Here is a 144,179-nt window from a genome sequence, read left to right on the forward strand (position 1 = left end):
GTATGAATCAGGCCTTAGTTGCAAAGGGTACCTTCTACCGGGAGATTCTCCTGAGCAATCTCCTGAGTGGAAATTGTGCAAAAACACGACTTTGGAGAGATTCCATTAATTTCACTGGGGCTTGTGCAGGAGACCGTCCTTTCGGGTTGTACTCAGAACGACTAGTTAATTAGAACCTATGTTTCCCTTATAAAAGTGCATTTGCCTCCACTATTGTCATTATTAATATTAATGTTCTAGTTTCTGATTTAACAGCTCACTGTTCATTCCACTTTGAGAAAAGTGGGTATACACAGCATGCAGCCAAGCTGCTTTGGAAGACAGTTTAACATGATTAGATAAACTGCAATTTTACACCTCTGTCTAAACCACAGAACTGCCTGCAATCTGATACAAGTTATAATCTCAGCAAAATCCACAGCGCCTTTTTTTTGGGGGGGGGGCAGGGAATTAAGCCCACCAATTTGAAAACCTTTCCATTTTGACTTGCAAAAGCTAGCTCGTTTATGGTAAATTAGAGGCAGGGGAGGAAGAGAACAAACTGTAAAAAAAAAAAATCCACGAGGAAACCACATTATTAGGTGGGTTGCTCGAGGATTTGCTATGAAGTAGCAAGGCACACAACTGCCCTGCCCCAACCAACATTTGTTCCCCGCCATTGGCCCTATCAATAAAGGAAGACTGCAGATGATCATGTACCAATATAACCCATTCATAATATGGAATGCATGTAGCCGCTTGATAAACTTGTTGCGTATATTTGTTCAGCCAAGGGGAGAGAAGAATCGTATTGCTCTCTAACTTCTGATCCGGGGAAGAACTGTGGCTAAGACCAGACCAGTGTTCCCCAACCTTGGGCCTCCAGCTGTTTTTGAACTACAATTCCCATCATCCCTGACCACTGGTCTTGCTAGCTAGGGATGATGGGAGTTGTAGTCCAAAAACAGCTGGAGGCCCAAGGTTGGGAAACACTGCCCTAGACATTTGCCCAGGCGATACCAGGTGCTTACGTGAGCACACAGTAGCGGTCTGCATCCATCCACTGCAGCAAACCCATTTGCACGGACATCGCCATATATTAAGCATCAATTGCTCCTCAGCAGGTCTGTCCGTCCTTTAAATACAATGGAGGGCCAAACCAAAACAGTAGGCGTGTGATTTGCACTTGCATGCATGTTATTAAAATGGCGAAAAGCAGGCACAATAGGAGGGGGAGGATTTCGATCAGGACCATGGAGAGAGGTGGTTTCACCTTTTCCTCCCTTGCTGTGGTCCCAGCAATGGCGCCGTCAAAGCTCCAAGTCTGTGGGGAACTTCTATCCCATGGCTGATAGCAGTTCACAGGTGTGGGTTTGGGTGTGAGCGCACACATGGATTTTCATCAGGACTGTGGCAGGAGAGGAAAGGGTTACCCCACCTTTTAACATGCCATAATTCTGACCCCACTCCACTTTGCCCCTCTTGCTGCTTACCATTCATTTCTTTCAAATACTTGCATCTCTGATTTTTGATGCATTTACCTTTCATGGCTACTGACAAGTAAAAAAAAACACGAACAATACAAAATAAATAAACGTAAGATCCTGGGGGTGGGGAGTGACTTATGTTGGCTCCAGGTGGTTGTGGGATGATGATGATGGGATCTATCCATTCTCCCAGGCCTAAGAAATTGCTGGTCCTTAAGACTTAACATGCAGAGAACTAGAATAGCAGAAGGTTCAGCATGAAGTTTGTCCCTCAGGAGCACCAGTCAGAGGCAAACTACAAGTCTAGACAAGAGCAATAGATCTTATGCTCAGGTTTTTCCTTTTTTCCTCATGCTGGCTTTCTGCCTGTGGGTGGGGGCACTGTGGGCGTCCGTCTCTAAACAGCCCTACATTCTAACCTGCTGCAGTATGCTTTAGATTTTTAGCTTCAAATACGAAAACAAAGAAACTATTCCTTGGGGGGGAACATGTTTATTTGTGTTTGAGATGATACAGTGGATGCTCTCTTCTGAGCTACAAGGTGGTGGCGATGGGAGGGAAAGGGGGGTGAAAGGAAAAGAAAAAAAGAAAAAAAAGAGGGGAGGGGGAACCCTTTCATTACAAACCGACGAAGGTAGAAGTTTAAAACAGTTTTCACAACAGCATGTACCACATATCGGAAATAGATCTGGGCTTAATACAAATGACGTAATTTCCTAGTAATCTACAGCTACCTTTAATAACTTCATACAGATAATGAATTAGGCTAAAATGCACTATAATATTTGGTTGACTTCAGGAACGGTATCCTTAGTTACATCACAAAATACATTTTGATATCCCAAAGAAGCAAGACTTGCAAGTAGGCGTTTTAAACATAACTAATCTACAGCTACAAAGTTCTACTCTGGATAGCGTTTACCTTTTCCTTTCTGTTTCTCGTGGTTGGGGAGGGGAGGGGTTAAGGGTCGAGGGGAAGCGATAATCCCGTCTTTGAAAGGATAAAAGCAGAGAGTAGAATCAGTATAACATATACACAGAAGTCCGTATTGTAAAGGCTATAAAGATCGGTTGCACACTGCAGGGGCTGCCTCCGTGCACCTTGGCGCCGCACACCAAGCCGTCGATTCGTGGCTTATGTTGCGTATCTCTTGGTCCACTGCCTGGCTATCCTGTCATGCTCGGCTCTGTTGGTCAGGTACTGAGTAGCTATGCTTCCTACCAGAGGATCAGCTGCAAGAGTTGGGTGCGTGGGGAAAGGGGGGGGGGGACGACAGGGGAAGAAATGGGAGGAGAGGGAGGGAGACGGCGCGTCAAGATCAGAGACACTTCAGCATCACAATAGTTCATTTCGCCACACTTGTTTCCAAGCTAAGCTGCGGGGCAGAACCTCCTCAAGGAAGCATTGTTCAAAAGACAAGGTGCTTGACCTACACGTCAGCTGGAAAGAGAATGCGGACACTTCTGGACAAGAAGCAATTTTTTTTTTTGGTTTGGTTCTCCAACAATGTCTTCCTTTTCTCTGTCAAAACTCTCCCCTTCCCCTGAACATTTCACACTGTGATTTTGTGAATGGTGCCCCCAGCACTCTCTCAACATTCAAAATGTGCCCTCTGGTCCAAAATGGCTGGCAATCATCTATAGCAGTCTTTCTTATTCCACCTTTTTAAAGTAAGTTAGAGCTGGACAAACCTACAACTTTGTACATGGGAAGGTATCTCAAGGGCTTTGCAGATTTTGTGATTTAATCTTAAGCAAACTGGGAGTGCTGAGAGTGCATTCCGCCATTAAACTGAATGCAAAGTCTGAATCCGCGGCCAATTCTACTTCAAAGTCCAGGTATTCAGAGGTTTAAACACAACCTGAACAAAGAGGAACCGTTTCCAGGTCGCCCTGTGTAAAAGGAAAACAACCCACCTTTTCAACCTGAATTTATCTCATCCCACATTTATGTAATTGTTTACACAGTCATTGTACTTTGAACAATCTCTACCCCCCCTTTTTTTTTTTACAACTGAGGCTAGGAATTGTTTTGACTCTGCTTAAGACCCAATTAGTAATTCCTGTCCTTTAAAAAAAAACACAAAAAAAAAAACAAAAAACAAGCCATTGCCTTACCAGGATTGCAGTCTGTCAAGAGAGAACAAATAGACAGCAAGACCTTTGAAATAGTTAAAGCAGGGCTCCAGTTGTCTTTCAGAATATCCAGACAGATGACTCCTTGACTGTTGATGTTGCAGTGATAGATCCTAGTGCGAAACGTAACCTAGAGGTAGAAGGGGGGTGGTGTAAATTGCAGGGGGGGGGGAGAGAGAGAATCATTACACGCTCTTCATGCACAGCTTGTTGCCAGCTTTTTGAAACCAGCCTTGAATTATTCACCCTCTGTGGGAGAATTTTTTTCTATAGAGACCTTTCATTTCATTTCATTTTTTGTTGCTGCTGCTCATTCTGTTAGGCTCATCTGAAAAGTGGTTCCCCGCCACTGCCACTTTTCAAGCAGCTGTCTTGACTCATGTTTGCCATGTAGATCTCAATGTTAAAAGCTTTATTGCGGTTCACCCTCCCCTCCCCGGCAGGCATGCATACAGCATTTTGAAACCCCCCTTTGAAACCACCACCACAACAACATAGGGGAATTTATTTTGTATTGTCCTTCTGTGCCTGGGAGATAGACAAAACTGGCACTCAGATGACTAGTTCCGTTCCATTTCAGTGCATGTTAAGGCCAAAACATCAGAGAGAGATATAAAGTTATATAAATTTGCTGTTTGATCGCTGCAAAGGAGTCTGGAGTTTTGGGAGAAATGGGTTAAGGAGCCTGTGTGCAACTAAGCCAGCCCATTTAAATTGTTAGGGGAAATTTAAGTAAACAGGGTGGCTAGAAAATAGCTGAAGACAATACAGTCAAACCTTGGTTCGTGAACGCCTTGCGAGTCGAACATTTTGGCTCCGGAATGCCGCAAACCCGGAAGTGAGTGTTCCGGTTTGCAAACGTTTTCTTTGGAACCCAAACATCTGATGCAGGTTCCGGGTCTTCCAATTGGCTGCAGGAGCTTTCTGCAGCCAATTGGAAGCCATGCCTTGGTTTTCGAACGTTTTGGAAGCCGAACGGACTTCCGGAACGGATTCCGTTCAACTGCCAAGGTTACCACTGTAATAATAATAATAATAATATTTTATTATTTGTATCCCACCCATCTGGCTGGGTTTCCCCAGCCACTCTGGACAGCTTACAGCATATATAAAAAATTGTAAAATGTCAGACTTAAAAAAAATCCCGATACAGGGCTGCCTTCTGATGTCTTCTAAAAGTCAGATTTTCAGTTGTTTATTTCCTTGAAATCTGATGGGAGGGCACCACTACTGAGAAGGCTCTCTGCCTGGTTCCCTGCAACCTCACTTCTTGCAGTGAGGGAACCACCAGAAGGTCCTCAGAGCTGGACCTCAGTGTCCAGTGACAAGATCTCCAGAAGGCTAGAACCATCAGGTCTGAGGGAAAGGGCCAACTAAGCTTAGGTGTGCCTACCAGGGGGCAAGAACATTGGAAGATTCAGGGCAAAAGGTAGAATCGTGGGACTGTAGTGTTGGAAGGGTTCCCAAGAGTCATCTAGTCCAACCCCCTGAAATGCAGGAATATTTTGTCCAACATGGCGCTCAAACCCACTACCCTGAGATTAAGAGTCTCATGCTTTAGTGCAAGGGCCAGCAAACTTTTTCAGCAGGGGGCCAGTCCACTGTCCCTCAGACCTTGTGGGGGGGGGGGCGGACTGTATTTTGAAGGGAAAAAATGAACGGATTCCTATGCCCCCCAAATAACCCAGAGATGCATTTTAAATAAAAGGACACATTCTACTCATGTAAAAACACACTGATTCCCGGACCGGATTTAGAAGGCAATTGGGCCGGATCTGGCCCCCGGGCCATAGTTTGCCTACGCATGCTCTACCGACTGAGCTTCATGCAGCACATGGTTAAACTTTGGGATTCACAATCACAGTATAAAGTGATGGGCACCAACTTGGATGGAGAGCAGAGGAGTAAGGAAGGAATACACGGCCCCCAACCATAGTCTATGAAACAGGTCAACATGGGGCTTGTCGTGGGCTCTGGAGGACAACGAGATATTTTCCAAGTTTCCCTAGAGTGATATAGAAATGAAATGAACACAATACTGTTCACAATACTTTGGAACAGGAGATCTTTCTCACACACAAACGCACAGGTTTGCATGTGCATGGGGACTAATCTATTGAACTTGGATAGTCTAAAACTATCACATGATCTGTGATATCACATGAGCATTAACATTCCCATGGGAGATTTTCAGGGATGGAACAGGGAGCTGCTCGCCTTCAAAGGACTTGAAAAACACTTCTGTTTCCTCATTAGACGGCATCATTATGTGTGAGGCACACCACGCTCTAATTTGTGTCATCATTCTGCTTTAATTGACTTTAACATTCTGTACAAACCCCGCGCAGAGTTGAAATGCATTAGTTACAGAAGGAATACTTTATGGCGCAAACTCTTAATGGCACCGCATGCTAGAGGAAACAAACAAACCAAAACAGCAGTCCTTTCAATGCTTTTCCCTTTTTCTTTTTGCAGAGGGCGGTGCTTTGTAAAAAATAAGTGAAAATGCATAACTCTGAGCAACTTTGTTCTGTTCCAAATTCAAGACCAGGCTCTTTGGCTTCTGCAGAACTGTGAGGACAGATTTCATTTCCTCCCTTTGCTAGGCCACGTGGGGACAGATGGACAGAGAAAAGATCGACTGTACACGATCCGGATAAATGCACAATTAGTTCCACACACAGGCTACCCTCTGCAGGATCAGACCAAAGAGCTCTCTAATTTACCACCCTGTTTCCTCATTTTTTTGGAAGTTCACAAGCAAGAAATGATGGCAGAATCACATCAAAAGGGGCCTTTGGGATCCCTCCCCCCCCCCCCCAAGAAAGCAGTAGCACTCTATGCTGCATGGCAAACTATCTGGGAACTTTCAAAAGCAAGCTTGTGCGGGGAGGGTTTATTGTTTGGTTTTTAAATCCAACAGCCCACTGGGGATACCCAGTCTCTTGTGTATGTCAAAAATAGCTCTTTGGATCTCAGCCAGAATATACAACTTGTTAGACGAGGCATGAAATGGCAGGGGGAGCAGAGGTGAGGAGTTGGGATCTAGGCCCCTTGATTTTTGCAGCATGTCTTCAGCAGATTAACCAGCTTCACAAACCTAACATTTTGTCTTATTTGTACAACAGCAGATTTCTGAATCTTCCTCATCAAACATCTGCTACGCAGCTGCAATTTTTTAAACAAACATTTATGCTGGCATAAATATCTATACGATATGAGCGAGCACATGAAATTACACTTGGGACAATTTTGTGTGCTGTGTTTTCCATATTCCCAGCCCCCCGCCTAAAGAAACAGGGTTAGACAAACAAATCACTTGCATAAACATTGTTTTGCAAATGATAATTGATTCCAACACCGAAGACTCAAATACACACAACTTTATAGTCTTGTAGCTCTGCCCTTATGCACAGGGTTGGGGGAGGGAACAAGTATCTACTGGGGGGGGGGGCATGATACATTTTGGGTCCCCTGCCCCCCCCCCTACGTCCACCTAAGCTGGATTTCCAACTTGGAACAAGAAATAGCCATTTCTCAAAAAGTATGCTATACTTAAGTGTAGAGCTATTCAAGCATTATTATATGTAAAGGTAAAGGTAAAAGGACCCCTGACCATTAGGTCCAGTCGTGACCGACTCTGGGGTTGTGGCGCTCATCTCGCTTTATTGACCAAGGGAGCCGGCGTACAGCTTCCGGGTCATGTGGCCAGCATGACTAAGCCGCTTCTGGAGAACCAGAGCAGCGCACGGAAACGTCGTTTACATTCCCGCCAGAGCGGTACCTATTTATCTACTTGCACTTTTGTGCTTCCGAACTGCTGGGTTGGCAGGAGCAGGGACCGAGCAACGGGAGCTCACCCCATCGTGGGGATTCGAACCGCTGACCTTCTGATCAGCAAGTCCTAGGCTCTGTGGTTTAACCCACAGCACCACCCGCGTCCCATTTATTATATGTAGTTTGGCCCTAATTTTCATTTGGTAGAACAGCATTAAGACCAGTATTCCTTTTCCAAAAAAAAAAAATTTTAGATAATTAATATCAAGATGTAGTTCTTGAAATAGAAGGTCCCATTCATTAGACCTTGCTCTTCCAAGTGATTTAACCCACCTTATTGCAGAAGCGAAACAATTATGACAGATTTTGTCAACAGTTACCAGAAATATGGGTGGAAGTCAAGCAGTTCTCCATAATCAAAAGCACATTATTTGAGATTAATGAACAACTTTACAATTCAGCGTACATCTCATAATCTCTTAAATACTACTGGAATCAGTGGGACATAAGGGACTATACAATATTTCAGGAAATATCATATTGTCCTCAACCTGTCAGTTTGCTAATTGCTTCGTTTGGGTTTTCCTAATTCGTGGGTAATTTCGAGTCTATTCACACTGGTACTTTTCTGTTCAGGTCACATGAATGCCAGCTAAGTGCCAACGAATTGTGGTCAAGATTGCAGAATGTCAGAGTTACTTTCAGTTTCAAGTTAAACTGCCTAAAGGTAAGAACTGGCTTTCACCACCCTCCTTATACGTTTATGGGCACTTATCAAAATCTCTGTAATTGGGTCAAATGGTCTTACAATGTTGCTTATGCAGAAAACGAGAATGATTGACACAAGTCACTGAATACCCTCCAGCGGGTCACTGCAGAAAACCAGGATGTGCGTCACAGGCGGAAGATCGCACCCCGCATCTTTTGGGGCTGTGGCAAAACATCTGTTTTGGGGCACTGTCCTCTCAAGAGCACGGCCCCCCAAAACAGGATGTCCCGACTGAATCAGTTCAGTTGAGAGGTATGGTCACTGTACTAACTTCAGTTGCTGAAGCTGCACTTTAGCTTGCTAAACCAAGAGTTTGACTCCATTCTCACATGAGGCTGAGGCTCTTGCACATAAACCATACTTGCACATGAAGCCTGATTGCTCCTCCCCTGGAGAGAGTGGGGAAACAAACCAGAAAGCATATAACTTAATGCTACAGCCGAACCCAGCATTGCGGTTTCTTTCGCCTTAACAAACCACTATTGATTGCCTGCCCTAAGCCATGGCCTGGTGTTGACTTACTCCAAATATCTTGGAGTGGAGCAAACCATGATCTCAGACCATGATCCTAACACTAAGCTGTCCCCTTCCTGCTTTACTTACCTGCCTGTGTCAGGAAAAGAATGAAGTAGACGCAATTGGACTGTGTGCACAGCATGGTTTATTATGCTAATAAACTTACCTTGCCATTACGTATGATGGCCACAGAGACCGGACAGGAGGACAAAGTTAGCTTAGTTCAAGCTGAGTGTTACACTTCATTTCATCTCAGAATTTCCCTGCTTTGTGTAGTTAACTCACATCGCTCTAATAAAGCAACTGTTTCTTTGCAATGGTTAATTTTCTGTTTCAGTTTGAGGCAGCTGAAACACGGAGGTTTTGACCGGTGTTTCCCAAACTTGGGTCTCCGGCTGTTTCTGGACAACAGCTCCCATCATCCCTAGCTGGCAAGACCAGTGGTCAGGGATGATGGGAATTGTAGTCCAAAACAGCCAGAGACCCAAGTTTGGGAAACACCGGTTTCCCAGGGAGTCTAGCACACTAGGCAGTACACTCACCTGATCAAAGGCTGGTAGGAAAGGGGGAACTAAGAGGATATTATTAGCCATTTAGGAATGTTTTCCTGCATGTGTGAAAGGGAATGGAATCACAACCATAAACATTCCCTAAACTATCTAAGGGGGATGGAGGGAGATTAATAGCTACTGGCACGCTGACAAAATTCATTTCCCCCCACCTCAGGAAATTGCCAACCCTGAGTTGTAAGTTCTGCAACACACTGAGTGCAAGTTAAATGTGGATTCCTGGGCTGCATATTGTACAGCTTGGCACGGTCACCAGTTTATTTGAGATCCTGGGCTACGCTTGAAACCTCAGAGCTGCGGAGTCTTCTTTTCCCCCAATAGTCAAATGTGCAAGCGTCTCATGAGCACTGGTACAAATGTGAAGAATGGAGATACATTCAAGGATGGAGAAGCTGCATATAAAAATACAGAGAGCCACAAATGCTTACCTTTGGTGGTTTAAATGGATAATCGGATGAAAACGTGATATCCAGAAAGAAGACACCACCTTCGTACACAGAACCCGGGGGACCGAGGATAGTAGATCTCCACTCGTAAATGTTATCGCCTTTAGGCCCAGCACTGTTGAAATAAAAGAGAGGGAGGGATAAACAGAAAGTGATCTGGACAGTTCTTGGGCATTGACAGTCATTACTCATTTCATCCTTAAATCCTTGTCAATGACATCTGTTGTCATTGGTGTGGAGCTTTTGTATGAGTGTGCTATGAACGAAGGAACGGCGTGTCAACTGTGCTTCTGTCAATGTTTTCAAACACAAAACCCATCTTTGTCTTTTATGATATTTAGCTCTGTAGCCTTTTTGTCTAGTGCTCTTTCCGGTGCGTGGGGCATTCATGAAAGAAAGCTGGGGGGGGGGGGAGGAAGAGGGAATGCCTTAAAACACAAAGGACTACAATCCAACACAGGGAGGGGTTAGGCCTGCTTAAACCCATTCACCCACCCCTCACCATTTATATCCAACCTTTTCTTCAAGGAGCTCGCAGCAGCCTGCATGGGCTTATCCCAACTTATCTGCACAATCCTACGAAGCCTGTTAGGCTAAGAGAGAGAGAGTCACTTGCCTATGGTATATCCAGCAAAGCTTCCAAGCTGAGAAGGGATTGCAACCCAGGTCTCTCTGCTCCGGTCCAGTAAGACTACAATCCTATGCCCATCTGCCTGAGAGCAAACTCCACAAAACACAGCAGTACTTGCTTTTAAGTCAACTTGCCTAAACCTGTGCCAAAAGGTGCAAACCAGACACAACTCCCTTTGAATGGCTCTCGGCTGTAAATTAGGGCTCCAAGGCAGCGATGAGGAGCCAGCGGCCCTCCACTTGTTACTGGACTCCAACTCAACATCAACCCTGGGAGTTCTGAGTCCAACTAGATCTGACAGACCAAGGGTTCCCCATTCCTGCTCCGAGGTAACCAATGCAGACATTAAAAGAATGTTTTCTTACTTGATCCCGCACTGTTCTTGCGGTTTTGCCATACAGTCAGTTCCAAGTACTTTCCCTCGGGTCCTAAAATACTAAAAACGCTTCTTGAATTTATTCACTCGCTTCCTGAAAAGCCTGCCTTGACCTCCAGAATGAAGATCTGGAAGAGTGGTGGTCAGGAACTGCCATCCCTCAGACCATCACATTATCTGACAGTGAAAGCACCGCTGGAGGGGGGGGGAGGGATATTATACAATCTAATATAGTTCCGAAGGCCATTTTGGATCCCAAGTGCCTGTATTATATAGTCAATCAGTTTTATAGATATGGACAGCTATTAAAGGATCCGCCCAATACTTATTTTAAGGCTTAAGTGCTCAGCGCATTACAATAATGTAGCAGCAACGATACCATAAAAAGGTAAAGGTACCCCTGCCCGTACGGGCCAGTCTTGACAGACTCTAGGGTTGTGCGCTCATCTCACTCTATAGGCCGGGAGCCAGCGCTGTCCGCAGACACTTCCGGGTCACGTGGCCAGCATGACAAGCTGCATCTGGCGGGCCAGCGCAGCACACGGAACGCCGTTTACCTTCCCGCTAGTAAGCGGTCCCTATTTATCTACTTGCACCCGAGGGTGCTTTCGAACTGCTAGGTTGGCAGGCGCTGGGACCGAGCGACGATACCATAGTTAAGCTAAACTCCCCCACCCCCCTGAAAAGCCTATTTTGACAGGGGAACCACTATTTTTATAAAGAAGGCTACAAAGTTACTGAAAAAGCAACAAATGCACTTTGAGGTTAACGTTGTAAGAACATCTACATCCATACAGTAATACTATAAGAGGGCCCAATGTCCGTTCTGCTTCCTTTCTTTTTAACACTGATTCAAAAACAGTTTCCGAAAGACTTCAGCAAGTAACCAATTTTTTTATTTTATAAAAAGACCTCTAAAGCAATGTTTATCACAAATTTTATATGGAAGCATCAAAGCTCAAGTTTTTTTACACCAGTCCCTCCTTCCCAAATAAACTCTTCTGCTGGTATGAAATCTGACTGGCCCTCCAGGAGAGGTTTTGTGGCCCTGATGCATTAGTGACGGATTTCATAGAATCATAGAATTGGAAGGCACCCTGAGGATCATGTAGTCCAGCCCCTTGCAATGCAGGAATAGGCACCTGTCCCTTGTGGGAATTGAACCTGCAACCTTGGCATATTCAGGACCATGCTCTAACCAGCTGAGCTTCCCCAATGCCACCCACTCTGTTTCTGATCAGAGGGGTTATAGCACAATGAAAGCAGCACAAAAAAAAACCGGAACGAACCCAGAACATTTGTGGTAAGCAAAGTTATGGGATTTCTGCACAAAAGTTACAAGATATGCTTTGAAGGGAAATGAAGCAGTCCAACTGCCTCAAAAAAATAGTACTGAAGGCAGGATCATAAGCATAAATCACCATGAAGGTGTCATGGAAAAGATGTCTGGAGGAAGAGGCCCACATGTTTTATTTCCAGGTGTCGTTTAGAGAAACCTATCTGGGAAAAGAACTACGTTGATAGTGAGATAGGAACAAAGGGAGTTGGAACAGCATAACAATGTTTATTGGAGGTGGGGCAAAAGATGGCTGGACTCCTTTTCATGGATTTGCCATCCCAACCTCTAGATCAGTGGTACCCAACCTTTTTTGGGCCATGCCCCATCTAAGCATCTCTAAAATCCTGATTCACCCCCCCCCCCATGACATGTAATTCTTATTACAGTGGTACCTCAGGTTACAGATGCTTCAAGTTACATACACTTCAGGTTACAGACTCCGCTAACCCAGAAATATTACCTCGGGTTAAGAACTTTGCTTCAGGATGAGAACAGAAATCGTGCAGCGGCGGTGCGGCGTCAGCGGGAGGCCCCATTAGCTAAAGTGGTGCTTCAGGTTAAGAACAGTTTCAGGTCCTCCGGAACGAATTAAGTACCTAACCCGAGGTACCACTGTATTCAAAAAGTGAACTCCTATTCACATGGAGGAAGCTTAAAAGGCCATTAATTTGATCTAAACAAGCTTCCAAAGAACATGGCATCCATGAGAGAGAAAAATAAAAGAACGAAAGGACAGTTGCAAAAAATAAATAAATCACTGTTAATAACTGATTCTCAAATTGCCCCATGTGGGGCGCGTGTTGGGAACCACGGCTCGAAATCTAGACTCGAAATCTGGAAAGAGGTTGGGGTACAAAACTCCTGCAAAATGACTTCTGGGACACTGTACCCTGTTATCCCACGTCCATTCAGCAGTGGGTGATCCTTTTGTGACCTGAACGATATTAAGACCACAACATCTGGTAGTATTTCAGAGCAATCAACAGTTGTTGTTTAAAATGTGCTCTGTTGACAACAGAGGTGATTCAAATATACTCAAGGAGAATTAAGACGGAGAAGGGACAGCAGGCCACAAGGGACAGCAAGCCACAATGCCTAAGTAATTCACATGCATTTCCAAAGTCCCTTAGTTAAATTATTCTGCCTGTGTTTCTTAAGTTTGCTAACAGAACAAAACAGCAGAAGCAATAATGGGGGGGGGGGGGAAGGCTGGAGAAATGTAGAAATATTTAAAACCCATGCACAGGCCATCCGGTGCGCTAATTAACTCTTTGACATCCATTAAGCATATATCGTTTAATTAGCATTAGGCTTGGAAGTCAAATTTCAGTGGAACAATTCAATTTTGGCACAGGTTTCCTTAATGGCTATTTTATAGCTTAATGCAGAGGTTCATGCTCCTATATCATCTGTCAGCTACCTTTCCTTCAAACACCTCTAATAGCTGGATGCAATTCAATCAGTTTAACGAAACAGCTGAATTGACTTTGCAACATATTTCAGCCAAATTAATCAGTCACAATTAAGGTTACAGCCTCTAGCCGTGTGCCAGACTACCTGGTAATCACTCAAAGAGTCAGAACAAGGGCATCTATCAATTAAATAGTCAAACATCTAAGAGCAATAATTCCTAAGTTACTATTTACAGTCATCTACTGCATTACCATTAGTGCCACTTAAAATTACAAGGGTTGTTCCTAGAGGGGGAAAGTCTACTGGGGGGAAAAAATAAATCCATGGATTCTAACCTGGCAGGTGCAGAAGGCATTTTTCAGAAGCCTGACACGTCTGTCTAATACAAGACCTGTCTTCAGATGGATCAGGGTGATAGTGTTCTTTTCCACTGCACTGTGAAAAAGGATGTGGGTGGCGCTGTGGTCTAAACCACTGAGCCTCTTGGGCTTGCCGATCAGAAGGTCGGCGGTTTGAATCCCTGCAATGGGGTGAGCTCCAGTTGTTCTGTCCCAGCTCCTGCCAACCTAGCAGTTCGAAAGCATGCCAGTGCAAGTAGATAAATAGGTACCACTGCGGTGGGAAGGTAAACGGCATTTCCGTGAGCTCTGGCTTCCGTCACGGTGTTCCGTTGCACCAGAAGCAGTTTAGACCTGCTGGCCACATGACCCAGAAAACTGTCTGTGGACAAACGCCGGGTCCTTCGGCCTGAAAGCGAGATGAGCGCCACAACCCCATTTGACTGCACTTAACCATCCAGGGGTCCTTTACCTTTACCTGCACTGTGATTTGGTTGTGGTGGGAACCAGGGGGAAATTGAGGTATTTGAAATATCCAAAATGCAACAGCCCCTGATCCCCAAAAGTAGGGTTTCCCCTCGCCCTTCCCAACTGTAGTCTGAGGCACCCTTGGGTTCTCAAAGCTTATCATGGGTCCTTCAAGGGGAACAAGGGGAAACCTCCTTAGAAAGAGCAGCTGCCCACTATTCCTAACCTCCCACAGTAATACACAGTTGTAGGACGTGTGCCCTGGGGTGAACTCTCAAAATGCATGTGTCAGGGACTGGCTGGATGAGGAGGAGTGGTGGAAGCTGCCTGAACAAGAGCCCCCCCCCCCCAGGGAAAGCACAAAGGAAGAAGATTCAGACCCTGCCTCCTGGGGGTGGGAAACTGGTGAGAGGAAGGGGAAAGCTGGGAAGGGCTGGAGGCTGGCAGCTTGGAGGAGGAGGAAGAGGAGGAGGAGGAAACAGGCAGGTGCCCCTGCCCACAGGAATCAGACTTGGCAGCTCTACCACAGAGCCACCCTGACAGCTTCTCTGCTGAAAGCCTGTAAACACCCCTTCCCTTCCCAGAACAACAACAATAATAATAATAATAATAATAATAAAATTATATTTAGACCCCACCCTTCCCAGTTCAAAAAACCAGGCTCAGGGCGGCTAACAACAAATTTAAAACACTTAATTGATGCAACAAAAAAACAGCATAAAATACAGTATAAAACGTGAATAACAATAAATTCAGAATTTAGGGGGGAAATCAATTCAGGGGGGAAATCCATCCAATAAACATTAGATGATCACCAGGGCTAGCTGGCTAAATTAGTCCTATTTGGGCCAGCGAGGAGACCAGGGGAGAATTAGCTGTGGGATCCCAGAGCGGGTAATCTTCATAAAAGGGGAGGGGGAGGGAAGGAAGGGGAATAAGAGATCAGGCTATGTTCAAATTGAAAGCCAGGTGGAATAGCTTAAATCCTGCAGGGCCCTGGACTCATGGGACAGAGCATTCCACCAGGTTGGAGCCATGACTGAGAAGGCTGGCCCTGGTGGAGGATAATCTGACTTCCTTAGGGTCCGGGACCTCTAAACTATGATTATTCATGGACCTTAAGGTCCTCTAAATACGAGGGCCCTAAGCCACATGTCACAGAGCAGAGAGCCAGGCGGAAACAGAGAGGGTCCCTTGGGGCTCGCCGTAGACGGAGGGAGGGACCTGAGACATAGGGTTGGAGAGTGAAAAAGGGGGGGGGGGGGCGGACATCTAAGCAACTGCTTCATCTAGACAGGAGCAACCCTTAGGAGTCTCCATGTGTTCTCTGCTTCCTTAACTGTAAATTGTCTGGTGTGTCGCTGTCTTTCTCTGTTCTGTGAACGACCTGTTCTCCCTGTTGGATCCCTGACAGCATGCAGGCCGCGTCAGCGCCTTGTGTGAACTGGGTGTGTACCCCCAGGACCCTCTGCAAAGCACAGACAAGCAAATGTGGACATGGCTCCCTTGAGACAAAACGTCTGAAAACCACAACCCTTTAGAGAACAATGAAACGGCACCAGATTCCATCACACAGTGAGCTGGTCAGGCTGGGCTCTTTGCCCATCTAAGCCCTGCGTTGCCTACTGTGCTGGTCTTGGGGGCTAACCAAGAGGCGAGGTCTGAGTCCAGTCCGAGGTCGATGGTGCAGTATAGAGGCTGTCCGTCAAAGCTGTAGCTGGGTCTAAGGCATGACGTCGGGTGGGGTCAGGAAATCTGGCAGAAGAGCAGGACAGGGTGCAGGCAGGAACAAGGCTAGCAACAACGTTGCTCCTGCAACCTGGGACTGGGGCTGGTTGGCTTTTATCTGCCCCGAGGCATAGGGTGGCCCCGGTCCACAGGTTACTCCTGGCCTGGAGGCGAGCGCTCCTCCTGCAGGAACTTAGTTCCCTCCGCCTCTCTGCCCTGAGCCTCTGCAGCTCAGGAGAGGCTGAAGGGTTACCGGACCCAGAGGCAACCTCAGCTTCCTCTGACGGGGCTGAGAGTGGAGCACCTGCAGGCAATGGGTCCTCCATCACCTCAGGAGCCAGAGCAGACTCAGGTGGTGCCTGCACCTGAGGATCCAGCACAGGTGAGGACTCTTCAGGCTCAGGCCTCAGCCCCGGCTCAGCTGGTTCTGGAGGCAAGGACTCCAGTGCAGGCTGGGATTCCTCAGGTTCAGCTTCTGAGTCCGAATCCCAGGCCATCACACCTACCTTGACTACAGTGGCTTTTCAGGGTCACATGCAAAGGTCTTTTCCATCACCTGCTGCCACATCCAGACCAACCACAGGAGATGCCAGGGACTGAACCCGGGAGCTTCTGCGAGCAAAGCCCATGTGGTCCCTCGTCCTGCTCCGTGTGGATCCTATTTGATTTTTATTGGTGTAACTTATACCCTGCTTTTGCTCTCCGTTTCGGGAGGCCTTTACAGGTTCACAGAAATGCTTCCTAATTCAAGGCAGCTCAATGATGCCTTTTTGCAACCGGGCTTATCTCTCGCAGAACCATTCTCTTGCAAATGCTTGCTGGGATGGGAAACCGGAGACATTGTGTGCCAATCCAATGCAAAGAATAAGATGAATCGTACCGAGAGTGCCGCAGAAAATCACTGCCATTCTAAGAAAACCAAATACACTCCTAGGCTTAAATCTTTACTTTGCAGATTTTAAAAAATAATTTTTGGCTTCTTTTATGATCTCTTTCTCTCTACTGAGAAAGAGTGCACCTAAGCCTAAATTCCATGCCTAAAAATACGGACAATCTTTGCTTTTAGGGAGACAACCGTAAAATCGTAACAATCAATGCAGCCTCCGTACCTCTCCTGTCCCTTGCTGTCAGTGGTGTGGTATGGGCAGGGCCACAGGGTCGGTTGCCCCGGGCATAAAATCCCTAGGGGTGCGGAATTTCAAAAGAAAAAGTATCAATAACAAATAAAAAAATAGCTCTGGGAATGGAATGGAGTGTCCTGGAAAGAGGCATGGAACTGGCTGGCTACGAGTCTAAACAGAAGCATTAAGCGCTGCAACATTTAGTCGCAGGCCCTTCTTGTAAATTTGCAAGGGGTGGGGGGCAAAGCTAAGCCCTATTCTATGGCCAGGATATTCAAAAAGTAAATGCGTGAATCCTACGGCATGGTGGAAGTGTCAGGCTTTCCCCAGTCGATCACAAGAATCTTCCTACACTCTCTTATTCCCGAGTCAAACTTCACAGCGTGGATTTGGGAACTGCTGTCTCAGAAATACTCTGAAGTGCAGAAGCTCTCTCTGGAAAAGAGTGTGAGGGTTTGTTCCCAGTTGCTGGGCTGTATTGAGCTGGTGTGATTCAGGTGCTCTGAAATATTACTAAGACAGCTGCAGCTTGAGTGGCTTATTGGACCTTGGCACACGCTGGAAAGAACAGTTTCTTGTTACAAGAGAGCTTTTTCCAAAGGAAACTTGTAGGTTTTATATATAAATATATATATCCCAAGCGTTTAGAAAGACTGTAATGTGTGCTTGTAAAATTCTCAAGATTTTTCCACTTTTTAAAACGTTCTTATTCAAACACCACTCCTGATCCCAGAATTCCTTAAGCGCTTAAGTGTTACCTTACTAGGTTTAGCTTAACGATCAATCTGGTTCCATTTCGGACAGCCGTTGGCTAGATTCACTTGGGAAGATTGCCAGCAGGGCATGATTTGCTGTGTTTCTATTTATTTTTACAAAATCCTAGAATTGCAGAGTTCGAAGAGACCCCAAGGGTCATCTAGTCCAACCCCTGCAATGCAGGTCTCTTTTGTCCGAAGTGGACAAAAACCTACAACACTGAGATCAAGAGCCTTGTGCTTTACCGACTGAGCTATTCCAGGTCGGCGGGATTATAACTCACTTTATTAAGAAATTGTACAGAAGGCAGGGTAAAAATTGAAACATTAGAAACGAACGCAAAGCAGACAGTACATTGAAAGTACAATTAAAAACATTCACAAAGTAACAAAGAAATGAGATTCACAGACCAAGGCTGAATCTAGACAAAATTTAAAATGCTGTGAAAATGCTTTAAAAAAAATAAAAAAATATCTTAAAATATATCTTGAATTTGCCATTAGCTCACCATTGCCATCTAGTGTCACATTTGTATAATGCACTTAAAACGCACTTAAAACTATATTTGCAGCTGTAAAGCTGAGTCCCCGACCTAAAATGCTGAGAGAAAGAGCAAAGTATTTGGAAGGCAAGCAGCAATCGGGACAGACAAACTCCTTTTGCCACATTCTTGCACTCTTTTTGTAGGCATACTGTGATCTGGGTGCCAACACAGAAAAGCCTCTGCCCACCGTGCATATCCACCGCAGCGCAGATGTCATGCGGGAGGGAGACGTGCAACAGGCTTCAGAAAATCATCATAGAAGACAGGCAAATCCATATTATTTGTTACATTTATCTCCCCATCCCAAGGTAAAGGGACCCCTGACCATTAGGTCCAGTCGTGGACGACTCTGGGGTTGCGGCGCTCATCTCGCTTTATTGGCCGAGGGAGCCGGCGTACAGCTTCCGGGTCATGTGGCCAGCATGACTAAGCCGCTTCTGGTGAATCAGAGCAGTGCACGGAAATGCCGTTTACCTTCCCGCCAGAGCGATACCTATTTATCTACTTGCACTTTGACGTGCTTTCGAACTGCTAGGTTGGCAGGAGCAGGGACCGAGCAACGGGAGCTCACCCTGTTGCAGGGATTCAAACCGCCAACCTTCTGATCGGCAAGTCCTAGGCTCTGTAGTTTAACCCACAGCGCCACCCGCGTCCCTATTCCCCGTTCTTAGTTCATCCCAAAACACAGCTGAGAGACGGAGTCTGGCCCAAGGTCACCCAGTGTGGATTGGAACCTCTCCCAACTCTTAACCCGACACTCTCACCACCACAGTACACCAACTCAAGGGATCCAATTAATATGACTGCAAGAGAACACATGTGTTTTTGTCCGCAGCATCTGGCTATCAGATCTGGTTACACTTCCTCTGAACGCAGAGAGTCTATATAACGATCAAGGCTAGCAGTCAGGCAGATCTAGCTGTAAACCTGCTTAATCCTTTTTAAAATGCCACCTATTATGGTGGCTGTCAGAACCACCTGTTGCAATCTGATTGAACTGCAAACGGTGTCTCCCCCACCCCCAATCATCCTTTGAAGCATCTATCCCAGTTCTTTTTATTTTGCATTGTTTTGCTGAATATAAAAAGGTAAAGGACCCCTGGCAGTTAAGTCCAGTCAAGGCCACAATGGGGTGCGGCGCTCATCTCGCTTTTCAGGCCGAGGGAGCCGGCGTTTGTCCACAGACAGCTTTCTGGGTCACGTGGCCAGCATGACTAAACCGCTTCTGGTGCAACGGGACACCGTGACGGAAGCCAGAGCGCACGGAAACGCCGTTTACCTTCCTGTTGCAGCAGTACCTATTTATCTACTCGTGCTGGCATGCTTTTGAACTGCTAGGTTGGCAGGAGCTGAGACAGAGCGATGAGAGCTCACTCCCATCGAGCGGATTCGAACCAGCCGACCTTCTGATTGGCAAGCCCAAGAGGCTCGGTGGTTTAGACCACAGCTCCACCTGCACTGAATATGCCAAGGAAGAGTTCTGTGGCATTTAAAAGCTTGCTGAAACAAACTACAATGGACGCTCGGGTTGCAAACGTGATCCGTGCGGGATGCACGTTCACAACCCACAGCAGCTCGTCTGCGCATGCACAGGTTGCAATTCGGCGCTTCTGCACATAGCGCGATTTAGCGCTTCTGTGCTTGTGTGACCGCCGAAACCCAGAAAGTAACCCATTCCGGTACTTCCGGGTTTCGGTGGTCCATAACCTGAAAAAAACGCAACCTGAAGTGTCTATAACCCGAGGTATGACTGTACTATCATAAAACAAGGTAGCATATTGCAGCCACCTCAAGGAACCAGCCAGAACCAGTCCTGCATGGGCCCAGTGGAGAGTTGTGCAGGCAAGGCAGTGTTGAAAAAGACATGAAGCACTGGGTAAAGAGGCTGGTGGCCGCAGCATGGGTCGCAAACGGAGTTTCCCATGTTCACTTTGGTAGCAATCTCACTGTCTCACTTACTTACTTCCTCTCCCCTGCGTCGGCATGAGCGCTCGGTTGCCTGCGTGATGACAGACCAGCGCAAATTCAGTATTATGCACACACACATGCATATACATGACAGGGGCACCCAATGCCAGGTGCTTATTTTGGGGGTTGACTAGTAGACTGGGGCAGAGATCAGCAATATAAAGCATGCCACGCCAGACAGGTTACCTTGCAATAGCTCCATTAAATGCTTGTCAGCTGCGTTTCATCTTTAATAATTAGACTTAAAACCCAAGAACATTTCATTATCACATAATAACTGGATTAGGGTAACAAAAGGGAGAAGAAAGAAAGAATAATTCAGCCTGTGACCTGACAAGAGGTTGGAGGCTTTGACGGCAATTACCATCCTAAGAACCTGCCTGGGCCCACAGAAGGGGGATAATCCGGGCAGATGTCAACTGTGCAGCTACAAAGAGGCTGCTGACCAGCTCCTGCCTCAGACGCAGAGACTGAAAGTGCCCCAAAGTCATCCACAGATCGTCGCTGGCTGCGTGCAAGCCTCATTCACTGAAGGCCGGTGGAAAGGTCAGGATTTGATCTCCTTCTTAGCTGTAGTTAAGAAATTGAGAGAAGGCCAATGGAACATATATATCTGAGTTTCTAACACTGGTACGGGGATAGCCTGCATCCCTTCCTGCAAATAAGTTGTTGCCCTCCAACTCCCATCAGTTTCAGCCAGGAAGGCAAGCGGCCAGAGATGATGGGAGCTGCAGTGCAGGAATATCTGCACGTTAGCAACCCCTGTGGGGATTCCAAGCTTCTCTGGCAGTACTGGGCAGTGCCATGTGGCAGTGCCACTCACCTGACCTCTGGTTTGTGTGGTTGCTGAGGCCACCGCCACCCTACAAAGCCATCTGCCGCTGCGGCTTCAAGAGCAGGGACCCGTCCTCTCATTCTTTGCAAAGTGCTGGGCACACAGATGGCACCCTATAAATAAAGCTTGTGCCGGGAAGCTGATGCCAATCTTGCCTTCCCAGAGCATGTGCTGGCAATGAGAAAGACACACATGCTATCATCAAAAACTACAAGCAGCTCTCCTTTATGCATTACACTTGCCATGCAGTCTGACTTGTTCCACACAGGGGACAAAAGATGTTTGCAGCAGCCGACATAGATGGTCTTTGCAGTGTCTCACTTCCTAAAATCAATCAGCCTTCCTTAAGTGGACTGGCAAACATGTGTTTCATGCTGGTCACTTGCTGCTGCTGCTGTTGTTATTACCACCACTCAATAAATTTATTAGTCGCTTTTCTTTTGCCACGACACCTCAAAACGACTTACAATTATTTCAAACAAATGGCTCAGTCTGGTAGAACATGAGACTCAATCTTAAGAGTTGCGGGTTCGAGTCCCACGTTGGGCTCCATTGCACCCTCCATTGCAGGGTGTCGGACTAGACACAGCGGTTCTCAACCTGTGGGTCCCCAGATGTTGTTGGACTACAAATTCCATCATCCCTGAGCTCTGGCCTTGCTAGCTAGGGGTGATGGGAGTTGTAGTCAAACAACATCTGGGGACCCACAAGTTGAGAAAGGCTGGACTAGAGGATCCTTGTGGTCCCTTTCCAACTCTACAGTTTTATGATTCCATGAAATAAACAGAAACATACTTGAAAACCTGCATTTTTAAAATAAACTCTAAAGGCTAATCCTATTTTTAAAAACGACATTAAAACATCCCCGCCCACTTACAGAGGCCATGGATAACTAAAAGCCAAAGATCTGGCGAAACAGGAACGATTTTGCCTGGTACCTAAAGATATATGACAATGGAGCCAGGGGAGCTTTCCTGGGGAGAGCATTCCAAGTTGCATTCCTGATTGTTCAGATGACCTTAATAAAGCCTCTTCCTAAGGCACCTTAGGGAAGCTACCCATAGCTACTGCATTGGAGGCTGTATGTCTCTGAATATCAGTTGTTGGGATTCACAAACAGGGAAACTGCAGTTGAGCTCTCAGGGTCCCTCTTGCGCAATTCCCACATGCATAAGGCTGGCCATCGTGAGAAGAGGATGATGGACAAGACAGGTTGTTGGCCTGGTCCATCTTCCTATGGATTCTTAACAGGTAGGAAAGGTTAAAAAGTCTAGCACAAACTTCAAGCTGCTTTAAGTCATTTCTATTTTGCTGACAGTAGAAACTTGCACCCTCCCCCAAAACATGGTCATATCTACCAAGGGACCCTGTCTGTTGAGGACAAAGGGAATATAATGGCATGCGCTGCTTGAAAACAGATCAATATGACTGCTGATCATCAAGTTTTGTTTATTTGCTTTTGCACCTCAAATACAGTATGGAATTATCAATATACAGTTGATACCTCATGTTAAGAACTTAATTCGTTCTGGAGGTCCGTTCTTAACCTGAAACTGTTCTTAACCTGAAGCACCACTTTAGCTAATGGCGCCTCCTGCTGCTGCCGCACCACCGGAGCACGATTTCTGTTCTCATCCTGAAGCAAAGTTCTTAACCTGAGGTACTATTTCTGGGTTAGCGGAGTCTGTAACCTGAAGTGACTGTAACCTGAAGCGTCTGTAACCTGAGGTACCACTGTACCGATAGCAAAAGGGAAGGATGGGAGTCAATATACATGCATATAAATGTTGTCTTTTGTTTTTTTAAGAGGGAATAAAAAAATCCACAGAGATTAAAAACCCAGTTTTGACCCAGAAATCATCTTCCCTTTAATAACTGGGACCTAGTTTTTACAAATAAACTGGGCCATGTTTTCTGTGTTGTTAGGGTTCAGATCTGCCATTGAAATGAGGCAGAAAATTCATGCAAGTTCCTCAAGTGTTGGCAAAGCACACTTGGGGGAGATAAGACTGCTAATGACCAGAAGATTGTTTCGGGGTGTGTGTGGGGGGGGGGGGAGAGATATACAATTCACACACACAGGGTGTGCCTGACCTAGGAGCTCTGACTCGAAGAATCTATAGTAGCAGCCACAAGGAATGATGAATCGTGTTTCAACAAGGGCTCCAAGTTGATGTTATCTCCGGGCCTTCGCCCAACCGCAGATTACACGGAGTGTTACGTTGTTAAGCAAGAATTCTTGGAGGAAACAGTGCTGGTGTCAGTCCTTTAAGCTAGCAAAGCTGTTGCAAAAGTGAGGGGGGGAAGACGTGGTATTTTGGGATGTGCTATCAGTGGCAGTAACCTTCTTAAAATAAAAGTTGCCTCTATAGCAGGAGGAACACAAGGCCAAACTTAGGGGGGGGGGCGGTTTACAAAGAAAAAAGAATGATTATCTCAGATGCGCCTCTGAAAATCAGAGGATAAAGCTGTCCCACAACATTTCCCCTTGACTCAGCTTAGTCTACCCACACTTTCTGTTTTGTTAGCTGTTGGCGTGGATACAGCTGAGCATGACAGGCCCAGCATCACAACCTGGCAAATTTGGGGAGCTGCCGGGACCCCAACAGGGCCCATTCACACTGACTCCAGCCCCAGATCCTCCAAGTGTCCCTATTTTCCAGGGACAGTCCTGGATTTACAGGTTTCTGATTTGATTGCGAAATGTCCCACTTTTCCTTAGGATGTCCCTATTTTCATTGGATAAATGTTGGGAGGGTATGGAGTTATGTGATGCCCCCAAGCCCAGGAGTTAAGTAACTCTAAAGCCTTTAGAAGACATCTGAAGGCAGCACTGCACAATGGTACGTGCCCCTCTTTTTACGTATCCTTCGGGATACACACGCGACAAACCTGGAAGTATATTTCCGGGTTTCGCCGCATGCGCAGTAGGGCTCTATCATGTGACACGCATGCACAGAACAGGCACCACCAGTTTCGGAAACCTCGGGATCTGACTGGAGCTCCAGAACGAATCCTGTCCGCAACCGGAGGTACCACTGTATAAGGAAGTATTTTATTTATGTTTAATGTTCTATTATGTTTTTATATATGTTGGAAGCCAAGCAGAGTGGCTGGGGCAACCCAGTCAGATGGGGTATAAATATGATGATGGAATAGAAAGTCTCTATTTCCATCGGAGAAATGTTGGAGGGTATGCAGTCCCGAGTCTTCCAAACCATGTACCGTATTTTGCGCCCCATAGGACGCTCCGGCCCATAGGACGCACCTAGTTTTTTTTGGGGGGGGGGGAAATAAAGGGAAAAAAATTATTCCCCCCCCCAGGTGCGGGGCTGGAAGAGCTGTGCTCCCGATGGCTGTGCAGAGCTGTGCTGATCCTGGGACTGCAGGCAGCTCTGCGCGGCCATCGGGAGTGGGGCGGGGCTTCGCGCCCAGCTCCCGGTGGCCGCGCAGAGCTGCGCTGATCCCGGGACTGCAGGCAGCTCTGCATGGCCATCCGGAGCGGGGCAGGCCTTCGCGCCCCGCTCCCGATGGCTGCGCAGAGCTGCGCTGATCCCGGGACTGCAGGCAGCTCTGCGCAACACTCGGAGCCGGTCTCCCGAGGGTTGCGCAGAGCTTCCTGAAGCCTGGAGAGCGAGAGGGGTCGGTGCGCACCGACCCCTCTCACTCTCCAGGCTTCAGCGAAAGCCTGCATTCACCCCATAGGACGCACACACATTTCCCCTTCATTTTTGGAGGGGAAAAAGTGCGTCCTATAGGGCAAAAAATACGGTAGGTAGGTCCTCAAACCACCGTCTAAATTTCCCAGAAGCACTATGCTGGGAGCTCTAAGGGCTTCTGAAAAACCAAACACCAGCTCTTTGCCACCCTTAGTGCAGTGCTGCCACCACTATGCCTGAGGAAGCCCACAACAGAGCAATTCCCTCAGGGCTCAAATTTGGATAAGTCTAATGCAAAGGACCCCTGGACGGTAAAGTCCAGTCAAAGGCGACTCTGGGGTTGTGGCGCTCATCTTGCTTTCAGGCCGAGGGAGCCGGCGTTTGTCTGCAGACAGTTTTTCGGAGTCTTTTGGCTAGCATAACGAAACCACTTCTGGCGCAACAGGACACTGTGACGAGTGCCAGAGCGCACAGAAACGCCGTTTACCTTCCTGCCGTAGCGCTGGTATGCTTTCAAACTGGTTGGCAGCAAAATTTGGTGCAAAATAGACCCAGCAAGGTAGGCCCACTCTCGCCAAGGAAGCAGAGAGTTGTGCAAGACCAGAACTCCTGAAACAACTGCTGTCATCTGAACGTCTCATAAATGTACATAAATTCATTCCATTTATATCCATTTGTTGTTTTAATGTGTTGTAAACTGCTTAGAGATTTTTTTTTCTTTAAAATATAAAGTGGTAATGAAAATAATAATAATTATTATTTTTTTCACTGAGGAAACATATGGTGCCTAGACAGTCTGTTGTGGTGACTGTAACCTAGGTTTAAGGTGCCATTGGCTGATTAGCTTATCTATTTGAGTTTCTAACGCTACTCAAACCTTCCAACAGCTTAATGCCACCAGCAGGTCTCTTGTTATGAGCCCAACAGTGATTTTAGTGCTAGGTAAACGACAGGATTTTGTAAGCATCCCAAGCCTGTTTGGATGCCAGATCTAATAATTACTTTTCAGAAATGTGACCACTAAAGTATATGTTTAAGCAAGCAAGATTTCAAAATACCAGTATTACAAACTCTCGGCTCGGGGCTGCTTCTTTAAATATAACATTTAGCAGTTCTTTATACAGCTGGCGCTGTCTATTTAAGTCAAAGGCGCAACACAAACAGCAGCTGAACAGGAACAATTATTTAGCATTTCTAAATCATTCATAAAAGACGCTGGCATATTGGAGTGCTGTTCAAAATACCACAGTGCTTGCACATGGCATTTAGCTAAAACGTCTAGAAATTGTTGCTGGGAGGGTGAGAGTGGGGAATCCCATTCCTTCTCCTTATTTATGTTATCCGCACAGGTGTTATTGTTTCTAACAATGTAGAATAAGTTTCAGCAAAACACATTGGAGGAACCCTGAAGACCTTCCTTGGTTCTTAAAAAGAAATGCACACACACAAAGCAATCAACCCTACAGTTTTTCTTCATTCACAAAAAGAAACAGTAATATATTTGACAGCTCAGCTCTGCACAGCTAATGCTAGCTACACAGCAACCGACAGGAATGTATTATATAAAATGCACTCACTGCTATCCATTAAACCAAATTTTTACACTAGTAATTTAACCCATTTGGTAATATTGTAGTTCTTCAGGTAGTATTTTGATTTATTTTCATTTTCTTGTTTCCCCAGTCATAAGGTCAGTTTGCATTTTTTATAAAAGCCTTCACACAAGAAATCATTTTGCTGCACTTTTATCATAATATACACATTTTTCTATTCAATTTCCCTTAAAAAAAATACACTTTAGCAAGCTACTCTTCCTGATATAATGCAGGTTTATATTATTTTCACAAATGCATCCATTTTTATGTGCATTTCCTCCAAATGGATGCATTTGTTTGTTGGAGAACCACGTTGCAAAATTTCACGGGGTGTGAATTTCTAAGCATTGCCATGTTTCCATTCCCATACTGTTTCGGGATGTGCAATAAAATGTGAACTGAATCAAATCTCTCCCTCATTGCTAGAAATAGCCCATAATTTCAAGAAGCGCCAGTACTGTCAGTGTAAGGCAAAGCATGGACAAGATGATGCGCTGTGGCATTTTCACTAGTGCAGCAAAATGTCCTGGGATACCAGGGCATTTGAAAACATTTTTCACTGAAGCTACGATTCAACCGCAGCAAGAATCAGCTATAGGTGGGAAGGTAGAAGGGTGTGGGGGCTCTCAGCAAACCCCATTCAACACCCACATCATTCTTCCCTACTACAGTAATCTCCAGCAATCATGGATAGCGGGAGCAACAAAACAGAGGTCTTTAAACTGACACACAAATGACATTGGTCAAGGCCCCAAACAGCCGCAAGCTGACACCCAGTTAACATGCCATGCACTAACCACTCAGCACATTAATGCAACTGCAGATCACCACACCCTTTAACTCACAGACATCCGTTCGCTCGTGTATCACAAAGGAAACAACAGAGGAAAGAGCCCTAAACAGAGGGGCGAAACTGAAAACCTTAGGGCCACCAAAAAGTGCAAAATGCTGACTTTGTTGTTGTTTAGTTGTTTAGTCATGTCCGACTCTTTGTGACCCCATGGACCAGAGCACACCAGGCACTCCTCTCTTCCACTCCCTCTCGCAGTTTGGTCAAGCTTCGAGAACACTGTCCAACCATCTCGTCCTCTGTCGTCCCCTTCTCCTTGTGCCCTCCATCTTTCCCAACATCAGGGTCTTTTCCAGGGAGTCTTCTCTTCTCATGAGTAATTGAACCCATTTAAAAATGCTGACTAGGAACAGGATATTACATTGCTCGTGCTGGCATCAAGTGCCACGACTCCAACAGCTGTCCTCTTGCAAGTGCACCTGCCTCGTGTTTACAGGTATGTTTCCTTCCTGCAAGGTGTGTAAAGGACAGGCGATATCATGCCAGCATCTTTAAACACCTGGGCGCATAACCCCTGCCAATCCTGGCTACACCTGGGTGCCCTGATGCATTCATAAGCAGAGTTTAAAAGTTCTGGCAAGTTGCCTACACTTCAGCACGTTTGTTGGGAGAGGCGCACCCCATCACTTGTAGGGCTACGTGGCAATTGTTGCGGATCAAGTGTGGAGCTCATGGAAGTGTTCTGCGTTTGCTACGCTGATTTCTGGACACTCATCAATAAGGATCTGTGGAATGAGACAGCCATAGGGGCAATCAAGTTTAGCTACCCCTGGTGTTTACAATTAATGGGGTTTTGCATCTGAATCTGTGATTGACTGGTTTTTTCAAGCAAACGCTCTCCTCTCCTCTTCCTGGAGTTAGTAAGAGGAACAAAACTCCCTCTTGCCAGTTGCACCAGCACCTAGAGCTAACCCCAAAATTTCAAAATCATGGCATAATGCTACAAAATGCATGGTGGTTAAGGAAAGAGGGGGAAAACGAAGCAAAATAAAACAGATGCAGATGCTCAGTTAGGAGATGTTTTTCACCCCGCATAAATCAGTGGTTATGTTGCATTTAGTAGCCCTTTGTCGACGCCTCTCAAATGTAGATGCTGGAAAGAGTGGTTTTAAAGGTCGGCTGTTGGATACTGTCAGGATTAACAGCATACATGCCGACAGAAAACAGAGGTTTCTCACAGAGACATTGGGAAACACTGATCCAGCAGATGATGCCAAACCACCTGCTATGAAAATAGTTTTGAAGCTGCACACGCACACGCACACACACACACACACACACACACCCCAATCCCCTCCAATACACAACCATGCCCAATCCTGACACAGATCCTGCGCTGAATTCTTCTAGTTTCGCTTAAATTGCTTGAGCAGTTGTAAAGTTTTCTGTAACCACACAGCCTGGAAACATGCCTCTTTTTTTTTTGCCGGGGGGGGGGGGGGTGTTAAAAGGGGGGGAAAGGAAATTAAAAGCTGACATATCCAGCACTGACAACGACACAGATGCCTTTGCTAGAAAGCCAGATGCTGTAATTCATAGTACAATCACAGCCACAGAGATTTCTAGATACCCAATGCATTTTGTTGCCTCTCTCAATATAAAGAGAATCTTGCGTCAGCATAATGTAAAGCAATCTTACATGATCTTTCAAGAGCTCCCTTAATAAAGCCGTCCTCCAACTCCATGTTCAGCTCTGCATTAAGATCAAGCATGAGTAGAATCTATCCAAATAATATGAAGGAAGTAAATAATTAGAATAATAATTGTGTTAGATGGCTCCCCCTGGGGCATAATATAAACAAAGGGCTCACTAACTAATATTAATACAAATTAAAGGGAGCACAAATAGGCACTTTAGCAAAGTGTGGCAAAGATATAGTTTAGCGTTCATTCCCCACGTGGAAAACAATTTGTCACCACATTCCCACAATGGATTCATGTTGCTACTTTTGCGAGCCTCCAGCCAATGCAGCACATGGGGCAGAATCCAACCAGATGCTCAGCACTTTTGAGACAAACTAAACAATGCTTAACTTTGCTCTTAACAACAGATAGTCGTCAACTAAGTTTTTACTCAGAGTAGACGTACTGAAATTAATAGACCGGACTTGGCTATTTTAATGAATTTCAATGGGCCTACTCTATAAGTAAAACTTGGCTGAATACCACCCACTACCTGCCGCTTAGTAATATGCTAATAATTTTTTTAATAAACCTGCATAAATTGCTAAAGACTCTCCTCCCTGCAAGCGAGGGGAGTGGTTGTGGCCGGGAGCCGGACTCCGCCTCAAGCAGGGGGCGTTTGCCCCCTGCCTCCCACTCACCTGGCTGGCGCCCACGCCCTCGGCCAGGCACCCAACCAGGTGCCTTCAAGGGGGGGGCGTGTACAGCAGCCTAAATTGCTGTGGTGCCAGCCTCCAGCCCTCACTTTTCGTTGTCCCGTCGCGAGTCACCCACCCTCCACTCCCTTAGAGCAGGGTTCCAGTTTTCTTTTGGCCTTGCTATGGACCTTAGGTTGGTCGCCCTGGTTGTTCGGGGGGCCTGGTAGGAATTTTCCATTTTCCATTTGGCATTAGGCTTTTTGGTTTTTTCGCCTACCTTGTAGCAATCGTCACAACTTTCGTGGTATTGGTGGGTAGGTTAGGCATTGGAATAATGTGTTGTGGTGTCGAAGGGCTAGGTGTGGCCATCGCCTATGCCTTCAATTTTTGGGTATTCCGTTAAAGGAATCTGGCGGTCGTGTATTCTGTCCAATGCCTGCTTGGCGGGAGGCCATGGCACGACCCTCGGTGACATCAGGGGAGAGCCTATAGTTGGATTAGCATCAACAGGCTCCACCTACTGGTGAATAAACCCACCTTGTTTCTGACTCACCCCTCTCTGAGGGGGTGGAGTCAGCTGACGTAATCCAATGCCTAAGCCAATACCTTTTCACTTGCTGTAATCAATAAAGTTGTGGCCTTTTCTTGCCCATTAACTTTATATCACGTGTCCTTGTGTTTCATTCCACTGCACGGGGTACGGGTCCTCGAACCACAACTTAATCCCTCTTTCAAGTCTATCTGCATGGCCAAGTACTTAAAGTCAGCTGACCAGCATTCGAACACAGACCTGGCCTTTTAGATTTCTCCTTCTCTTAGAAGTCCTTTTGCCTTCTTACATTTCGCTTTGCTTTGTTTGCAAGCCACATGCTTTATTCCACGAATGTGGGGACATTTATGTCCTGCGAGCTGCTGCCTCTCAAGCATGTTAGAAACTTGCGACTAACCCTCAATTCTCAAAACAACTTGGGAGAATGGCTGCCTTCATGCCTTGCTTCTAAGCTTCCCATGGATAGAAGCAGAAAGGTAAGATGCAGTTAATGGCTTGCTGTGAATGTGTTGAACACACATACGCTACTCCCTGCTAGCACAGCGCTACGTCAGAACCAAGAACGGTGGTTTGTTTTGCTTCAAACCATGTTCACAAAACTGGCCGGCGGAAGGAAGATGTTGCAGCTGTTTACAATCTGCTTCAAGGGGAGGTTTCTCCATCTGGAATTGACACTTTGCATGTCGACCATCTGAAACCCCTTAAAACTATTAAAATATGCATCTGTTCAAATAGGTGCGGGTAACACCTGATTCTACCTGGAAGTACCAGTACTGATATTCTGGCAAATTGGAGCTGTTCTTAAGTAACATTTATTACAGCATTGGGCTGCATTTCAAAACCATTAAAAACAAACAAAAGCACCTGGAGATGTGTGATTAACATATTTGCTTCATTAAGACTTTACATTATTGTCCCGCTAAAAGATGAGGCCAGAAGTACAGATGCTCAGAACTAAACAGGAGAATATTAGCATTATTTAGATAGGTTATTTACCATGATATTTTTCTTTTTAAAAAAACAAACAAACTCACTTGCATAAGTTAGGGATTCAGCTTATCACAGCTATTTTGCTTGCTGCTAAGAAAACCCAAGTAGTCTATCAACGCCGTCAGCTAAAATTCCATTCCAAACTAATGGCTTACAGCCATCACAGCAAATTGAAGGAGTTCCAGTTTCTACAGCCAATGCGTGTGGTTTTCTGCTTTCCAGAGACACCAAAGACTGTCTGTTAGCTCAGAGCCTATCTTTCTTAAGGCTGTTTCACTCACACTTTCCTACATGGAAACCGGCATCCTATGGGGCTACATACAATCCTATCATGCACATGTTCTTGTTGTTGTTTAGTCGTTTAGTCGTGTCCGAGTCTTCGTGACGCCATGGACCAGAGCATGCCAGGCACTCCTGTCTTCCACTGCCTCCCACAGTTTGGTCAAACTCATGCTGGTAGCTTTGAGAACACTATCCAACCATCTCATCCTCTGTCATCCCATTCTCCTTGTGCCCTCCATCTTTCCCAGCATCAGGGTCTTTTCCAGGGAGTCTTCTCTTCTCATGAGGTGGCCAGAGTATTGGAGTCTCAGCTTCAGGATCTGTCCTTCCAGTGAGCACTCAGGGCTGAATTCCTTCAGAATTGATAGGTTTGATCTTCTTGCAGTCCATGGGACTCTCAAGAGTCTCCTCCAGCACCGTAATTCAAAAGCAACAATTCTTTGGCGATCAGCCTTCTTTATGGTCCAGCTCTCACTTCCATACATCACTACTGGGAAAACCACAGCTTTAACTATAGGGACCTTTGTTGGCAAGGTGATGTCTCTGCTGTTTAAGATGCTGTCTAGGTTTGTCATTGCTTTTCTCCCAAGAAGCAGGCATCTTTTAATTTCGTGGCTGCTGTCACCATCTGCAGTGATCATGGAGCCCAAGAAAGTAAAATCTCTCACTGCCTCTATTTCAACCTTTCCCTTTTTTTAAGGGAAATTCCCTTATTCCGAATAGGATTCCTCGCAAGATAAGGGAAAAGTTGACAGCTACGATCATGCACTTGCTATGAACTGGCATGTCTGACAATTGCACTGGAGTACAAATGTGCAACCAGTGTGCACAGAATTATATAAAGATTGCAGAGTCTTTCGTAAACATAAGTACTTTCTACATAGGGAACACATTCCCCCTTTCCAACCTGCAACATCTGAGGTTGGAAGGGGCAGCACAGGGAAGCGCTTTGCAGTCCTTCCAAGCTTTTCTCCTTTGTAGCTTTGAATGCCTGAGGTGCAAACGAGAAGGGAGAGTTTGCAAAGCCCTTTATTGTCCTCATCTTTCTCTGCAATGCTGGAGGTGCAAAGGAGAAGGGGAGAGAACTGTAAAGGGCTTTCGATTCCTCCTTGCACAGCTGCATTCTACCTCCTAAGTCTGAGGTGGAGTCAGCAAGAGCCTTAGGAGACATAGTGACTTCAAAGTAGGAGGTTAGCTGGCCACAAATTAGGGATATTCTAACAGAGCAATTTCTCAGCGTTTACCTCGATGTTGATGGTTTCTGTAGCAAAGTCACCCCGACACTGTCTTGGCCAAGGGAAACGACGTTTGAGTAGACAACTTGACTGTCTCCTATCATCTTTTTCCTTCGAAACAGGGTTTGTTATTGTTAAAACAGTGTCATCAGATAAACGAGAATCGTAACAGACACTTGTTCATTTAAAAAAAAGAAGATTGGCAGTGCAACTTTTGGATGCTTCAAAATTTTCCCCAGCTGCCAAATGATAAGGAAAAGAGGGGATGCTTCGTGTTTGTTTTTCAAAATATATTAATCCCCCAGAGAAATCATGAGTCCAGGATCAGAGACAGCGCTATGCCAAACCACAGTAGCAGCAGCAGAAGCCAGAGGGAAGTGCTGTCTGTGCCCATTATTCTTGCTTTGGCAACCTAGAGGTTTGTTCAAAGCCACGGTTTGGCTTAATGTTAAGAGCAAACCGGGTCAAAGTCAATGGTACATGTATCCTGTGCTGCCTACTCTGAATCCTCAAAGATTTTAGACTGAAGTCTTTCCCAGCCCTGAACCCATTTTAGACTGAGACTTTAGAAATGCTAAATATTAACCTGTCAACATGCTACCCCATCCTCCACGTCCCTTTCTTGGGGGCTGACACTGTGTTTTACTAAGCTCAGCTGTATGATGTATTGCAGGCACTGCAAAACCTGCTCTATTTATTTTTGTTAAAGGACAGAAATGTCAGCCAACCATTTAAGCATAATTACCCTGCTGCAATTAACTGAACTTTCAATTTAAGAAACCACAAACCTTGTTTTTGTTTTGTTTTTTTGAGGAGGTACTGAAGAGAGGTTAGGAGGGAAGCTTTGGGTAATTAACGGTGTCACACACCTCTTGAATCCAAACAGAACTCATGCGTCAAAGGTGGCGTTCATATAACTATTTTGAAAGCTTTTTTAGAGAGAGGCAGAAAGTCAAAATTACAAGGCAACTGGATATGCTATTAAAATAATACTACATATATATGTTAAAGTTTCCAGACTTTAATTCTTGTCTGATGTTAATCTACAGCAAAACAAGATTTCTTTCAGCGCAGATGAACACAAATGTATCAGTGTGTTTCCACATGTTTGCAAACACATGTTTGCAGACTACAGCTGCAATGCTATACATGCTTACCTAGGGGTAAGCCTCACTATGAGCATTTCTTCCGAATGGACACGTATATGATTGTGTGGTACCTGCTGTTCTAGATTTCCTTACCAATAGCACACGTAACAGAATGCGTTCCTTCCCATCACTATTATGAAGAATTGCTCAGGTAACCAGGGCCCTGTCTCCAGTGATGCTATTCATGTTCCCACTTTGACTTCAATCAATCAAAATGAGTGTATGAAAAAGTGCTCCCTTTTTATGCCATGAGAACACCTCCGCACTGCTGCCAGCCTCTCTGTCCTTCACATTTTATGTGGTTGACACCAAAGCAGTCACACAGAGCTTCAGATCCCATCGCTCCTCACATGCATTAAGTAGGCCTTTAAAGGGTAAAGGGACCCCTGACCATTAGGTCCAGTCGCGGACGACTCTGGGGTTGTGGCGCTCATCTCGCTTTATTAGCCGAGGGACCCGGCGTACAGCTTCTGGGTCATGTGGCCAGCATGACTAAGCCGCTTCTGGCGAACCAGAGCAGCGCACGGAAACGCCATTTACCTTCCCGCCGGAGCGGTACCTATTTATCTACTTGCACTTCCTGCTTTCGAACTGCTAGGTTGGCAGGAGCAGGGACTGAGCAACAGGAGCTCACCCGTCACGGGGATTCGAACCGCCGACCTTCTGATCGGCAAGTCCTAGGCTCTGTGGTTTAACCCACAGCACCACCCGCGTCCCTCAAGTATGCCTTTACAGGCACACTAAATTCTCCTCCCAGACAATAATTCTCCCAGAGTTCTCAGGCTAAACTTACAAAGTCAGGCAAAATACAGGATATATATTGGGTTGGGTCCAGACCTGCCCTTCTGCGAACTTATGTCCACAGAAAGGACTCTGTTCCAGCAAAGCCTTCATCTGGAGGGAGGGAGGAGTTGAGAGAGGGCAGATTTCCACTCCTTCCCTCTTCCTCTTGCAGTCACCATACATGCCAAGCACCCTGTTTTCAGTGAGATTGTCCTGCTTTCTCTGAGGACACCCCAGGTTTTGTCTTCATCCTGGGGAACCCCGGTTTCATGCCATGGTGGGAGGAAGCGAGGGGTGGTGCTCTGGTGCAAATCAGCTGGGCCAGAGCACTAGACTGAAAAAGGAGGCTCTTCTGGTTGATTCAGACCAAAGTGCCAAACCAAAATTCACTCGTTTTTTGTTTTTGCGAACAAGCGACTTTTGGTTTCGTGCGCTCGCGCATGCGCCAAAGTTCCAGATCTATCTCTATCAAACAACACACAATTACCTACGCAGTTTCTATCGATACACAGGAAGGGAAATTAATTTGCTATGAGAACAAACAAGGTGTTGTTAATCCAAGAAGATTAAAAATAGTTCCAAAAACTAATGGTCCTGGCTGCCAATTGTAATAACATAACATTGATAAAATTATTATTATTTTTTTAAAAAACCTTTGTAAAAGCTGTGTAGTTTATAGTTAACATGTATACAGTGGTACCTCGGTTTTCAAACGTCTCCGTTGACAAACGTTTTGGTTTCCAAACACCGTAAACCCGGAAGCAAATGCTTCCATTTTTGAAAATGCCTCGGAAGTCGAACGGCTTCCGCTGAGCGTATATGTTATTTTCCTCAACTTTCTCTATTAAATTTGCAGACTGCCCTTTGCGCCTCAGTTTTCAAATGTTTTCAAAACTCTAACGGTCTTCCGGAATAGATTACATTCGAAAACCAAAGTACCACTGTATCCATCTACATAGAGACACTTATCTGTATACATTATACAGACAGCTGGTGTACTATAGTGGCTAAGAGACTGAGGACCAAATCAGATAATCCATGGTTCAAATCTCGCCTCTGCCACGAACTCACTATGTGGCCTTAGGCAAATCACTCTCTCTCAGCATCAGTTCCCCACCTGCAATATGGGAAGCAAGAATAATGACTCGTCTTACAAGGCTGTTGTTAGGATTCCAGCTACTGTAAATGACCCACACGAAGCACTACGAGTGCTATACAAATAATACAGTCATATTCTTGATATAAATGTTCCAACTTCTGGCTTATTGCAAAAACACAATGTTCAGATTTCAGCATACACTGCGGATTCAGAGCTGTGGAGACCATAACCAGCGGTTTCAGTGAGCTGGTAGTTATCAGAGCTTTGCGTCCTTTGCACAGTAATACGCATTTCTTCAAAAACTGGGGACAAAAGCAAGGTTTCATCTTGTGGAACATATACAAAATTGTGCATCGTTTGCTTGCTTTGTTTCTGCTCATTGCAGCAAGGGGCAAGGAGTTATTTGGGGCACCTCATCGCTCTACACCAGGAACACTGTTTGGGCAGTCCCTTTCCAGTCTCCTCCCGCCACTTCCTGGGGCTCCTTAAGAAAGACCCGTGTGGCCTGAGGGAAAACAGAAGAATGGACACCCAGGCTAGAACTCATGGAGTGAGGGTTCTTTGCCCCAGTTGTTCTATATTTATACCATTTGTTTGTTTTACCACACTAAAATTATATACAGTCATACCTCAGGATGAATACGCTTCAGGTTAAGCATTTTTGGGTTGCGCTCTGCGGCGACCCGGAAGTAACAGAACGCATTACTTCTAGGTTTCGCCGCTCGCGGATGCGCTCAAAATGATGTTACACGCATGCGCGGAAGCGGTGAAACGCGACCCGCGCAGTCACGTGTTACGTTCGCTTCAGGATGCGGAATGGATCCTGTTCGCATCCAGAGGTACCACTGTACCCCCCATGAGAGAAAGACGGTGTATAAGTGCAATCAATCAATCACTGGAACACTTATCCCCCTCCCATTCCTGGTTTCTGACATTTCACAAAAAAGTCACCCCCACGGTAACACATACCGGGGGTGGGGATCAGAACTGTGAGTTTAGACCTTTCTAGAATTGTTTCTAATTTGACTCCACGATAATGAAACTTGCCGAGGGGCAGGGGAAATGCAAATGCTGGGCTCCACGCAGAACAGAAGCCCGCTTGACAGCTGCCGACAAAGCTAAAACAAATAAATAAAACTTCCTACCTTCCAGAAAGATCGGAATCAGTTCCTGTATAAATCTCGGGCAAGGATGAATTATTAGTTTCCGGGCCTGGCCTTGAAATATTAGCACAGCCTTGCGTTGCAGTCAATGGACACTTGCCAGTTTCCTGCCAGCAATGGGTTGGTTTTCTTTTTCTTTTTCTTTCCCAACAATGGGGAAGTCTGTTCAGAAAGATGGAGAAGGAAATCTGGTTGGGGGGGGGGGCAGACTGAGTTACCCACCCCAGCCCTGCAACTAATGTAAAGCTGGACGGCTGGTACTTTGGCATGGAATCCAGCTTATTCTACCGCAGTGGAAAATTTAGGTGCAGGACTGTGAGCTAAATCTCCTGCCAAGCTACCTTCTGATCCTATAATCCTATGCAGGTCTTGAAGGATGTTGACAAGCTGGAATGTGTGCAGAGGAGGGCAACCACGATGATCAAGGGTCTGGAAACCAAGCCTTATGAGGAACGGTTGAAGGAACTGGGTATATTTAGCCTGGAAAAGAGGAGACTGGGAGGAGATACGATAGCCATCTTCAACTATCTCAAGGGCTGTCACATGGAAGAGGGAACAAGCTTGTTTTCTCCTGCTCTGGAGGGTAAGACTCAAGCCAATAGCTTCATGGTTTTTTCCTGAAAAAAGCAATGGCTCCAGGTCATGGTGAGTGAGGAGAAAGCTTAACCATGAGCCTGAACCTAATCTTGTGTTAGTTCAGCATGGAGCAGAAGTATCAGAAAGATCAGGGAGGAATTCAATGGTCGCAAGCTCCTCCCTGGGAAGCATTCTATGTCTTGCAAGCCTGGTCTACTGTACTGCTGTCTGAAATTAGAGTTGCCTGGAGAAACTGGTTTTACAACAGTACTCCCTAGAAACTGAATAATAAATTACCAGATACCTTGTCAACCTCTCCGACTGGCAAAACATGGGCTATATACAGAAAGAGGCTTTCTTGAATGCCCCATTAGAGGCAATTGGACTTATTTCTAAATGAGCACAGGACTGGGCTGTGGAACTGACTTACTTAAAATCCCAAGCCATATTTGGGGGGGACGGGATCTCATGATATACATATTTCTTCAAAAAATTAAAGAGTCCTTACATTCCTTTTTCTTGTTCTTCAAGAAAGCTGGAAAGACCCAAACTCCAGATGTCGACACTTGGAACAGCAATAACTTTAGCTTTCTGTTGGGTTTGAGCTAAAACTGCTGGCGAATCCAGATTTATGTATGAATTTATTAATCTTTTAATATACGCTGTGGGTATTGTTTGAAATAACAAACGGAGCTGAGCCGTAGGAAGGAATGCCAGCAATGCTTTTAAATCACTTTAAATGCCTAACGGAATATATGGGCACTAAATAACCTACTATTGAACTTGTCTGCACGGGGGCTTTTCAAAAAGAACTTGTCATTTTCCTTCAAGCAGGGAAGCCCAGGCAGAAATAGCTGTTTGCACTGTGACAACCAGAAGGCCGAATCAAATACAGTTGAGATGAACTGCCACTCTTTAATACATTCCTATGGAGGATCAATCTACACATTATATAATGAGAGAGAGGAAGAGGTGAGAGACTTCTGGACTGTACTACTTCAAACTGCAAAGGGAAGAAGCAGTTGTCGTATGTTTGGCTGTTCTTCGCTGCAAAAGGAAAAAGAACCAGGAAAAAAAAATTCAACATCATTGCATATAACAAGCTAGCACATCAGAAAGAAATGTTTGGCACCTTTCCCTGCAGGGCTAGCTTACTACATGCAGGGGGTTATATTTAAAAAACGGGAGAACATTGAAAAAATACAAGCACATCACCTGTACAGTGGTACCTCGGGTTAAGAACTTAATTCGTTCTGAAGGTCCGTTCTTAACCTCAAACTGTTCTTAACCTGAAGCACCACTTTAGCTAATGGGGCCTCCTGCTGCCGCCGCACCGCCAAAGCACATTTTCTGTTCTTATCCTGAAGCAAAGTTCTTAACCCGAGGTAATATTTCTGGGTTAGCGGAGTCTGTAACCTGAAGCGTATGTAACCTGAAGCGTATGTAACCCGAGGTACCACTGTAGTCTGGGGTGGTCCTGTCCAAATCTCTATGATCAGAGATACAGCTCATATGATACGTTGTGGGAGGGAGGCAACAGAAGTGGCAGAACCATATAAAAACACCCCTGCCCTTCTAGGAAGTGGAAACCTCCACGTTTCGATTTCCCCTGGTTTCTTACAAGAATTGGTTGTTCTCACATATACCGACCATACAAGTAGACTGAGTGTATGAGCTCTCAGGTTTTCCCACAACCGAGTTGGGTTTCAATTGTCAGAACTGTAGCGGTTACAGTGTCGTCCTCGGACCAGGGTTCAAATCCCTTCGGCCATGAAACTAACTGGGTGACCTTGGGCCAGTCACTGCCTCTCAGGCTACCCTACCTCGCAGGGTTGTTGTGAGGATTAAATGAGGAGGAATTAAACGAGCTCCACTGAGGAAAAGGTGGGGTATACATGCAATAAATAAAAGATAAAAAGAAAAGAAAGAAAGAAATTAGGCCTCAGGAGTATCCTGCAACTTTCTGCATAATGTGCAGGAATGGCTCCAGAAGATTGCTTGTAGACAATAACCACAGTCAATCCTCTATATATCTATAAGGCTTATTCCTAAGGCTACAGTGGTTTTTAGAGAAGATATAGGGAAAGCCATGAGGGACTATCTATCTGGTCATCTGGCTGTGTTTTTTTTTTGCAAACTTGCAATCCCGCAAAAGCTTTAGGCTCTGCCTTGTTAAGTCATTACATTATATGGCTTCAGGAAAATGCTGCATTGAGAAGCAAGCTGTGTAAATATTCCAATCTGTATTTACATTTTGTAATGGTGCCCTTGCCTTCTGCAGAGCAACAGACTCTTGCCAGATTTCTAACAGGCATGTGAGGACAGTTTGCTTCTTAAAGAGTGCCTTCTTGCCATATGTCAGAGCAGAGGTAAATTCAGCCTGTGGTTTTCCAGTGACATCATTCATTTATTTGTGGTAAATGTTCCAGCACCCTGCTAATTGGGTTATAATATCCTGTCCCACTAACATCATTTTGTTGTTGTTGTTGCTTACATTGGTTCCAAATGGAAACTGTGGTGCTAATGTGACAAAACCTTTAGGCAAGCAGTGCCTATGAAACCAACCAAAGGAAAAATCATTTACAACCCACAAATATTGAACAGGGTGGTGGAAGAAACGGCAAAGGAGCTGGTGAAAATGATACGGTAAATATGCTAAGGAAGCCCCCCCACAAATAATATTAACAAAAGGTCCCTAGCACTGTGATTCACTGTGATTATCTACTCGAAGTAAGCCCCTCTGATTTCCTCCCAGGTTAAGTGAGGACAGAACCGCAACCTAAAATTTCTTTGTCAGCAACTTACGTTCAAGAGAATTCTCAAGAGAATTCAAACTCCTTATCTTGCACATTCCCAAATACTGCAGGCAGATAGACTAGCAGGAAAGCATAGGATAGCAGAATAAGATTATCAAAGTAGTTTGCTTGTTTAATATAAATGTTGTCATGAGGGTTTCCAGTGGGCCAAAAGGTAGGGTTTAATAATAAACCTAAGTCATAGTCAAAGTAGGCCCATTGAAATAAATGAATTGATTTCCTTTGGTCTACTCTCAAGTAATTCTAACTTTGGATATTGCCCAAATGAAATTATATGGATAACTTTTTATTATAATAATTTTATTAAATTTTACAATTTTATAGCCATCCATTCAACAACTCCCCTCTCTCCACTTCCAGGGTTCTTTTAATTTGCCCACCATTCCTGCATATTTTTATATATCCATCTGAGTCAGTTCTCCCATCTTACATCCCTTTTTAAAATGTTATACTGTTGAATTTACCTTAATACCACCCACCAATTATTCGGAGAATTTTAGGAAATATAGTGTTCTGTTCCTGAGGGCTGACTCTGTCTTTCGTTTGCTTTGAGGATTATTTAAATGCCACTATCCCAGATGTCGTAGTGGCTGCTTTGGTTTACATTTTATGAACCACAATTTCCAAGTATATATGGTGGCCCCAGACAATTCCATCACTATAATGAAGTTAATAGGACTTGTAGCTCATGGCTTATGCACACAGTCAAAAGGAAATTCAGCTGCTGGGTATCTGCCCATCAATCTGTCCACAAACTGGGGGATTTTCTTGCAGCAGACATAGAGAAGTGAGGCTTCTGTGCAGCTCCATATGTCTCACCCCATGCCTGCACCCAAATCTGTTTAGGAGGGAGGATGGAAATGTCAAAGCTCTGAGGTTTCTTGCTACCAGTTAAAGGCCAGGAACTCAGCCAGGTGTCAAGGTGGTGCTGTGTGGCTCTAGCAAGGATGGAGTCAGGTTCTGCAGGCATGGCATACAGTTCCCTGGAAAAACAGAGATGTTGCCAGATGGCATCCAAGATCACCTTTGATCTCGACTGTGATCTTTGATCTTCTTTATTTTGAAACTAGCAGCATTTGCATCATCCCAGGACCTATTTTTTTCAACACCTTTAGACTGATCTCTGGCTGGCATCAGTAATTTCCTACACCTGCAAGTCTCAGATTTCAATTTGGCAACTGTTCACCATTTGAACAGTAAAAAATAAATAAAAGCAAGTACTGCACACTTGTGCAGTGGCAAAGTATTTATAAAGGACTCATGTGTTAAGGACTGCAAGGAGATGAGAGGCCGATTTCAATTACAAACCTAGAAGAAAATACCAAACGGTTAACTGGTAAAACGAAACATGGGTCATTACATTCTGAACAATTTGCAATCCCTTATTATTCACGTGGAGATATTAAATACATGCAAGGAAAAGCATAAAGTCCCATTCAAGTGAGTGAATGGTTCCTTCTTGGCGTTCATCCCGGAACCGTAGGGAAAACCCAAACAGTTACAAAATTGCTTTAAAACAAAATTTTAAAAAACGCAGACAGCAACTCTCAAAGGCCAAAGCAGTTTTTAAACATGGTCAGCATTCTAAAGCAGAATGGGTGGTGTTGATCATGTCTGCTCCCAAGTGAAGTGTGCATTTTGAGAAATTTCCTGTCTCACATAGGGGCTGGGCAATCCAGACTTCTCTCCTTATGGCCTCTGCTATCAAATCACAGCAAGATTCAGTCAATCAGGGTGGGCTACAACTTACACACAAGGGCATTGTTAGTGAAAATTTGCAAATATCTGACCAGCTTTGCAAGTAAAAAAAAAAAAGGTGTAACAATACAAGCAGCTTCAAAACAAAACATAACAAATATCTGAGTAGTGCATCTAAGCAGTGTGTGTTAACTGTAAATATAATTTACATTTTTCTAGCTGTAGACGGAATACATCCTCGGTATGGAAAAAGGTGTGTGATATTAATCTCCCAAGGCTTCTGATTTATTTATGCCACATGTAAGTAAGCAAACATTTACATAAGCCTTTAAAACAAACAGGTACAAGGAAGAAGCATTTCTTATTTCTTTCTCTGAGCCTCCAATTGTAACATATCAATATAAGGAAAGCCCTTTTCGTTGCCAAATACAAAGTAATGCCATACTCAGAATATCACTTAAAAGTGACAGTGTATTTGCCTTTCTAAAGCTTGCAAAAAAAGAAGAAAGGAAAAAAATGCCCCAGAAACCTGCAAACATCAGAACTGACACAGGATAATATTTTGGATAGATAAAACAACATTTTCGGGAATGCAATCCTGCGTGTAAATGTGAGGTTATATATTCATTTGCGCAGAGTAACACTCACTCAAACGACTCGTTCAGTTGTGAAAGAATCCCAGTCGCGCCAGGAAACATCTGCTCCTGTGTAATAAAACTGACCAGAGCCAAGCAGTTTGAAGTGCTTGTTGTTGCCCAGATAGCAATCGGTTCGCAGCCAAACAACATACAATGAACTTGCCTGGAATTATGACCCTGACAATTACAGGCCACATAAGGCAAATGAAAGGATTCCCCCCCCCCCCCCCGCTTTGATTAAGGCCTGCGAGTACAAGATGAACAACATCTCCCTACCAGTGCATAGATGAAAAGCTACTGAATGAGATCTGTCGCAATTCCCCTGCTGCCTTTGTCTTCAGAAGAGATAAGTCTACCCAAAGTCTTTAATGGCTATTAGGCAAAAAGATAAAAACAAAACCTTTGTGCCCAGAGGTGGCAAGACTCTGGAGGGCTAGATGCCAGGGGCAGACGACAGCATAGGTGCCAGGTTCTGCCCAAATTGGAGGTGCCCGTCACACGTGTGTGATGTCACGCACACGGCACACACTTGTGATGCCACGTGGCAGGAGGGGCCACAAGGCCCGCAGCATATGGGGCCCTGCCACAGCTACGAGAAGGCCTGACGAGGCCCAGCCCCTCCAGATTGGGGAGCACCGTCCTGATATAGTTTGCGAGGCTGAGGTGTCCTCAGTCCCGCAGAGTTGGCACCTATGGATGACAGGATTTCGGAGTTGAGGAAAGGAAAGTGGTACCTTTGTGCAGCGCTGTGAGCTTCCAAAGCCATCTGGGGAAAGGGCCAAAGCTCAACAGTAGAGCTCCGGCTTTTCATGCAGAAGACTGCATCCCCAGGCAGGGCTGGTGGTGAATTCAGGTCTGAAACCCTAGAGAGCCACTGCTAGTCAATGTCAACAATGCTGAGCTAATTGTACCTTTATAAGGAAGAGACACGGGTGGCGCTGTGGGTTAAACCACAGAGCCTAGGACTTGCTGATCAGAAGCTCGGCGGTTCGAATCCCAGTAACGGGGTGAGCTCCTGTTGCTCAGTCCCTGCTCCTGCCAACCTAGCAGTTCGAAAGCACGTCAAAGTGCAAGTAGATAAATAGGTACCACTCCAGCGGGAAGGTAAACGGCGTTTCCATGCACTGCTCTGGTTCGCCAGAAGCGGCTTAGTCATGCTGGCCACATGACCCGGAAGCTGTACGCCGGCTCCCTCGGCCTGTAAAGCGAGATGAGCGCCGCAACCCCAGAGTCGTCCGCAACTGAACCTAATGGTCAGGGGTCCCTTTACCTTTAAGGTAGAGATACCTTATGGTGCTGCAAGGAAAATCACTGGTGAGATAGGAATTGGTCTAATCCAACAAGGCAATTCTGAGCGTCTTTCTGTATATATCTTTCGATTTTTTTAAAAAAACCATACATGCATTTTCTAGGAGGGGTGTATTATTTGGATCAGTATTAGAGGGGAATATTCAGCCTCTCTATGAGCATAGCTGCTGGATATGGGACAATTTGGATGAAATAGCAAAATACAAAGAAGTATTCTCTGTTCCCAAGCAAGGGCTGGACTCGCAAGTTTTTATGCAATGCTTGGTCAGTCCAGAGGCTTCCTACTGCTTGCCCGTGTTAGAAACCTCTTGGCTCAGCTGTCTCAGGGGCAGGGTGAGTGGGCGTTGTTCCTGGTTGCGCCCCCCTCAGAATTCTGTGCCCCAGGACCACCGTCCCTCTGCCCACCATGCTACGCCACTGGCCAAGTAGCAGGCGAACCCATCAACGCTACTGCTGCTATGGTAGCAATGAAGAGAGAGAGAGAGAGAAGGGGTCAGGGGAGAGCAGGAAGTGGGGCAGATGGAAGGAGAGGTGGGTGCCGGTGGTCATGTCACAAAAATGAGAATGGGGAAGCAGCAGATGGTCTGGAGGCCACTGACCAGCCCATGGCAGTGCCCCCCTCAGACAGGCTCTCTGGTGTCCATGCACGCAGCCCAAACTGTGTATTCTTCTTGTGTACAGCTATATGCACGAAGCCTTTCCTGCTGCAGACTTTGCTCTGTGCATCCAGATGCTGGAGCAAGACTACCTCTGCTCCCAGCTCACTCTGTGGCCATAATTTCTGAGGAAGGGTAATTCTTTGCATCTCTGTTACACTACAGCTTGAAGAGGGTTCTGGGGGTCTGGCCACACGCAAGAGGCTACGGTAGCTCTGAGGTTTCGTGAGACTCTTAATCACAGGGTTGTGGGTTCGAGACCTACACTGCGCAAAATGATTCCTGCATTGCAGGGGGTTGGACTAGATGAACGCTTGTGGTCCTTTCCAATTCTGCAATTCTGATTTCAAAGCTCAGAGAAAGTGTAGTTCAACAAAGAGGTGTCTCTGCCCCAACACCTCTTACCTACTCAGAATGGTGATCCTTACATAAACAAGCCTGTGAGTCTAAGTTTCTGGGAAGAGGACAATTAGAATTTAAGAATAATGCTGGATGGAAGCAGGTGAAAAAGAAGAAGCAGAACAGCTAACTCGCCCTTAGAAGAGCAATAGAGATGTTTTATTGCCTCTGAGGAAAAGTGTGCCAACCGATTTAAATTACAAGGCAATAAAAAAGTGAGAGAAATGAATTTTGCTCTTCGTTGTGCTCCTCCCTGAAGATCTCTTATTACCCTTACTCAGCAATGTCATAAAGAAGGGAAATGAAAACAACATGCAGGAAATAAACCGTTCTAACCATCTAACCCACTTCATAAATGGGATTTAACTAACAGCCATGTTAATCATCACTTTTAAAAACAGGTTTTTTCCCTACAAACGTGATGCCAAAGCCTTTGGAAAATATAATGAAACTTTTCAACACACTTAAACTAAAAGCACTAACTGCAGCTTGCCAGATAAACAACTAAACTGCAAGGATGTGTATGAGCACATGTCTAAAAGACCACCAAACTCCACTTTAAAGAAGTGGTTATTGTTCTCCATAATACTTACATGAATGAGAGACTGAAAAGCAGACAGATAAGCAAGCAAACGACCTTTCAGATTGCAAACGCTTTCCAGTCTGGTCATCTGCAGGTGATTTTTAAACACCATAGGTGACCACATGAATGGCTCTTTACAAATCCAAATTAAAAAACAACAACCCTAAAATAATAAACAAAGGAAGCAAATTTCCAAGAATTCACAAATATTGACATTCCCTAGTATAAAGGCAGCTTCTGATTGCATTTGCAACCAACTCCTTCCTCTCCGCTGAATGCCTGGAAGAGAATTTAAGAAACAGATATAGATAAACAGATACACTTGCTGCTTCTTATCTGCTCTAAACCTTAGCACATGTGAAAGAAAACCCCAGCGTCGGAGAGGAGAGAAGGTCTCCTCTCAAATGCCCTGTGGTTTCAAAAATCCTCTTGTTGATTCTTACCATCTCTCAAACTCATTTCAAGTGAGAAGTTGGAGGGAGGGGACGTGTGGGGCTGGGCACCCTCCTTGCCAAAAGCCTAGAGTATCCTTTCCCTTGACAAGCAGATCTGTGCACACACCAGATCTGAAGTCCCTCAGAATAATAATAATAATAGTAATAATTCTACATTACCAAACGCCATGGAGCTTCCCACATGAGAAGTGTCTCTTCTGTTTGTCTTTGGAGCTCAGAGTGAACTGACTATGGAGCTCTGCCTCTGGCAAGAGATGACCATGACCAAGTCTGCCGTTCTGTCATTCACTCTGTCACATCGATTGAGGTTGCTGCGCCAACGCACAGGGTGCAAGAGCGGAGCGACAACCGTTAAGGTGACACAACAGATGCTGGGGGAGGTGAATACCTGCAAATCCCTGACTTCAGCTACAGCATTCCTTTGAGAAGAAACTCACGAGCATGTGTATTTCCTGTTTTGGACTACCTGGATACTGAAGGCAGCCACCCCAGCTTTTCTGTTTGGCCCTCTGAAGTCTCCTCAAGCGATGACTCCCACCTCCCAGGTCACACCCTCACCATCCCAGTTGTGTGTGCTCTTCTAGTCTTAAAACTGTGCTAAACTCTTCTTTGTCAAGGTGGAGGTGACTGTATGTTTGTGTACAGAAGCCTCCAGCTTTGCATGGCTGGAAGCACAGGTGCCATCTCGCGCCGAAGATTGTGGGTGCCCACAACGAAGGGCTTCAACTTTGCCCATGGACTTTGGGGGTGGCCCAGCCCCCACAAATATATTATTGTGGGTGTCAAAGCACCCACAGCCCCCTGGAGTTGGTTCCAGTGTCTGGAAGGTAGCCTACTCAAAGGCAAGAGGTATACGCTCTGTTGCCCCACCCACTTTGGCCTTTGGTCCCACCCACTGGCCTCCAGGCTGTAAAAGTGTTCCTCACCCCTGATGTGTAGAAAATACATGGTACAACCCCATATGGAGCGTACCACTTCAGAGTGTGGGGAAAAAACTGCATATATGAAGGCTCTCCCCTTCCAATTCGCACATCCCTGGAAGGATGCCCACAGGCTGGAAAATGTTTCCCTGCCCCTGATGTGGAGGAAATACATGGTACAATCCCATAAGGAGTGTACCACTTCAGTGTGTGTGGGAAAACTGCATATATGAAGGTTCCCCAACCCCCAAATTCATACATCTCTTCCTGTGATGGAACTCTAACATGTCAACAAGGAAGTATGATATTCTTCTTCCCCACAAAAATGTAAAAGCGGGGAGTTGGTTATTCCCCCCCCCCCCCAAAAAAAAAAAATTTGCCCTCCCAATAATGACCCCTTTTCACTGTACACACCAAATTTTGGTGTCAAGGGGGAGAACTTTCAGCTCAGCCTTAACCAGAAGCAATTTTCAGTGTAATCTCGCACATTTATTCAGAAGCAAGTCCCACTTCAATCAGTGGGATTTACTGCCATGGAAAAAAGAGAGTTCAGGGTTGCAGCCTTAGACAACAATTGATGTTCAGATTCAGTGTGGTTTAACAGATGTGTTTCCAGGCTCAATGACATTTTAAAATATCTCAGGCTGAGTAGATATAGCAATATCATCAGGTTAATTTACTGTTCTTTCAAGCAAAGAAGCAAGTCTCATTGTCCGTTTCAGTACCGGCTAAATAAACTCTCCAGCAGGGTGGAGTGATTTAATTCCGTCATGATTGAAGACACTAAGTTAAAAGGAGAAAAGGACTAACTCAAGTTACTGCCCTAAATCAGTTTCCCCATTTTGTCATTCACATGTTTCCTAAACAAGCAACATGCTAGTTGGTTGTAATAAATATTAAACCACATTGGTTTGCATCTAAACAAGCCTTTATGCTGCCTAGGAGCATCGTCCAAAATATCTGACCACACAGCCAACATCTTTTTGTACTACAGAATTGTATCAAGGGAGCCAATTGCAAAAATTTCTGTTTGATAATGTCTGCATGCTTACATGGATACTAAGCCAGTTCACAAATGTAACAGCAAAGGGTCACAGTCAATTGCAGAGTTAAGTACCACTAAGATACTGACATAAACGTGGCAAGCCTATAATGAAACCCACAACAGCTACAAACCCGAATATATTTTTACTTGACCTATTGGTGAGTTTTGTGCTCCCTTAGGTTTTTGATGTATGTTAAATGAACTGTTAATTGTTGAAAGGGTGGGTATAGTGTGAGGTTGCAGTGCTCTTCCTACTTTTTATTATGTACTGTTATTCTACTACTGTATGTAGACATTTTTATGAGCACCGAAGTATTTGTGTAAAATGTCTATATAAATTAACTGACTATGGCTACTATGACTGAATCCTGCAATATGTATCCTGATTTCTTTCATCCACTGAAGATTCTCACATAGTCAGTCACTGAAACGTTCCACGTTAACTTTCCTGAGCAGCAAAAGGGTACAAATTATGCCCCCGTAAAACCACTGTGCCTGCTCCTCGCTTAGCCTATAACAAATCTACCTAATAAATGTTTAAACCCATCTTCTCAGCGAACTGTATACAATCTATAGAGAATACTCCTCCCTTCCCATTCTGTAAGACATTAATTCCCTCATCTTTAAACATATGTAAACTAGTCACATTTCCACATTTCATCTAATGTTCTGTTTCGCTCCCGGTCTAGCCGCCCTCCCTTTTACCTATTTTATAGGCAGATACAGTATATGAGTTATGTTGTTAACTCAGTCTTATCTTGTCTGAGAACCAGGAGTGGACCAAAGCATTTTGTTGCCTGCATTGTTAAACTATACAGTGGTGCCCCGCAAGACGAATGCCTCACAAGACGAAAAACTCGCTAAACGAAAGGGTTTTCCGTTTTTTGAGTCGTTCCGCAAGACGAATTTCCCTATGGGCTTGCTTCGCAAGACGAAACGTCTTGCGAGTTCTTGCGAGTTTGTTTCCTTTTTCTTTAAGCCGCTAAGCCGTTAATAGCCGCTAAGCCGTTAATAGCCGCTAAGCCGCTAATAGCCGTGCTTCGCAAGACGAAAAAACCGCAAGACGAAGAGACTCACGGAACGGATTAATTTCGTCTTGCGAGGCACCACTGTACAGCTTTTAGATGAAATCCAAAGGCAGCCCATGTTCAGTGATGTTTTTAATGTTTGATTTTTCATTATGCTTTTATAATTGTTGGAAGCCTCCCAGAGGGGCTGGAGCAACGGAGTCAGTTGGCCGGGTTATAAATTGTTGTTGTTGTTATAAATTGTTGTTGTTGTTGTTGTTAACAGCTCTGGCCTCCAAGGAAGAGTACAGCCACAGGGCTCACTCAAGAGGATGCCCTCAGAATTTGGCGCCTGAGGCGATTCCCTCATTTTGCCTCATGGTTGGTCTGGCCTCTCTCTCACCAGGAGGGCCGCTTTAGGGAGATAATACTTGTCTAGAAAGAGGGCAATAAATAAGTAACTGTTTTCAAAGATCAAAACAACCAGTAAGTCCAACCTTACACCTGGAATTAAGCCCCATGGAACTCATTGGGACTTACTTCTGAGCAGACATGCACAGACTGCACTGTCAAAGTGTCACTGTTTTCTCTCTCACATGTCAATCTTTTCACTTCTTTGATGCCTAGCTCTGTTTCCCCCTCCCCTTGTCTCTCTCTCATCTCCCACTCCCACCCCAGCCCAGTGATTTTTCTTTTCTTTTCATATACCTTCACAGCTATACATAACATTAAATCAGACCACGGCTTTAAGTGCAAAGCTTTAAGCATTTCAAGCATGTAATAAATATTTAAAACAGACGCTAAAACAGGTGTGCTGTGCAACCATGCTTTGTTCCTCTCAGTCTCTCACAAATCCACAGCCTTCCCATTCCTCCCGCAAAAAAAGCAATTTCTCTCGCTGCCTCTTTCACATCTCTGCGGGGTGTGGGGGCAGCAGGAACCACAGAAAGCCCCTTTTTACTTTGCTGTTGGTTTTGAACATAACTTTCGAAAAGGAAGCACCAAAAGTACTGAGTCCATTTAAGCAGCAAGTACTATCAGAAAGCATCTTGGAAGAGCATTCCAAAAATGCTTAGATTTTGGGACAAAGGAAGCTCATTGCAAGAAGAGCAGGTGGCATTTGCCCCAAATGAATTTTGCCCTTCCACTTACTTGTTGTTCCTAGCACCCATGATTCAAAAATAGAGGTGAGGGAAAGGCACAAGAAGGCATTAAAGAAGAAGAAGAAGGAGAAGAGGAGGAGGAGGAGGAAGAAGAAGAAGTTGAAGTTGAAGTTGTAGTAGTAGTTATGTTACAGGTTTTGGCCCAATGCATTGTAACAGTCCCCAAAACTCCCAGCTACTAAAAGACCTTTCAGTCTAGTCACAGATGAACTGAGGTTGCTCATAGTTGTTCCTCAGTAGTGAGAGAAGATGCTCAGCGGCTTATTGTATTTTTCCATGTATAACACGCCCCCATGTATAAGACGACCCCTATTTTTTGGGACTCCAAATTAAGGAAATGGGGGAAGATTGCCCAGAGTTATTGAGCTTTGGGGGGGGGATAGTGATAATCGTTCACCTGCCTGACCAATGCTGCCAATCAGACGCCTCAACAAAGCTGCCAATCACCTGCCCCATTGCCGCAGCAGCAGCCAATCGCTGTATATCATGCCTCCAGATCTTTTCTTTTGTGGCACAGCAGTGGCAAGTGCAACTACTCTTCCTCTTTAAGAAAAAATGGAATCAAGGCAGCCAAGGGAGCGGGGAGAGAGAAGGAAGAGCTGTGTTTATGCCGCTTGTAATCCAAGATGGACTGGTGGCCTTCGGTTGCCTTCGGTCTCTAAGGAGAGATACCAGCTGCCTCATTTCTTTCAAACCCTGCTAATAATGGCTGGGCCAAGCAATTCCAACAGAGAGGAGGAAACAGAGCTGCCCTTCTATCAGAAGAAAAAAAGAGTTTAAAAGACCCACTTTGAAACAAGGACAATAACAGCTGTGTAATCTAGTCTTCTCTGTTTTGCTTTGGTTTTCCGCCTCCCTTTTTGGAAACGCACCTTTTCTTTTCTTCACCTTAAGCAGAGGAATGCTCATTTCACCTCAAGGAGGAAAACTCAAAACCCCGCCGAAAAACGAGCGGCAGGGGCCATATAGCTATCAGGTTCATAGGAAGCTGCCTTATATCAGGGGTCAGGCAAGTTGCCATCGCCAGCTGCCCAATCTCCTCACTGCTTGACAAGACAGCACAAGACGACAAGCCGTTGCATGCAGGAAACCTTTAAGTAGTCACTTGGCAAATGGTCACTTGTAAGAAAGGTCAAAGTCAAGTCAGCTGCAGTACAGAATCTCACCCACCCACCCCCGGACAGCCAGCAAAGAAGGAAAGTTAGGGGGGGGGGACTCTCCCAGGCACCCGGCAGCACAACTATAACTAATAATTCCTGACGTATCACCATTCTCACATACAAACCTGCCTGGGTTTTGGGTAGAGAGTCTGCATTTGCTGTTAAGGCAGTGTCTGGTGAGCAGGTGTTAACAGGTACAGGTACAGGTGTAACACTAAACCATGGCTAAAATAGAGCACTACTGCAACACGCTCCACGTGGGGCTACCTTTGAAGGTGACCTGGAAACTACAGCTAACCCAGAATGAGGCAGCTAGACTGGTGACTGGGAGTGGCCACTGAGACCATATAACATCGGTCCTGAAAGACCTACATTGGCTCCCAGTACATTTCCGAGCACAATTCAAAGTGTTGGTGCTGACCTTTAAACCCTAAATGGCCTCAGCCCTGTAAACCTGAAGGACCGTCTCCACCCCCATTGTTCAGCCCAGACACTGAGGTCCAGCACCAAGGGCCTTCTGGTGGTTCCCTCACTACGAAAAGTGAGGTTACAGGGAACCAGGCAGAGGGCCTTCTTGGTAGTGGCGCCCGCCCTGTGGAACGCCCTCCCATCAGATGTCAAGGAAATAAATGACTATCTGACTTTCAGAAGACATCTGAAGGCAGCCCTGTTTAGAGAAGTTTTTAATGATTGATGTTTTATCGTGTTTTTAAGATTCTGTTGGGAGCTGCCCAGAGTGGCTAGGGAAACCCAGTCAAATGAGTGGGGTATAAATAACAAATTATTATAAGGAAAGGGAGGTGGGACCATGCCAGATAAGGGAAGGAAGCAAAGGAAGTCTGGAATCTGCCCATTTGCAAACCATCGTTTGCAGGGAGTCAGCATTAAGCCAGCTCCACATAACAATGGAAAATATGTGCCTGTCACCATTCACAGTGTGAAGACCATCTAACAACAGAGGCACATGGACCGCAGAATTCTTTTTACATTCATACACCATGCGTGGGAGGCATTTTTTTTCTTTTTTTTACAGCCATAATGAATGAAAAGGGTCACAATCTGAGCCTTTCAACTTCCCTCGCTGCTAACGGCTGCGTTACTTACACAAGGCTAACAGCGCTGCCCACTCTTCCTTCTCCTTTCCTCAGGAGTTTCTGACATCTGAGTTACTACCCTTCTCAACTTTTAAGCCCTTCAGGCGACAAAAAAGAAAGCTGCTGTCTACACTTTAGTTTTACAGTTCCATTAAAGGGTGACCTGCAAACAAAAAAGAAGAAAATCATGGGACTTTAGTACTGAGTGCTGAATGAGTATGAAAAGCAGTCAGTCCACTGTGAAGGTGAAAATTCAGCCATTTGTTCCCTACAATGAAATGAATGTTTTTTGCTGATACCATTGACCACAGCATCCTCCTGGAGCATCCCAAGGAGGTGAGGGTAGGCAGCCTTGTGCTTCAGTGGTTTCACTCCTCCCTCCAGGGCCACTTCAAGAAAGTAGTTATGGAAGGCTACTGCTCAACAACATGGGAGTTGTCTGATGGTGTCCCACAGGGTTCCAACTTGTCCTCCATCCTATTTAACATGTGAAGCTCCTAGGAACCGTCATCAGGAGATCTGGAGTGAAGTGTCATCAATATTCAGATGCCACCCAGCTCCATCTGAAACCGGAGAGGTAGTTCAGGGGTTAATAGTTTGGTGCCTGCAGGCTGTGATAGGCTGGATGTAGGCAAACAAAAAACAAAAAAACATTGTTTTTCCTCAAAGTCCTGCTTCAATTCCACTTTTAAAAAAGGTTCACCCTAGAATGAGCTAGCCTTCACAGGACCCCAGAGTTACGTCGCTTACATGAAGGAGTGAGTCCCCAAGACATCCTGCTGCCCCAACTTGTGTGGAGCATTTAAATGGGAAGTGGAGTTTATGCGTAAAAATGCTTAAAATCCCTCCATCCTCTTCTTTGTGATGAAAGGGGCATGTTTGCAGGCATAATCTCACATTAACTTTCTATAGTTTCTGAGGGATTTGTTATTGTTCCCTGCTGAGTGGAGTGTGTACATGTTTATAAAACAGTGCATATGAATATGTGTGTTTGTATATATACATATACATGCATCTAAAAAATGAATTTCAACAGGAAATATATCCTCCGAATGGGATATATAAAAATGTGTACATATATGTGTGTTTATATATATTTTCATTCTCCCCTTAGAAGGAAAAAAGGGAATAAAATACAACATTTTCAAAATCCAACACAAAGTTTCTTTATGGCCTTAACTACTCAACAGGCAGTCAAACATATTCCTAGCAGACATAAAACACACTTGGAGGGGAAAGGGAAGGAAAGAAATATACAAAGTTCCTGGCAGAAATGGTTCCAAAGGACAAGTTCTAAGTATTTATACACGCTCTGCGAAGAAATTGTTAGTTATCATGCCCATGGCAAATTTGCACAGCTTTATATAGACTCTCATCTTGCAAAGAGCTGAAGTGGGTGCCAGGGGAGAGGGGAGAGAAAGAGGCGTTCAGGTTAATCTCCTTGCCTGTTTGGTCAAACACCGGGGCCACAGGCTAGTTTTAATTAACTGCCAGCGGAAACAGGCAGAAACGCACACCCCTCCAAAAGTATAAATCAACCAGCACTGCTTCCTCCCTGTGAAAAAAAATTGGGAATTCAGAGTTTCCATTCCAGACACATAGATAGAAGGAGCCAAAGCCAAATTTGCAAAAGGGGAAAACTTAATGCTTTTCCATGGGCCAGTTTAACTCTGAACATGCTAATGGGTGTTTTATTCAGCTGCCATCCGCTGCACTATTCAAACCACAGGGGTGGCCAACCTGTGGCCTTCTTCAGTGTTTCCCAAACACTGCTTTTGGGCTACAATTCCCATCATCCCTGACCACTGGTCTTGCTAGCTAGGAATGATGGGAGTTGTAGTCCCAAAACAGCTGGAGACCCAAGTTTGGGAAACCCTGCTCTAGATGTTCCCAGACTACAATTCCCATCATCCCTGACCACTGGCCATGATGGATGGTACCGACAGGACTTAAAGTCCAACAGCTTATGTGGGGCCACTGGTTCCCCATCTAGAAATCGAATCAAAACAGTTCTATTCCACGGTTTATTATTGTTTATATTTTGAATTAGATATATAGAGGGGCACCAAAATCTTTTAAGTGTTTAGGGCCTCTTAATCCAGCCCTGAGTTGCCCATACACATTTCTCCTACTGCATTTGAAACCTGGGGCAATCGGCAGCTGGCAAATTGGATGCCCAACTGCGCTGCGATGGGCAGAAAGATCTGTGCCTGCCTTTTGCACTTCACTTTCTTATTAGTGTCAACGTTTTGCTTTCCTCCCCTTTGCAGCACACATAACACCCTTTATCTCTCCCCTTTTTGACCCCCCTGCGGTTTAACGGATAAGACCCTCATTTGTCAGCACTCAACGGTAACAAATGCATCACAGGGAATAGCTGCGGCATGTAGGATGTGGCCATCTGCCATTGCAACAGGAGGGCAACGTGCTTCCCCATCTTTTTGTCCGGGGACTCCTAAATCATGCAAATTGCCTCGCCACGTGCGGCTGCAGATGGATGGGGGCTATTAAGCTGGGGCTCCCCCAAAATGCAACATGCCCACATTTATCAAGCAGCCAAGAATGCAGAGGCTGGGAGAGAAGTGGTAGCATTTCCCCAACGCTTGTGAAGTTCAGTCAAACGGAACCACAATTAATGGAGTGTAACTATGACACAAGTCGACATGTGGGACTCAGCAGAGCAGGGTCTGTGGGAAGGCGGGTCCCTCCAGAGGCATTCAATGCTTTCTACAATGCAAAGCAAGACCGGTTGGGTGGTGCGCAAGTGTAAAATGCATTCTTCAAATGAGAAATTACAGGCAGAGGGAACCGCTTTAATCATCTCGGCTTTGAGGGATGGCAAGGTGGTGGAATTGCAGTAATTTTCCAAGATGAATGCAAGAGGAGCAGATCCTGTTTATCCCCATAGGCAACAACTTCCCCCTCCCCCCCAAAAAAAATACAACACCCCAAAATAACCTACGCTAAATGACCAAGTGCTACAACTGCAGCAGGAGACAATTCGGCAAGACAACATGAAATTCTTAGGCGCAGGGTTGGTTTGCATTTGAAACATTTTCAAAATATTGTTTTAGCTGGGCGTAATAGACCACTGTAAGATCTGACACACAGCAAACACAGAGCTTCAATTAAGCAGCTGGCAGGCAGCCAGGCACAGATAAAAAGGCCCAGCCTGTCACTCGCTAGACAATATATATGGCTATTTTGGCAGTCCAAATTGAATGTGATAATTGAGCCATGACGTATTAAAAAGACACATGCTTTTGGAGGGAAGTGTTCTGGAGCTCTCAAAAACGAGATGGCACTTTTCAAACCAAGGCGCGGCGGGACTGAAAAAGGATGCTGAAATCATGATGCAATTCAGCTGGCCGTGTTTCAGTCTCCCAAAGCTACTCTTCATCTAAACAACAAAAACTGGGACTTGGCTGCCGGCGTGTGTGATGCAGAGATGGAAAGCCTCAGCTTTTCTGCCTCTCTATCTGAGCCCTCACAACTCCCCCCTCACAAAGACTCCCCCCCCTTCACTGGCACAGATTCACATGTCAGTGTTTTTGACTATACAGTGGTGCCTCGGGATGTGAACGGGGATCCGTTCTGGAGCCCCGTTCGCATCCTGAATGGAACGTAAGACGCGTTTTGCCGCTTCCGCACATGCACATGTTGTCATTTTGAGTGTCTGTGCATGCGTGAGCGGCGAAACTTGGAAGTAACGCGCTCCATTACTTCTGGGTTGCCGCAGAGCACAACCCGAAAGAGCTCAACCTGTAGCACATTCAACCCGAGGTATGACTGTACAGCAGTACCTCAGGTTACAGACGCTTCAGGTTACAGACTCTGCTAACCCAAAAATATTACCTCAGGTTAAGAACTTTGCTTCAAGATGAGAACAGTAATTGCGCAGCGGCGGCGCACCAACAGCAGGAGGCCCCATTAGCTAAAGTGGTGCTTCAGGTTAAGAACAGTTTCAGGTTAGAAAAGGACCTCCAGAACGAATTAAGTTCTTAACCCGAGGTACCACTGTACTTAATTTTACTTTCATTTGTCTGGAATGGACACCGAAAGGTGTGTGGGAATAAACTAGCCTGCTGTGTAAAGGAAACAAGTATATTCCTTGTTCTTCCCAACTTTGCTTCCGGCTTGGCCCATGCGGCCCTCGGAACAGTGTTCGAAATTAGCCAGGCGCCAGGCACATTTTACAGCTGGCTGTTGGCCACTTGCGACCAAGTGAAGATGCTTGGGTGCCAGGTTGGCACCTGACATCTCTACCACCTGGAGGTGCATGCCTGGGGATCCTTGGATCTTGACCGTTTTCACACACTAATACCCCGTCCTGTAGAATTCTACCTGTTATATTTCATATGCAAAATCAGAATGAATTTCAGGAACCAAAACGCTTTTTCTGTGCGGCCTGAGCAGGAGCGGTGAAAAATGTTATAGGTAACTGTTGTCGCTTGTCTTCGCTTGTCCCTCTCCACTGCCCTGCTCACGATTGTGAAGAATATTCTTATGTTGTGAATGGCCTGTGTCGCCATTACAAAACAGAGGTAGGAATAGGCTAATATATGTGTGGACTGTTCATGGATAAGGTAACTTTTCTTCAAGTTCTCAGGAGCTCTAAACCTAGCTCAAGGTGGTCCTCTGAACTAGTCAGATGTTTAACTGATAATCAATCACAGTCAGTCCATCATTTAAAAAATGAGAATTGCCCCCCAAATAGCAACTAGACATTCCGTTTTGGGAACTTTAAGCTTGGCTTAAGGAGCCATTGGGACGCGGGTGGCGCTGTGGGTTAAACCACAGAACCTAGGACTTGCCGATCAGAAGGTCGGCGGTTCGAATACCCGCGACGGGGTGAGCTCCCGTTGCTCAGTCCCTGCTCCTGCCCACCTAGCAGTTCGAAAGCACGTCAAAGTGCAAGTAGATAAATCGGTACCGCTCCTGCGGGAAGGTAAACGGCATTTCCGTGAGCTGCTCTGGTTGGCCACATGCTGGCCACATGACCCGGAAGCTGTACTCCGGCTCCCTCGACCAATAAAGCGAGATGAGCGCCGCAACCCCAGAGTCAGCCACGACTGGACCTAATGGTCAGGGGTCCCATTACCTTTACCTTTAAGGAGCCATTTGGCACCTAGCTTATATATCTGAGTTTCTAACCTTGGAAGGTTCCTCAGAAAGGAAAGCAGCCCTGGCTCCCCAGCCCTGGAATCACCTGAGCTCCTCACAGAATAAGGGTTTAGGATTCTTCATGGCTGGCTTAGCTGCGCTCATAAGGAAACCACATTCCCACATGCACTCTATTTGAGGATTCACCTTAAAACAACACTGCGGCTTGCACAGAGAATACATATATCACCAAAGTCGGCGTTGAGAAAACAGATGCAAAATACCACCTGGCTTTTATTTGGTATGCTGTCCTGGCAGAGCACCTGCCGTCTCCCTGCGTGGTTTTCATTAAATAATGCAAGGATACAATAATGAAGAAATGCGCTAGAAAAACACAGGGCTTTTGAGTTAACACCAAACAGTTACGCAAAGACTCTGCATTGCTGCCATTAGTCAAATTTGTCTGCTGAGATGGATGAGTTTCCTTCTGGAATAAGAAATGTGGGAGAGGCTGGTGCTCACATCCCAATAGGCAATTTAATAAAAAAATAGGCTATAAAAGGACAGTGTGTTAGCTATGGGAAAGTAACAGTGAGTGCGAGGGGTGAATAATTCTGTGAATCAAGAAGGCGCAAAGCAACCATGTAAGAATATAAGAAAAGCCAGGGGTTTTTTGAGCAGGAACTGAGTTCTTTTACCTTTTTCAAAGTTCTTTTTTTTTGGGGGGGGGGGGTCCGGGGCGGGGAGGACTGGAATGGATATACACCCAATGCCTGAGCCAAAAATCCACCTATATCTGTAATCAATAAAGTTGTGGCCATTTCTAATCCAGATCATTGTCTGCTTGAGTTTATTCATCACAGCTTACATTTAGCCACTGCAAGGGGTGTGGGTGTTTGGCAATGAGACTGGGCCCACAATAAGCAAGTAAACAAACAAGCAAACTTCGTGGTGAGCTCCCCCACCTCTTCGTCCAGGAAAAAAAAAAAGCCCTGAGAAAAGCCCTGAGGCATCAGGCCGAAGGTCCATCTGATCCGACACTCTAGTGGCTAACCAGATGCCCACCAGAAGGACCTGCAAACAACAGCATTCTGCTCACATGCAATGGCCCAGAAACTGACATTGACAGGCAATACTGCCTGGGACACCAGAGGAATAAGATGGCTATTGTGGCTAAGAGCCATCGAGGGGGCAGCTGGTGCCATGAAGCCATGGGGCAACTACACTGGCTCAACTGACTGCTCCAATGTGTTGTGGGCATGCAGCCCGCCCTCTTCCGGAAAAGGTGTCTGTGATCTGTCGCAGCGTTCAAATGACATTTCAAAATGCCAGGCTGCCTGGGCGCCATATCCTCCGAAACAGTCACAGACCATTTTTTTCCATGTGTGGCCACACTGAGACCATGACCCTGCAAATGAGGTGGGGGCTCTCAATTAAAATTTGCTAAAAGGCTAGAATAAAAATCCCAGTTTAGCTCTTGAAACGATGTCTAACAGCACTGTTCCAAAAACATATTGCTCATCTGCTGCCATGTATATCTTCCGCCAACAATAAGCACAGGGTTGAACATTTCCGTTGAAAGGCTGCATTCTTTAGGATGCTAGCTTTTGTGTCCTGTTCCTCATGCTGTCTGGGGCTGCTAGGAGTTGTAGTTCAAACCACCGGGAGAGCACCAGGTTGGCAAAGGCTAGTGTAGGCATCCCTGAGTTACAAAGGTATCAGACGGGTCCCCACGTTCCTAACATGGTGCTGCCACATTTGCACAAACCTGATTAAACAAAGACTGGATAGCTCAGCTGGTTAGAGCTTGATGCTCATAACACAAAGGTTGCAGGTTCAATCCCTGAATGGGATGGCTGCATATTCCTGCATTGCAAGGGGTTGGGCTACATAATCGTTGGGGTCCCTTCCAACTCTGCCATTTTATTATTCTATGACATACACACAAATGCATGTTAAGGAAAGCACACCTATTGATAAGGAGCCCATCCGCCTGTGATGATTTCTAAGATTTCTAAGATTAAACTGGAACAGCTAACAACATATGGAAGCACAAAGCAGCAGCACACAGAGAAACCATGGCAAAGCTATTTATTTTCTTGGCATCTGAGTCCACACGAGGTTGCTAAAAACACAAATACACAAAGCAGTGTCTTCCACTGTCAGCAAAGGACAAAGGTATCCAAATCCAAACACTGGGGCCAGGCTAAAGCACAGCTCAGAGGGGAGGGGAAATTTTATTTCTGCGTGTCATTCCTTGGTCTCCCCAAGGAAACGGCAAGCTCAGAACTGCTGGAATTTAAACAACAGCTGGGGGAAGAGGTAGGGCGGAGGACACCTTCAAATCGGGACATGGAAACTGAAGCAACTGCATCCAGGGCCCACAACATTAGCGGGAAAGGGCCGAGATTTTATTAGGAATTTGTGGAAGCGAAAACAAGGGCTTAATAGGAACCAGGAAGCATACGACTTGCAGATGATAATAATTTGAATTCCTCTCTTCTCCAGACAGAGACTCTAAAGTTGGTGAAGGGTGTGTTCATTCTCGCAGCGAGGGGGCGTCCCAAAAGAGCACCGGGGGAATGGCACACTTTCCGCAGAAAACTAGGAACGAAAGCATGGCTGCAAAAGAGCTGTGCAGCTGCTGCGAGAGGACGGAGAGCTGGGAAAGGCTGCTGACATTACTGCCTATTTGCGTCTTGCCCTTGCTGTGCCACTTCCGCTTCGCCGCTGGAGCACTCCCAGTCAATATTTCAGCCCATTCAGAACAGGAGCGGCAAGCACTTCGCTCGGCATCCCTTCCTTCTCCAGAAACAGTTGTGAGTGCTAACCAGTTTTAGAAACTCAGGCGTATAAGCTAGACGCCAAATGGCTTCTTGAACCAGGGTTGCAGTCACCAAAACAATACGCCTGCTTACCATTTTGAGGTTCGAATGTCATATTTTTCAGTATGACTTTTTGTTTCCTGAAATTCACTCGGATGGTGCAGATAAAATATAACGGATAGAATTCTACGAGCTACTAGCTACGTGTTGCTAGTGTGTGAAAACAGTCAAGATCCAAGGATCCGCAGGCACGCACCTCCAGATAGAGTTGCTAGGGACCCTGAGGATCAATTAGTCCAACCCCCTGCAAAGCAGCTGTCCCACGTGGGGATTGAACCTGCAACCTTGGTATTATCAGCCCCATGCTCTAATCAACTGAGCTATCCAGCAGTCTGCTATCCATCCTGGCGCCCAGTCATCTTCACTTGGTCGCAGGAGGCAAATTTCAAACGCTGGTGCTAACGCAACCGCTAGGAAGTGGGATCTCTTACACAGTTTCATCTGTAGACAACAGGCTGCCCATTCATTTGCAAACTCTTGCGGAAAAGAAATAAGGGGTTTCAATTGACTGGCACTTAACTAACAGGGCTGAGGACAAATGAAGGTGTGGGACTCTTGAAGAGATGACCTCTCAGCAGGCTGCATAGGCTGACTTCTTTTTCCCTGTTCAGAACTTGGCGAAAAAGCAATGATTTCTTTCTCTTAAGAGTAAAAAGAAAAAGCCAAGGGCCACATTTCCTTCTGGGCAATGTCCCAAAGGCCAGGTGAGCAGGACCAGGAGGGAAGTGAGTGTAGCAATAAAAAGTGTACATTAGGCTGGTTTCCACAGAGTCTCACACACTCTAACCTCCATACAGACAAGCAAGAGGCGTTATCAAAGTTCAAGGGCACATTCTAGTAAAGTAAAAACTCTCAAGGAGGATGTGAAGTTAAGGTAGGTAAAGGGAAATGGCTGAAGACGGAATGTGGCCTAGGGAGAGTCCCCAAGAACCAGACAGATAGTCCTGGCTCCTGGACCTAAAATTCGTATATATGTTGTCCTATTATACAGATAGGGAAGGCTGAGGCTCAGAGATGAGCAAAGCCAGTTAGCAAATCAAATATCTGAGAATTCTTCAGTTCAAAGGCAAAGTGAGTCAATTCTGGCTCTACAGGTGGAATAGCAAAATATTATAATCAAGTGCACCGTTCATTCTTTGCATGCTCTGCCATGCTGTTTCTGCCCCTTTCCACTGCCCTCCAGTCATCCACTCTAGGTCTGCCCAGAGAAGCAAGCTACTATATCTCTCCGTCTCAGATTCCCCTCCCTGGTTTTATAAGGTAATAAAATTGGTCCACCTTACAGAGTTCTCAAACCTTCTATCCCAGAGCCCACTTGACTTGGGCAAAAATTACTGAGGCGCACCAGTCCAAATATGGTAGTCAGGTGCAAGGCGCAGTCACATGCCAGTGGCTGGCATCGTTTTCTACTGAAACCTAACCCGCCTCTGGAAGTCGCTAAATTCTTTGCCATGGCACTTTCCTTTTGGCAAGGCACTCAGCTTTTGCAGAGTACAAATATTGGCTCTGGGGATTTTGTGACTCAGCCTCCCCGTTTTAGGCAGAATTCGATGACTCAGAGTCACTCAGTGGAGAAGGCTTTTCGCTGCGCAATTCCCCTCAACGTGTGTCTCAACGTATTTTTGCCCCTCTCCTGTAATTTCTTCTCCCGTTCTTCTTTCGTACCTGACTTACAGACACACACACAGAGCAAAATTGCCAGTTTATTTCATCCCCGGTCCTTTTCTGTTCACTTCTTCCTCCTATAACCAGTTTCTTCTCTTATCCCCTCCCTTTCTCTTCCTTCCTTATTTATATAGTAACATCCGCTTACCACTTTTTCCTCTCTGTTTCTGACTTCCTCAACACCAGCTTTGCAAGGAGCTGCTGGTGTTGGCATGGGCCCAACCAAAATGCTATGGCGATGGCATAATTAGCGCACAGGGCAGGCTGTGACACAGAGGCCTACCTGAAAGTGGTCCAAGGCCTATAGGCAATGTCCTGGCACACTGCACGAGTAAAAATGCGGTAAAGATTATATAGTGCTAATTGCGCACAAGGCCTCTTCCCAGCGCTAAAGCGCTATAACAATAAAACATTATTTCTGAGTCCATCTGCCTCCCCCTTGCCTAATGCTCAGCCTGTCTGCAAACGCGTTTGTCAGCCGCTGCCGTAAAAAATGATTATGTAAGACTACTGCTATTACTGCAAATTCAACATCTATTTTGGCTTAAATATAACTTAACAGCTAGAGAAACAAGGCACTGCATCAGCCTAATTCTGCATTACAATTCTGCCTTAAGGTGATACAAGTAAACTGCAATCCTTTAATGCTTTAATATCAAACATTTTCCAACCTTCTGCCGACTGAAACAGCATGAAGCATAAACAATTTAAGGCAGGAGTCTTCCCTCCCTCTCTCTTTGGTTAGGTATATACCCACGTTCTCTACTTTTGACATAAAATCCCAGTCTTTTTTCAATTGAGTTATATTTATTTGGCACTGTAGACCAGAGCTTTCCAAACTCTCCATGTTGGCAACTCGCTTTTTAGACATGCATCATTTCGTGACACAGTAATTCAGTTTTACTAGCAACCCGGAGGTTCCGCTAACCCCTTTCCAGCCCCAGGAGGAGCGCAGGGAGTGTTCGCGCGACACACCTACACACTGTAGCCGACACACTGTGTCGCGACACACAGTTTGGAAAGCTCTGCTATAGACAGCAGGGGAAAGGCCGGCAATAAATTATTTTAATATCTAACTTCAATAAATGATGGGACAAATGAGCTCATGGTATCTAACACAAAAGTCTGTCCTGACGTTAACATGTTTGTATCTCAGGCTAGTCTTCATTGCTCATATCTACTCTATTAGCCTCAAAGCAAAGGGAGATGTTTGGTCTTCCAAGTCTAATGACATCAACTGGAAACCAGCCAGGGGAGATTAAAAATGGCCCCCAGATATCCAGTGTGGAGTAGGTTTCCCCTCTATCCCTTTCTATCCCACTGGAGAGTCAGTGTGGTGTAGTGGTTAAGAGCGGTAGACTCATAATCTGGGGAACTGGGTTCGCTTCCCCACTCCTCCACATGCAGCTGCTGGGTGACCTTGGGCCAGTCACACTTCTTTGAAGTCTCTCAGCCCCACTCACCTCACAGAGTGTTTGTTGTGGGGGAGGAAGGGAAAGGAGAATGTTAGCTGCTTTGAGACTCCTTCGGGTAGTGATAAAGCGGGATATCAAATCCAAACTCTTCTTCTCTTCTTCTTCTTTCCCCAACTATCAAAAGCTATATACAAGCAAGTGACTAGTAAAAAGAAATGTGTGGACTAATAATTTTAATGGACTTGTTTACGAGGTAGCAGCATCCTTTACACCAACATTCAGTCCTGGACTTACAACTCAGGCAAGTTCAAACTCTTTACCTGGAGTGAATCCTTTCCATTGACCCGTCGGCCAGGGATTCCTGAGTGTCTACCATGGAATCCTTCGTAGCATTTAGCATAAGAAGAGCCTTGTCGATCAGGTCAGCAGCCCATCTAGTCAAGCATACTTAGGGACCTTGCCATATTTCAAAAAGAGAAAATCTGGAGGATTCGCCAAATTCTAGGGTTGCCATGCATCCAGATTTTCCCAGACATGAAAGCGATTCCCACCTGGACACTGTTTCCGATGGCCGAATCCCAGCTGTGTCCAAGGAATTCCGGATGTATGGCAACCCTAAGCATACTGCTCTCACAGAAGCCAGACAGAAGCCTGCAAACAGGACCTAAGCGCAACAACACTCTCCTCACCTGTAGCTTCCAACCACTGCATTCCGCTTCCGACAAGTGGAGATAGAACATAGCATGGCTAGTTAAACTCTGGGAATGTTCCTGAGTCCCCTTTAAAACCATCCAAGTTGGCGGTCTCCGCTGCCTCTTATCCGAATGAATCCCATAGTTTAACTATGTGCCTTGTGAATAAGTACTTTTGTCTGTACTGAATCTTCCAACATTCAGCTTCACTGAACTAACAGGATGCCCATGAGTTGTGTTGCTCTAGAATACACAATTGTGTCTGCAACAGTGTTCGAAAGTAGCCAGGCGCCAGGAACATTTTGCGACTGGCGCAGGGCCAATTGCAACCAACTGTGGAGATCTCTGGATAACAAGAGGTCACTTAAGAAAAGGATCTGAAATATTGTCACTGAAGCTTGAATTTGTTTTATTCCAGATTGTTTTGTTTGATGTTTTAATGTGTAGCAAAACGCTTTGAGATATGTTCTTTAAAATACAAAGCAGTATAGAAAAAACAACAACAACAGTCCACAGCAAAACAAAAACGGTGCCTAGGCATTCCATTGTGGCGACTGTAACCAAGGTTTAAGGCGCCATTTGGCGATTTGATTTATATATATGAGAGTTTGTCACGCTGGTTCTGGAGAATCCTGACAAAAGTCCATTCCAGAGTTGCAGGACTGCCATTCCTGCCCTAATAAACTCCCAAGGAGCCTCATGTACCCTGTGTGGTGAAGTTTAATGTGCTGTTTAGTGTGCTGTTGAGAGTGTCGGGAGTAGAAATTGGGAAAGCAAGGTTCAAATCTCCACCCGGCCATGAAGCTCACTGGGTGACCTTTGGCCAGTCATTGTTCTCTCCGGGCAACCTACCTCACAGGGTTCTTGTGGGGATGAAATGAGGGGGAGGCCCACATACACCACCTTGGGGAAAATGGGAAAGACAAATGTGATAAATAGCTATATAAGCAAACAGTTTTATCTACTGAAAGAAAGAAATCTAGGGAGTTTTAAAAATGCTAAATGCTCAGATCCTACAGATATATATCACTTGAATGTGTGTGTGTGTGTGTGTGTGTGAGAGAGAGAGAGAGAGAGAGAGAGAGAGAGAGAGAGAGAGAGAGATTACAGTGGTACCTTGGGTTAAGTACTTAATTTGTTCTGGAGGTCTGTACTTAACCTGAAACTGTTCTTAACCTGAAGCACCACTTTAGCTAATGGGGCCTCCTGCTGCCGCTGCGCCGCCAGAGCACAATTTCTGTTCTTATCCTGAAGCAAAGTTCTTAACCTGAAGCACTATTTCTAGGTTAGCGGAGTGTGTAACCTGAAGCGTATGTAACCTGAAGTGTATGTAACCCGAGGTACCACTGTACCCGGGATTCATTCAGATAGGATGAAGTGAACACTTTTTGGGCATATTGTGTAGCAGAAATTCATCAGGCAAGGAGCGAATCTCAAAAGCTGCTGCTACTTTGTCTCTTCCGTTGCGTGGTTTCGTTTTCAGTTTATTTAAAAAAGTTGGTGGGGGAAAACGTTCACGTGCCGATGTGCGTGTACAAACAGAGTGGAGGAGACTTGCCCTACTCTCTGGCAGAAAACACTTCCTGTAGTTACCGCTTGCTGTTACGCTTTACAACATTCCAAGTCAAGTTCATTGCCCGAGGAAAACGGCTTTCCCCTCCCCACCTGGTCTGCCCAACCCTTTGATAACAGACAGGACACACCAGACTCCCAAGCCAGTGGTTCTGTTGCCGTCTTGCAAACACTCCATTTGCCCAGCTGCAAGCTAGAGGGTATGCATATACACATAAACACACACACCTATATACATAGACAGACACACCACTATCCGATTCTGCACCCAAGGGATTGAGCACCCTTTTCTCTTTGCCCGAGGATTTCATTTCGGCAACAAAGACCTCGTCGCCACTTTCCCTTTGGAGCAAAATAAAGCTGCAAATCAGTCAAGCGAGGCCAGGGTGCAGGGAGCTCCCTCCAAATAAATCATTGGTGTGCTCAGGAGCTTTGCTGTACCTATCCTAGCCTTTGCTCTGTGAATGTTAGTCTCCAATGAGATGGAGGGTGGGAAGGGCGGAGGGGGGAGAGAGAGAGAGAGAGAGAGAGAGAGAGAGAGAGAGAGAACCAGCTGATCATCATCCACAAGCCTATTTGCTTCCAGGCGCGAGCCAACAGTAGAGACATCCATTCTTCCCCTTCTTTCTTGCTGTTACAGGGATTCATGCTTCTAATAATCTACCGCCCCAACGTATTTTAACTCCAGACTCAGCAAACAAAGAGATACGTCTCATTTTCCATCGTATGTACCGTGGGTTGCAAGGAAGAGATCAAAGCACTGGGGGCAGCGGGATACGAAGTCAAAAGCCCGTTGCAAACGCATGGAAGAATAATTTTATTTGGATAGCTAGTCAGCTTGTAAATTAATCTGCCTGGGGAAAAGAAAATCCAGCAAGGAATGCCCTTTAAATCCAACGGATTCCCCGGGAAGTGTTTAACTGTTTCTTTCATTCTCAGTGATTTCGAGGGGACTCGAGCAAGCCTAACTCTGACTAACTATGCTAGATAAGGGTGACCATTTTTCATAGACGTCAGGAAGAAAGTATGGAACTAGCATTGCTCAAGACCTCACTGTAACTGAGCCTAAATGCATATAGCTGAAGCACATCTTCCCCTGTTTAACTCTGCCTCCGATTCCCTCTCCTTCCTCTCTCGCCTTCCTCTCTAGACTGTTAAACCCCTTGCAGTGGGGACCCATTGAACTCTGTAAAGTGGCTTCTACACAAATGGCACTATAGAGATATTTCATTACCATCATATATACACATGCACAAATGTTCGTTTTTGTTCAGAGCGCTGCAGATTATTATTAATAATAATAATAATAATAATAATAATAATAATAATAATAATAATAATTTATTTATACCCTGCCCATCTGGCTGAGTCTCCCCAGCCACTCTGGGCAGCTCCCAATCACGTGTTAAAAACAATACAGCATTAAACATTAAAAACTTCCCTAAACAGATCTGCTTAATCGGAGGCCACAGCAAAGATAGAAAACGTGCAGAAACAGGTTTGCCCCAAAGCCACAGGAGAGTTCACAAGTTACATGCAACAAGTGTCCAATCTGTGTATGCAAATAGTTGACCTGTACACTCACATACGTGGGTGGTGCTGTGGTCTAAACCACTGAGCCTCTTGGGCTTGCCCATCAGAAGGTCAGCGGTTCTAATCCCCATGACGGGGTGAGCTCCCGTTGCTCTGTCCCAGCTCCTGCCAACCTAGCAGTTTGAAAGCATGCCAGTGCAAGTAGATAAATAGGTACCGCTCTGGCGGAAAGGTAAACAGCGTTTCCGTGCGCTGCTCTGGTTTTGCCAGAAGCGGCTTAGTCATGCTGGCCACATGACCCGGAAAAACTGTCTGCAGACGAAACGCCGGCTCCCTCGGCCTGTAAACCGAGATCAGCGCCGCAACCCCAGAGTCGTCTGCGACTGGACTTAACTGTCAGGGGTCCTTTACCTTTACCATTTTACACTCATATGGCTATTCACATGTAACATTCAATGAGTTTACAGTCTAGGCTTGTTCACACTGAAGCTGCCTCTACACATGTACAAGTATTTGTGTGGGGAAAGTATACGCTTGCGGATCTGCACAGCTCAACCATCTTGTACGCAGGTAAACTTGTGCAAAAGACATAGACCAATGAATATAAAACTTAAGAGAATGATTACTGCATACCAGAACTGGAACACACGTACAAGACACATCCAGCGTACTGAAATCTATGCAACAATTATTTATTAAAGCACAGTCCCAAATATATTTACCCAGGAATAAGTGTCACTAAAGTCACTGAGATTTGCTTCTAAATAGGCATGCATAGACTTCAGCTGCAAGGTGCACAGCTAGCCCGTACCGGGAGGATTTTTGCACAGTCTGATTTTACATATGAAAGATAAATGCCAATCAATCTTGAAGTGAAATGGAAGGCTGGCATTAAGCACGGATTTGAAACAAGCTTTGAAAATGCTAAACTGTGTGGCTTTTCTCATTTTTCTGGCCAACTATCACCCAGCAGATAGTGTACTTATCTAAAAGGTTCATTTCCAAAAGTTAGAGTCTCTCACCTCAAGCCCTTCTTCTGAAAAAAGAGGCTACCTCACAGGCTTGTTGTAAACAAGAAGCAGGATTTGACTTCATTTGCTCTGCCCATGGAGAGGGGATCAAATTAGGAAAGAATGTGTCTTTGGCATTCTTTCAAGCAAAAATATGGGATTAGGATACTGAGGAATGGGTTCCCTTTTGTGAGCAGAATGCTTTCTGTGTATCTTCCAAATCTCCCTCTTAATCATTTGCCTTGGACCTGTTCATATGATAGCTCCCAAAATATATCAGATGTTTCCTGAAAGTACTGTGACAGATCCGGAGCCCAGCCTTGAGCTCACAGGCTCAGCCAACTATGAGAAGAAGTGAGCAATCAAGCCCGGAGACCACTCATTTTAAAAAAATAAACACTTGCTGGATTGCGTATCTTGGTTGTTTGCTTCTTGCATGGCCAACTCTAGGCTCTTTCTTTATCCCTCTCAAAAAACAATCTCATCAAACTTTACAAACTCAACAATTGAGGCTACAATCCTGTAGACCCGTGCCTGGGAGTGAGTCCCACTGAACTCAGCAGGACTTCCTTCTGAGTAGTCATATAAGATAAAGGTAAAGGTAAAGGGACCCCTGACCATTAGGTCCAGTCATGACCGATTCTGGGGTTGCGGCACTCATCTCGCTTTATTGGCCGAGGGAGCCAGCATACAGCTTCCGGGTCATGTGGTCAGCATGACTAAGCCGCTTCTGGCAAACCAGAGCAGCGCACGGAAATGCCGTTTACCTTCCCGCCAGAGCGATACCTATTTATCTACTTGCATTTTGACGTGCTTTCAAATTGCTAGGTTGGCAGGAGCAGGGACCGAGCAACGGGAGCTCACCCCGTCACGGGGATTCGAACCGCCGACGTTCTGATCGGCAAGCCCTAGGCTCTGTGGTTTAATCCACAGCGCCACCCGCATCCCTGTCATATAAGATAGGTTTGTGCAATAACGTGCAAAGTACCTCTTACAGTTTTGGTCTTAAGTGCAATCCAATTAATCTTCATTTACTCAAGAGTAGCCCCACTATGTTAAATGAAGCTTACTCCCTAGTGCTCAACTAGGATCAGAGAGACTTAGTTTTTCATAATTAATGTTTTTATATTCTGTTGGAAGCTGCCCAAAGTGGTTGGGGCAACCCAGTCAGAAGGACAGGGCACAAAAAATATTATTATTATTATTATTATTATTATTATTATTATTATTATTATTATTATTACCACCCTGCAGGGTTGTTGGGAGGTTAAAATGGGGAAGGCGAGACACATGTATGCCAGCATGAGCTCCTTGGGAATAAATGAAACAAACAGCCTAAGAGGAGAGCCATTTTTTTAAAATAAAAAATGTATTTTAAGAAAGCCACCACTCATTTTCAGGTCACACTTTTAATGGATATGATGTGCAGAGCAACACAGAAGACACATGTATTGTGGCATCCCCCATCCCCAACCCCGGCAGCTTCATGTCAACATAATCCTATATAAACAACCACTCATTTATCCCTGCATGCCATTACCTGAGCATTAAGTGGAGTGATTCTTTAAAGCCAGGATCTGAGGCCTACACACACACACACACACACACACACACACACGTAAATTCTAAATATATCAGAATCCAAAAAACAAAACAAAACTGCAAACAGCTCAGGGGTGCTTTATTTACTTAAAGATATTTAACCTGGCGTTCAGTCTGAGGACCCTCAACGCAGCTAACGCCATTGGTGATGAAATGAAAATGAAAAGCGAGAACGAACACAGCCGATTTCAGATTGCATAAAAACAACCAAAACACAGAACAGGAACTGCAAAGGTACAGAGCATAAGATTCTTGATCTCAGGGTCTTGGGTTCGAGTCGAGCCGCACATTGGGCAAAAGAATCCTGCACTGCAGGGGACGGGCTTCTGACTCTACGATTCTATGATTCTGAGAACTTGACTGACTCCAGCCTGTCTACAAAAAAGCCACTTAGAAGCCGCTCACCAAAAGGCAAGTGGCAAAATGATGAGGCTCCATCTCTGGAGAGGGTTTGGCACAGCCGAAACAGCAGAACTGAGAAAGTCCTTGGGGTGGCCATGCCTTCCACTTCGCCCATGCGAAGTAACACCTGCTAACCAAACCACTCACACACACTCTGACAAAAGCCGGTTTCAGCACTAGGCAAAGTAGGTTAGCTGCCGGGGGTGGGCAAAATTTTAAGGGTGGCAAAATCAGAAGGGCAGTTTGCCACCCCTGGAGGTCCTTCTCCCAACACCAAGGGAGGGAGAAGATTTTACAGTCCCGACTATTTTAAATTTCATAGGAAATACCTAAATTTGGTTTGATCACTATCATTAGGAGCACGGAGATGGATCAAACTTGCAGAGAATTGTTGTTGTTAGTTAAGGGTTCTGGGCAGATTTTCCTTTTGCATCTTCTTTTTTAACCCAAAACAAAACACCATATACCTTTAGCCATTGTGTAAGCAGGGTGGGGTATCTGGAGCTGAAAGTGGGGCTGGGGGCAGAGGACATTTCTGAGAAGGATTCTCTTGAAATTGGCTCTTCTCTTCTCCTTCTCCTTATTTCAGCATATGTCTTTTTTAAAAGCCTCTTTGCACTCAGCTATCTTCCAGGTTGGTGCATATAAATAGCAGCCGCCCTGGCTTGTACCTGGCAAATCGAAGCTTTCAGCAGACCTTTGGGTGCCCCTGCTTTAGAGCTAATCTTAAGTCTCTTGCCTTTCCCCACCTCCCTTCACTTTTAGCATTGTCATCCAATTTTCCAAAACCTTACTGGGGGTTAAGAGCAATTCATCTGATTCTTTCTTGGAGAGGAGACAGCAGAAAGAAGCTCTTCTTTTTCAATCTCATTCCCCCTCTCCTAACTTGGCGAATACTTCCCTTTCCCATCCCACCAAGATTTGTAAAGGTCTTATCGTTCCTGACCCTCCAAGTGTCCCTATTTTCCCAGGACAGTCCTGGATTTACAGAAGCTGTCCCTGTTTCTGATTTGATCCCAGAATGTCCCACTTTTCCTTAGGGGAAGAAAGGATCAGAAATTCCCCTGGGATAGTTTTGAGTCCTGAAAAGGCCCAGGCAGGATTTGAATTTAGGCCCTCTCACTGGAAATAATTCTGATGTAGTGTTCAGAGTAGGGACGCGGGTGGCGCTGTGGGTAAAACCTCAGTGCCTAGGACTTGCCAATCGCATGGTCGGCGGTTCGAATCCCCGCGGCGGGGTGCACTCCCGTTGTTCGGTCCCAGCGCCTGCCAACCTAGCAGTTCGAAAGCACCCCCGGGTGCAAGTAGATAAATAGGGACCGCTTACTAGCGGGAAGGTAAACGGCGTTTCCGTGTGCAGCTCTGGCTCGCCAGAGCAGTGATGTTATGCTGGCCACGTGACCCGGAAGTGTCTCCGGACAGCGCTGGCCCCCGGCCTCTAGAGTGAGATGGGCGCACAACCCTAGAGTCTGTCAAGACTGGCCCGTACGGGCAGGGGTACCTTTACCTTTTAGTGTTCAGAGTGTTGGGACTGAGATCAGGCCTCAAATCCCCACTCAGCGAATAAGCTCACTGGATGCGCTCTGGTCAGTCATGGCAGCTCAGTGTAACCTACCTTGCAGGGTTGCTGTGAAGATTAATAATAATAATAATAATAAACACTAATGAAGGGATATTAAACTCAAAACACTAAACACAGGCCTCCGCCTATGAAGATGGCAACAGTGCAGTTTTCACCTCGCTATAGAGGAAGAGAGGAGCTCTGTCTGTACAAAACAAAATCCAATAGTTTTTTTTTTATTATGATTATTTTGAAAACACTGAGCCTGTCTTGGATAAAATATGCTCTAATCGTTCCTAAGCGTAGCAAAGTGAGAAAGACCCTCCTGATCTCCAAGCCTTGTCAAGTCCGCTAAATGAATAACTCTCTTAAAATTCTATTAGGCATCTAATTGCCTCGGAATTCTACTGTGTTTAGCATCTAGCACCATAGCTACTCGCATTAAGTGCTAGTTACCCTGAAGGACTAAGAGGTGGCAGAAAGGGAGGCGCAATGACTAAAATAAAATAATAGATTGTTGCAGCCGCTGCTGTACTAAATGGCATCTCGCTCCCTTTTTCTTCTTTTCCTGAGTTCGCTGCTCCAAAATTAAATCATCGGGTCCCTCCCCAATACGCCAATAAATCACTTACTAATAATAGCTATGGGTAAATAAAGGCCATCGTTAGTTAAACACATCTTTAAACGGCTGTGACGCATTGATTTACCTTCCAAAAAGATTAACGATGAAGGAAGTCGCAGTTTGAACAGACAGTCCTGCCACCGGGATCGGCTAGCTAAGGGCTTCATTCAGCTCCATCTTCCAAAGGATGGCTCCGCTACAGCTGTGTTTCCCAAACGGTTTTTGCACTACAACTCCCATCATCCCTAGCTAGCAGGACCAGTGGTCAGGGGTGATAGGAACTGTAGTCCAAAAACTTCCAGAGAGACACGTTCGGGAAACACTTTCCTACAGCAGCAAGCCAAAGGCCCATCTCTACCATTGGGCAGTTGGGATACCCTTAGGATGCTCACAACCCTCTCTCCTCTCCCGTTCTCCCGCCTTCCATCACTATTCCAGAAATCAGCAAACCCTGCTTTCGCTCAGTCCTGTCAGCAAGTGTTCATTGACCCGGAAGAAGTACATTTTTAACACTGAAAAGCACACACTCTTTCATACGCACGCTCCAATGTGGCCACCTCAACCATTATTCGGAGTTTCCTTTCTCCACCCTCGCTCCCCAGGGCAGAATGCAAGCGTACAAGGAAAACCCCGTCAAGCAGTATTTTCACGAGTGCCAATAACAGATAAACAGGAAGCCCTTTGCCTCGGAGAAAGCACAAACGGCACCATTTAGAGACAGCTCCTGTAACAGGGAACCAGTAAGTGCAAGACTAGGCCACGATGGCAGCCGGCAGCATTATCTGACAGCATGTCAAAAAATGGTTAATGACCCCTTTTATACATAGATACACACTGTATATAGTTTAGCCACTTTGATAGCCAGTACAGTGGTACCTCAGGTTACATACGCTTCAGGTTACATACGCTTCAGGTTAAATACGCTTCAGGTTACAGACTCAGCTAACCCAGAAATAGTACCTCGGGTTAAGAACTTTGCTTCAGGATGAGAACAGAAATTGTGCTCCGGCGGCGCGGCAGAAGCAGGAGGCCCCATTAACGTGGTACCTCAGGTTAAGAACAGTTCAGGTTAAGAACGGACCTCCGGAACGAATTAAGTACTTAACCCGAGGTACCACTGTATGAAATTTGCAAAGAGTCATCTCAGAGAGATTGAGACCATTCTGGACTCACCAAACATAGCAATTTGTGGACTTGCAGATGTAACTCAGGATTCCTTCAGCTCAAATAGCCTTTGAACTGCAACTATTCCACAATTCTGCGCAAGCATATAATCTGGTGTTGGATGCGAAATCCGATGTCCAGACAACACCAGCATCCCTCTGGAGATCCGGCCAAAGTTTAGCATGTTTGAATGCCATTAATTTCAAGCAGGAAACTCGTGCAACAAAATCAACAGGACTTAGAAGAACTCAAGGCATGAAAGTATGTTGCGAGTTCCAGGTAAAGTTGCTTTATTATTTCATATCTCCATTCCCATAGCCAGCAGAAGGAGAAGTGTGCAAACAAGTGAGAATGCCCAAGTATTTTTAATTTGCTTAATATATAAAAGCCCCAGCATTCAGCTCTTCCTTAACATGGAGTCTGGATTATACTATCAGGGAGCAGCCACAGCTCAGTGACAGATATGCTTTCTATGCAGAAGATTCCTGATTTGCTTGGTGTGACTGGGAATGCCCCCCCCCCACACACACACATACACACACACCCAATCTGAAACACTGGAGAGCATTATTCATCATCATCAAACATAAAAATAACACAAACAATTAAAATACAAATATATGCACACTAATAAACAATATACTCCCCAACAAAAAAAAAACCCCTAAATAATACTTCATGGCACAAATACAAAAATCCTAATGCTAATAATAATAATAATTTATTATTCATACCCCGCTCATCTGGCTGTTTCCCCAGCCACCATGGGCGGCTCCCAAAAGAATCTTAAAAACACGATAAAACATCAAACATTAAAAACTTCCCTAAACAGGGCTGCCTTCAGATGTCTTCTAAAAGTCAGATAGTTGTTTATTTCCTTGACATCTGATGGGAGGGCGTTCCACAGGGCGGGTGCCACTACTGAGAAAGCCCTCTGCCTGGTTCCCTGTAACTTGGCTTCTCGCAGTGAGGGAACCACCAGAAGGCCCTAGGAGCTGGACCTCTGAGTCCAGGATGAAAAATGGGGATGGAGACGTTCCTTCAAGTATACAGGGCCGAGGCCGTTTAAGGCTTTAAAAGTCAACACCAACACTTAGAATTGTGCTTGGAAACTGTCAGGGAACTGCCATCGGAGCCTAGAGTGGAGGTAAGGCTCCCCAACGATGCAGGAGAAGGGACCAGCAGGGGGAGAGAGAACACTTCCTTTGAGGAAAGAAATAGGAGTGACACCAGGAAGCAAGGGGAAACTGCGGAGAGAGGGCTCCAAGACTCTTCCACAGAGACCAGCGGGGAGAGCACAGGACCTCCGTTGGGCACGCCCACTCTGCGCAGGAGACTTCCACGCAGGGAGGCTAGGAGGAGACTTGGCGTCAAAGAGTTTCTATGTTGGAAGAAGTTCAGGAAACGCCCACTGACGGATTCTGCCAGCGACTGACACAGCCATGGAGAAAGGGCTGTCCAGCCAGGGAAAGGTTTAGCCAGGCTACGTTGCCTAGAACAGTAGCACCCTTTATGCACAAGCAACCCCAACTCCCTTTACAGAAACATACTGGGAGCCAATGAAGGTCTCTCAGGACCGGTGTTATACGGTCTCGGCGGCCACTCCCAGTCACCAGTCTAGCTTAAGGTTACCAGATTTTTTTCAATGAATCTGGGGACACTTTTCAATTTCAATGGATGGGGACTGATTTGTAAATCCGGGGACTGTCCACGGGAAAATCTGGTAACCTTAGTCTAGCTGCCGCAACACATAACATTTAACAACAATTTAAAACAACCCCACCCTCCAAAAAGAACAGCACCCACCCAAGTTAAAATCCCATCCCTGTTAAAAACAATAATTTTAACACAAGGGGGCTGTGTTATCCCCCATTTTTCTCCAAGGGGCTCAAGGTGGCATGAATGGTTCTCCCCCTCTTTGCTTAATCCCCACAACAACCTTGTGATGTAGGCCAAGGCTGAGAAGGCAGTAACTGGCCCAAGGTCACCCAGTGAGCTTCATGGCCGAGTGGGGATTTGAACTCTGGTCTCCCAGTTCCTAGTCCAACACTCTGACCGCTACACCACACTGGCTCTTTTAGACAATACTGAGCTAGATAGACCAACAATCTGACAGTTATAAGGCAAGCTTCCTATGTTTGCAGAACTTGTGATTTTTAGTTCAGCGAAACAGAATCGCCTTTGTGAGCCTATCCATCACCGTTTTTTGGACAGCTGTATAATACTGGCAATGATCCACTGGCATGGCAAACTCCTGTCACAACTGCTTAGATGACCAAATGCCACAGCTGCTATCTCTAGTCACTATTACAGCGACAGCAGAGATTCCCACAATCAAAGATCATCTCAGTGGCGCGTTGTGTTTATGCACATGCACTCACTCGCAAAAAAACCGGGGAGGAAACTAAAGGAAAGTAAATTTCCTTTATACGCCGGAGAGAATAACGGGGCGGGGGGGGGGGGAGGAGGCTGGCGCTTCAAAGACGTCAGAACACAAAAAGCCAACTCGGAGTTTGCTTTTGAACTGCGTCGTCCAAACAGAAGCATTGTTTTTGAACTCTTTTTCCCTAGCAGGGAACAACAAAAACAAAAACACGTGGAAACCCGTTTCCGAAGGCAGGAAATTCCACAACAGCATTCAAGGAATTAACTTGCATTTTTTGCCAAGTGCAAATTTCCCCTAAGATGAGGGTTCCAAAAGTTTCCTTCAAATTAAATGCCATTCTCCCTTGCAGGCTGCTGGTGCTTAGGAGGAAACTCCCCCCCACTCCAAAAAAGAAAGAAAGTAAAGTGTTGTTACACTGCTGTGAAAAAGAGAGAGAGAAATCTATCTAAATGATAGGGACCTGGCCAGTGTTCATTTTATTTTTATTAGAGATCAGGGTTGGGGAAAACCCAAGGCCTTGAATATGGCTACAGAAGTTGTGATTTTCACAATTCTACATCCTCCACACATTCGCCCTTCAGGTTTTGCTGAGATACAAAGGAAGCCACATTAAGCAAAGTCTGAGGACAGCTCCTGGATGAGAAACTCCTGACCCTTTTCGTTTTTATGAGAAGAAGGGTTACTTCCTTGCTCGGCTATGATTACTAGGGAAGTGAATGGCACAGATTTCCTGTCAGCCTTTGGTTTAACAGGCTTAGTGTATCAATTGAATGTTATGACCAGCTGTCGAGGAAAATGCGCTAAGCCCTGGATGTCAGGCAAAAGGTTGAATTTGAGTGCACGTGTTTCGCGGGCAGAGAGACAGGTAAAATACACGTCCAGGAAAAACAGCGAACTGGGAAATGCTACAACAATTTGCAGCAGGCTGGGTGGTCATTTTAGGCCAAGATAGGAGAAGGCAACCAGGTAAAGTAAGGGTAAAGGTACCCCTGCCCGTATGGACCAGTCTTGACAGACTCTAGGGTTGTGCGCTCATCTCACTCTAGAGGCCGGGAGCCAGCACTGTCCGCAGACATTTCCGGGTCACGTGGCCAGCGTGACAAGCTGCATCTGGTGAGCCAGCGCAGCACACGGAACGCCGTTTACCTTCCCACTGGTAAGTGGTCCCTATTTATCTACTTGCACCCGGGGGTGCTTTCGAACTGCTAGGTTGGCAGGCGCTGGGACCGAGCAGCGGGAGCGCACCCCGCCGCGGGGATTCGAACCGCCGACCATGCAATCGGCAAATCCTAGGCGCTGAGGTTTTACCCACAGCGCCACCCGCGTCCCTGCAAAGGCAACCAGGTACCGTCAAAATATTGCTAGACTTCAACTTCTGTCAGCCCCAGCCAGGGCAGCCAATGGTCGGGAATGATGGGGAAAGAAGTCCCAGCAATTTTGGGAGGTTGCCATGGTGGCTATTCCTGCGACACGGACTTAGTAAGACTATTTGGGTCTGACTTCTGAATAGGGAAGGCTAGAATTGGGTGCTCGGTACAGGCTCTGTGAGCAACTGTTCCCAAAGTCCAGCTTTTCCAAGTTGTAACTGACCGAGGAAAAGAGAAATTCTGAGCTGATCTGAATAGCTGGCTTTGGAAGGATGGTGAGACCTTTGTCTGCCTTCTGTCCTGTCCTGGTTGTTTCTCAAAATTCAGCTGATCTTATGTGGCCACTCTGATGGGAGCCAGCCCACAACCTGTTGAGCTCCATTCGAAGTGGCAAGTCAACTTTTATGAGGCCACCAGTCGGTTTATAGTGACTGGTATCATAAAAGCATCCGAAAGGTCTGAACTGAAAACTGTTTAAAACCTAACTCTTCAACACTATGCAGATTGAGACTGAGCAGGATTTTTCCAAGAGGTTGTGCCTAAAACATGCCTGAGGATTCAGTTCTGGCAGTTCAGTCCAGTTGAACTCAATATGTTTTAGTTCAGGCAGGAGATGCACTGGATTGCAGTCTAGGTTCTATTTTTAAAACCCCAGACTCACAACACTGAAAGTCCACATTTGTCACAGTGCTGGCTTGTGCTTTAATTTGCACTCAATTGTATCATGGACTGATTAATTCTGATCTCTTTTATTGTTGCCTTGCAAAAATCTGATATTGCTTGGTTAAGCAAAATCTCCCATGTTCATTTTATAGTGGACATGATGGTGTAAATTAACCCGTTTGTGGAATAGTGGGCTACTACTTCTGAAACAGGTCTGAAGGCCAAGAAGTGAAGGGAAGGGAAGCACAGAGAACAAAAGCACATGAAAAATACAAGGCACTCTGCAGAAGGCATTTCGGAGAAACCACAATTGGTCCAAAATACAGCTGTGAGGCTAGGTGATTGTCATCACATTACACCTCTCTTCTGCCAGTTTGTTGTGCCAATCCCAACTCCCAATTAGTTTCTGGGCTAAATTTGAAGTCGTGTTTTTGGCCTTTACGGCTTGAGGACAGTAATCCTGATGGACCACTAATCTCGTTTATACTCCTAAGACAGTGTTTCCCAAACGAGGGTCTCCAGCTGTTTTTGGACTACAGTTCCCATCATTGCTGACCACTGGTCCTGCTAGCTATGGATGATGGGAGTTGTAGTCCAAAAACAGCTGGAGACCCAAGTTTGGGAAACACTGCTCTGGGATCTTCAGCAAAGGGCCTTCTCCAGGCGTCTGTGGTGTAGGGAGGAGGCCTTTTTAGTGGCAGTTCCTCAACTGGGGAATGTGCTCCCAAAGGAAGCTTGCCTGGCAACTCCTTCATTGTAATTTTGGCATCAGGCAGAAAGATTGCCCCTCCCCTTAATGTTACAGGAGGGAGGTCTGTAAGGGGCTTCTACTCGTGTTCCCTTGAACCCTCTATGTAGAACCATGGACAAGATAAAGCAAAAAAACCCAAGCCAACAGGAATAGAAGCCCACTGCAGATGTTTCCAACATAACACAAGGAAGGTTGAGGAGTAAGGGAGGGCAATACAGCTTCAAGGACACTGGGGTGGGGCTTGCATGTATATCGCTCTCCCCATCCACACTCTGAGCATTCACACAGTCAACACCTTATTGGCTCATGTTTCCAAACCAGTGTGGTATAGTGGTTAGAGCAGAGGTGAGGAACTTGTGGCCCTCCGGATGTTGTGGAATACAGCTCCCATTAACCCTGACCCTTCATTGGTCATGGTGGCTGGGGCTGCAGGGAGTTGGGAGTCTGGCAATGTCTGAAGCGCCGCAGGCTCCCCATCCCAAGGTTGGAGCATCAAGACTCAGACTGAGAAACTCCAAGTTCAAATCCCCACTCAGACACAAAGCTCACTGGGTGACCTGAGATCAGTCGCTGTTCCCTTTGAGCCAACCTCACAGGGTTGTTGTGAAGGTGAGAGAAGAACAGGTAGAGGAGCAGGACCTTGAGCTCTGTGGACACGAATGCAATAAATTAATTAATAAATAAAAATAAAATAAAGCATGGATTTGTCTCACTGACACATTAAACTACTGCTTGCAAATGTCTTGGATGTGCATCAGCAAATGGCCAAGATGGAAAAGGCCTGTTCTTTCCAAGTGTCAAGTACAAAGAGGTCAAATCAGGTGAAATATAAGAAGCTGTTACATGGGAATGTTAAGTGGATGGTGGGGGAAGAGTAAGAACGAAGCTCAAAAGAATTCACACAGAAATTGAAATCTAACAGCAACGCTGCCAAATTTGGGAAGGGCTGTAATGTGTGAATATAGCTCTAGCTCCGACAAACAAATAAACAGCAAATAAATAAATTGCAAGCCAAATTGTCGGCAAAAAAAACCACACTGAATATTCACATTCATCAGATAAAGGGTGATAAACATAATTGTATTATGGAGCAAGCCGCGATGTTTGCAATGCTGCTAGTCAGTGAGGAAGGCTAACGCTTGCTGCACGGTAAATTATCCCCAATTACATTTACCACAGTGGCTTCCTAATTATACATATAAACAAAATAACACACAGCAACCCCCAAAGTAATCCAATCATTTCCTTTGCATATTAGTATCGTTCTGGCACGAGAAGAAGCCAAGCTTCCTCTTACCATTTGTGATTACTTTTTAGCTCGGACGACGAGAAATCACTCTTGGCAGCATCTAACTGGGTTTGTTGCGAATCCCGATTACCCTGAAATGCTGGAGCTTTAAACAATGGAGAGACTGGTTATCCATTCAAAGCAGAGCACTCTGCCCGCCCTGCCCCACAATACCTCACTTTTTTTCTTGCTTAGCAGTACTAAAGTTGTGAGCGGAGTTATATTGCTATCAAGCTCCACTTTTAATGACCGAGAACCTTCTCAACCAAGTCCTGGCACCGTAAGAAAATAAATATGATGCAGGGAATTCCAAACCCAAACGTTCGCAGCGCACCTGGCAACCTGGTGTGTCTCCGCATTGTGCCAACGCAACCTACAAAGTACAACAGTTTCTTCCTGCTGCTCTGAATTCAGGACATTTGCACGAGTGACGCTAAGCAGGCTTTTTAAATCTGGAATGGATTGCCTGCGACGATAATTAATGCAAGACAGAAAGCAGAGAGAGCATCGTTTTAAAATCAGATGGAAATGCTAGTCAACTGTGGCTTTTCATCCCATTTGCAGAAGCAGAACGGGCAAAAGGCGACGAGGCCGTAACCCTACCCAATGCTGTGTAACAGCCAGGAGCAGGGACCGCAAGCAAGGATGTCCTGGGTTCAAATCTCACTTTGAAAAGCTACTATTCTGAGCCTCGCTTCAGCTGCGCAAGAAACAATGCCCTGCCTATATTGTTGTAAACATTCTGAGCCTGTCGCTTAATGGTGAGGATGTTGTTTAATGGGGTAATGTCTGTGATAACGATTTCATTTCACAATCTACATGACGCGCTCCGCATGTCTGAAATGCACTATATAGAAATGCGTTTTATTATTATTATCTTCCTACGGTACATTTTGGGCGCCGGTTCCCAGGTACAAAGCGCAGCGCAATTTCTAAAAGCTGCCCACATGTGCAAATTGCAGCTTTCGCCAAAACACGCCCCAGAAAAGGGATTTCCAGTCATTGCTCGCGAGTAATTTGCAAACAGTAATTTGCTGTTTATTTGCACACAAGGGCCCTTCATAAGGCACACATATTTATATCCTTGGGAAGTGGTTTCTGAAGACAAAATGCAGTTTACGAAATGGCCCTTAAAACCGTTTAAGAGCACGACTGGAAGACACCCTGAGCTTCCAAGGTACTGGCAATTCCCTAACAAAACAGCTCCCCCAATAATGCTACCTTTTTACTGCAGAAGCCTCACTTTCATTCACCTCTCATTTCTCACAGAGAACAAGGAACTTTTTTCCAGATTGCTGGTGTGACAGTAGAATCCAACGGCCTCTTTAAAAAAAACCCAAAAAAACCACCACCAAAATGAAAAAAGCAATACCCTTGTGAACAAATTTGTATCAGGTGGAGGAAGCATTCCGTCCCATAAATTACAGCAGGAAATTCCAAATATTTCAGCATTTATGTTCTCTTCACTTCAAGCCTGCAAGGGGGCACAGTGTCCACGCTTATTATTTTAACCGGGAGCTGTTTATCAAACTTTCCAAGTAAGCTGCTTTATCAGAGACCTCCCTTAGTGTACACGCTAAAACTGTATAGAGAAAACAAGAACAACTGACAGACAACTATACGTTAAATAATTATCGGCGGAAACACATTTTAAAAAAATCAGTCAAACTTTTACAAGTGAACATAGGTAATTTCCACAGATTTCTCCACTGTTGTCAAAAGACCTGCAGAATTCAAAAAATATGGCCATTGGTTCCACACTGGGGACCGTACACTGATAATCACCTGAACTCTGTGAGATGCTCCTACCTGAGTACTGTATGATTATTCATGTGTGTGATTATTCAACTATTTGGTTATTTGATTGTTGTTAGCCGCCCTGAGCCCAGCTTCGGCTGGGGAGGGCGGGATATAAATAAAATTTATTATTATTATTATTATTATTACTGTATACATCACCGAGAACTTAAAGAGAGGAAGGGCCTCTCACCAGAGGTGTTGGGGGGGGGGGAGATCCTAAGTTGCCCCTGGAAAGCATAGCGGTCACAAACTAAGAATTCTTTCACCGTACCTACAACCTCCTCAAGATGAGAAGGGCAAGCCTGTTTGGGTGGGCAAGGAGAGAGAGAGACTATCTTTCCCTTACAGTCCTATGGAACGAGATTTGGCGGGGAGAAAAAGAATCCCTTATCCTGAGGTGTTGCCTCTCACTGCTTCTGAGCACCTGCAAAGAGACAGGTGGTTCCTTCCTTCCGAGACCTCTCTGCATAGACCAGACATGCCATGTAAGGTAAACAAAGGTAAAGGACCCCTGGACAGTTAAGTCCAGTCAAAGGCAACTACAGTGGTACCTCGGGTTAAGAACTTAATTCGTTCTGGAGGTCCATTCTTAACCTGAAACTGTTCTTAATCTGAAGCACCACTTTAGGTAATGGGGCCTCCCGCTGCCACCGCGCAGAGCACGATTTCTGTTCTCATCCTGAAGCAAAGTTCTTAACCCGAGGTAATATTTCTGGGTTAGCGTAGTCTGTAACCTGAAGCGTCTGTAACCTGAAGCGTCTGTAACCCGAGGTACCACTGTATAGGGTTGTGGAGCTCATCTCGCTTTCAGGCCAAGAGAGCCGGCGTTTGTCCGCAGACAGCTTTCTGGCGCAACGAAACACCGTGATGGAAACCAGAAACGCCATTTATCTTCCCACTGCAGCAGTACCTATTTATCTACTTGCACTGGCGTGCTTTTGAACTGCTAGGTTGGCAGGAGCTGGGACAGAGCAATGGGAGCTCACCCCGTTGCAGGGATTCGAACCGCCGACCTTCTGATCAGCAAACCCAAGAGGCTCAGAGGTTTAGATCATAGTGTCACCCTTTCTTCCTAGACCTCTCTGCACAGACCAGACACACCATGTAAGAGGGCTGGGGAGCTGGGCCTCCCAAAAAAAATTTCAGTGAAGGGGCCAGGCCCCCTTAAAGTTCCACGATGGCTATACATGCATGGCATGCTGGTTTTGCCCAGCCCTGTCAATCGAGGGGACAAAATGGCACACATGGCATAGACAGTGGACCTCATGGATATTTACCCCTGGATATTTCTCATATCTCAAAGAAAAAGAAATAACCGCTACTGATTCCTCTTTTTAACATTATCATTTCCTTCCTGCACTCTCTTTGCTTTCAAGGAAGAACAACTATACCTCGGTCCGGTATACCTGAAGGAGCGTCTTCACCCCCATCGTTCAGCCCGGACACTGAGGTCCAGTGCTGAGGGTCTTCTGGCGGTTCCCTCGCTGCGAGAAGCCAAGTTACAGGGAACCAGGCAGAGGGCCTTCTCGGTAGTGGCACCCTCCCTGTGGAATGCCCTCCCACAAGATGTCGAAAAGAAAAATAACCACCAAATTTTTAGAAGACATCTGAAGGCAGCCCTGTTTAGAGAAGCTTTTAATGTTTAATAGGTTATTGTATTTTTGTGTTTTGTTGGAAACCGCCCAGAGTGGCTGGGGAAACCCAGCCAGATGGGCGGGGTATAAATAATAAATTATTATTGTTATTATTACTATGCAGTTTGTTGTCATTTTATTATATATTTATCCAAGTTGCACGCCGCCCTTCATCTGTAGACCTCAGACCGTAACAACACAAGATAAAAACACAAAATGAATAATAAAAACAAGAACAAAAATAAACCCACAGACCAATAAGCCCCCCACCCCTCTCACTGCCTGCAGTCTTACTGGATTCCAAAGTTCTCCATACACATGCAGTGCATCAAACAGAAAGAAAGGATAGGAAGCACTGCCCACATGCACTGCCCAGCACGATAAAATCCACTTTCGGAGAAGCAAATATTTCTTTCCCTGGCGCAACGTATCATTCGCCGCCGGTATTTGTGTAGCGTTCCCCCTGTGTGCTTGAAACACTTCACGTAGGTTATCGCACTCAACAATTTTCAGGCTACCACCCAAATCTTGCCATTTTGCCTTTAAATTAACTGTTTATGCTACCTGACCCACCCCCACTGCTATAGGAAAACAGGATTGCTGCTGTGCTGCGCAGCAGGGAAGGCGGGCAGAGGGGAGTGGGACGAGGAGAAATGGTCCAGAGAGGCAGCCTCTGCCTCATCTTCCAGTTCAGCTGTGAATTTAACAAGGCAGAGCATTAATCTGCAGGTTGAAGACTGCCAACTTCAGCCTTGGCGAACTTTACGGAAACACTGCAAGGTTGCAAGAGCACAGTATTCTGGGATGGAGAGGTTGCAGGGGGGAGAGCCAGAACTTAGAAGGAGAGCATCCACCTTGCATGCAGAAAGGAGGTTCAATCCACAGTTCCTCCAGGAAGGGCTGGGAATTCACCCTGATGGTCAGTTTAGAGTTAGATGATGGCAGTGCCAAGTCGAAATTCAAATTGCGGGCCACTAAGCTCACAGCTCAGTCTCTCTAACAGCAGTCTCAAATGCATGTGGGTTTCTTTCCCTCTTTAAAACATTCTACCATCATCCTTTGCTGTTTCCATTATAGGATGCCAGACCAGATATGTGATGTGACCACACAGCAGTAACACAAAACAACCACCACCACCACAACAACAACAATCCACACAAATGCAACAACAAAGAACAGACTATCCGACCTGTTGCAGCAAAGTGCCGGCACAAAGCTCAGAATAGCGCTTGACCTGCCCTGCAGAAGTCAACGCTTTTGTCGCCAATTCCTGGTGTCAAGATGTATTTATTTATTTTGGAGCAGGTAAGAAAAGTGATAAAACAGACCGCTTGCGCCAAAACACAACAGCAGCAGCAGCAGCAAAATAAAAAATAAAAAAAGCCACTTAGGCTCTGACAGCTATTTCCCCCAGAATCCAATTAAAGAGCAATCCTCGCCCGAATAGTGCAATATTCTCACACATGAGGAATGCTTCCAATATACTGGTCACTGTAAACTGCAACGCAAACAGCGGGTGCGGAGGACGGAAGCGTACGAGAATTGATCAAGAGCAAAAAGTCAATAGGTGTATCCAGCACAGTTCAGAACAACTTTTATTTCCCAGTCCCAACACTGAATATTCGAGGAACACGTCAGTTTTGTTTACTGCACAAGCATGCATGACAACTGACCATTTCTCAACGAAAGGCTGAGCCAGCGTCCACTCTTTGTAGAGATCCCCCAGAGTTCTCGCATTTTTTTTAAAAAAAAGAGACAAGCATTCATTCATTCGCACCAACTTGCCCTTCTCCTTTGCTAAAAGCTTCCACCGCTCCCAAGAGTCTCTGAGTTGTGTTTACAATGCCTCTTTATCACAGGACTCTCGGCTGCCCAGAAAACCAAACTTCCAGATGCTGCACTTACAACTTTCTTTCAAAAAAAAAAGGAAGGTGGGGAAAAGCAGAGCGCAGTCGCAAAAAAAACCAACAACAACCCAGGGGGTTACCTGCTTTCACTTCCAATTCCAACACACCATTCCGTAAGCCTGAGCTCTCCCCCTAAGCTAACAAGAAATCCCGTCTGTAATGACAATTTAGCTTATGCAAACATAGCACTTGTCAACAAGGGCTACTATTTCCAGCAAGCGTGACACCTACCCTGTATAGCTAACAATCAAAGCTTCATGGTACGTTCTATCCAGCATCTGGCTGCACTTGTTCCTCACACAACTCCTGATTTATCTTAAAGCCACTTACAAACATTGCAGAGCGACACATCTGTCCAACGCCAAGCGTTCCTCTGTTCACACTAACTCCCCGCCCCCCGTTTCTGCCCTCGTTGGCACACTCACTCACACTCACTCACACACACCCCGCGGCCACAGCCCTCTCCCCCAAAAAAATCATAAGTTTGGGCGGTTTTCCCCGTACCTGCAGTTCGGAGGTGGGTCCAGGGTTATTTCAGCCAGCTCCTTTTGAATCCTGTTGGCAAAATGAGAAGAGACACAGAGCGTTTGCGAGAGCCTGAGGAATATATTGGGGAATTACACTGCCCTCTACCACCATGCAGTTAAATGCAAGATTGGTTTTGCTTCAGTAATGCTAACATGGCTGCTTCCTCTTTGTTCTCAGAGGCATAACCCAAATCCCAGAACAGAGAAAACTTTGCAGCTTCCCTTTTCTTAGCTGTGACGGTAAATAGAGCATTTGCACCTCAGCCCGGTGGGAATTCCCACCAAGCCCTCAGGAAAGTGAGTCTCAGGGATTTCCAACTGCTCTTTGGGAGGCATTTTTTCTTTTTAATCTTATATGCAAATGAGACCCGGGAGGGAGGGGGAAAGGAGGAAAACAGAAGCATATTTGAGAATGACTTTTCTACCAACATTGCCTGGGAGTTGTAGCCAAGGCTGATGCATGACAAACAAGGACACTTTTTTGGGGGGAGGGCAATGTTTCTCCTGCTGCCAATAGTGACTTTTAGCATTTCAATCACCTTGGTATATATGCAGCCAGGTTGCTGGAACTAAGCCTTGACATCCTTCTGCTGCTTTCTCTCCTCAAACCCACGAAACATTTTTCTTTTCTTTTCCAGAAATCCCGTAAAATAAAACAAACACTGATCTATCAGTTGTGATTTCAGCCCAGATGGTATCTCTGGACAGCAGTTATAAAGATGCCTGGATCCCGAGAGAAAACGTTTCACCAGTTTTGCTACAGTTAATAGAAGTCATCAAAAGAAGGAACAAAATATTCTTTCTCTCTCTCTCTTTTGAAGGGAGGAGTATTCTACTGCTAATTTTGCAAAGTTCAGATAATTTATGTTTTGCCTGTAGTAGATCCATGGCGATGACAAATGATTTAGATGGAACTGCTCTGGATTTGTACCATACATGAATTTACACAAAACATCAGGTCAAATAACACACAGGGCTAAGATTTTGCAAGATCAAGCAGGATATTAAAAGAATCACTCACTGGATTTATGTATCAGCAGTAAACTTACTATATAAATACCTAGTAAGCCGCTAGCAAAAGTTATCTTAAATCCATCGGAAGTTACACAAAAGATCCACTTCTTATCATTGTCCCTCCTCAACGACTGTACGTACTTTTATTTTCAGACTCTACTGTTTTCGATTTAAAAGCAGCAGATGGTAAAAGCTAACACACCCCTCAAGTCATTTTTGCAGGACTGCCCACCTGCAAGGCGAAGTTTCAGAGCTGCTAATGAATGTGTGGAGTTTGGCATCAGCATATTCCAACACGCACCCTCCAAACATATAGGCCCACTCTGAAATAAGTGTTAAACACTCCCACTGACTTTGTGGGAGATTGTTGCACCCTAAAATATCTTGGATGCCATTTGTCAGATACACTACTGGAGAATGTAATGCAGATTCCTAGCTAAAAGTGAGCTTTGAGGAAATGATTACTGGGTTATCTCCAAAGAGGCAGAGATCAACGAGGCATTTTAAGTCTGCCCAATTCAGAAGGCTGTTAAAGAAAATTAACCCGTGAATGAGGATATTCAGAACGCTGCAAATCATAGATGCGCAAAGGTAGCCTCTAGCGGGTTCCTCTCAAGTTTTTGAAACTTTCAAGATAGAAGGGCAGTCATTAATCTGTATTTCCGAGGAGGTAAAAGGCACTCAAGCTAGCACACCTGCTTGCATTTCAACGAACCAACCAACCAAACAAAAAAACCTTCTATGGATGTGAATGCATGAGGTTCCCAAAAAGAAAAAGAGCAAAAGAGTCGTTTCTCGTCAAGTACAGCATCCAACCCAAGCCAAATGATGAATCGTCCCATTTCCTCCCATCCCCACCAAAAGAAAGAGTTGAAGCATTCAGATCCAGGTATGAATGTACATGGATGAACGAACCTCTCATGGTGACACCGCATCGCCCAAGGGAAACTGGAGCTGCTCTACGAGTGGGCAAAGTGAATCGAAGCAGCGCCCCCCAGCACACACATATACAGGGGCAAAGCAGTTCACAACTCGACTCCCCATTAAACACACTCACTTTCGGCAGCGCCCAAGAATCAGGGGGCGAACCCAACAGCGCAATGGTCACAACTCTGCCTGGATCCTTTCAACCGCCAATGCTGACGCGGTGTTAGAAAGAGACCTCTTAATCCACGGACTATTTCCATGCGGGTCTCGCCATCCCAACACTGAACAGCAACATCTCAGAGTTTGTTAGCTCACCTTAAGGACCTTCCCTTGTTTGCAAAGCAAAGCAAACAAACAAAAATAAAACCTTTCTCCCTCAAAAATTGTGTGTGGGACACATTACCTTTTAGCACTAGTGGAGAGCTTGGCAGTCGTTTTGCTGGAGAGTTTGGTGTTTTTCTTCTGTTGGGTAGCCGAAGGCTTTCTCTCTTCTTGCTCCTCAGGTTCAGGAGCTGGTGGGTCCCTCTGATCTGCATCTGAACTCCCACTGCTAGTACTTGGACTTTCGTCATCTGACCTCTGCCTGTCACTGGACATCTTGGAAAACTTTCAGGGAAGAAGCAAAGGAGGGACAAAAAGGAAAAAAAACCATGTCAATTTCCAGGAAAAATAAATATGACTTAGTTATACATTTGGTGGCCAAGACTGCTGAAGCTATACTCTATTGTAATTCACCCAAGAACAACAAATCTTTTGATTCCTCTTTATTATGACTGTGTGTCGATTGTTGATGTTACGTTTTCTCTCTTGCACATAATAGTTAAATAAAAATCAGTTCCACCCAGCGAAGGGCTATTCATTCAGTCCCCTGTCATCTGCAAGCATACTTATTTGGTGCCCCTTAAAGTGGTCATGATGAAGATTGGAATGGGGGGGGTGTACGAGAGGGGGGAAATAGGGTTGACCAAAATCACGTCTCAGTTTGAGGTTCCAATGCAACAGTTCCAATGTTTATGAATTTTTTAAAAAGACTTTTTTTTTAAAAAAAAAATGGATTTTCTCCTCCCACCTCCAAATCCTATCATGCGTCCTCCCCCCCCCCCCCCCGCCCCACAACACACTCCCCAATTCTTCAGACAGTACGTCAATTGTCTACTTTGTTCGGAGGCATGAGGCAGATTTAGCAGAGTACTCAGGCAATGAGCATTAATAACTTATGACACGTTGTAAATAGCAGAGGCTTGCCAAAAAAATATAGGATTTTTTCCCCTTCAAGTCAGTAATACCCTCTAAATATTTACACTGGAGCAGAGGGGGTCAAGGCAGATATATCTCCTCCTTCCCCCCCACCCCACCCCCCAAGACTTAAGCTGATATACAAATTGGGAGGGGGAGTGAGAAATAAACCCCCCACCAACACCACCCACTCCCTCTTGTTTCCCTGTATTTAAAGGGCTGGAGAGGATTTGCTATTTCAGACTCAAATGCTTTTCTCTCCGTCCAGAGAAACCCGCGAGCTCGGGTTCTATTTACACGGCCGGCAGCAAGAATTGCATTTGGTCACCACCGAGGAGGCTGGAAAGGAGGAGGAGGGAGAGAGAGAGAGAGAGAGAAAGAGAGAGAAAAGAAGAAGCATAATTCAAACTGCACCTTCTGCAAAGCTTTCAACGCCACCGAGTCTTGATCAGTTTCTACAAAACAGACCGACATATTTTTTTCCTCCTGCCCCCTCTAAAAAAAACACATCCAGGGAGGCTCAGATCGGAGGGCTTGGAATATTTGTATTATATATCTATATTTTTTTCTATTTTTAGAAGAAGAAAAAAAAACAGAGGATCCTCGTCGGGAATTGCAGGAGGGCAAAAATTGCAGCTCTGCCCCCCCCCCCAACACCACCACCCCGCGCTCCCTCTCTCTCACACACAGAGAGAGAGAGAGTCGTCGCCGTCTCGGCCCCCCCCCCCCGCGCCTCGGCTTTGTAGGGAGAGCCGAGCTCCCAGCCAGGAGGGTATGGAGGGGCTGCTATGGCAGGAGCCTCCCCCCCCCCCCCCGCACACACACACTACCAGCGTGGTGTGTGCACACCAAGTGAGGCGTGAACTCAAGTCTCGGCTCCTCCGGCTCTGCCGGCCACCACCAGGCAGCAAGCGCTGAAAACAAGAACAAAGCTCCCTCTACCAATCTCTCTTTCTTCCTTCAACGCGCCCCCCCCCCCTCAACCTCGGGCGCCGCGCTCCTTTTTCCCTCCTCCTCCTCCTCCTCCTCCTCTTCTCTCCTCCTCCCCCCACCATGCTCGCCCAGGCTCCTGCTGCAGCCACCTAACCCGTTTCTCCTTTTACCTTCGCAGGCGTCCTGTCCCGACGTTAGCTCGGAGGGGGGAGGGATGGACGGGAGGGGGGAGGGCAGGGGAGAGAAAATGTCCTTGGAGGGGATGGAAGCAGCCCCGGGTGTGGGGTGGGGGGGGCGTTGAAATAAAGCAGCAGAGGAGGCTCTGTGGCCGGGCAGTGTGGAACATTGAGAGTCGGAGCGGGGGGGTGGGGTGGGGGGAGAGTGAGTGAGTGAGTGAGAAAGGGGGAGGTGCAGTGCGGCTGGATGGCCGGAGGGTGGTGCTGCAGAGGCCTCCTAATTTATTTATTTATTTCCCCTTTGCCGCCTCTCCTCCCCCCAGCCCCACCACCAATCCCCACCTCGCACCGTTTCCTCCAAGCCAGCTCCCGCGGCGGGGTAAGGGGTAACGTGGTTCGGGGATCGCCAGCTCCCTCTTTCTCACGCTCCCCCCCCCCGCTTTCCCCGGGGGGGGGGAGGAAAGGCCGGATGGAACGAGGCAAGGAACGAACGTTCCACCGCCTCCGCCCCCTTGTGTAGCTACGTTCGGCTCCAGAACGTTGCAGTCAGCAAAGTTCCAAAACGGAGGAAGGAGCGGGTTGGCGGGGGGGGGGGGCGGTGTATCTCCTGGTGGGAAGAGTAGCGGGGGGGGGGGGAGTTGACAGGGAGAAGGTGGCAGCAACGGTGGAGGGGGGCGGCGCTCGCTCGCTTTACTCGGCTGGCAGAGCGCGCGCGCGCCCCTGTGGGCTGGGGCGCGCGCGCGCGCTCTTTACCTTTGCAGGGTGCCTGCTTTCCTCGGTGCTGGCCAAGGACAAAGAGTTGGTGCCTGTGCAGAGAGACACCCCAACACTGCCAACTTTGAACCCTGGCTCTTGTTTTAGCAATGGCTCCTGGAGGCCCTCATCACTCCCCCTCCACCCCACCCCTAGACAGTTATTGCGGGTATGTTGGGTGGAGGGGGATAACAGCTATGGATGGTGGCGGTGAGCAGTGAAATCGTGAATCGGCCGGCTTGAGCTGACAGCTGCCTTGCAGTTGTGATGAAATGGGCTGAGGAAGAATCCGCTCTGTTACAATCCATGTTCCTGTGGGCACCCCCAACTGCTCTTTCTAGAGGTGCCTCCTAAGCCTGGGAAAGGGGGTAGCTGTAGATATGGTACTTATCTGTTCTCAGGGAAATAAATAAAAGTCTAGGGTTAAGGGAGAGGTCCACTTTGCTGTGCAAGGTGAGCTCTGAAAAAGACACTCAGCCAAACTATTGGAAGGTGAAGCACAGGTTTGGGACTTCAGAAAGGAAAAAGAGAGGCCCGCCTAACCAAAAGTTGCTCAAGTCCATCTTGCCAGCTCAGTATTTCTGGTGGGTCAGCTTGTCTGGGCACTGCTATGGATACAGAGAACCAGTGCTTTTTTTTTTATTAAAAAAATGTTTAGGGGTACTCTCATTTTGACTCAAGAAAATCACCATTTTATAGTTCGAATCAGGAAAAATAAATACAGTAAATGGACGAAAGTGCAAAGATTCACAAAATGTTTAGGGGTATGTGTCCCCTTAGAAAAAAGCACTGCAGAGAACAGATCATCTTAGCTCGGTTGGCTAGAGCGTGGTGCTGATAACGCCAAGGTTGCAGGTTTGATCCCCGTATGGGACGCCTGAATATTCCTCCATTGCAGGGGGGTGGACCAGATGATCCTCAGGGTCCCCTTCCAACTCTACAATCCTCCTCCTCCTCCTCCTCCTCCTCTTCTTCCCCAGATCTGAACCTAAAGATGTCACACTACTGTTCCACCACAGACATTGGGACTCAATTCTCTTCTCAGGAAAGTATTTTGTTTCCTGCTACTCCACATACGAAGCATCTCACCCTGAATGAACTTTCCTAGCTTCATTCAAGAACCCTTGGATTGTACGGCTGAGGACAAGGGTTGTCTTAACTACCGAACTTTTGATCTGTTTGCTTTCAAACAAAGCAGAGGGACAGGGAGAGGAGATATCATGGCATCATCATCATCACTTTTTGTCCAAGTTCAAAATCCATTTCCCCCCATAACACTTTGTATTTCATTCATTCATCCATATCCTTACTCTCCACCAATAAACTCAAGGCACACCAATAAACTCAAGGCAACTTGCATGATTTGTCTCTTTTTAGACAAACAATACAGAACATTCTAAACCTGCATCAAAAGAGCAGGAGGGACGCCCATAGGCTTGGCCAGGGCAAAGGTCTTCACTCCTGCTGCCTGCTTTGCAGGCAAAACCACTAAAGTCAGAATTTCTAAGTTTGTGTCTACAAATATAAATTAGCATATGTCGATTCTATGCGAATCTGGGTCCTTTTTTGTCCTCCTTTTTTGTGATGCATGCTTTGGGAGCAGGGGACGGGGGTTGAAGCCTTAAGCGCCCAGCCTATATTCGTCAAGGATTTACATGCACAGCCAAGGCACTGAGACTGTCATCTAAAAAGCTGCGACCTGCACACAACAACCTGTGTCTAGGTGAACAAGGAATTCTAAGGGTGAGTTCACTCGTGCTGCCACCCAGGATGTACAGTCTGTAAAGCGGGTGATGTGCAGGAGTGAGTGGCTGCAAGTCCCTTACCCACCCAACTGAATGCCTGGATAAAAACCGCCACTTTAAAAGGCTTGTTGGAAAGGGAAGATCTGCAACAGGTGCCGAGGAAACGACAGAGGCGGTGCATGTCTGCTATTCAACTCGCCCACTGTGCTAGCGGAAGCCAGCGCAAGGAGTCCCGCTAGTGTAATGGGGTTTCTTCCATCCTCTCCCACATGCCCCACATGCCTCCCACCCCAAAATCCTGCTCTCGAATTTCAGGAGAACCTGCAGAACAGTGCGTGGGGTAGAAAGGGGGAGAAGAGGAAGGGAGATCATTCTGTCTGGTAAAAATGCAAAATGCCTGCACTGGCCGAACGCTCCTATTAATGCAACATTGAATTCCACCCCAATTATTACGTCCTCCTGATGAGATAGCATCTTGAGGCCCTTGACCCCCATGCAATCTATCCACCTCTTTTTTTGCAGGCCACAGTCCACTTAGTCCACAGTACTTAGTCCACAGTAACAATTCCTTATGTGTTGGGGGGGGTGCTGCGTGTGACATGCTTGAGAGTCCTTCTCCCTTCCTTCCTGTTGCATGTGGGCAACCAAGCCCTGTGTCAATGGTTCCTAAGATATTTCAACCGCATAGGTTGGCTTGTGCTCATCTCTCCATGGACCCTGCCATCTCTTTGCCCACCACAGTTCTATTGTATATGCCAAATGATATGAGACAGGATCCTCTATCTTGCCAGCATGTGCTGGTTCTCTGGGTTCACTTCAGATCGAGGGTAGAAGATGCAAACTCAGGGAGCTGTTCTCAGGGGAAAAGTGGTTGTATAGCACAACTGTCCTGCAAGGTAGGCCATTATTCATGTTGACATCTGCAAGGGTTGGTATTGGTGGGCCAATGTCCTGACTCAGGGGCCCACTCCGGCCACCAGAGTCCTGTGGCCCTGATCCTCCTCCACTTGACCACCTCTTCACTCAACTTGTCAGAGCAAGTGACAGGAGCAAGGTAAAGGAGCCTCCTCCTCTGGGACTCAACCACTCCCTTGATGGCCGTGTAGAAAGGATAGGGAAGAGGAAAGATCATGTCTCAGTGGGTAGCAGAAGGTACAATCCCAGAAATCCTCCAGGTAGTGCTGGAGAGCCACTGCCAGCTAGTGTATCAGCCTTTCTCAAACTTGGGTTCCCTAGATGTTGTTGGACCTCAACTCCCATTATCCCTGGCCACTGGTCCTGGTAGCTAGGCATGATGGGAGTTGTAATCCAACAGCATCTGGGACCCAAGTTTGAGAAAGAATGGGATACTGAGCGAGGTCAGCAGTAATTCACACGGCATCAGTGAATTTAAATCTTTATTCTAAGAAACAAACAGCTCAGGAGACCAGGCCTTGTGAGCACAGCAATTCTTCCCAGTAGATCTTGCCCCAATGGGGCAGTTGTGAGGACTGAAAGTCCCCATCTTCCCACACTTGCCTAAGTCCCCAAGTCTTTCCCAAGCAATTTGAGACTCCATCAACGTGTCTGTCTCTGGTCTTCCCTCTTCATGCCTCTTGTGGTCTTAAAAGGCCAGTGGGGAGGGGAACTAGTTGCAGCAGGAGCAGGAAACGCCCTGGCTTCTTCAGTAGCCTGCCTGATCTCTGCCTCTTGGCCCCCTCTGCTGCTGAGTCTGGACTGCTCTCTGCCACAGCCTCTTCCTGCTCACTAAGCCCTGTTCCCTCTTCAGCTTCTGACACCTCCTCCTTCCCGTCTGCTCCCTCTCCTCCCTCTGACCACTCATCATTGTCCCACCAACAATCCCCTGGCTCTGAGCCTTCTTCCCTCGAAGGGCAAGTGAATGAGCAGCAGCAAGTAGAAAGGGGACCTACAGAATCTCCTCTCCACCTCCCAAAAGCTTGGAAGCAGCACTGATAGCTCTCATTTGCATGAGTAGGAATTTGAATCCAGGGCTCCATACAGCAAGCCTTGATTTTTAGCCGAGGTCTCCTAAGGCTAAGGACAACTGTGCCCCAAAGCAAATTAATGTGAATGAAATATTAATTTTGATAATGAAGTAATGGGAACTTGACTATCATGATTAAAGGATGGCTAATCAATTATGGAGCAATAAAGCAATGTGCCATTTGTGCTGGGGGGTTGGGAATCATGAAATGTCACCAGGAGAATTGTGCTATTAGTCATGATGGGAAATAATTTCCTTCCTTCCCAGCTATGCATTCCGCATTCTGATGATCGTGGCGTCGATGTACAATGTAGCCTAATGATAAACATCTGCCATAGATCTGCTTAAAAAGCAAGTGGCAGTGTTCGGAATCAACTTTGTTCCCGTTCCTCCGTTGCCTTTATCCCTTTGTAACTCTGTGTTTCCTTGCCGAGAGGTAGACTTTCATATAAAACTACCCCTGTGATGCCAACCCTTTAGCTGCAGCCTTCGGAATTAAACCTTCAGATTTCCAGCCGCTCTGTTGCTTTTCCCCTTCCCGGTTTTTGGGTTGCCCCGATTTTGCAAGACCCAGTTACGAAGCATTTCTGATCACGGGTTTGATAATAACATAACCTATGCCTGCTTTATTTTACCTTGCATCGTGCAGTCTGTCTCAGCTGTGAGAGTTTACGATATTGGATGTCATCATATCTATGCCAAATATTTTTGTGAGGGAGGGGAATTAAGTTTTAATAAAAAAAAAAAAAACACCTGCAGGGTTGCTGTGACCCATTCAATGTATAACCTGCTGTATTCAATGTGCCATTGCTCGGTCCCAGCTCCTGCCAACCTAGCAGTTCAAAAGCATGCAGTGCAAGTAGATAAATAGGTACCGCTCCGGCGGGAAGGTAAACAGCGTTTCCGTGTGCTGCTCTGGTTCGCCAGAAGCGGCTTAGTCATGCTGGCCACATGACCCGGAAGCTGTACGCCGGCTCCCTCGGCCAGTAAAGTGAGATGAGCGCCGCAACCCCAGAGTTGTCTGTGACTGGACTTAACTGTCAGGGGTCCCTTTACTCTTTACCTTTTACCTCATACTGAATAGGATCTGAATTAGACAGAGTGCAAACGCTTTCTTTTGCTGCTACTTCAGGATGGGGGAGTTGGGGGAGGGGGCCTGGAAAGTGTGCATATGACAGTGCCCAGACTCAGCAACATGGAAATCTTGCATTCCTCCATTGATTTCTACCAGCAGCTCTCACTTCTGCCCCTGGGGGCGTTTTAAAATAGCTTCTCAGTGTGAACCAGGAAGTGACCTATCCAGACAGTGGTTTGTATGTGTGTGCTTCTGTCCTCCTCCTTTCAGCTGCTCTATTTAGTCCCCCTCTCCCATCTGCACAACAGTGGGGGGTTTTATTCAGTCTCTTAACATTCCATGCTGTTGAGCTATTGGTGAGTGTGTTCTCCCGCCGCCACCCCTAAATGAAAAAAAGACATTTTGGGGGGTAGTCCTGCAAACCTCCAGATTCTCCTGGGTTTGCCAGCACCCACTTGTTGCACAAATTCTAGACATAGGTTCGAGCAGTTTTGCATTTGCAAAGGGTTCTTTACTGCTGAATTGGAACCAACGGAAATCCACAGAAAACCCGATGGTTGTTTGTGCCATTCCAGCAATAGAGAGTGGGTTTCCCCAGGGGGATGTGGCAGCAGGGAAAACAGAGGTGTGGACCAGTCCTATCTTTGGCATGGCTGCAATGGAGTCTGTTGGCAGAGGTCAGAATCACATCCATTGTTCCATCCACTCTTGCCTCTGGCCCTGCCCAGTACTGTCATGTGGACCCCCGGAAGAGTGCTGATGAAAAAAACACTGTGCTTGGTTCCCATCCCTGAGGCTGAGTATTAATAGAGTCTCTACTTAAAGAGCGTTTTGAAGCCGGTTGGGAGGAAGGGAGGGTCTCAGACAGAACTTCGGAGGACTTTCAAGGGAAACCAAAAATAACTTAACAGAACTAAATACCTTTTTAGAAGGTTTCTGCGTATTGCTGGGTTGCCGTCAGATTTCGCCTAAAGCAGAATTCAAATATCTGAGGAGTATTAAGGGCAGCCAAAAATATTTCAAGGAGACAAGCAGAACTGTGGGTCGGGGTGGGGTGGGGGGAGTGTTGTCACACATCCCTGGAAATAAGCTTCGAGACACAAGCATAAAACATCGTTGGATTCATAATGTCAGAAACTGCCGTATGTCTGAATTAAAGACACTGATGTCTGAATTAAATACATTCTTTACATTATTCATGAAACAAGAACATTGGTTCATGAATTGCCTCTACCTGTAGCATTTCGGCAAACTCTGCCTAGTTTATCAAATTGGCAACACCACCCTAGCCTAAATTTAAGAAAGAGACTTGCAGTCGTGATTAAAAGCCTACTTCGCAAAGGGGCATGCTGTTTTAACAACGTATTGTTCATTTCATGAATTAAACAAAGGGTTAGCTCCTTTCATGATCTGTGCAAAGGAAATAACTTGTTCTACAGTAATAGCAAACTCATTATCCAAGTGCCATTTTTATGTAGGCATAATTACAGCACAAGAGGCGGGCTTTGGAGAACCCCAAGTTTTAAAGACATACAAAAGACACTTTTGCAGAAGGCCTTGAGGGGTGGGCACCCAAAAATGACCTAATAAAGACTGAACACTAACCCCTGAATGCCTGTCGAGGGCTAGGGAATGGGATGGACTCTCCTGGAGAAAGGTGAGGCTGGCCTGCTAAAAGCAAGCACAGGAACACTCAGTGCTGCAACACTTTGCTGCAGTACCCACGTTTCTAAGTGCTATTGCAAAAGCTTTCCCCTTTGCACATGACTATACCTGTGCTCCTAGGGTTTCAGCCAGACAGAACTATCTGATGTATGCAGGCAGAAACCTTCTCACTAAACACTGGGTGGGGGCCAAGAAAAGCAATATCACATCTCTCCACCACAGAGAGTCCTGAATCGGGGTGGGATTAACCATTAAGCCAAATGAGCACACGCTTAGGGAATCAAGGGAAGGGGGCAGCAGAGAAAATTCCCATGGCTGGATTTACCATGGACCATATGGTGCAGCTGAACCAGGTTCAAAAAAGGCTCCTGCAATAAATGAAAAAATTACACACACACACACATACATACATACACACACATAAACACAAAATTATTATTATTATTAATAATAATAATAATAATAATAATAATAATATAATGTGAAACAGGTAGAATAGAGATTTATGATCTACATTAATCTTGGGAATACAGCCAAGATAGAATCTGGTAACTTGGCTCACTGAGTTACCACTCACATGATCGTTCTAATATTTATCATATTGGCTATCTCATTCAGTTGTCCACTGAGAGAAAGTGAAGCAGTTCTCCATACAGTGTTGCTGGGGGGGGGGGGGCGGTTCCTTCAGATTTGGGTTTTTTTAAAGACCTTGGCAATAATTTTGGAGAGAATTTTTCTTTGGGGGGCATTTGGGGGCAACGGAATGTTAACCGCATAGATTTTGGAGGCAATCAATGTGTCAACTTGTGTTGAAATCATATGTGCATCACTATGAACTCGTCACGTCATTAATTTGGATACCAAATGCTATGTTGTTTGTGATAACCGATAAGGGAATCACCCTAGAGTTTCATTCTATTTATGACCGATTCTAATGCACCATGTAAAAAGTGACTGTCATGGACATAATAGTGTTATTATGTTATTTTAGGTTTATTATTGTTTACATTTTGAATTAGATATATATGGGGAGGGCGCCACCAAAATCTTTTAAGTGCTTAGGGCCTCTAAAGGTCTTAATCCGGCCCTGAATCCAGCACATATACGTGAGAGTCTCAAGCAAGTGCACTTATCTTTGCAGCAAGAAAAGTAATTCAGCCTGGAGAGAGGGAATGGGCTTCTCCTCTGCTGCACATTTCAAGTATGGACTTGACACTCAGGAGCCATCATCAGCTGTGCCCATGAAACTAAGCATGTGCCCCCATTATAGAGAGAGAAGCAGTGGCCGGCCCAGGTGTCTTGCCTCCAACGCTTCAATAACAGGGGCCACTGTGACTGAGTGATAATGTGTGCGATGCTTCTTAAACACTCCAAAGTGCTGCCGTATAAACGGTGGTCTTTTGGTGGTGCTTGTCTTTTGCCTAACGTGAGGCTCGAACCCAAGACACTGAGATTAGGAGTCTCGTGCTCTACCAATGAAGCTATCCCAGAATTCCCAGGCCCTCTTTCTCCCCAGACTTAGCTCACCCGCAAGATGTACATTTAAGGCACTCTTATTATACCACTTTCAAAGTCATGGGGAATCCTGGGAACTGTGGTTTGTTCAGGGGGCTGGAAGTTGCAGCTAGGCGAGGTCATCAGCGCCCTTAACCAAGCACATTTCCCAGGATCCTTTGAGGGAAGCCATGACTGTTTACAAAAGGGACGCAGGTGGCGCTGTGGGTTATACCACAGAGCCTAGGAATTGCCAATTAGAAGGTCGGCGGTTTGAATCCCCGCAACGGGGTGAGCTCCCGTTGCTTTGTCCCTGCTCCTGCCAAACTAGCAGTTTGAAAGCACATCAAAGTGCAAGTAGATAAATAGGTACTGCTCTGGTGGGAAGGTAAACGGCGTTTCCCTGCACTGCTCTGGTTCACCAGAAGCGGCTTAGTCATTCTGGCCACATGACCCGGAAGCTGTACGCCGGCTCCCTCGGCCAATAAAGCGAGATGAGCGTCGCAACCCCAGAGTCAGCCACGACTAGACCTAATGGTCAGGGGTCCCTTTACCTTTTATGAATGTTTACAGTTATGTGAGAGCACTCAGAATGTGACCCTAATGGTTTTTCTTTACGACGGCTTTTTGGAGTATAAGTTGTTGCAGTCAAAGAATTGGGGGGTTTAATGTAAACACAGTACGACCGTGCAGCAGAGCCTGTGCTTTGTATATTCTAGATTCCTACGTTCAGTCTCGGGTACCTGTAGTTAGAAAGAACCTGGCAGCAGGTGATGTGAAGAGCCCTACTCTCTACCTGAGGGACCCCAGGGAGCGACTGCCAGTCAAAGTCCGCAGACCTGGACTAAATGAACAAGCAAGCTGACCTGGTTTATAAGGCAGCTTTTGGTGTTTGACTGCAGCGTGGAAGAACAGCAAAGGCTTGTATGTTTGTATGTTTGCTTGTTTGTTTGTTAAAAAGTAGGCTTCAGAGAATTCCCAGCTCCCCACTACAAGCAAATTGCCCCTGAGACGCACAGTCGAAAAAATTCCTAGCATAAACAGTATCTTGGATGATGAGCAGCTTGGGCATAATTAGTAAGCGAGACGCAGGACAATATCAGAAGTCTATCAGTCAGCAGTGTGAGAGCCTTTCGTTCAGCTGCCTGCCGCTGATGGTGCCAAATGAGACTTGGGAGATTAGGAGGAAACCCTGAATGTCAGGATTAAGCATTTGGAAATGTATTTGATCAAAGGTGAGAATTAATGATGCAGCTAGGCTCAAAACTCTCGCGCTGCTTTTTCTGTGCAGCAAATCAAACGCGGCGCAGCAGCCCCTTCTCCCACCAGTCCCTAGGAAGGGTCCCACATGACATTTGTCTGTAATTATAGGGTGCCTAAAATAGGGGGGGGGGGTAGCTGAGAAAAACAAAAGCATTTATGAATTAAGATAATTACTGGGGGGTTATTATGTAGATCCCAGAATAGAGAGGATCCTTATTGGGCAATTTCCCCATAAACAGTTACTGCAGCTTAACTGCAGTGATTCGCCGCTTCCGCACATGCGTGTGATGTCATTTTGAGTATCTGCGCATGTGTGAGCGGCGAAACCCGGAAGTAACGTGTTCCAGTACTTCCGGGTTGCCATGGAGCGTAACCTGAAAACACTCAACCTGAAGCTACTTCAATCCGAGGTATGACTGTACAGTGGTACCTCTGGTTACGTACTTAATTCGTCCCGGAGGTCCGTTCTTAACCTGAAACTGTTCTTAACCTGAAGCACCACTTTAGCTAATGGGGCCTCCCACTGCCACCGCGCCGCCGGAGCACAATTTCTGTTCTCATCCTGAAGCAAAGTTCTTAGCCCAAGCTACTATTTCTGGGTTAGCGGAGTCTGCAACCTGAAGCATATGTAACCTGAAGCGTATGTAACCTGAGGTACCACTGTACTTACTTCAGGAGCAAACTTCAGGCTTGCAGGATCTGCTTTGTGTTTTACTAGATCCCAGAGCTCCACCAGCTGGGGCCAGGTGTAAAAGATACAGAGTTAAAGAGCATGGTGCCTTTGAGCAGAGGCTGACGACAGGGATTTGTGTCTTGTGTAGCAGAGCTGAGCTGAGTTCACAATCCTTCCACATGAAAATCCATTCCAGGTTACACAAAGTTTTCTTCATTTCAGCAGTTTAATTCATTTATTTATTGGCAAGGGAAAGAGTCATTCCATCATTGCCAATGTATATATAGTTATTTGCTTGGTTGTTTATTTAAAGCTTTATTTAAAGAGTTATCCCACTCTTCAGCCAAAAAGCAGCTCCCACAGTGGCTTACAAATGTCAGTGATAAGAGAGTCCTTGTCCTCAGGCTCACAATCTAAAAGACACAACACAAAAGGGAGAAGAAAAAGAATGGATGGGAGGAAGGAAGGAGGGGAAAGGAAACTCAGGCGCTGTTCCTTGGTTTTAACTGTCAGAGACAAACATGTTTGCCGATCTGCTGCAAGCAACCTAGAAATCTACCAGTAGATTATGATCTCCTTTCTGCCCACACTTGACTTGATTCATATAGCAGCACAGCATTATGGCACCACACCTATCCAAATCATAGAAATAACCTCTGCAGAGGTAACTAAGAGTGCATACAAATGTCTATAATTTGAACAGTGAGCCCCCTGTGGAAGCACAAGCACGGAGCTTAGTTCAGTGTCGTAACATCATCATGATTTTGCATCACACCAGAATGAAGCTAACCGTGTGCAGCACGGACTGGCTGGAACCAGTGATGTCACTAACCCAATTTCCCCCACCCTCCCCATAATAATCCCACCACCACACACACACACACACACTTTAAAAATCATGCAGAAAGTGCCAGATTCAATCCCTAGAATTCTGAGCTGGGAGGACCAATGGTTCTTCTGGCCCTACGTTAAGTAGCTTATTTGGTTTTTTTAAAGGGGAAGCGAGTGTACATGTAAACGAACAAGACACTTTCACAGTTAACAAAAAGTAAGCAACCTATTTTCCATTAGACGGGAGGAATAAGCCTGAATTAGTGCTTGGATTGCTGTCCTTTCCAAACAGAGTTCAGAAAAAAAATCAGGCTTATTCCAGGTAAAGAAAAACCACACCAAGTATCTTTTCTAAGATATGTTGGCAGTATGGAATTCTGTAAAAAGTAGGTTGTTTTGATCATGGATGCACAGCCTCCAAGTGGTTTAAAGAAAGGCCAGTTCAGACAACCCATTGGTGACCTTACATTTGTTCTACGCTGAGTTGTTTCGGCAGTTCAAACTGACAGCGGCTTTATCCGAAGCAGGAGTTGCTCCCTTATGTGGAATTATGTAGATTCTGTTTGTAGTCTGACATGTGGCACAAATCCATGCATTTGTTTTACCTTCTGCACATGCAGTGGGGATCCACTGTCAATCATGGCTTCCTGTACATGTTGAAATAGCTCCATGTGCAGTCAGTACACATCATGACTAATGACAATTTCTGCAGTTTCCAGTATCTGTGTCTTCTGCAACGGCCCTGAATTTGTGCATGGCAATGCAATCATCTGAGCCCTCCGTGTTGTGCCTGGGTCTCAATTTCTTATGCCACCCCACCCCATCTTTTAGGAAGCACTCAGGACCACTTTACCGTGTGCAAATTCAGTCTAGGTTGGTAGGGAAAATCAGCGCGTTTGAATATAAATGGGTTGTCTGCCTAGGCCTAAAAGAGAGTTTGCTGTATACGTTTCCGTCATCAAGTACTCCAATTCTCTTTATGTAGATTCGTGAAATCGAGAAAGATAAAAGTCTGCTGTGAAGATTCATTTCAGCTGTAGATATGCAACCTTTAAGTGTACCAAAATGTTTATGAAACAGAGCTAAGTGAGGTAGTTAAAGAGATAAGCCAACGGCATCTTTCTGTATCTGTTAAGTAACCTGATACACCTTAAGCTTAATTCTAGTGTTTTTGATGTCACCTTTCAAAAGACTTTTGAGCAGAGGTCAATTGAAAAGGCCGGCCTTGATGTGATTTCCCGATACTTAATGTCACACATTTATGAAATGCCCAGCTGATTCAACAGATGCTTATTTATATCAATTAATACTTATTCATTTTATTTTTCCATTGAAATCCAGAAAGATTTTACTGATCAATTGAAGATAAAGGTTTTCCCCTTGTTGTCTAACAATACATGAATAGCAATCCTCTTTAAAGGACGTAACGAGTGATGTCACCTATGCGCCAGGCTGTGTACATGCGCACCATACGCTGAAAGCACATTTCAAGCTTTTGACTCTCCCTACTGAATCCTGGCAACTGTAGTTTGTTAAGGGTGCTGAGAATCGAAGCTCTGCAAGGGGTAAACTACAGTTGCCAGGATTCTTTTAGGGGAAGCCATGTGTTTTAAATGTATAGTGTGTATGCAGGGGCAGTCCTAGCCAAAGCATGAACTAATAGGTCACAAAACTGCATTCTAGATGCGGAAAGCAAGCTAGGGATATGGAATTTTGACTGCCCCTTCTTCCTGCAAGAAAAAATGTCCTGCATTAGGAGTGCTATCCAAGAGCCTTGGTGCAAGCTAGGGTCGATGTTTGCTATCGCTGCATAGGAAGTGAAAAATCACTTGCAGAGCTGGAACAAATACAGTGGTGCCCCGCAAGACAAATGCCTCGCAAGATGAAAAACTCGCTAGACGAAAGAGTTTTCCGTTTTTTGAGTCGTTCCGCAAGACGAATTTCCCTATGGGCTTGCTTCGCAAGATGAAGCATCTTGCGAGTTCTTGCGAGTTTGTTTCCTTTTTCTTAAAGCCGCTAAGCTGCTAAGCCGTTAATAGCCGCTAAGCCGCTAAGAGCCGCTAAGCCACTAATAGCCGTGCTTCGCAAGACGAAAAAACCGCAAGACGAAGAGACTCGCGGAACGGATTAATTTCGTCTTGTGAGGCACCACTGTAGATGATTGATTCCCCAATATTGGGGGATCCCAGATCTGAAAGCATACACCTCTCACTTATTTTATTATTATTAACGCTTGTATTTTCATATGTTCCAGTAATAACTCAACCTCAAAGAATCAGAGGGACTCATAAATACAGTGGTACCTCGGGTTACATACACTTCAGGTTACATAGGCTTCAGGTTACAGACTTTTCTAACCCAGAAATAGTACCTCGGGTTAAGAACTTTGCTTCAGGATGAGAACAGAAATCGTGCTCCAGCAGCCCGGCCGCAGCAGGAGGCCCCATTAGCTAAAGTGGTGCTTCAGGTTAAGAACAGTTTCAGGTTAAGAACGGACCTCCAGAACGAATTAAGTACGTAACCCAAGGTACCACTGTAGGGGAAATGGTGGGAACACCATATTTATTGGATACGGTTTAGGAAATCAGAGAGCTCTCAGGCATGCACACACTCTGTAGGGATGCAGTGACTGAGAACAGGTGTTCTGAAGAGGTAGGTGGCTAATTTAGTAAGGACAGAGCAATGGAAGGAGCAGGCCTGTTGGCATCAGCCGCATCCTGTTGCTCCATGTGGATGCAGAGCTCTTCACCACCACTGCATTTCCCCCAAAATGCTATCTTCTCTCCAAGCTCTTGCATCCCCCCCCCCCCCGCCCCGCAAGCTCCGGGAGAGGGGAATCTTAGTTTCTCAAACCTCCTCTCACATTCTTTACTCTCTTGACCACAGGCTGTCAGCAGACAGTCAGAGGAACATTAGACCTGTCAGACCAGAGACTGGGTATGTGTTTAACTTGTAGGCTGGACGGGTGCTGTGCTTCAATGCAATGAGGGATCTTTTGAGCATGTGTCTTTGGCTAGCTTTGTTTTGTGGTGTTGAAATAAGCAAGCTCTGTCAAGTAAAACTTAAGATATTGACGGATGCTAAAGAAGGAGGTGGATCTGCCCTGCCAGACACCTAAACTTTGTTGTGAATCATCTGCTTTTTGCTGGCTGTGAGAATGGCTGTCTCTTAAAAGCACTGAAGTGCTGGATAATGGCAGATGAAGTTGATGGACTAGATTGAATTGGCGGAAAAGACTGGCAAGATCCGAGACCTGGGAGAAGAGTCGGTGGAAGCAGACTGGGAAAAGTTTAAATACTATTTATAGAAATATTGTAAAATTAATGAATGTTAGAAGAATGTTGGAATGAAATTATATGGCTTTAGTAGAAATGTTATAAGGAATTAAGTATAAATAGATTAATAGAGTATTAAAGGAAAATAAGGTTAAAATGTGTTAGATAATTATAGGATAGAAAACAGGGGAAGATGGTAAGGAATTGCTGAAATAATTAATAGAAGTGGAATACAAAAAGGGAGGTGTGAGGAGGCCGTGGAAATATGGGAAAGAAAGATAAGATATTGGAAGTTTTTTCTTTTTTCTTTTTCTTCTATCTTTTGATGTGTTTTTAAATTGTTTTTGCTTTGTTTTGTTAATTTTTATGTAGCGTTTTTGTATTATAATGTATTGTTTTTTCTTTGTTTTTTCTTTTGTAAGTGTTTAAATTGTTGTAAAAGCAATAAATATTATTTTTTAAAAAATGAAATAAGCAAGCTCTGCGACAAAGCCTGTTGTGTCTCTCCTGGTAGCAGAGTGTCCTTTTCAAAGCCAAACATCCATTCCAACAAGGCATTCTGTTCAGTGCCATGACTTCCGCCTGCAATACGGGACTTCTTCTCCTCCCTGCCACCTCAGATCTGCTCCAGAGGTATGAGACGTGGATCAGATTGGGTCAAGGATGTGGAGAGAGGTAGTGCCATGACACAGGGGGAAATCCTTGCACTCATAGGATCACTTTGTTGGATACAATCCAACCCACCGAATTCATACACAGGAGCTTGACCGGGGTGGGGTATTAAAGGCCTCTTATAGAGGATGAGCATGCATGAATACATGTCATCACTCAATAGATAGTAAGAATACATGAGTCAATAGATAGTAAGAATATGTCCGACGTACCCAAACAGCAAAACAAATGTCGCTTCCGTGAGTGAAAGGTCCAGCTCTCTGGACCAACTTTCCATGAGCCTACAGAAAGGAGGAATAATCAAAGATTACCTTTTCTCTCTTTTTTTCCCAGCAGGAGAGTTTTTAAGGGTGCTGAGAATCGAAGCTCTGCAAGGGGTAAACTACTGTTGCCATGATCAGTCCACTCCAGAGGATCTTTTTTGGATCCATTTGTTGATCAAACAGCACTCTTCATTTTCTAGCCAAGGAATCACCACAACGGGTGGCTGTCAGGTCCATATGGCCACTAGAAATAATATGCGAGCACTTGCTTGCAAGGCCAGTTGGCACAGTGGTTAGAGCAGGGGTCAGCAACCTTTTTCAGCCATTGGCCGGTCCACCATCCCTCAGGCCATGTGGTGGGCCGGACTATATGGGGGGTGGTATGAATGAATTCCTATGCCCCACAAATAACCCAGAGATGCATTTTAAATAAAAGGACGCATTCTACTCATGTAAAAACACGCTGATTCCCGGACCGTCCATGGACCGGATTAAGAAGGCAGTTGGGCTACATCCGGCCCACGGGCCTTAGGGTGCCTACCCCTGGGTTAGAGTGTCATGCTGGGACCTGAAAGACCAGGGTTCAAATCCCCACTTGGCCATGAGGGTGGCCTGGGGCAAGTCACTCACTTTCAGCCCAACCTACATCGAAAGCTTGTTATGAAGAGAAAAGGAAGGTGAGGGAGAACCTTGAGCTCCATGGAGAAAAATATGGGCTAGAAATGCAATAAAGAAACAAGGAATAAATAACACAATCCCGTGTGTTAGGCTGAAGAAACTTGGAGTGCACGATTCCTGGAGAAACACAGCCTCTTGATTAAGCAACCACAAATAAAAGTTTCACAGGCATCTAGATAAGGAAATGCAACCCAGGCATGAGATCACACTGTGCTTAGTAAACAGATTACTAACGAACTGAACCAAAGGTTTCACAATACTGTTAGCAACAACATATATTGAATATGAGACACACATTTTTTTTTAATAGCAGTTTTACCTTTTGCATTCTGAGGGTTGATTTTGGGCATCGTTCCCCCAGGTGTGGAACCATTTCATCCTAATTGCTTGCCTTGCTTTAAGACAACCGTTTCCCCCTTCATGGATCTACAGCCACGTACAATTCCAGAAAGTAACCCCTGGATGTTGACTTTACATCACCACTAGCTCTTAGAGCAGAGAACAATTGAGGCTCTTCTTTGCTCTGCGAGCTGCAGTGAATTGCTCCATTAGCTCAGCTGATAAAGCTTTGGGGGGGGGGGGGAGGACGTAAATGCATGACTGCTTTGTTTTAGCGTTCAACTTTGTGCATTTGAGTCTAGACAAAAGAAGATGGCTCGAGTCGCGTTGACACTTTGCGATATTTAAAAAGGACAAGAGAGGGAAGGGAAGCGTTTTGTTTTAACAGGCCCACCGGGAATAAGGGGAAGAAGCATTATATGCGATCCAGCCCAAAATCAAGCACTTTTTAAAACCCGGAATGACTTCAGTAGGGGAGATATAAGCATGAGCTTCTTGGAAACCTTTCAAACTTCTTTGGAAAGCAACTCAGCAATAAAAGAAGCTGCCAGAACAGATTCTGAAGCTGTCTTCCTTTGAAGGTTTTGAAGAGAACCGGACCTACCATGGGGCAGAATGAGGCTGTGTGTGTGTGTGTGTTTCTCTCTATTTGTGTAGCGGTGTTGCCAAGAGGCTTGCTTCGTACTTCCTAAACTAAGCTGCTGCTTTCAGGTGCAGTGGAGCCTGTTGACCCATCACTGCCATTCCAGTACGGTTCTGTATGTGGAATAGGAGAGAGGGGCACTATTGTCTCTGTTGCTTCAGGCAGCAAAATGTTTTGGGCCGGCCCTGTTTTCCATAGATAGATACTTATTTATTATATAAGACTAGTGGTTAGAGTGCTTTGACTACCTATGAAGCTTGTTGTGGGGATAAAAAGAATTAGGGGCAAACCATGCATGCCACCTTGAGGTGGGGGTGATAATGTCTTGATTTGTTCATTTATTCATTATTATAAAACACTCTATGCTACCCCTGATCAATATTCCAGGGCAGTGTGTACATCAGTGCAGATAACACATTATTCAAAGCCTAACACAACACAACACAAACATCAACAGTCATAATTCTCAGATGATGTTGGACTTCTGTTCCCATCTGCCATGCCCAGCATAGTCAAAGGTCAGGGAAGCTGTAGTCCAGCAATGTTTGGGGACCCACAAGTACCCTATTCCCAGGCCAAAGCTTTAGTGGACACAGCATTGGCCAGGAGGCCTGCTGAAATAATGCAGGAGTTCCCACTTTTTTCTTGGTGTTTGTGGAGGAGATAATGTGGTCACAAGGGAGAATTTCATTCTCCCTTGTTGAACTTGGGGATGCAAGCACAAAACGAACCACAGAAATCTGCCCAGTTTCAACAAGGAAAAACAAGCGAGTCTTTTGGCACCTGAAAGACTAATACATTTATTATGGCAGAAGCGTTCACGGGCGAGAGTCCTCTTCATCAGTTGCTTTAAGTGTTTTCCTGAGTCGCAGCTATAAATACCACAAGATTAGGGGGAAATGGAATACAGGGAGTACAAACAATGTCATTATTAAGAGTGACCATTTGCATAGAAAGAACATGCTGGCATTGAATACACAAACACCCTGACATTGATAATGAACATGTGTCGTGGGAGATATACACACCCCAATTCAAACCACTCAACTTGAGTGAACCTCCCGATCAGTTGTAATTCGGCAGTTTCACAATGAAGTCTCCCTTTGAACTTCCTTTTTTCAAGTATAGGCACCTCAAGAAGAGTGGCCATTTGCCAAGAGGTTCAGTTCTACCACCTGTGGCTTGAATACAGGGTGGGGATGGTGGTTTTGATCGCATGTGTTAATTCACTTACCAATGCCAGGATGTTGGTGTTGTCATCTACACTCTTCTTGAATGGTCCCTGTGAATAATGTAATTGTCACTGTCAATACCTTCCATATTCTGTTTTCCTCCACTATTCCTCAGCCACATCCAGGAAAAAATATCCAGTGAATCTGATGATGTGGTTTGCAAAAGCTTCTGCCACGGTATGTTTGCTAGTCTTTCAAAGTGCTCAAAGCTTCTTCGTTGTTTTTGCAGCAACAGGAGAACAAGGTCACCACTCTGGGATTAGTCACAGAATCACAGAATTGTAAACTGGAAGGGACCTCCCTGTTAGAATTCCTGCTCCTTGATTGCAGTCATGGGATTTTTGTCTATCACATGACGGTATATGTTTTGACTCCACAGAGAGGGAAGTGACGGAGACAAAATGTTTGTGTTACTGTGTTCCGTGAAGTGGGACTACTGTCCTTTGTTCTTTTTTCTCTTTTCTGTCTGATGCTAGAGAGAGAGGGAGCCATGCTGCAGTGCTCCGTGTGTGTTTATATGTAAATAAAGTAGATTAGCCAAAATGCTGAGTTGCTGAGGTCTGTCACACAAACTGCGAACACTCTGCGGATCCCTAAGTGTGCCAATGTCTTTTGGCATCGGTCGCTGTGATGTTTGGGCTGAAGAAAGCTTTTGAAGCTCCTGAACGATCAACCAGGAAGGAGAGAACATGCCAGTTGGGCATGTGTCTCTGCCAGGGTCCTACTCAAGCGTAGGACAAGCTCCTGACACTCCCATGGTCATCTAGTCCAACTCCCTGCAATGCAGGAATCCTGCCCACAGCTGTCTCTGGGTGGGCTTGAACCACTAACCTTCTCCTTTACAGCCAGACACACTGACCCATTGTGCCACCAAAGGGCAAATAGCAGAGTTGGAAAGGGGTCATCTAATCCAACCCCCTGCAGTGCAGGAATCTCTCACCCAACATGGAGCTCGAACCCATGACCCTGGGGTTAAGAATCTCATGCTCTACCAACTGAGCTATCCAGCCTTTGAGGGACAGTAATAAAAGAGCAGGTGACAGCAGCCACAAAATTAAAAGACACCTGCTTCTTGGGAGAAAAGCAATGACAAACCTAGATAGCATCTTAAAAAGCAGAGACATCACCTTGCCAACAAAGGTATAGTTAAGCTATGGTTTTCCCAGTAGTGATGTACGAAAGTGAGAGCTGGACCATAAAGAAGGCTGATCGCCGAAGAATTGATGCTTTTGAATTATGGTGCTGGAGGAGACTCTTGAGAGTCCCATGGACTGCAAGAAGATCAAACCTATCCATTCTTAAGGAAATCAGCCCTGAGTGCTCACTGAAAGGACAGATCGTGAAGCTGAGGCTCCAATACTTTGGCCACCTCATGAGAAGAGAAGACTCCCTGGAAAAGACCAGGACGAGATGGTTGGACAGTGTTCTCGAAGCTACAAACATGAGTCTGACCAAACTGCGGGAGGCAGTGGAAGACAGGAGTGCCTGGTGTGCTCTGGTCCATGGGGTCAGGAAGAGTCGGACACGACTAAACGACTAAACAACAACAACGAAATAAAAGAGCATACTCATGACAGCAGCCAATTCCCATCTTAGGAGTGATCCCGATCTCTTAAAACCAGTGGAAGCCACAGACACATTGCACTCAACTACCAGAGTATCATAGGTCTGTGAAATGATGACAGCCACCTTTTAAATAATAGTAATATTTAACATTTGCACAGCACTTTCCTGTGTTCAAAGCACTTCCCATTATCTCGGCAAACCTTACAGCAATTCTGTAATGTAAAGCAAGCTATTATCACCCACCGCTTTGCATTTGGCTGTGAGCTGAGACAGAAGTCGTGCGCACACCACACATTTAAAGTGCACCCCCAAGAATCCTAGGAACTGTGGTTTGTTTTAGGGGTGCTGGGAATTGTAGCTCTGTGATGGGTAAACCATAATTCCCAGGATGCAGGGACAGGTGGGAAGAATGTGCTTAAAATGTTTGGTGCATCTGCAGCCTGTGTCTTATAGTTTGCCTAAGGCCACTTAGAATATTCATGGTGAGGATTTGCCCCAGGGACTTCCCATCTCATAAGTCATTCCAGCCACCACAGCTCACTAGTGATGCTGATGAAGTTTGCAAATTAGAGGACTGGAGAGAATACGACTTTTCACAGCTCATAAAACTGGCCCTTGTTATGAGTCAGGCACCCTAACTCTGAAACTCTGACTTTGTTTCAGATTGCTAATGAGACGTATTTCAAGCTGACGTCAAACCTTTGCAATTGCAGAGTCAGCATTAATAAGTAGACTAAGCTGGCAAGGCTGATAGTTGCAGCTTGACCTAGACAGGAATTTTAGTCCAGATTCCCATTTCAACTTCTGTTGCAAAACTCCCACAATTCCCATTTCTATCAGAAATGCATTTACCAACATCAGGCAGCGGCTCTCAACCTGTGGGTCCCCAGATGTTGTTGGACTACAACTCCCATCATCCCTGAGCTCTGGCCTTGCTAGCTAGGGGTGATGGGAGTTGTAGTTCAACAACATCTGGGGACCCACAGGTTGAGAAAGGCTGGTAGAGCATGGGTAGGCAAACTAAGGCCCGGGGGCCGGATCCGGCCCAATTGCCTTCTCAATCCAGCCCGCGAACGGTCCAGGAATCAGTGGGATTTTTACATGAGTAGAATGTGTGATTTTATTTAAAATCCATCTCTAGGTTATTTGTGGGGCATAGAAATTCGTTCTTGGTTTGTTTGTTTTTCAAAATATAGTCCGGCCCCCACAAGGTCTGAGGGACAGTGGACCGGCCCCCTGCTGAAAAAGTTTGCTGACCCCTGGCTTAGAGGATCCACACTGCTGGAACATGTGCCTGCTGCAGTTAGCTCCTGTCTGACAAACAGGTAATGAGGACCCTTGCCTGGTTAATTCAACCATGGAATCCTCCATTAGATTTTTAAACCTCGCAGACTAACTCGCAACACTATGTTTTAGTGATGCTGGGGTGGACGGTGGACCGACCCTGATAGGTAAGTATATGTGTGGGAACAGAGCATCATTTTGCAATTGCTCATTATTTCAGAAATCCCATGGTGTCCTTTTGTTTTTGTGCATAAATCTTTTCTAGTCTGTGGATTATTGAAGCAAGGAAAACCAGAACTGCCCCTCTCATAGTCATTCATATTAATCCAAGGTTTGTGAACACAAAGAGAATATCAATGTAGGGGGGGAAATATGTTGTTGTTTTATTTAAAACTGGCATGCAACAGTTTTATTTATTATTTCAATGATTATCATTTCAGATTTTGAACATTAATGGGCAGGGTTTTGCCATATTTCAAACAGTGAAAATCCAGACAGAAAAGTTTTAGCAAAGTTGTTTTTGAAGAAGAAGTTTTTGAGCAATTTGTAATCGCCAAAACCGACACGGCTGACATAGGTTGCAATGCATCTGGATTTTCTCGGACATTTTCTACCCGCACACTGCTTCCAACTGCAGTATTCTGGATATGTCTGGGAAATTCTAGATGTATGGCAACTCTAATTAATGGTAACAATGAAATCATTTTAATCGTCTTGCAAACATCAACCAAGATCTAACCTTCCTTGCTTGCTTGCTTCCTAGAATTCAGTTTCTCAGATTTAATTAAGGAAGGTTTCTGGCACATTTTTGCACAAAATAAGTTGTAAATCTGTGTTGTTAAGAACTTTGGAGTGGAGTGTTCTGTAGCTGAAACACTGGCTGCCTTTATCTATTGCCAAGGACGTCAATGATGCATCTATAAGAGAGAATCTCATTCAACTCTCGAAAAGATTTCTCCCCAATTCATATTTGATTATGTCGTGGTGCACAAGTCATTCCTCAGGCCATCGATTTAGGAAAAAATAATCACTGTCTGCCAGCGAAGTGTCTGCAACCAAAGAACAAATCCCACAAGGGTTTGATGGGAGCGTGGCTCATTTCAGGTGTATTCTAATGAACACCTACGAGGGTCAGCTTTTGCATTTTGTGAATTTCTCTGAAATGATGCCCTTATCTGAGGGTGAGAAATAATTTTCTACGAGACGAAACTAACTTTTGATGACCCTGAAGTAAGAATCAGAGGAGCCCACTCAGTCAATCAGGTGAGGGAACCACAAATCAACAGTGTGATGACCAGTGTAAACCACCCAGAAACCTGCAGATATATTAATATAATAACAATAATAATAATAATAATAATTTTTTCTTTTGTGAAATTTTTACCCTTCCTTTCCTCTTTCTGTGGTGTATATGATTCCCCTTCTCCACATTCTTATTCTCATAACAACCCTGAGAGGTAGGCTCAGCTTTATGGCTGAGTGGAGATTTGAACCCTGGTCTCCCAGGCTGCAGATTACCACCCTAACCCTGTCTCAGTGTTGACTCGGTTTGCTAATGTTTGGCCAGCTGAAGTCATAAATTGTCTTCAGTAAACACAGACTTCCCATAGTCTGGCCCTGACCACAGTATCATGTGACAGGGACAAGAAACTACTGAGAATATCAACATCAGGCAAAGATAACATGGTGGCATTAAAACACTGGCATTAAGAATAATACTCAACAAAGGCCACTGCAGAATCATCCTCTGAGGTCCTTTTTCATGTGCCTCCTCCACGAGAGGTCCGAAGGGTGGCAACATGAGAACGGGCTTTTTCTGAAGTGGTTCCCTGTTTGTGGAACACTCCCCCCAAGGAGATTCAGCTGGCACCTTCATTATACAGTGGTACCTCAGGTTAAGTACTTAATTCGTTCCAGAGTTCCGTTCTTAACCTGAAACTATTCTTAACCTGAAGACCACTTTAGCTAATGGGGCCTCCCACTGCTGCCGTGCCACCGGAGCACGATTTCTGTTCTCATCCTGAAGCAAAGTTCTTAACCCAAGGTACTATCTCTGGGTTAGCGGAGTCTGTAACCTGAAGTGTATGTAACCTGAAGTGTATGTAACCCGAGGTACCACTGTACATCTTTAAGTGCCAGACAAAAACATCCAATCCCCTTTTAAAATGCATTGTGGCATGGGGGACTATTGGGTTGTCTTTGTTTTTATTTTTGTTTTGTGTTTTTTATATTGTAATTTTATGTTGCGAACCTCCTTGAGATATATGTTTATAGGGCGGTATACAAATTTAATAAATCAAATCATCATCATCATCATCACTTGGATAGCACTTTGAATTGTTCAGAGCGCTTCACACACGCTATCCTCCTTACTGCCACAGCCAGCCCAAGCGTAAAGCAAGGTGAGGCGACTGCCTCAGGCGGCAGGGTCCAAGGAAGCAGCAGATCTGGCTGCCAAGGAGTGTGCCTCAGTTGTTTCTGCCACTGAAGCGGCAGCAGAGGGCTATGCATTTCTTGGAAGCCTGATCTGCTGCCCCTGTGGATCCTGGCCCCCTGCTCACTTCTACCTCTACAGCGGCTTCTTGGCGAATAAGAGGCACTGCTGGTCTCCTTCCACCTTCGTTCCCAGTGTAGGTCTTTATTCCCCACCTGGTTCCTGATGTTGACCTTCACTCAACATCATTGTTCCCTGGCCATTTTGTGGCTTGCCTCAGGTGCCAAAATGTCTTGGGCAGGCCCTGCTTACTACACCCTTGTAAAGTAAATCAAGAGTATTGCCTCTTGTTTTATAGAAGGGGTACTGAGACAGACACACACACACAGAGAGAGAGAGAGAGAGAGAGAGAGAGAGAGGGAGAGAGAGGGGAGAGGACTTGCCTAAGGCTGTCTAGCAGAGGGGAGGTTTTAACTGAGGACTTCCTACTTCTATAGCTAAATCCCTTAGCTGCACACAAACACCAGCAGCTGACTTGAAGATGACTGAGCTCTGATGTGTTTATGGATCATGTTCCATTACAGCAGCAAGTGAAACAGAGAGGGAGGGAGGGAGAAACAAACAAACACTGTCAACCTGAGGCAACAGAGGCAGAGGTGGCAAGTGCAGCAATGACTGACAAAGTCTAGCAGTGGCAGTGAGTGAAATGCATAGACTTTGTGGTTTCCTGTCAGCTCCCTTTCCCATGGAATTCTGGCTTGCTTTCTAACATTGCTGGTGTTCCCTGGCATGGCCCCCGTTTAATAAAGCTCTCTGCCAAAACTTGAGAAATCCCTCTGGGATTCCCTCATGCATTGTATGTCAGCCGTGTCTTCCTGTGGTGACGGCTTCTCATTTTCTCAGGCTGTAGACATTAACAACAAAAAGCCTGCTCTTTTTATTACGTCCCCTTAAGCAGGGTTGGGGAACCTTTGACCTTCCAGACATTGCTAGACTCCGGCTTCCATCATCCCTGACCACTGACCACACTGGCAGGGGCTGATGGGAGTTGTAGTCCAATGAGTTCCTCCAGTATAGCAGTGATGGTGCTTTGCCAAGTACAATTGTAGGAAATTCCACTATATCTCAAGTAACAAGATTTATTTTATTTTTTACACAAGCTTCACATCTCCTATATACTATATGACACCCACTTTCGATATTTCACCTACTTCATGTTTGGTGACATTTTGGCACCCTGGGCCAAATCTAGCATTTCTTTTCGTTCTGATAACTAATTCCTAAACTGAGAATGAAAGAAAATAAAGTAGATCTTATTGCCATTACGCTTCCTGCTCATAACATGCTTTGCGGTTTGCAACACAGTGTCTTAAATAACTATTGCACTTGCGTGTTTGTATATTTTTATGCTTTTGGACAGATCATTCTGGTACAAAATGTAGTTATGGAAATTGGGGTCACTAAATGCATGCAGATGTTTCAGGGAAAGGGAAGGAGGGTGAAGGCAACAGTTTTTCACTCACACTCTCACGCACACATGCACAAACACACACTGCAGATGACAAATAGAGATGAGTATATTTTCCCTTCTGTCTTCACTTCACTGATTTCACAGGACAGAGATGTGGATCCCTGACTTGAGAGACGTTTTTTGAAAGCCTGTATCTGTCCATTCATAGACACCTCACCTTACGCAACTTTCCCTACTTGTCTTATCAGACTGCTTTCTCTTGCATAAGATTATTAAAAGTTTGGCTTCGATCTTCAAGCAGGGTTGCCTAATCTGCTGGATCATCTGCATGCTGGACATGTAATTCTCATGAACAGTGGTGTAGTGTGGGTTGTCAGCACCCGGGGCAAGGCAAGTAATTTGCGCCCCCTAACCCGTGGATTTGCGCCCCCTAACCTGTGGATTTGCCCTAACCCCAGATGTTGCGCCCGGTGCGGGCGGCCCCCCCCCTGCACCCCCACGCTACGCCACTGCTCATGAAGCAGATGAATACAAGGGAGATTTGCATTGCTAATGTTGGAGTGCAACTGTATGTATCGGCCTTCTCCAGGAAAGAACAAGACTGAAACTTCTCTGGGGCATATTTGCAGCGCACAAAATAGATGCTTCCTCCATGATGACCCTGGCATCCGGAACTGACATGGGGAACCTCCAAACTGTCACTATTTTGTGGGAGGGATTCCTGTGTACACCAGAAATTCAGGCCTGCACTATTGCATTGAATTGAAACACTTTGTCAACCTTTCGGAGGGGTAGGGAACCTTTTTAGGCAGGTCTTTATCTTCCCTCACCCATGGGCCAACTCTGACAAGTGGGCAGACCAAACCGCCTGTCAATTATCTGACATCACAGTGACATCAGGTGACTGATTGGCGGGCAGCCCCGCCCTCCTGTCAAAGTTGGCTCGCGAGGGTGTGGGGGAGGGGTCAGGTTCACCACTGCATTTCCCACAGGGAACTTGCTGGCAAAGCAGTACCCCCAGAAGCGAACCTTCTCCACATCAGCTTTGAGTCTCATCAGCCCACGGAGGTTAGAACTGAAACTTGAGCAAACAAGAGTCTTCCCCCTCTGAAGCAATCCTTAGGCCTTGGAATAAAATTCCTGAAGAATGTTCCTCACAAATCAGTTTTCGAATGAAATGTGATCCCTATCGCACAGGTGAGATGGACACCGAAGTGAAGTGAGGGACACCGAAGTAAAGAATCAACAACCGTGACGGTTGCCGTTATTATTATGGATTCTAAAAGTGAGAAGTGATGCTGTTGGGATGTGTTAAGAACATACAGTGGTACCTCGGGTTTTGGAACATCTCCGTTGACAAACATTTCGGTTTTCAAACCCCGTAAACCCGGAAGTAAATGCTTCGGTTTTCAAACACGCCTCAGAAGTAGAACCGGAAACATGTCTTCTGTACTCAGTTTTCCATATTGAGTTTTCTGTTTGGAGGCTTCCGTACTGAGTTTTCAGTTTTTGAACGTTTAGGAACTCGAACGGTCTTCCAGAACGGATTACGTTTGAAAACTGAGGTACCACTGTATAAGATTAGCTCTGGTTGACTAGGCCAGTGGCTTATATAGTCCAGCATTCTGTTCACACGGTGGCCAACCAGATAAGATCTTCTCCCTTTTAATTTCTAACTGCAATTTTTTATTGACCTGTTTTGACAATGGTGTTTTAAATAGTTTTGCAAGCTGCAACAAACGCTAGGGGAAGTAGGGCACAACTATTTCCAGTGAATTTAAAACTCTTAATTGAAGTTTCCTAAAAGTGCAGTCTTGAGATCCACAGGAAGCTACACTACAGGGACTTCACAAGTTTTCTTGGCCAGAGAGACCAGGTGTGTTTTCCGTTTTTTCACTAAGCAAATTCTCTATTAGGTATTTAGGAACACTCCAACACTTTTGTCGGCAAAAGTGGACAATGCATTTTTCTAACTCTGCTCCTGAAGCATGAAAGGTTCCTTTCTGTTCCTTTTCACCTTACAAAATAAATATGGAGTAACTAGCCTAAGACATTGTACCTGGAATGCTGCAGCAGAGATTTTCTGCAGTTTTCAAGGAGAGTTTCACCAAAGTTTAAAAATCACAAAACAGGCAGACAGAGAGTGTCTTCATGACTTTAACGTTGCCATAGCAACACTATAATAGTGCCTTATTATACAAAGATGCCTAAATGTGCTTGAGAAAAGTTATACAATAATTAAATATAATGTAGTCTTTGGTGCCAAGACTCGAAAAACGAAAATCCAAGCAAAATGAGATGTCGGCATTCAACACAACCCTTTAGCATGGTTGCCCCCCCCCAATAGTTTGCTTTGATCTGCCATGAAATTATGTAATATACGGAAGAAAATTTTCCTGATTTCAGAGAAAGATGCTATTGTCTACAGCCTCTCAAGCCTTGACTTTATTTTGAATGAAGTATTCTATATAAGTAGACTTCCCTTATTATACATGATAGAATACTCAATCTTTTGTTGGTTGGTAGCTCAATGTTTGTGAAATAAAATTTAATTTAAAAGGATGCCTGTGTTATCTTTATCGTCAGATCTGTGTCTTTTATTACTATTTTTTTAAGTCCTCAAAGATACTCGGATACAACACAAGCTATAACAAAATGATTTTAAAACAGTGTTGCACGGAGAGCTTGGTTGTTGTTGTTTGCTCTTGGTTTTTTATTAAATGTTTTTTTGTGTTACAAAACATCTAAACAAGGAAAAGCGCATCTATCACCTCCACTAAGCAAAATATTACAATTTGATTTAGCTATTCAGGAGTGGGATCCCAAAACTGGACGGAGACCTTGAGTTATGAATGGATGAATCTGCCAGTTTTGGTTTCTCTTAATCTCTCTCTCTCTCTTTCTCTCTCTCAGTTTTAACTTCAGTTTTCCACAGTTCTACATCAGTCTGTGAATTGCTATTGTTTTAAGTCCTCATGCAAATCACCAGCAGTATAGAGCACATTTCTCCTAATGAACACAATTTTGCAGGGAGGTTTCCCTAACGTAACGCATTCTTGTATGTTATTTTCACTGCTATATACATTTTACCCTAGTATACACATTTTTGTAGTTGTTACTCGGCTGCCAAACTGCATTGCAAAATTCAGAGAAGGGCAAATTTGAAGGGATGAATGGCTGTACTTTGAATTGTACTGCATGTCGTTTTGGCATTTGAAACTAGGGATGAGGGAGAAATATGATTTTGTTTGTGTCTTAATGAGAAACTATCCAATTCACATTTCTCAAACCAAAGCACAATTATCCTTCAAATTCCTCAATTCTCCAAACATTGTGATGCTCCTCTCCAACCAATGTTTACAAAAATGCATCTATTAGGGGGAAGTATGTACAAAAATACCACAGAGCCTAGGACTTGCCGATCAGAAGGTCAACGGTTCAAATCCCTGCGACGGGGTGAGCTCCCGTTGCTCGGTCCCTGCTCCTGCCAACCTAGCAGTTCAAAAGCACGTCAAAGTGCAAGTAGATAAATCGGTACCGCTCCTGCGGGAAGGTAAACGGCATTTCCGTGCACTGCTCTGGTCCACCAGAAGCAGCTTAGTCATGCTGGCCACATGACCCGGAAGCTGTACGCCGGCTCCCTTGGCCAATAAAGCGAGATGAGCGCCGCAACCCCAGAGTCGGTCACAACTGGACCTAATGGTCAGAGGTCCCTTTACCTCTGTACAAAAATGCATGAAAATACTGTGAAATAAATATATTATATATACTAGGGGAAACTGCTTGCAAAAGTGTATATATTACTCAAAAGTGTATATATTAGTCAAAACTGATCATGTTGCTTTTAAGTTAGCTGCTGAGTGCTCTGGGAGTTTATGCTTTCAATGTGTAATGTTTACATATGTTGGAAGCTGCCCAGAAAAGCTGGGGTAACTTAGTCAGATAGGCAGGGTACAAATAATATATTTATTTTTACTTTTATTTTTATTAAAATTGCATACATATATTGAGAGAATTTTGCACTACCATGGTGATGCATTTTCAGTAAGACTTCCTTTTAAAATGGTTATAAGCACTGGATAGCTCAGGCAGCTAGAGCGTGGTGCTGATAACGGCAAGGCCGCAGGTTCAATCCCCATATGGGACACCTGAATATTCCTGCATTGCAGGGGGTTGGACTAGATGACCCTCAGGGTCCCTTCCATCTCTGTAATTCAATGATTCAATACGTGAATTGCAAATTGGTGCAGCAAACGGAATTTAAGGTTGGAAAAAGGAAAAACGGTGCAAAACCAAAACTGACAGGTTCGTCCATTGCCATTTGAAACCCTTCAAAGGGTATCCAGAACTCGTAAGGAGAGGCAGAAGAGGAACAATATATAGCAAAAAAATAATAATAATCCTGGGAGTTTCTGTTTTCTTTCAATTTGTTCTCACATGCTCTCCTTCCCACCACACAGCAAATGAAATGCTCCTGTAGCATCTGATTCCAGTTTAGATAAGATTCCTGTGGCCCCAGGAATTATTTCCCTGTTATCCTTCACCATCTGTTTCTCTTCATTCTCTTTCTATAATCTTTCTAGCAGCCATTTCAATTAATTCTGGCACGTTTCCATCCATGATACAAGTTGCGCTGTGAATTTCTTGTGTGGCATAGTGTCCTTTACTGTTTATTTTTAATTTTCCTGTTTGTTTATCTGGTTAACCGTCTTTGCCGGGCAATTTGTGGTTAGATGCATTTTGGTTGTTAGGGGGCGTTCCAATGCAGTTAATTCGTGAAATAGATTAGAGCAGTGGTTTCCAACATTTTCTGAACCAAGACTCCATTTCCACCCCAATCTATGACATGGGACCCACTTTAGGTCCTTTTTTCTTTTCCTCTTTCTCTTCATCTCTCTTGTTGCTGCCCCAATCTTTCCATTTCCCCCCTCTCTTTCACCTTATCTTTAAAAAAAAACTGTTTAGAAAAGGTGAAATAAAACTATGGTTCTCTCTAGTGTGTCTCACTTTAGATGGGTCTTTGGCTCAATTTTGGGTTCTGATCTACCAATTGAAGATCAGTGGATTTGATGTCTCGGCCTACTCAGAAACCTGGATGGCAAGGGATGGGGAAGCACCCTAAAGAAATACTCATAACTTTAGGATGAGGGATGTACCGTATTTTTTGCTCTATAAGACGCACCAGCCACAAGACACACCTAGTTTTTGGAGGAGGAAAACAAGAAAAAAAATATTCTGAATCTCAGAAGCCATAACAACAAGAGGGATTGCTGCGCAGTGAAAGCAGCAATCCCTCTTGCTGTTCTGGCTTCTGTGATAGCTGCACAGCCTGCATTCACTCCATAAGACGCACACACATTTCCCCTTACTTTTTAGGAGGGAAAAAGTGAGTCTTATAGAGCAAAAAATACGGTAACCAGTGTCCGGCAGGTCACAAACCATGAAATCAAACTGGCATTGTGAGGACAATCTTCCAGCACTGTGGACAGCTACGATGCCTAGAGAAGGCCAGGAATGGTCTTGAGAATTGAGAACCTGATGCTTGAAGGCACTTGGGATCTCCTTCAAAAGCCACATCCTCATAAGTCCTGCTTTGCACCTGCCTTGGGTGATATTGCCTGGCTGGAATGAGTCCTTGAATTCTGGCAATGTTTCCTGGATACAAGATAGAGACAGAGGTGTGCGAAGCTGAAGAACCTACCCTAGGGTACAAGTGCAAAGTTCACATCCGTTGCTCTGCTCTCCACAGGTTTCGCAGAAGATACGGTGCCCCTCAGGATGAATGCTCGATAAACAGGCTTGCAGAGAAATGCGGAGAATTTTAACTTTCTGGCATGCAGAAGAGAAAAGGCTCCCAGGTTTAGTCTTCTCCCCCCTGTTGAAATAAATTTCGTTACGAAGCTGTGATTTCTCTTGACTGCAGGCTGTAAAAGAGGAACTTGCTACCTCTATTATCTAAGACATCACCTTCCTGTTTTAATCACATTCATTTCCTACTCAGTTACATTTAGGCCGCAACCTACCTGGGAGTAACTCCCGGTGAACTCAGTGGAACTTGCTTCCACGGCTATAAGTATGCAGGATTACGCCCATAGAGCAGTCAATAAGCAATACAGTGGTACCTCAGGTTACATACACTTCAGGTTACATATGCTTCAGGTTACAGACTCCACTAACCCAGAAATAGTGCTTCAGGTTAAGAACTTTGCTTCAAGATGAGAACAGAAATCGTGTTCTGGCAGTGCGGCGGCAGCAGGAGGCCCCATTAGCTAAAGTGGTGCTTCAGGTTAAGAACAGTTTCAGGTTAAGGACGGACCTCCGGAACGAATTAAGTTCTTAACCCGAGGTACCACTGTATTTTGTCGGTGGGCTGCTTTTGCACTGAGGATTGCCTCTAAAATTTCTTTCTGTAAGCTGAAATCACCCTGAAAGGAAGACTCCCGTGCTGCGATAGAGTTACAAAAGCTATTTTCAGTTCAACTGGCTCGCTTCTTTGTCTATTCCAGGCAACCCTCCGATGAACGATTCTCCTAATGACAGTGCAATGCATTCTTAGGCTGTGGCTAAACAGCTTCCACTCTGCATCTTGCATGTATTCCCTGCCCCCCATGCTGGCGTAGGTGATCCCCATCCTGTAACATAATTAACTCCTAATTCAAGCTCAAATACAGTGACTTCAGCATTCTCTGCTTAGTCTGCAGGAGATGCACAGCTGTGTCCTCAGAGTGATTGTGGCCAAGGGACGAATGTGGCAAATGTTATTTATACCAGAGGGACGCCATGCTAATGGGGATCTTGCGGTGGAGAAAGCAAGATAGCTGACGGACTATGTTGCTCACAGAACAAGGTGCTGGCATTTTGGGTAAACACAACTGTCACCGTCAAAGGATAGGAAGCAGCGAGCTAAGTAACTGCTCTTTTGCCCATTATAGTCAGCTATTGCTGTGGCTTCTGACTCTAAGGCTGCAGTCTTAATCTCACTTAGCTGGGAGTAAGCCCCATCAAACTCAATAGGATTTACTGCTAAGCAGACATGGTTTGTATACTATTGAGTGATCTTTCTTTTCTTTTTTAAAAATAATTCATTTCGAGTTTTTAGGTTACATATACAAGCACCGGTAAGAGTTCTCATCCTTTCAGCTTCTGTAAGATCTCAGTTTTTAAGCAGCCAAACTTTGGATCTCCCTGCCAATTTGTTCAGTTTCTGTTAATTGGTTCTCGTGGGAAACTTGCAGATTCTAGCTTCGCACAATTAACTCAGGCTGGTGTCAATTTACTCTTGGCAGAAAGCCCAGGTCTGCTTGACCTAGAAACTACTTACTCTGATTGGTTAACGACCAGCACTCAACTCTGTTATCAAGGGTTTGCTAGCTCAGTTTGAAGTGAGGTGTTGTTAGGAGTAGAAGTGCTGTGTATGGTTTTGAGAGAGAGAGAAAGAGAGGGTTTATTTTGCTTTGTTTTTGTATGCAGAAACTCTGCTGGTTTTATTTTCTCCTTTTAATAAATCCTGTAAATAGTTCTTCTGAGTCTAGCTGACTTGTCATTACCGCCGAAACTAGCTTCTTCGCTGTGCAGGAAAACTCTGCTACGTTTGGGCTAAAGCCAATAGGGCTATGCCTGACACTTCAAAGTTCCATGAGGTTATGGGCATTGTGCTGCCAGCCTGAGTTGCGGTGGTGTCAGCATCAACGGCGTTGGTTCCAGTAGTTCCAGAAGTTGTTGTTCCTGCTGGTGCAGCAGATGGACTCTGGCTGGTTCCTGACCGTGGTGAGCTGGTGACGCAGCGGACACAAGGACAACAGCTGCAGCGTGTGAGTGCTGGGTGCTGTGGTTCCTGTTTTCTCTCTCGGTGGTCGTGAGTAGCTGGTTCCGGGTTCCAGGGACATCGCTCTCAAGATGGCCTCACAACCAGTTCAGATGGCTTTTGAGCGTCTGAATGACTCCAATTACTTGCTGTGGTCGGAACGCATGCAGGCAGTGCTGCAGAGGGATCGTCTCTGGCAAGTGGTGAGTAAGTTTCCTGCGAAGCCTGATGATGAAGACCTCGATAATGACCAAAGAGCAAGGGCCACAATTGTCTTGGGGCTGGAAGATTCCCAGTTGCCGTATGTGAGGGGAATCAAGACAGCTAGAGGTGTGTGGCAAGCACTTAAAGAACTCCATGTGCGTGAGACAGCGGTTTCCAAGCTGTTCATTCGCAAGGCATTGTACAAGGCAATGTTACAGCCTGGGGTTACAATGCAGGAACACCTACACAGTTTACAGTTAAAGTTTACTGCGCTACAGGAAAGAGACTGTGCATTAGACCAGCAGGAGAAGGTGGCTATTATTTTGAGTTCTCTCCCGGAAAGCTGGGATAATTTAGTTTTGTCTCTAGAAGGCATGCAGGAGCATGATTTATCAGTCAGCTACGTTACTGGGCGTTTGATTGAAGAATGGCAGAAGAGGCAAGAAAGGTCGTTGGCTGCAGAGGCTTCTATAGGTGGGCGGTTTGGAAGGAGTTCTCATGCCGTGCCAGAGGTGAAGCAAAAGCAGCGTACCGGTGAGGAGTCAGCGTTTGCTGTTAGGCGTTGTTTCCGATGTGGGTCTTCAGCGCATCTAAAACGACAATGTCCGGAGTTGGTCAAGTCTCAGTTGCCGGTGCAGGAGCAGAGACGAGATCAGCAGCAGCAGCAGCGTAAAAAGAAGTTCTTCAAATGAAAACAGTCGGCTCAGCTGGTGACCGGCGAGGTCAAGATTGCTGATGAGAAACAAGCGGTCTGGGTGGTTGATTCGGGAGCATCTCGCCACATCGTGAATTCAGATGAATTGTTTGTTTCCAAGAACTCAGCACAGCGCAGCCAGGTGGCTCTAGCAGACGGAAGTACTTCCGAAGTGATTTCGGGGGGTGCAGTTTTTGTTCCTTGTCTTCGTGAATGCCTGCAAAATGTACTTTGTGTGCCGTCATTAAGGAGCAATCTGATGTCTGTAGATTGTTTGCTAAAAGCTGGGTTTAAAGTGCATTTTGAAGGAGACAGTTGCATCATTAAGAAGGCTGGTGAGATTTTAGGCACTGCTAAGTCAGAGGGAGGCTTGTTTTGGCTTAAAGCAGGATCTCAAGTTGCAGCAGTAGTCAGTAAATCTCAGCCTGCAGTGAATAACAAAGCTATACATGACAACTGTGTGCACTTATTGCATAGGAAAATGGGGCATGCTTGCTGGAAAAGTGTACTAAAAATGTCTGAATTGGCTGATGGGGGTAATTTAAAGAGTTGTAACAGGTACCTTGATTGTAATGTGTGTAAAAAGGTCAAAACACACAGAGTCTCTTACCCCAGAAGTGACAGAGTTAGTGAGTCACCGCTACAGCTGGTTCACATGGACGTAATTGGTCCATTTGCTGTAAGTAGGGGTGGATCGCGCTTTTCACTAACAATTGTGGATGACGCCACGCGTTACTCCTGGGTTTTCCCCATGAAGAATAAGGGTGACGTGTTCACTAAGTTTAAAGGCTGGGTGGCATCTGTGGAAAGATTTCTGTCCATTAAACTCAAAAGGATTCAGACGGACAGAGGTGGTGAATTTATGTCAAATGCCTTTAAAGATTGGTTACAAAAGCGTGGCATTGGGCATAGAAAAACGAACGTTTTTCCCCCAGAGGAGAATGGCGTTGCAGAGCGAAAAAACAGATCTTTACAAGATATGATGTTTGCCATGCTTGATGATGCTGATTTGCCCATGTCTTATTGGGGGGAGAGCATGCTCACCGCGTGTTATCTCCAAAACAGGCTCTTTCATCAAACAATGGGTACAACCCCGTACTTTAAATTGTTTCAGAAAAAACCCAAAATTGACCATTTGCATGTGTTTGGATCAAAAGCCTGGGTATTAATTCCAAAACAAATGAGGAAGAAGGGAGATCCTAAGACCAAACAGTTAGTGTTTGTGGGTTACCAGGAGCTGGGAAAAGGTTTCCGTTTTGCTGAAGGGACAAATGGCATTGTGATCTCCAGGAATGCCAGTTTTTGTGAACATAGTGGCTGGGAGAGACTACATGCCAATACTGAGGTTTGGTTTGAACCTTCCCAGGAGCTTCATGACTCTGAAGGTAAGCATAGAGAATCAGAGTCTGAGGGGGAGGAAAGTTCAGATAAGAGCTCTCAAGAAAGTGGAGTTAGCCAAAGACCAGTGGCTAAGCAACAAAAGAGAGGTCGCAGTTCTGAGGAGGAAAGTGGGTCAGAAGAAAAATTTTCTCCCAGAAGATCTAAAAGACAAAACAAAGGAGTGCCTCCAGTGCGTTTTTCCCCAGATACTGCAAATGTGTTTAGTGTAATTGCAGAACCCAAGAGTTTTCAGGAGGTGTTAAAGTTACCAAAAGAGGAGGCAGAGCTCTGGAAACAGGCAATGGAGGAAGAGATGTCCTCTTTGAATGAGCACAAGGTTTTTACACCAGTAGCAGCGCCTGAGGGGGCAAAGATTGTAGGCTGCAGGTGGGTGTACAAACTAAAAGGTTTGCTAAACAATTGTCCAGTAAGTTCAAAGTGAAAGACTTAGGCCCGGTTAGGACATATCTAGGGTTGGAAGTGTGCTGGGCCCAAGATGGCAGCTGTCTAATTAGTCAGCAGAACAAAGTTAAACAACTACTGACTACATACAGGATGCAGGATTGCAAAGGGGCAGTGGTGCCTATGGATCCAGGTTTCATAAAAACACTTCATATAGATGAGAGTCCTGAATTTGAACATCCTGATGTATATCACTCTGTAATTGGAAGTTTATTGTATCTAGCACAGTGGTCCAGACCTGATATTAGCTACGCAGTAGGCATATTAAGTAGATTGGTCTCAAAACCCACACTAAATGCCTGGAAAGGGGTAAAACAAGTTCTGAGGTATCTCAAACAGACAATTGGCTATATGTTACAATTAAATTCTTCAGAGGATGAAATGTTGAGTTGCTTCTGTGATAGTGACTGGGGAAATTTGCCGGATAGAAAATCTGTCACAGGACTAGTCATAATGGTCGGTGGAGCTTTAATCAGCTGGCGGTCACGCAAGCAAGACGTTGTAAGTGTGTCATCAACGGAATCAGAGTACGCCGCATTGAGTGAATTGTGCAACGAGGTGATTTATTTCAAGCATTTGTTAGCAGATTTAAATGTAAATTGTGGAGAACCAGTACAAGTTTACATTGATAATCAAGCTTGTATAACCTTAAGTAAAACAGAGGGTTTCAAATCGCGTTCCAAACATATCTCTGTAAAATACCAAAATGTACGTTGCTGTGTACAAGACAATGTAATCACCTGTACTTATGTATCAAGTGAAGAAAATGTAGCAGATGTGTTAACTAAACCATTGGCAAAGATAAAGAACAAGCGAATGTGCAAGGGTTTAGGTTTGCTGGAAAAATGATCTCCTACATAGGTGTATTTGGTGTTAATTGTTCAGCAGAATCTGTGAGGGGGTGTTCAGTTTCTGTTAATTGGTTCTCGTGGGAAACTTGCAGATTCTAGCTTCGCACAATTAACTCAGGCTGGTGTCAATTTACTCTTGGCAGAAAGCCCAGGTCTGCTTGACCTAGAAACTACTTACTCTGATTGGTTAACGACCAGCACTCAACTCTGTTATCAAGGGTTTGCTAGCTCAGTTTGGTGTGAGGTGTTGTTAGGAGTAGAAGTGCTGTGTATGGTTTTGAGAGAGAGAGAAAGAGAGGGTTTATTTTGCTTTGTTTTTGTATGCAGAAACTCTGCTGGTTTTATTTTCTCCTTTTAATAAATCCTGTAAATAGTTCTTCTGAGTCTAGCTGACTTGTCATTACCGCCGAAACTAGCTTCTTCGCTGTGCAGGAAAACTCTGCTACGTTTGGGCTAAAGCCAATAGGGCTATGCCTGACACTTCAAAGTTCCATGACAATTGACATCAATTGACACCTTCACTGTACAGTGGTACCTCTGGTTAAGAACTTAATTCGTTCCAGAGGTCTGTTCTTAACCTGAAACTGTTCTTAACCCGAGGTACCACTTTAGCTAATGGGGCCTCCCGCTGCCGCTGCGCTGCCGGAGCACAATTTCTGTTCTCATCCTGAAGCAAAGTTCTTATCCCAAGGTACTATTTCTGGGTTATTGGAGCCTGTAACCTGAAGCGTCTGTAACCTGAAGAGTCTGTAACCTGAGGTACCACTGAATTGTTTTCGGTGCCTGCTAAAAACATTCCTGTTTAGGCAAGCCTACCCAGATCCTAAACAACGCTCATATGAATTTCAATCTGTTTTAGTGTTTTAACATTTTGTATGTTTTAAACTAAGTATTGTAACTTGTTATTGATTTTATTGTTTTATCTTTTTTGTAAACCGTTTTGAGATTTCCTTTTAACGTTCAAGCAGTGCATAATTTTCATGAAATAAATCTCTCTCTGTGGGTTGTATACAGGAACAATATTGCATCCCGCCCCCTCCCCCCCCGTCATTCCTTCAGAAATATAAACCTGGCTGAAGGTACATGGAAGTAATTGGCACTGATAATATTGGAACATGGCACTTTCACATAAAATGCTTAGAGCATCTATTGAAGTGCTGCCTGAATGTTCCACATTCCCTTGCTAATCTGTTTGTTTGCTTGTTGTGTCATTTAATTTATAAACCACTTCACAGGAAACATCCTGAAATTATTTAACAGTAGAAACAATGTCACACCAAAAGCATTGTTTTCATACTCTTACTTATGTTTCCTCCCCCATTTTTTAAAAAGCATTGGATCATGTGATCATGCCCTGCGGTGGAGTCTGGTATATTCGGTTATCCAGGTTTATCATCCTGATGAGAACTTGGCTATAAAATGCATGCATTTACAGGAGGAGAATAGGAAACCCGCTTGCCCATAACGCCCAGTTCAGATCTTCTTTCCATGCACCATGCTATGGTATATTTGCAAATAAAGTGGAGGTACATCATATTACATCAAATGTCAATAAAGGTCATTTTTGCACAATAGGCTCAAACTGGACAATTTTTTTTTAAAGAAACTAAATCAGCCCCTCTTAGCTGTTAATGACAAGATTCTAAACTTCTTTTGCTGCAGCAAAATAACAGTTACCCCTCTCGAGAAAATGGGTCTGCTTAATGCATTATACCTTCATAGCACACCCAAAACATATGTGCCCCAATATTACCCAAGTTCTCTCCCACACAAGAATGACATTCGTACACAACCATCACAATAGGAGTCTCAAATGCACTTTGTTAAGTTGTGGGCCAACATATCAGACGACACAGCGATTCTTCCAAAGCAGCTCTTTATTTGTAAGCTGGAACAGAACTGACTGAGGAGCTCAGTCAGCCTGCTTATATAGAGTTCCAGAACAAGGTAACTGTTGCCATTTTCTAAAACTATCCAATCACTGAACATCACTTTTGATCCTTCATTTGCATACAAACTATCCAATTACTGAATGTCACTTTCGATCCTTCATTTGCATAACTATCTACAGTATCCCCCTGCTGGCCCAGGGTGAGAACTTCAGTACATAACACACTTCTTAGTGTTAAACATGAAAATGCCTCTGGTGAGAGATATGTGCATGGAATCCAATGCATATCGGCCCAGTAACACGCAGAGTTAACCTCTCCACCCCAATTTTACCAAACAATGGTTGCTGGGCCTCAGTACGTTAGACACTATACATAGTTGAATCTAACCAAAACATCCACCAACACATTGACAGGTGCTACTTCACAGAGGACCTCATCTGGTGTGGTTTGTTCAACATCCCCACAATTATTTGGCTATGGGGCCCAATATATTTCTGTAATGAGCAGCTAAGTGTCCTGGAAACAGGCATGCATCCTAAAGGAAGAAAATGTATTTGTATTACCTGATAGTAGATTGTAATTCGTTATGCAGTAGGAAGTACTGAAATTAATTATACCACACAGTTAGTTTCAAATGGTAACTATAAGCTACATGCCTCTATATTACGGAGCATGCATGAAGTTTCTTTTAAAAGCAAGGTGCATCAAAGGAAAGAAATGGCAAGAAATGTATCTCTTAACAAACCTATTTTTCAAAAGAACCCTTGCTTAGAAAAAGGTGTGGATTTTTTTAAAATTGAGCTGGTTCTGTATCCATTAAACTCCAGCAAATCCATTTCCAGAATAGGAGGAAGATTCCTAAGAAACACTAGTATAGCACCAGAATTTCTGATAATTCAGTGGTAGAATGTGCTGTAGCTGAGGCAATATTTCTAAATCCCAAAAATATATTTAGCTCCAGCATATGTGAAGTGGTCTTTCTTTCTTTCTTTCTTTCTTTCTTTCTTTCTTTCTTTCTTTCTTTCTTTCTTTCTGATTGCATTTTGCAGTTTACATTTGTATCTTAATACCCAAAGGACTGGGGACTTCAAAAAAGCAACTCTTCTACGCCCACCATCTTGTTTAATTCTTGGATATGGAGCAGAAGTGTGAACAAAACTAATCTGACTTCATTAAATAGTACAGCAGATAGATGTATAATATATTTTGGAGGCACTGACATCAGTGTATTGGGATTTAAACAGAAGATGTAATGTACTTGCATATTTGGAATGTGTTCTAGGGAACTGATTAAGCCAGGGTATTAAATATCTCGCAAATCCCACAATCAGACCTAGCCATATAAAACAGAGCAATTTCACTCATACAGAGGGCCAAAAAGTCCTTGAAAATATCTAGACAACTGCAGGTTTGGAGAAATTGGAATTCTGTCTGCAGTGATCTAGGACTACGCATTTAATCAAGGGTGTGTACACACTATACCTTTCAAGTCCATTCAAGGCACATTATTTCCCTCAAAGAATGCTGGGCACCGAAAATTTTAAGGGTTGCTTGGAATTGTAACTCTGTGAGGGATCAACTACAGTGCCCAGCATTCATTGAGGCAAAGCATATGTTTTGAATGTGATTTAAAGGTATAATGCATAATTGAGGTTCTTCCAAAAAATAAAAAAAATAAATCAGCCCATCTTGGCTGTTACTGACAAGATTCTTCACTTATTTTGCTGCAGCAAAACAACACTGTTAGCTCTCTAGAGAAAACAAGTTTGTTTAATGTTTGTGCTTCTGCTCAGACAAGCCAAGTTTGTTCCAATTAATTTTTGTTCACCTACAGGGTGCTTGTTGCTTATGAAAGATAATTTCCCTAAATGAGTTTAGGAGTTGATCATATTGACTAGCAAGGAAATCCCATTCAGGTGAGTGAAATATCCTTTCACTCCATTGTGCTTGGCTGGGCCAATCCAAGTCATTTTGGCACCTGAAGCGAATCACAAAATGGCGCCCGCCCCACCCCCTGCTGCTGAGGCAAAAAAGCGAGAAAAGATCTACATCAGGGACAAGGGTGAAAATAAAGATCTACATCAGGATCTGCTGCCCCTGTGGATCCTGCTACCTGAGGTGGTCACCTCACTTTGCCTCATGGGTGGGTCAAGAGTGGTGCTTAGGAATTTGGACTTGGAAGTATCTTGAGGTGGTGTGTATCTTGGGTGTATCTTGAGGTGGTGTGAGAACCATGCAAGATTCTGAGGGGATCCAACTGTCATGACTAAAGTCTTTGAGGGCAGAAACTGGAAAGTGCTAGGAGATTCTGGAAGATTCTAGAAGGTTCATTTCTGATGCAAATACTGTTTTGACTATCTTAAGGTCATGCTGAGCCAGGAGAGATAAATTCCTGCATTCAGTGAGTTGCGCTCTCTCTCTCTCTGTCTCTTACTTTCATTTGTACCTTGTTGTGTCTGAATTTTTTTCTGACGTTTTTTGTAACAAGTCTTTTCCTTTTAGTAAAAGTGTTTTGTTTTGGACCTTTGACTGTGTGGTCTTTTTATTTACTGCAAGACGCTGTCCATCACCAACATCACAGCCTTCTTGGCTCATTGCAATCCTATTCAGAGTTACTAGAAAGTAAATCAGTCCCACTGAAACTCATGTCTGAGTAAAAATAAGTAAGTAAGTAAGTAAGTAAGTAAGTAAAATAAAATAAAAGAAAATGTGTAGAATAACTCTGCATGTCTTCTGCTCCTTATTTGGGATTACAGGATGTATCTGACAAAGCAATACCCAGATTAGGTCCATGGAAATCAATGGTCTTGTGAGTGAAGTCCATTGGTTCCAGTGGGTCTACCAAATATGATTCAGTTGGATACAACCCTATGTCTATTTCACCAACACTTTAAATGAAACACACAGCTTCATTGTCAAATTCTTCCAGTACTGCTTCTCTGTTTACTTCCATGCCCATTAGATTTTGATTTCTCTTTCACAATATTCCTCTTTGTGAGCTGATGTTTGAAACACCTTGTATGCTTCAGTGCAAAACTTAAATAAAACGATCCTTTACAGAACTGCCAATTGCTTCTTGCCGATGCCAACTTTTCTGTCATCGGCGGCAGAGAAAATCTTCAATTCCAGCAACCCCATCTTTCCACAGAGTAGACGATGATTATAAAAAACAAAAAAACTCTGCAATTTGGGTTCTATCATCTTTCCCCCCAGAGCATTAATAGCCTTCACCGGGGCAAAGGAGAGATCCGAAAGCATGACAAATTGCTTCCATATAAACAGAGAAATATGCCAGTGTCAAAAGAGATGGGGGCAAGATGCAGGCTGTTTTCCTGATGTGTCTGCCAAAGACCTTGGAATCATCTATGGTTTGTTTTTTTAGCTTGTATTGCTTCTATGGAAAAATCCCTCTAATAATAACCATCATCAGTAACAATAGGTTGCATTCAATGTTGCACTAAGGTGACCATTCTGTCAGTGCAAGGATTTCTCCTTGCGCGAAGAAAATTTATCCTCCTCTCCTCATCTCTCCTCATGTGCCCCTTTAAAATCTGTTCTCAGGGTTTCTCTAACCCTCTGAAACAGATCTGAGGACAGCATCAGATACACATAGGGTAGGGTGGGGAGAGAGACAGGGGAATCCCCTTACACTAGTGCTAACCTCTGTACTAGTGCAAAAAGGTCGTTGAATACCACTCAGCAGTAATATTTATTGATCATCTTTCCACAATGGCTCTCCAATGTAATAGGGCTAGTTCAAAAAAACATTTTGCTGCCTGATGAGGAGAAGCTGATGTCACCCATCGTGATGAGATAGCCCAATGATGGACTAGTCTTCTCCATCACACCTGAGTCAGCAGGTGCACCAAGGACGCAAAGAAGAAGTTGTGCGCATACACATCTCTGCCTTCTAACAGGTGCATGGCTCTGGAGGAAAAGTGGGGAGCCCCTCTTGCCATTGCCCCCCAAATCTTGCTGTGTGGGCAGAGCCATAGCTAGGTGATCTTGCACCCCTGGCAGAACCGTCCAGATTGTGCCCCCTACCCATGGACAGATTACCGTATTTTTCACTCCATAAGACACACTTTTCCCCTCCCAAAAAGTAAGGGGAAATGTGTGTGCGTCTTATGGAGCGGATACAGGCAGGAGGCTCTGCTCAGCGCTCCCTTTAAAGAGCCGCACAGAGCGAGTGTACAGCTTTTGGGGGCTTTTCCCCGAGGAGGGAGAAGGGACTGACGGGCTGCCCTCTGTCCCTTCCCACACCTCCCAGAAAAGCCAGCAAGAGCCGCTGCCAGGCTCTGCTCAACGCTCCCTTGTAAGGGCTCCCTTTCGTCCCTCATCCCACTTTGCTGGGAAGCCAGCAGAACAAGAGGCACTGCGCAGCTATCGCTCTTGCTCTGCTGGCTTCTCAGCGAAGCGGGAGGAGGGATGGAAGGGTTTAAAGCAAGAAAAGCGAGAGCCGCTTACATGCTCTGCGCAGAATATTTTTTTTCTTCCTTTCCCCCTCTAAAAACTAGGTGCGTCTTATGGTCGGGTGCGTCTTATGGAGCGAAAAATACGGTGGTTCTTCTTTCCACCTCTCCTCCAAACCCTGCTCCACCCATTCAATTCACCCTCTATTTAAAATATTTTTTTATGATTGATATTTTTATCTATAGATATATTTATGGACATATTTTTAAGCCGATTTTGTGCGCCCACCCTTGCCTGCGTCCCTGGCAGGGACCCATCTCGCCACCCCCTAGCTATGGCCCTGTGTGTGGGTTGCCAGTTCAAACAGAACAAAGGCCATTACCAAAGCAGAAGTAGGAAGTAGATTTTTAAACCCACCAAAAGCCAGGTGAAACAAAGCTTTATTTTTACTCTTCTTGCTGGGAAAAGAACACTAAGAAAATACTAGTCCTACAGGAAACACTTGAGAGCTTCAGTCAAGGGTTAAGGTCCCTCGCGTGCTGTGCTTTGCGGGAATCAATAATGCAGAGGACCAGCCTTGCCACGAAATGGCTTGACACTAGGAGCCAATCAAAATCAATAGGAGGGGCTTAAGGAAGGCAAGGTTGTAGGAGAGAGCTGGGGAAGGGAATGCGGGTAGAACAAAAAAGCTCAGGCTTCAAACATGTTCCATAAGCTGTGGAAATAGAAACAGGATTTCTTTCTCTTTCACGTTTTAGAAGGGTAGCTGGGTCTGGGATTCAGCACTAGAGTGATAGGATATTTTTATTTTGTCAAGTTAATAATAATAAAAAGTTGCATGGCATTTTCAGGACAGGAAAACATCCCCCAGCATATAAAGTGCTTTCAGAAGGGTGTTTATTGCAGGATTGGTGCTCCTCATGTGTGGACGCACCCTGTCACTATAACCTCATTGACAAAATGGCTTGTAGCCATACTTGCTCTTCCCTAAATGTGGGACGCGGGTGGCGCTGTGGTTGAAACCACTGAGCCTCTTGGGCTTACCAATCAGAAGGTCAGCGGTTAGAATCCCCACAATGGGGTGAGCTCCCATTGCTCTGTCCCAGCTCCTGCCAACCTAGCAGTTCGAAAGCACATCAAAGTGCAAGTAGATAAATAGGTACCGCTGCGGCAGGAAGGTAAACGGCGTTTCCGTGCGCTCTGGTTTCTGTCACGGTGTCCCGTTGCACCAGAAGCGGTTTAGTCATGCTGGCCACATGACCTAGAAAGCTGTCAGTGGACAAACGCCAGCTCCCTCGGCCTGAAAATGAGATGAGCGCCGTAACCCCATAGTCACCTGTGACTGGACTTAACCGTCCAGGGGTCCTTTACCATTTACCTTTTCAGCTTCCTTAAATGGAAGATGTCAGGGGCTCAGGGACTGAGCCACAGGAGAAGGAGGAGATGGAGAGCGAAGGGGAACAATCGGAGGGGAGCGCAGGAGGGTGTGACAGTGACCAGGGAGATTCCCTGAGTCTCTCCAGCGAATCAGAAGATTCCCAGAAGGAGGCCCCCAGGGTCAGGGCAAGGGGGGCCAGTGGGGAGTCGCCAAGCGGCAGCTGGAAATCAGGGGTAGCTTCCCCACCAGAGCGCAGCGGGGGGGGGGGGAGAATCCCACAGATTAGAACAAAAGCCTCCTCCTGCAGGAGGAGGGAGTGAGGCAGGACTGACCACGCCTCCGTCAGAGAGTGGAGGGGCAGAGGAGAGAGCAGGGCCGTCCAGCCTCCCGGAAGGAGAAAGCAGTGAAGGGAGCAGTGTAGCCGTTAGGAGGAAAGTGGGCGGCTGGGCGCGCGCGCCAAGTTCAAATGTAGAGGCGCGAGGGAGAGCAGAAAATCCGGATTGGGAGCCAGGTCCCAAAGCCCGCCGGAGACAGGGGGAGGAGTCAGAAGAATCCGCCTCCGAAGAGTCCAGGAGGGTTGGGATCCCAGAGGGCAGGAGGACCCGGAGGCGTAAGGAGCAGAGGGAGGAAAGGAAGAGGTGGAGCAAAGCTCGGGTATTGAACTGGTGTAAAGGAGGGGCGGATTCAGACGGGACTTCGCCGGTCTAAGGACTCAGACGTAGCGCTGCGCGCCACGGATGTCAAACCAACAATGAACCACAATAAAGACTTTTGTTTATAAAGAGCAACTGGCGTTGGTCCTTTGTGAGCTGGGACCTGAGGCAGCCGCTGACAGAAGCCTTTCATTCCTTCTGCAGAGGAGCTGATAAACACACAAAACATTAAAACAAACTTCAAATAAACAGCAAAACCAGTAAAATCTCACTCTTCTATAAATCTAAAACTAGCCTCACGATACAGACAATCCTCCCAACAGTGGAGTGTATACAAATTTCATCTTTCAAGCCCTCTCCTCTGAATAGGTCCTTCTGTTCCCAAGCACCCTAAGACCTCACAGTTATTTTCTGAGAGATTTTCTTCAAATCAAGTGCTGTGCAATAATTCTGCAAAACAGAGGATAGTGGGAAGGTGCCATTTGTTTTGCAGAGCGGAATGTATTTGCTTCTTTCCTTAAGTTATGTTTGCTTGTAAAGGCACACAGCAGGAAAAAGTATCTCTGTGCACTGACGATTGGCTGCAACTAAATGCTCAAGACAGAAAAAAGCATCAGAAATATCCACAAAGAAGCTCCCAAGAGCAACAGAGACATGAACAAAACACACATACCGTGGCAAGAGAAAACAAATTGCCAGCTATTGTAAATCCTATTATTTTCTCAATGCGTCTAAATACTGTACTACCAAGTCTCCCACTGACTCTGCCAGCATGGAAATATAATATTATTGTGAACATATTTTCAAAATAATACAGAAGGCACTGGAGTCAAAGTAATTTTCAGAGCTATACAGAATAGTATGGAGCTGAGAAGCCTTTCTCCTAGTTTTGATGTCAAAGTGTATAACTTATTGTGAACTTTGCATTTGAGTGTAGCACCAAAAAATGCTGTGGGAGGGTTGCATATGCTGAGCTTTAAATTAATATGTTATTGGGGTCACAATGCCACTTTTGCTTTGCGTGAAACCAATGGGACTGGAGGCAGTGCAAAAATTGACTGTGACTTTGTGCAACAGGTTGTTGTCCGGTGAACTGCTCATGCAGCTTGATCTCATCCATGGCTGTACAACCCAAGGATCCATTGACTATGTTAGCACACGGTTCTATCACTTGACAATTCAGATGGCTTTATGGTACCCGGGTAGATTGTCTTCAAATGGCTTAGTAACAACTGAGCTCCTGACCATCTCTCAGGGCAAGGCCCATCTCTCTATCACCTATTAACCAGAGAACCAACCAGACCAGGGTAGGTAACCTCTGACCTTCCAGGTGTTGTTAGACTACAACTCCCATCAGCCTCAGCTAGCATGGCCAACGGACATGGGTGGTGGGAGTTGTAGTCCGGGCATTTAATGTTGGAGTTACTGGTTCCCCTGGGTTATGAAATTGCATTATATTTATCTTACTGTGATTTTTCTCTTTTGTTGTTTTATTTTGCAAACAACCCTGAGACAGATTGTATTGGGTGATGGGTGGGTGTGTATATGTTTATTGTTATAAACACCTGGAGAATGTGGCAGAAAAGCCACTTCTGAACTAGGAATGATCCTAAATATGGCTACCACTGAAAATGGCAGCTATGCATGCATATTGTTTTATCCTCAGCCTCCATAAAGTCAAGGAGAACTTTGCTATATCCTGATATCACAATGTCTTACATTTCTCCATCACTGTTCCACAATTTTGACTACCTATGGCAACAGGGAACAGTCATAGCTCAGGGAGGCAACCTATGTTTTCCATACCCAAAGCCCCAAGTTCAATCCCTGGTGTCTTCTGTGAGGGCTAGGAAAGATTCTATCTAGTAGAATATGCTGAGTTAGACAACCTTTCTGAAAAGATTAAAGACAAGTCTAAGCAGGAGTTCATCTTGAATTGGGAAGGCTTCAGGAGATATCTCGAGAACAGTTGCTGTAATTTAAATTCGGTAGCAGCTTTTGAACAATCTCTGTAAATAATACATGGAAAAGGAAAATGGCATAGATTGTTGTTGTTGTTGTTAAGTTGTTTAGTCGTGTCCGACTCTTTGTGACCCCATGGACCAGAGCACGCCAGGCACTCCTGTCTTCCACTGCCTCCCGTAGTTTGGTCAAACTCATGCTGGTACCTTCGAGAACACTCTCCAACCATCTCGTCCTCTGTCGCCCCCTTCTCCTTGTGCCCTCCATCTTTCCCAACATCAGGGTCTTTTCCAGGGAGTCTTCATTTCTCATGAGGTGGCCAAAGTATTGGAGCCTCAGCTTCACGATCTGTCCTTCCAGTGAGCACTCAGGGCTGATTTCCTTCAGAATGGATAGGTTTGATCTTCTTGCAGTCCATGGGACTCTCAAAAGTCTCCTCCAGCACCATAATTCAAAAGCATCAATTCTTCGGCGATCAGCCTTCTTTATGGTTCAGCTCTCACTTCCATACATCACTACTGGGAAAACCATAGCTTTAACTATAGAGACCTTTGTTTACAAGGTGATGTCTCTGCTTTTTAAGATGCTGTCTAGGTTTGTCATTGCTTTTCTTCCAAGAAGCTGGCATCTTTTAATTTTGTGACTGCTGTCACCATCTGCAGTGATCATGGAACCCAACATAGATACCTATACTTTATTACTAAACAAATAGACAAATGTATGCAACAGGTTAAAAGTGAATGAAATATGGAAAAGACAGGAGGCCAGACGCCTTGGAAGAAAATTTATTGTTAAAATGTTTTTATTTTTTCTGACTTTGGATGATTTGGTTTACTGATAACAATGAATTGAAGTTTGTGTTGTACGTATGCAAGTAAGTATAATAAAGCATAATAAAAAGTTTAAAAAAGAAAGATTCTATCTTGGAATTCCAGAGAAACAAAATGTGTTTGTCAAATGGAACCTGGAATGAAGGCTCTCCCTAAAGCTAAACCGACATTTCTGAGCACTCAAGGTAAAAATGCACCATACCTCTCCTGCACCTGAGGTGCAAAAATGTTTTTCTTTCTTTCTTTCTTTTGCAAATGGCAACCTGGAACCTTTCCAAAGTTTTCATTTTTAAATAACAGGGGGCGGTCACACACAAAAAAGACAGCATCAAATACAAAGTAACTATTAGCAGAATAAACAATCCCGAAGTTCACATAAGACTTTCAAATGATGTTTGGAGCCGAGCAAACAATAAAAACTGTATATTAAATAAAATTCCTAAAGACAGCTAATGCATCAAGCACACTTCAGCAGGTTGGTAATGTTCCTAGCAAACAATGCAAATTCAACAGCACGCCTCATGAATTATTCAACGCCTCGGTGCAGCGAGTGACTCCCCACCGCAAACATACAATATCCCGCCATGCCCAGAATGCTAATTTGACTGTCAATGCACAGCATATATATATATATATATATATATATATATATATATATATATATCGCACCTAACTCAAATTTCAAGTGAAATGATTAAATATAGTGTGCAAATATTGTAACTGCAATCCCAAGTTCGCATAATGACCCTGTAACACAAATAGCAAATAGTGTCTAAACAGCCAAAGTTTGACTATCTCTATCACATACCATCCAACATTTATCCAATGAAAATAGGGAAGTCCTATTCCAGCATCATCAATCATCATACCCTGCCCATCCGACGGGGTTGCCCAAGCCACTCTGGATGGCTTCCAACATATTAGGTCCAGTCATGGCCGTCTCTGAGGTTGTGGCGCTCATCTCGCTTTATTGGCTGAGGGAGCCAGCATAAAGCTTCCGCCTCATGTGGCCAGCATGACTAAGCCGCTTCTGGCGAACCAGAGCAGCGCACGGAAATGCCGTTTACCTTCCTGCCGGAGTGGTTCCTATTTATCTACTTGCACTTTTATATGCTTTCTAACTGCTAGGTTGGCAGGAGCAGGGACCGAGCAACGGGAGCTCACCCCGTCGCTGGGATTCAAAGTGCCAACCTTCTGATCGGCAAGTCCTAGGCTCTGTGGTTTAACCCACAGCGCCACCTGCGTCCCTTCATCCAACATATATAAAAGTGTAATAAAACTTTCCTACCCAGGGCTGACTTCAGATCTTCTGAAGGTTGTAATTTACTTATCTCCTTGGATCAAGGGTCACGTAGCTCCATACCCTCCAACATTTTTTCATATAAAGATAGGGACCTCCTAGCATAACTCTCCAACATTTCTCTGATGAAAATAGGAATGTCCTAAGGAAAAGCAGGACATTCCGGGATCATATCAGAAACTGGGATGGCTTCTGTAAATCCAGAGTCCCTGGAATCCAGAGTTCCACTGTCCCTGGAAAATAGAGACACTAGGAGGGTCTGCAAAAGGGAAGGCCACAGGTTCTGCACCCTTGAGACAGGCAAAGAATAACACACATTTGAAATTCCTTGTAGAATACGAGAGTTGATACAGCAGTTCCTTTTGTAGGAAGATAGAAGATGCTCCTGACAGTCTGGACAACAGGTCTTATGCCTTAGAGGCAGGGCAGATAGGGCCCTCATCACTTTGGAGGCCCTCCTCATTGGCACCCCTCTATGAACCCTAGCAGACTACTTGGCAGTGGCCACTAACAATGGTGTTCTGGTGAGAAGCAGGTGACTTGGAGCTACTTCCATTTACATTTCCCACAATGATCCAGGTGACACAGTGTTTGAATGGAACTCCATGGCACTGTAGGACACTTAAGTGGTGGCATTTTCAAGCTTCCAGGCACTCAGTGGAGCATGGGAAAAGAGGTTTCAAGGGCAGGTGTCAGCAGTCCATCATTTTGCTCCTGGTCCTCCTTGTTTATCTCTCATCTTCATCTGTCTGTTAAGGACAGTGTTTATGCAACTGTTGCTGTTTCCAATCTTGGGTGGCTTGCTAAATTCAGCAGTTGTGTAGAGAACTGATGAATTTGATTTCAAGTCTCAAGTCCCCGATTATATCCATTGGTGGAATTTCATTCCACCCCAGTAACAGCCCCTCAATCCTGTTCTAAACATATGAGAACATCTTCCATTTGGAAGAAGATACTGATAGAATATTTCTTTCTAAGTAGAGCTGCATGTCTTGGTCTTGCTGTTGCAAAAGGAGAAATGGGGTGTTCAGGTCAAAGCTTATCCCAACAAGAAAAGCCTTTGGGTGTGGGTAGACCCAATGTGGACATGTGAAGCTATTCACATCACCCAATCAGGTGTGTTTATGCTGGTGCACCACAATTTTCAAGGTAAGGATTGGCTGGGTGATTGGCTTTTATTTCAGCAGTGTGGAAATGGATTTCAGCCATTAGAAACGTTAATTCTCGAATGACGGTTTCTTGCCTATGCACTTCCTTAACCTATGCTAATGATTCAATTGGTCTTAACTGTTTTGAAGACTAGGCTGCCCCACAGTGGTATAATGGAAAAGGACATTGGTGCTGTTTTATTGTTTCTGCTTGATTCTTTCAGTTTGCAAGCATGAGAGTCACTAGCATTTGGTAGCGCCATTGATGCATACAACTGATGTCAGATTTTTCATGATTTCTGACACTAAGAGATAGTTTATGGCAACAGGCATTCTCCATAGGCACCCCTATGTTAATATTGACTAGCCAGGTATCAGCATTGTCTCGCCAAGATCTACTGAGCTTCAAAAAGGCAGGGTGCAGAACAGGCCCATGAAGTCAATGGAAGTTCTGCCAATAACGTGAAAGAACTCAGAATTGTATGTACTTCCCCCAGTGCTGTAATCGTTAAACTGCGAAATAGCATAAAATCTGTGGAGATGTCACTCTTAATTAACCAAGTATGAAGATTAAGGAATAAGGGACAAATTTGGTTCAGATTGCATTTTCATGCAAACCTACTTAATTTGCATATCCTGAAACAGTATGTGAACCAAAATGGAGATTTCATTTGAAACCCGTGCTTCTTTAAATGCTGTGACACTGTTCTCCAGATAATCTGTAGAAAAATGTGCACATTGGAGAAAGTGTGCTTTGAAATGCACTTGCTATTTTAAGCTACATACAAAATTGCATTGCATTAGGGGAAATTGCTTGCAAAATGTATATATTATGCAAAATTTCCTACAAGTAATAATAATAATCATAATAATAATAATGTTATTATTTATACCCCGCCCATCTGGCTGGGTTTCCCCAGCCACCCTGGGTGGCTTCCAACAAAGATTAAAAATACATTAAAACATCAGTCATTAAAAACCTCCCTAAACAGGACTGCCTTCAGATGTCTTCTAAAGGTCAGATAATTGTTTATCTATTTGACATCTGATGGGAGGGCATTCCACAGGGCGGGCACCACTACCAAGAAGGCCCTCTGCCTGGTTCCCTGTAACTTGGCTTCTCGCAGTGAGGGAACCACCAGAAGGCCCTCGACGCTGGACCTCAGGGTCCGAGCAGAACGATGGGGGTGGAGACGCCTATGTGCCTATCAGGAAAAATGCACACAATTATGCTAATGAAATTTTATTAGGACTTTTATTTAAAAGGAAACGCATGCAGAAATGTGGACAACAGATTTGAAGAGTGCAAAAATGAGAATCTTAGAGAAGCCAAAATTGTCATCCCTGTGACGGATTATTGTAATTCTAGTGATGACCTCACAGAAAGCTACATTATATCAAGCCTGGCTAGAAGAAGAGTTTGGATTTTATATCCCGCTTTATCACTACCCGAAGGAGTCTCAAAGCGGCTAACATTCTCCTTTCCCTTCCTCCCCCACAACAAACACTCTGTGAGGTGAGTGAGGCTGAGAGACTTCAAGGAAGTGTGACTGGCCCAAGGTCACCCAGCAGCTGCAAGTGGAGGAGTGGGGAATCGAACCCGGTTCACCAGATTACAAGTCCACCGCTCTTAACCACTACACCACACACTGGCTACTTGTCTTATCTAGCTCAGTATTGTCTATTCTGACTGGCAGCAGCTCTCCTGCATCTCAGGCAGAAGGTTTCCTCACAAACTTGTTTGTTTGTTGGTTGGTTGGTTTGTTTCATATACCTCCTTTCATCATAAGACCTAAGGGCAGTTCACAGAATAAAATACAAGATAAAAACAAGTAAATAAGTAAAACAAAACAGCAAAACAATAACATCTCCACTTCCCACATACACATTTAAAAGGCTGTAGAATATGAAGCAGTCCAAGACCTGGCTAAAGAGAACCTTTTCACCTGGCGCCTAAAAATATATAAGGAAGGAGCCATGCGAACCTCCCTGGGAAGAGTGTTCCACAAATAGGGAGCCACTACAGAAAAGACCCCGTTCTCATGTTGCCACCTCTGGACCTCACGTGAAGGAGGGACATGAAGAAGGGCCTCAGATGATAAACGCAGGGTCTGGGATGGTTTATATGGGGAGAGACGGTCCTTCAGGTATTACAGCCCTGAGCCACGATAATAATTAAATCATAATAACATATCCCCCAACATGTCCCGGTGGAAAACTGGGATGTGTGTCTTCTGGGGTGGTGTGCCTGTGCAAGTCACGTAACCTGTACAAGAGCACAGTGCATCCAAACACACATTTTTGGGGTGCTGTGCTCTTGCAGAAGATCATGGCCCCGGAAGACATGACCTTTCATGAAATCATGGTGCCCTCAAAACGTGTGTTTTGGGGCAACATCCTCTCATACAAGAGCACGTCAAAAATAGGATGTCCTGATTTAATCAGGACAGTTGAAGTGTATGCAGTAATGTCCCAGTCGGTCATGATCTAGGGACTTATTGCAATTTTATATTTTTGTCACTGTTATTTCAGCTCACTTTTCTCCACTATATTATTCCTGTCTTGATAGATGAAGGCAGCCGGAGCAGTTGAAAAGTCACTTGTAAAAAGAGTTATGTTATCTGTTGGGCTAAAACCTCTAATCTTGTCATTCATCACTCATGTATTCCCTATCCAGTAACACGGACCCGCAAAGTGAATCACAGCCTTTTGAGAAAATGCTTGTCTTCAGCTCCTGTGTTAACCTACAGTGCATATATTATCGCTCTTATGTTTCTGATCCAGAGAGGTTGAGCAGCAGGGAATTGAAGGCCAGACTTCCAAAAAGTGATCAGATTATGGTGGTTGTAGCACAAAAGAATATAAAAAATATTCCTCCACTTCTTCTACAACTAACTTTAAAGGTTTCAGTATATCCTTCCAAAGACTTTTTTTTTTAAGGTATTAAATGCATTTCATTTTACATGAATGAAAAAGAATACTGGCTACAAATAATCAAACGGCGTGGATTATAGGTCATTGAGGTGAGCGTGCTCTTTTCAGTCTCCGGCTACTGAGAAGAATAAATGTGAATATCTTCCTTCCATATTACAGATAATGGGTTTTCAACTGTCGTCAGGAGAGCTGCATTTTCAGACAATTGGTGCCTCTCGCAGCAGCAAGAAAATGTTCTCGGCTTCCGCAGAAGAATCCAGGTACTGTCATTGTTTTGCCGTGTTTGGGGGAAACAATTTTGACACAATTTCTACTGCAAGTAAATATCTTCCTGGATTGAAATGTAGCAGCTATTCTAATTACCAAACCTTTGAGCAGACACCGCTAATTTCAATGGGTGTTGAAGCGTGGGCCACCTACCCTCAAATCCGTTGTTTAAATGTAGGCATTTTTAGGACAGCAAATCCTTTAACTTGATTAAGCACCTACTTTTTAATGGTTTGACCAATTCGCTGTAACTAAAAGCGCACCTTTTCAAAAGCACAGTATAGGTGTGTGAGAGAGAGACTTCCCAAAGGAAGTGCAAGTAAGAAAAAAATACTAAAAATGGCCCCCCTCATTTGAGGGTTTCAAGCAGAGGTTGGCTGGCCATCTGTCATGGATGCTTTAGTTGAGATTCCTGCGTTGCAGGGAGTTAGACCAGTTGACCC

At 45.1% G+C, this 144,179-nt stretch overlaps 1 protein-coding gene across 4 annotated transcripts; it reads right to left on the reverse strand.

Annotated features, from left to right (window-relative positions):
- Positions 1-1,938: 1,938 nt before the first annotated feature.
- On the reverse strand, positions 1,939-90,377 carry UBE2E3 (ubiquitin conjugating enzyme E2 E3). Of its 4 annotated transcripts, none has more exons than XM_028748257.2 (6): positions 90,219-90,377; positions 88,283-88,485; positions 85,916-85,966; positions 9,662-9,794; positions 3,585-3,732; positions 1,939-2,699 (listed from the first exon to the last, which is right to left on the reverse strand). In XM_028748257.2, exons 2-6 carry the CDS (start codon positions 88,474-88,476, stop codon positions 2,602-2,604), a joined length of 624 nt encoding a protein of 207 aa, XP_028604090.1. In that variant the 5' UTR covers positions 88,477-88,485; positions 90,219-90,377; the 3' UTR covers positions 1,939-2,601. The 4 variants fall into 4 exon arrangements, with proteins under 4 accessions (XP_028604090.1, XP_028604071.1, XP_028604064.1 ...); XM_028748238.2 differs by lacking the exon at positions 90,219-90,377 and adding an exon at positions 89,530-89,767 and having other exon boundaries at positions 1,939-2,684; XM_028748231.2 differs by lacking the exon at positions 90,219-90,377 and adding an exon at positions 89,530-89,762.
- Between the last annotated feature and the right edge of the window lie 53,802 nt (positions 90,378-144,179).

Source organism: Podarcis muralis, chromosome 1 (assembly GCF_964188315.1).
Source record: "Podarcis muralis chromosome 1, rPodMur119.hap1.1, whole genome shotgun sequence".
Lineage (NCBI taxonomy): Eukaryota > Metazoa > Chordata > Lepidosauria > Squamata > Lacertidae > Podarcis > Podarcis muralis.

What these genes read in the sequence shown, in the direction of transcription:
- UBE2E3 (XM_028748231.2), bottom strand. Translation starts at nt 89,589, where the DNA reads ATGTCGGTCTGTTTTGTAGAAACTGATCAAGACTCGGTGGCGTTGAAA. An exon ending in CGTTGAAAGCTTTGCAGAAG is followed by an intron (nt 88,486 to 89,529) that starts GTGCAGTTTGAA and finishes CTTCCCTGAAAG; the next exon opens with TTTTCCAAGATGTCCAGTGA. An exon ending in CTCTCCACTAGTGCTAAAAG is followed by an intron (nt 85,967 to 88,282) that starts GTAATGTGTCCC and finishes TTTTGCCAACAG; the next exon opens with GATTCAAAAGGAGCTGGCTG.